Raw genomic sequence first — 144,179 nt, 5'->3', positions numbered from 1 at the left:
TTAAGAATCCTAGAGTGAGGACACACAGGTTTCAAGCTTCCATGGTGAGAGTGTGCATATCACAGCTATTGAACACTTTCTTTAGGCATCTTAGGTTTTTTTAAGTACAGCCTGAAAACTAAACAAACTAAACTAAACAAAGCAGGGTCTCAGCATCTGCTAAAAGCAAAACCAGGTAGGACCAGGGGACTAAAAGTCTAGCAGGTCTGGTAAAGCCCTTCTCAGGCCTGGTCCAGTCTTTTTCCAGCAAACATTTTTTTTTATTTTTGTCAACAAAACTTTTTTTTCTATTAAATAGACACATCACAAATTGAGAGGTCTTGATCTCTCTTCTGTCTCCAGTCCACCACAAGACAATCAATTGTTTGATCAATTGTTTAAAATAACAATCCAAAATAGTTGGATGTAGTCATTTTCTGTTTTTTTTTTAAGATAAAGTGTAATATTTTTGCAACTATATGCTGAGCAATGCTATGTGCTCCGCCTGCTGCCACAACCCAGCATCTAACATCTGTTCTCACTTTGTCTGCTTTCACCAGATTGGATAAGATGCAGCTACCGTCAGGATCGACACACCTCTGCCAAGATGATCAAACTGCAAGTCCACCAGTTGGAGACCAACTGCGTTAGACTCACAACATAACTGTTGGGAGTTACTTGGAAGTTGTCGACAAAACCGAAATCCTCCTTACTACAGTAACAAGGCAAAAAAGAAATGTAAAAACACTCTTAGTGTTATTCCAGCATTCACTAGTATGAATCCCTGTATTTACAAGTCTACACTTGCTCCAGAGCTTCACACCGTGCTAGAAGATGTAGATTTCTAACACTGAAGGTTAGTGTGATTCCAAGTCATGTTCATGAGACCTCTTTGCCATTTTAAGTGGCTTTGCATCCTTTTATTATACACTCCACCTGCCCATGTCCACACACCATGTCAATCTAATAAAGCACGCATAAACAGTCTGCTATTATTCAGCAGCATGAAACTGTACATGTAAGCATGTTCATGATTTAGATTCACAGTCAGACTCTGGCCCATAGGTTTTTCTATGTAAAGTATGTATAGGAATATGTAGAATAATTTCTTAGGCCTTCTCCTTTATCCAAGTACAAAGAGCATACTTCCACATGTAGTTCAACAGTTTGTCTCCTCATGTACTGTCCACATTGCAACTGCACCGACTGTTTCTCTGCCAGACAAATCAAGTAAAACTAAACACTTGTTCCATGCACTGTAGGTGTCTGGTCTTATTTTAGCACCTTTGACGCTGTTCTTGTGAACAGTGGTTACAAATGCTGTTTGTTTTTTCTTTGATAAACCAATAAATCTTGGTGCATCGCCATAGTGGTTGATGAAGGAAATCTTTAAGGGTTTTTAAACTGTTTTTTTAATCTCGCTCTTGACTGGGGTTTTTACCGTATGTGTCATTGAAGTGTAATACATTTCATATTGAGATAGAAAACACCCATGTAATTTAAAGAATTCTTTCCCCAAGGCACCCATTGTTGCCATTTTAATTAAGCCTTTAAGAAATCATGTAGACCTAGATAGGACAGTCAAATCCTCTATCAAAACTAATTAAGTTCTACTTTGGATGCTTGTTAAGGGGCAATTCTGCTTGTTTTCAATAATAAAATCTATCTTCCTCTGACTCTTAAGGCACTACTGTGATCATAGGCTGAACATTTGATATGTAGCAGCTTTAGGTGCCCACAGACTAATTGGACACATTCACTGTCAGAGGCAGATGGAATCAGAGATTGAAACACGGCCATTTTAAAGCAAAATTAGCAGTTTCCTTTTATGTCCTCAACTGAAGATGTTTCCGTTCTTTGCAGGTCATTCATTTCTACTGTGAATGGCAGGTAGCGATACAGATAGTCTCCAACCTATCAAATGTCCAAGGCAGAAGAGGAAAACCATGTGATAATAAAACAACTTTATTGAGGGTAATGGGGGCCTGCACTTAGCTGTCTGCATGCAGCACGGTGTCAAAATATTTGCTAAATAGAGCATAATTACAGTCTTCTTGAGGCATAAGTGCTTCCAATGAAGAAATAAAAGCACATACTGTAATTATGCTCTTACTCTGCTCTCCCTTTTACAGTCTCACATTTTAGACCCACACTTTTTGTACTGAAAAGAAGAGCAGCAGAGTGGCGTCTTAGGTACCCAGGCTTTCCATGCGACCTGACCCAGCTGGATGCGGCATTTCATGCTGCGACTCAAACTTTTTGCCTGTGATCACAGCACTTCCTAAGGGTGCAGACTAGGAAGTGTTTACTACTGACATCCCTGGAGGTGTTGAGAAAAATTGGACCCTCGCTTTCATCATGTTGGCTGATGACAAACTGATGTCCCTTTTTAATTCGAAGGTCAACTGCAGCAAACGATTTCTTCAACTTGGTTCAACCATCACATGCATAGTTCAACTTCAAGAACTAGACAGTGTTGCACTGTACAGTGTCTTTGCCGATGAAATGAACAAATCTGTTTCGGTACCTCGTCATCAACAGATGACACTAAATCCTCTTTTATAGTATTCACTGATCCCTAAATACATGCACCCCATTAATGGCAGAGCGAACAGGGAACAGGAGCATGAAGAATACTCAAGGGCTGTAGGCATGTGTGACAGTGGGGTGATTATCCATGTAGACGCGCCTTCCTTGGGTCATATTAAATCACCTGGTGTTGTGCAGTCAGTGGTTGAAGCGGCTCACAGGGCCACAGGCAACTCATAATGGTATGAGTTCTCTGGATGAAACCTCCAGCCTGACAGTGCTTTAATAAGCTACAGGCTGACACTTAGACTGTGACAGAGGGACTCTAGTGCTCTTTTTGGGAAAGCCACCTCACTCTCTCTGAGTAGTGAGCATGCAGTTATAAGAATGGCTGCAGAAACGTCCCGTCTGAGGTGAAATCTTAGCATTTTGTAATGTGATGTCAAGATTCATGCCACGGATAGTTCAGATCCAACCTCTGTGGTATATCATGTGTAGTAGTTACACACAATAGCTGTAAAACAATTGCATTGAATCTAAATTGTCAGGCTGTTTGATAGAACCAGTTCATACGAGTGAAGCAGCATCTCACTATTTTACATGGGTGTTACACACAATAATGATGGCCTCAAGTAAAACCAATCTCACAAACAAATAGCAAATCTACAGTCAGGTCACCTGCAAGAATCGGAAAGCCTGTCATTACTTGAGTCCATGCAATAAGAATGTAGGAAAACTATTAAAGGCAGCGCGACTAACATCAAGAGAAAATCAAAAGTGTTCACTTAATTGCATGCAGAGATAGGTCTATGAGCAAAAACTGCAAACCCACCAAAGAAATGAACCCATCACATAAGCCGAACATATTTAATATCCTCTCCTAAAGTGTTTATTTGAATGATCCGAGGTTTTAACAGCCTACTTCTATTCTGGATTGTGCCGAACCTTATTACTGAGGCTCTTGCTAAGGGCCATCCCTCAGAGCACTGGAGTGAATCTACTGTACATCAATGGAAAATGCAAGTGCTGCTCCATCAAATTTTTAAATACGCTGGTAAGCAGTCTGATACGTTGGGTGTTCAGGCGAGTGGTGTCCTGCGACTTCCTGTCCTGTCATGCACAGTGACCTAATGGTCTGCAGAGCTGTAATAGGAGCACACATATTGCTTCTAGTTCTCCTTCCCTCACCTCTGTGTCTAAAAAGTTGCCTTTATGTGACCCACTAAAATTGATTCACTGCCCCTGGCTGCCGCGTCTTTATCCCCACCCAGATGAACAACTGTTGTAGCTGTGGCCAGTAGAGCTCCCATTTAAAGATTATTCCTATCAGCTGCCTCTGCACTGACTGAGCTCCTCGCCATGTAAAAGAATACCACTGCCTGTACCTGATTAGAGCCCTATCACATGGTGTTTCCATTGCAGGGCAGTAAAATGTAATATACCTAGCTGTCACTCACAGGGTATATCCTGCTAAAAGCTGGCAGGTTAAAGGCACTAAGATAAGCTAGCTGTAATATTGCAGATGTGGCCCCTTTAGTGACAGGTGTTGAAAAATGTGTGGCAGACCCATCCTTTGTATAGAAGGATGTTTCCCGCATTGACATCCGACTCAACTGATATGATGGAACTACAGATAGAGTAAAGCACAGTAAGTCTTTATGTGTTGAGGATTGACTAGAGAAATGTCAAAGTCACTTAGTAAAGTCTGGCCTTGCACACTGTTGATGCAATTGGACCTCAGTCAGGTTAAGACTAGGCAGGGAAGAGTCGGAATTTATGAAGTCACCAAACTGTAAGAGCTTCCCTCTCCTTGTTATAAAATTAAAATGAGCAAGAATCTTCTAAAAGTACTAATTAAGCACAAATCATTAAAAATCTTTGAATGACTAAAAGGGCGAGCCTCATTCAACAACTTTTTGTGAATATGCCAGACTGTTCTGTGAATCTGGGTGACAGGAGGACTTCGGCAGCACCCCTCAACATTTTTTTCTTTCAAAATAAAACATTCAAGTGATTTTGATTCATGTGCATAAACTGACGTTTCTGATTAGGCCCTCTGGAGTGCACATTAAACTATTAGCAACTTTTTGACTAAGACCAACCACAAAATAAAGCAATTTTTTTCTTTCACACTTTTGCATGCACTACGCTGAATAATAGCAAGTGGTTAGTTTAGTAAAGGATCCTAATGAACTGGTGCTCCTTGTGCAGTCTAGCCAGTAGATATACCAATTATAAAAGTTAGATATCCTGAGGTCAATAGCTTACTGTATGTAGCCAAAGAGCTTCAAATGGAGCCAGTGTTCCTTGTAAACAAAACTGGCTTCATTAAAAGTAACGTGTGTGATTCGCAGATGTTTAAAATAAATTGTGTTTTATTGTTGCATGTTTTACTGTTCATTCTCATTACAGTTGAACAAATGAATTCTGTGTTAACAGTGGAATAAAACTGATCAACAGTCAAATAAAAGTCTGTTATTTTTCATCCCCTATAACTTTCAGCAGGGACAAGCAATAGGAATGTCCACTGTCACAGGTTAAAGTACTGCACTGGCCAGAATCTTTTAACATCTAATGTTCAGCGCTGTAGGGCTAAAAGGGGCTTGTAAAAAGATAAAGCTGCTCATAGAGAAGAGTGAATGTGGCCAGCTTGAATTCTTGTCCGCTGGATCACTTCTACATTTTCAATGCCTGCAGGAGGTCAGTATTTGATACAAAAAAAAAAAAAAAAACACTTTAAGGCACTAACCAGAAAAACTAATATAGGGAGATTTTGGTGCCATGAAAGCCTAACACCAAGGAAACAGTGCATATTACAATAACGAAGGCATCTACATTAGTACCTTCTTGCTGGGTTTTAGTTCAAGTTAGTTTCCCACGGCATTAAATAATGTCTTTCCTCTAATTAAATAGTTTGTCAGCTCAGTCAAGCTGATTGTGGATAACTGTAATTAGTTACAATTTGGCTGGGAAAGTAATTCATCCAATTAAACACCTTCCTGATCCATTTTTTTTCAAAGTGGGTTTTAAATCTAATGTTTGCACAAATCAAGCAGAAACATCTGCTCCAAATAAATAACCAATTAAGCTTTGTGCTGTCAACACAAACCACCTAATTCAGCTTTTGTCATAAAACTAAGAAACCATCTCACCAGCTATGAGAGTCAAGTTGACATAAATAATGAGATGCAGACATAATACTTGGATTGTGGTGGAAACAAGTGGCAGCTCACTATCTTTTTACATCTTTTGCTTGTTCTAGCAGAGCCATATGAGGCTCCATGGTTCAGTAGAAGATATTTCTGTGTAGTGATCCATCAGCTTCATGTCCTATAGAAATGGAGCCTTGAAATGTAAACAGCAATGTACTCACATTATACTCTTTACTTCTAACATAATTTTTTTCAGTAATAAGAAAATGTGTTTTCTGTTCTGCTTTTCAAATCCAAGAATAAGAAATTGCTTGCTTGCGGTGCAGGTCATTGCCACACACAGGCTCTTTGTTAAAGACACTTTTCCCATGGGAAGTACACTTTGTACAGCCCACAGGAATCTAACTGAATGCAGAGGCAATAGAGCAAAGAACTGTAAGCCGGCACTTTCCTTTGTTAATAAGGCTGTTTTTTTTATTTTTTTGCTTGTTGCTCTTGTTTTTTTTAGAAGACACAAAAAGAGAACTGCTTCAGGGGAATTTAATGTTATATTTAAGAATGTTTGTGTGCTCACAGGTCTAGGTCAAATTTAAAGGCATGACAGTATCAATGTTTCTTCTGAAGGATTTTTAAAATTCACTATAGACATTGTTCTTTTTAAATATTATTATTTTGGCTATAGTGAGATACATTCCAGGTAAAAGGAATTACTGAGACAATGATAAAATGTATATATGATAAAATGTATAAATGTAATCCAGTTGAGTGTATAAAAATATTTTTTATACTTTTATACCATTTTTGTCATAAACAAGGATATTAACACAAAGTGGCATAATAGCTTAAAGTAGTAATGTAACACAAAGTACAAAGAGTACTTATACATACAGTACTTAATTACCTTCAGACCTCAGCTTATTGCTGGAGAGCTGCTGTCTACAGCCATTCTCAAGGTAGCCCTTGTTTAGCGCATGCAGGAGACCCGGTGTGACAGAAAAAGTACACAATGAAAATCAGTGTTTTGAAGCAATGTCATTTACATGATTATAACGATGCATTAAGTGTCAAGAGTCTCTTATTTTCTGGTGTTGTGCAGATCAACTGAAAGGGAATTCCCCCTCACTCACTGTGAATTCGCTGGACAATCACCTGTTGTATTCATGTCGCTTAGTTGGACATCACTCAGACTTTATGCTAGGGAGTTGGTAGGGCAATGTCTGTTTAATGTTAGGACCGACTGACTCTGACGTTTGTGTTCTCACATACAGTTCCTTCAGGTGATGTCTACAGAAGTTCAGGGTTTCGGTACATGTCTGAAAATGGTTTAACCTTTCTGTGACCCAGACTCACTAAACAAAACTGCAATGATTTCAGAGGAGGGCTCACCCTTCTAATGAACTGGGGAATTTGAGTGATTTTTGCTTACCATGACTGCCATAAAAAATGTGGCTGCAAAATAAAACAATTTTTAAGTAATGCATAAAATAAATCAGGGATATTGCTCACACTGTTGTTAAAATTGGTTTAAAATTCAAGGGGACTCTTATGGTACATTATTTTATTAGTATTATAGCATATCCAGCATTGTCTCAGAGTCTATTTGGCTTCACCTGTTCTGTCTAGTAGCCCTCAGTTACACACAAGGATCTCTTTACAGCTCACTTCACATTTCATCTAAAAGCTGGGAACATAAACCAGACCACTACACTTACTCTGTTTGCTGCGACTGCTGAGGCAAATGGACAGGAAATCGTTACCATCAAAACAACTCTGGCAAAGGTCAGTCAAATCAGGGAAATGAAATTAGTCACCTTGAAGAAAGACAGAGAATCTGTAGCAGATGTGGGGGATAGGCTGTGAGGAAGAGACGGTAAACTCCACATGATGGAAAGGATTTGTTTGTGGTTCAGTGTGTGTGTTTATATGCTAATTAAGGTGTGTAATTGGGCCATTCCCATTTCTTAATTAGCATGACTACAAAAAGGATTAAAATCATTAAATGCAGCTGATCGCTTACATTTGGAAGTAGATAAAGAGAAAAAGAGAAAAATCAACCCATCTACCCTTTTGTTGTGCTACACACATCACCGTGGAGCACTGCAGGAATTTCTGCAGCCTATTTATTAGAGTTAAATTCTCTGATCCAGCCATTCTTTGCAAAGCTTTACACATTTGCGCACTGGCTCCAAACAAAAGGGACACAAACTAAGACTTTGCAGCAGAAGAATTATATTTTTTCGTTTGCATGTGGACAAGAGTAAACAATCTAATCTTACGGAGGTCTTGTTCAATCTATTACTGGAACCCATAAGAAAAGGCTGAAAAGGTCACAACTGGCAAATTTGTTCCTATTGTAGGAGATACAGAGGAGCTGCCAGGTCTTTTCAGCGAGGGATTCATTAGACGAGCAATTCATTTGGTTGTTAGCAAGGTCTCATTATGTCAGATACACAAAGACTGCAGCTTTACTCATAAAGAATGTTTCAAACTTGTCACACACCAGAAGAGGCCTGAAATTATACACAACATAGAGAAGCTCTGAAAAATATGATCATGCATTCAATAACCATTACATTTCAATATACTTGCTAAAAGAGCCTCTTTTGTTGTGTTTGCTCTTAGCAATGTAAAATTAGTGATACCCTTGACAATGATTTTATTCTACTATACAAGTATGTGGACCTTTTTGAATTTCATGTTTTTTCTGCATTAATTTGTCATAAAATCAAAAAAAGTGATCTGATCTTCATCAAGAGTATTAACAAATATATTGGGCCTTAAGTCATAACACAAAAAAAATCTGATCTTTCATGTCTTTACTGGGAACAACCATAAAAACCTCACAGTGCTTTGGAAAAAGTATGTTACTGCTGCTACTACTGCGTGTCCTTATGCTCTTTTGCAAACTTCAGGCGTGCAACAATGTTCTTTTTAGTAAGCAGCAGTTTTCTTGTTGGTGTCATGCATAAACACCCTGCTCCAATGATGCCTTTGAATGTTTGGCTTGGTACAGTAGCCACAGTCCCAAAGTGTCTCCATTTGTAGAAGGTTTGCCTCACTGTAGACTGGTGGATTTCTAAAGTCTTTGACATCACTTTGTAACCCTTTCCAGCTTTATGTAAATCAGCAATTCTTAATCGTAGAGCCTCTGAAAGCTTTGTTTTAGCGAGGTATGGCTCACATCAGTGTATTCTTTTTGTGGAGAGCAAACTCAAAAAGTTGTGTCTTGAGTCTGTTCAGTGAGTGTTTTTGTCAGTGAAAGTAGCTCTAGTCCACACTTCCAAACTAATTCTCTTAACTTATGCTGACACCTGACTCCAATGAAGGTCTTTATTTAAAGGGTTCACATATTTTTTCCACTTGCACTGTGAGGTTTTTATGGTTGTTCTCAATAAAGACATGAAAGCTGTTATTATTTTATGCACATTATATTTGTTAGTACCCTTGACTTAGATGAAGATCAGATAACATTTTATGACAAACTATTGCAGAACACCATGAAATTTCAAATGGTTTACATACTTTTTCTTGCCAGTGTATTTACTTTTGCATCATACTTTAAGATGCAACACATTAGCTGAAGTTCCTGATACAAGAATTAAAACTTGATGTTGCAACACTGGACTCTGAATTGTTATAGCCCCTCATACAGTAATGTATTTTCAGAGCATCCACATTTCAATGTCAATTTAGAAACTGTAATGTACTAAATGTACTAAAGTTGACAAATTAGAAAAAGTTTGTGTTCAACTTAGTAGGCCATGATCATCAGTTTAATAGGCCATGCCCAGATTAGGTGTGTGGAAAGAGTTTAGTTCTCGTTAAAATTTTAATGCAAACCTCGTCCTCATGTGGACTTTTTTTTGGTCTTTTGGCATCTTAAACATCGTCTTATTTTTGCACCTCTTATATCTACAGCTACTAGAGGTTGTACAATTAGAACAATTAAAAGAATTAATGATATGGCCCTGCCAGCCTACTGCAGTTTGCTGAACCATAGTTATAGGCTCGAAAGCCATTTAACGTCTTCCTTAATCAGTGTTATCACTGGTCAAGGAAGAGCTCATATGAACAGAGAGTAAGAATTTCCACTCAGTGTTTTCTGTGGTGTTTTCCTGCACCACTCCCTTGCTCAAAGCCACACCAGGCAGCTTCGCTTATTATTGCTCAGCACGCAAGCAAGATTGTATCATGCTCCACTTATATTACACCCTCTCACTCCAAAGAAGGTAAAAATATCTGCTTGTAATTTAGCTTAAATTGTACCCTTACCTCTTAATGAATAAAGAACAATGACTCAGTGACTCAATGACTGAGCTTTAGCATGCTTTAATGTTTTGGACATAAAACCAGCCTGCTTTACTCACATGCTCTGGTTATTACTTTGGTTTGTAAAGTCTTACTTTATTAGTATTTTGTCATTACATTTCTTGCAGGTTAAATTTTTAAAAAATATATAAAAACTTTAATTTAAGGGCAATTCAAATGTAGCTTTCGTAGCATTTTGAATCATATTTCTGTTGAATTTTCACTGCAATTAGAAACATTTCTTATATTACAACCACAAGAAACAGCAGTTAAAAAATCAGATTTCATATCAAAATGTGATGGTTATAAAATTATGAATTATCGTTTTTGTTCATGGATGAGCCAAACAAAATGTCACAGTTCAATCACAAACACAACAGGACAATATAATTACATTATTTCCCAGTTTAGAATTAGGATTAAATTAGATTTAATGAATTTACTCTAGAGACCACTTTTATATTTGAGTTTTTAGCAAATCTGCTATATTGGACTGATAATAATAAACAATTTCTTGACAAAACAAGCCTAAGATTCAAATGCTTATTCATCACTATGTATTTATAGACAGTTGTGGTGCTGGATATGATGGTGTTTTTATGAATGCTGGTGCTGACACCTGCATATGACCCAGAGTATGAAATTAAATTCACCAGCTCTGAACCAATTTTACATAACAGTTTCAACACTTGAAAGTGCAAAGTACAGCATTTTGTGTTTCTGAAACACTAAGACTGCATCCCAGTGGCTCCCACCTCTTGCTTCCAAGCATCACTTTGTTAGATTCAAAGAGCGGGAGGATAATTATTAAAAGTGATGACTTTTAAAGTGTATTCCAACTTACTTTTTTACAGTAGCATCAATTCCATTTTGAGACCTCAATTAAAGCCAGTGTGCATCTGACAAGGTACGAGGCAGTAGAAAAATAGAAGTACTAAAATTGCAAATTATCTAAAGTAACTATACTAAGTAGTTCATTCTGTAAGGTTAGAGCATGTAAAAACCAAAATAATGAGCTGGAATAGACTAAAGCACAGCACAGCTGAGGGGAGCTGCTTATTCAACTCTGTATCCTAAAAATTATATTTCTATGCAAATATACTGTTTATTAATATAATGAGGATATATTACTAATCAACATAAATGAAAAGTTGCAAAAACTTTGAACATATCTAAAAAATGTTCTCAGACAAATATTTGTTGCCCGCTAAAATTTCAGAATGTCATACAACATTCAGTTTGTTTGTAGCGTGATTAAATGTCTTTATGGCTCTTGCATTGAAGACTGTGGTCTTGATTAATAGACAAACATATAGACAAACTGTGTTAACCTTTAAAGCAAAGCACAATCGTTCTCCACCTTAGCCAAAATGTATTAATCGAATTAATTTATAAATAAAATGCTGCATTTTTATTAGTCAGGTTTAAAACTTAATAAACGTAATACAATTGTTGTATTTCTTTGAAAAGTTAATTGGGGTGACAACAACTAGAAAACATTAACACAGGTAAGTCAAAATCTCTCAGAATAAATGAGAAAATTTTGTCTTCTTTTATTCTGTTTACCACCTACATCTACCAGATTTTTTTTTTAAATTGAAAATGCCAGCATGGGTTTACATTGATTTATTGCAAAAACAAAGGGTCATTGAGAATGCGCTCAAGTCCCATTGTTTGTAATTTACACCCATGTTATGCCAAGGTAATGCTGGAAATGAAGTGATGCTCCAGGAGGGACCCATTCTCCATGCAGTTAAAAAAAAATCTTGATCCAACTGAATGTCATCTTATTATGCTAGAAAGAATAGAGGAAAATGAGAGAAGTGAAGCCTGGGTGATTACTTTCAGCTTATTAGCCAGATGCAGTGGGGCATTACTTAGCTTCATGCTGTGTGGCCTGCCATCTTGACTGCATCCAGGGACCTCACAGCAGAATCCTGTCATCTCCAGCACATTGTATGTCTTTGTACTTTCTTCCAGGCAATGTGGCAAACTCTTTACCAGCTCTCCAGGGATAGAGAATGACCAACTTTAACTAAATGTCCTGTGCAGTGGTCCAGAGTAGTCATTTAGGAATGCAGCGTAATGTCCCCTCTGGCACACACTGCCTCCCCAATTAGAGGTCAGAATGAAGGTACTGCTGTAGACAGATGATGTCATTGTTTGGGGATGAACACAAAGCGAAATGAAGAGTCGTGGCTCACTGGATCCCCAAGAGCAAGTTTTAAAAAGCTCAAAGTAAAGACAAAGCCTTTTCCAACAGTTTACTTTTACTTTTAGAAGCTGCTCCTACACAAGTGTTGGTGTTAGGCAGTTGGACACAAGTAGAATTTTGAGTAACCACAAAAATAAAAAAACATTACATTTAGAGTGTGACTTTAAACCAAGCAGACAGCTGTTAAGAGTTTTTGTGTAAACAAGTGTGTTTTAGGGTGGACAGCATGTTTACTCTGCCTGAGGACACTGGCTGCCTGGGGCCCACACAGCTGCCATGACAGGTTTAAATAAAGACATTAAATCCACCTAAGGCAAGAATGTACAGTTAACTTAGGGTTAACTTTGCTCATATGCTTGGTTGATCATACAAAAGTACACACAACAACATTACCATTTTATTTAACTGAGTAATCCAGTACAAAAGTACAGTACAGTACAAAACTAAAAAACTGAAACACTTCACAATCATTTTCTACAGTAACACGTTTTTCTATAATATATTTTATAATTTGTTTTTCTGTGCTGTGGTAGCAATACCAAATAAATAAATAAAAAACAACCCAGAGTTGACCCAATGCCAGAATTGAGTTTTTTTGGCTTTATGCAATTAATGCTATTATTGTCAGGGGATGTTTTAAACAGCTTTAAAATTCTGTTTGCATGATCAGAAAAACACAACAGCTCAAGCCTATTCAAAGCCTATTCAAAGACAAGAATGTTTTTGACTGCATGTGGACAATGACTTTTGTATAATGATTCTATTTTTCTGATTTTTGCGGATATTGTGCATGTTCATAGACTTGAATTATTCATGTGGCATGTGTCACTCTAAGTTAAAGATACCTGATGCTGTAGCTTAACAAAATCTTCCCCTGTGATACATTCAGATTCTGCAGGGACCACTTCTGTTCATCATATCTGAATCATGTAGCTGAACATGGCATAAAATCCTTTATCTGTCTACTCTAAAATCTTTAATTTCAAAATTCTATTTCAACTGGAGTAGGCTGTGGACAGATCAATGTGTGCAGTTGGACACACAGAGTCTAGCAATTAGCAGTTGTGCTAATGCTCTTGTGTCGATTTTCTTAATTTGGTTGGAAGGAAGCAATACTGTAGAGCTAAATCTCTCACCACCTGTCCTCAGTCAGCAACTCCCTGACAGTACAGTCAGAGATGTCTAAAGCACGTCTGCTTCACCAAAGCACTACAGTACTACTTTAGACATCTATGTCTATGCAATCTTGATTCTATCTTTAAAGCCAGAGCAGGATGTGATATTTAAAGAGACCATATTATTTCAGCTTTATATTTTCGTTCTTCACTGCATTGGACTGCATACATTATATTGATCATTTTGTGTTTTGGAGTCCAGTCTTTGGGGTGAACGAGTCTCTGCCTAAGTGTGTTGGTGGGCTTGAAATAGACAGGTATGTGTTTTCTAAAAATCCTTTTCAGCTTCTCCAAAATTCAAGCCATGTACGACATGATCAAGTTTTTGAGTTAGACCTGGGACTCCAGCTGTTCCATTGTTCTTTATCTGGTGCATGATGCTACCTTGTTGAAGGCCCACTTGGGGTATCCACAGGTCTCAAAAGCTGTCTTGTCCTATTTATCATCCATCCCCAGAAAGATCAGGCCCAATTGGTTGGGTGGCCATCTGCCTCAACTGATTGAGGTGAGTGGAAAGAGAAGAGACAAAAAAACAGAGCAGAGTAGAAGAGGAGAGAGGAGGAGAGAGGGGAGTTTAGTATATCAGTAGAGGTCCCCCAGCAGACTAATCTATAGCAACATAACTAAAAGATGGTTCGGAGTCAACTGATCCATCTCTAACTATAAGCTTTATAAAAAAAGAAAGTTTTAAGTCTAGTCTTAAATGTAGAGACGGTGTCTGCCTCCAGCACCTGAACTGGGAGCTGGTTCCACAGAAGAGGAGCTTGAGAGCTAAAGGCTCTGCCTACATCTGGAAACTCTAGAAACAAATCAGACAAAATTATTGTTGAGAGTCAAATACTGCCATTGCATGTCATTAACTTTGTGTCTTCTCTCTCCTGTAGTTGTGTTTCCTCCTCTCTGTCTCCCTCTCTCTGTACTTTTCTGCAGGTATCCTCGGCCTTGGAGCTGTCTACTTCCAGAGTGCAGTTGCTGGCCCTACTGACCTGCCCAGTGGTTTTCTTTGGCTACTTGTTTTTTGTTTTTTGCCTGCTGTTCTTTTCTCTCTCCTCCTTTCACTCACCCCAAGATGGCCGCCCACCCTGAGCCTGGTTCTGCTGGAGGTTTCTTCCTCTAAAGTGGGTTTTTCCTTTTCACTGTCGTCTAGTGCTTGCTCAAGTGGGGTTCTTTCTATAGACTATTATTTCAGGCACATTATATTTATTAATACTCTTGACTTGAGATAAAGATCTGATCAAATCTTATGACAAATTCATGCAGAAAATAATGAAATTGCAAAAGGTTCACATACTTTTTCTTGCCACTGTACTTTGACATACAGTATACACTAGTATGGCTGCAAAATTGAGCTTCAGAGGAGCCTAATAAACATAACTGTTAAGCCATGTTAGTTGTGGAGAAAACCATGTTAGTCTTTTAACAATAATTTTAACAAACTATTTGATTCATGTAGGATTCAAGACTAAACTGAATTGACCCATTGGATTTCAAATGAAAAAATAAACCAATACCTACATGCCAGCATTGGTGAGCTATACTCTGTAACCCTGCTCTTTCATATCTATACCGGGGTCTCTGTGTGCCTGTGTCTATTTGTTCAGACAAACCCTCCACTGACACTGAAACACCACAGGTTTTCTCTTCCCCTGTCTCACCTTGTGCAGAAGATGCACAGTACCTTAACAGAAAGTGAATATGGCTCCGCGTGCTTCTGAAAGAGCATCGATTTTTTACTTTGCAGCACCCAAGGTCAGCACGGAGAACAAGCCAGGAGGATCTTATCGCCTCAGAAATACAGGTCTTTCTCTCCGTCTATTTACTGAAGCGAAAATAAACACATGAAGTTGAGAACACAGCTGTCTGACTTATCATGACCTTGCATAATGGTGAAGCAACATCTAACTAAGTGTTTCTACTGTGAGGTGTTTTGCATTTAAAGGGGAATTGAATGAAGATATGTGTCTTCATAGTTTTATGACTAATGCTATGAGCTGTATGACAGTGTTTTCAAATTGTTTCCTGTCTATTTGTCTACTCTTTACTCTACAAACTTTACTTTGCAACCTCAGACTTAAAATTCCTGTGGCAGTTTGTGGTATCAAACTTAGTACTGAGGTGGCTGGATAGTGGAGTGGTAAGATCTTACGCTTCCCCTGCCCATCCCTGTGAGTCGCTTTGGATAAAAGTGTCTGCCAAATCACTAAATGTAAATGTAAATGTAATGAACCTAATCATGCCAGGTGATAATGCTCCTAAATAAATTTTTTCCCAGTGAATGACTCAAACTTGGCTCAAGGTATCTGAGCAGAAGCAGAACCGACAGCAGAATACTGGAGGCAGCAAAGAGAAAAAGAGGATGGAAATTCTCCAAACACAAACATTACATGAACGTGTTATTATGGAAAATCCTCTGACACATACAATAGCACTGTAAGAGTGAATAAATCACACTGAAATTAATACATGTAAATATGCTGCAGATTTCACAAGTGAGAGCCTTTTTTTCCACATGTATTGAATATGATGGCTTTCTCTTGGAAGACAGCCTGTCCACCTCGCTTCAGTTTTTACATGAGATTAGCACCTGACAAACTAGTGGTTAATAATTTCTTTATTTAAGAAGTATCAACACTGCGTTGGCTGGCGATGATATTGGTAAATTGTCCTACAGTGCTTCTTGTGCCACCACTGTAACATGCTGCATGCAGATATACTCAGTATTTCATAGATGCAATATGGCATTTTATCCAATTTGTTGAAAACGTCATTACATGTTAATTATTTAACTATTAAAGGTACATTTTAACATTTCGACAGTTATGACTGTTGAGTTTGCAGGTATAACATTAGCTCACTAGCTTAGATCATATTCAACTTTATCAGTTGTTTAAATGAAAGTTATTTTTTCATATTATAGTCATTCGATTTTTAAGAATTTTAGTCACAAAAACTTTTTTTAGTAATTCTTTCCTGCGTTTTCAATAGTTCTACCTTCTAAGCATTTTAAAGCTTAGTAGTCTCCATGTTTGCTGTGCATAGTTACCATGGTGTTCTTGTTAAAAGAGCTGTTTATTTGTTCATGAAGATATGTAGATAACCACTACATAACATTAATTTACATCTAATTCACAGTGCATTGTAGTTCATATGTTTCATGAACTTACATTTTCCTATTTTGACATTAAGGTAATTTTGACGAGATAGGTACGTGTTGAGAAATGACGACAGCCTCTAACACATGAACCATGAAGACACACTTAGTGCGTTTGTTTTACATTTGGACTTTGCCAGGCTAACCGTTTTATCCTGTTTCTTTATGCTATGTAGCTGCTGACTCTACTTTTTAGTGTATAGACATAAACGTTTTACTGAAATTCTCTAATTACTCTCTCACAAAGAAGTATGATATATATGAATGATATCTATTTCTCTAAATGTTCAACTATTCCTGTAAACATGTAATGTCTTAAACATTTTACATTTTTATACATGTATTACATTAATAAATTTTTAAGAGAGTAAGTCACAATGGGCTGTATTTTACATATCTAAAATATTGCATTATTATGTTCTAGTGGCATTACAACCTCAGACTCCGGAGGATTTTTATTTGTGGACTCATCAGACAGTATAGGGCTAATATGGTGTCCCCTCATCTTTGTGCTTATCAAATAACCTCCATTAACAAACAAACAATATTTCTATTTTACAAATTGTCACAGAGTCAGCATAATATCCCGCTGATGCTCCATAATGGCTGTCATGTGCAGGCTGTACTTAGTAATTTAATCTAATTGCAGTGTAATGTAACTGAAACTGGGTGGCATGAGGGAAGTGAGTCTGCAGGGAAAGGGATGCAACTAATGAGTTGATTACCAGGGCTCTGGATTGACAAGGCAAGATCCTGCAAAGTGATTGACTGGGGCGACTGAAAGGAGGTACACGGTGTGTGTGTGTGTGTGTGTGTGTGTGTGTGTGTGTGTGTGTGTTGGATCGTGGAGTGCACAAACAAGAAGAATGGAAACACCTGAGGCAAGACATTTTGCTCTGTCCATTGTTATAACTTTTACACTGATAAGTACTGGCTCACACTGTGTCTATAAAGGGAGATGTCAAAGCATGAAAGCAGATAACACACACTTGGAAAAGGCATCCAAATGGATCCATGCGTGAAACAGTCTTTGGGCCAAGATGAATTCTGTTTGCTGTAAGAAACAGGTGAATAAGGAGGTGAATAAGAGATGGAAAGTGTGTTATGACACACCCGCATTCATAGATGTGGGCTCTTTCTCCGGGAGTGAGATATCAAAGTAGCCTGGTATTGATCCCCAGGAACAATCAATATGAAGCCATTGCACCTGAGTATTTCTTGCTCAGCAGACTGCCTTCCTCTGAAATGGGTGATCATGACACCAAAATTGATGGCTGTGTGTGCATGGGTTTCTGCTCCTATATATTCGGCACAGCGTTTGCACATCAGGCCACTGGGGGCTGCGCAGCTTGCCACACATGCCTGTAGATCTAAGTCTGCCATTTCCATTCCTCTTTAGATAAATATTCACTTCATCACATTTTGTATATTTCAGCATCTTTGTTTCATTACTGATGTATAGCATCCCACTTTGTCTCTCTCACATACAGTATAAAAACACACACACCCTGTCAATTCTATGATTCAGTCTCCACGCACAACTTTTAGAGCTTGAAGGAGGGAAGGAGGAGGCAGAAGAAGGCCGGTTATTGATTTTTACACGACACCCCTCATTTTCCAAAGTGATTGGGCTTCCACCTCTCCTCCCATGCTCGCCTCAACTGCTTTTTCCACCATCTCACTCGCCTTCAATATTATCTCCGGATTTACTCAGCACCTTTCAGGCACAAATAGCGCACAGACACACACCCACAGTCCCTTTATTAGACCTGATCTTATTCCCAATCAGTACATGGAACCTTGATTTACATGTGCAAACACAAATTGGTCAAGTTTAATTATTAGGATTAATAATTAGAATGAGCTCTGCATTTCTGTGTTAATATGTGGCTTTTTGTGAGGAAGTATGCTAAAAGGAGTGAAGCTCGTGTCTAAGGTAAAAATTACAATTAGTTTTGACTAAAGTGGGAGGGAATGATAAAGCTGCCAGGATGTTTCACCAGGACTTCTTGGATGGATGGGTGGAAGTGATCAGATTTTGGTTGCTAAAGGTCAAGGTCACATGGACTTTACGTTCACCCAGTTCTTGTGAATGTGATATGTGAAGAACATTTTGAAGGAACATCTGTTATATCTGTTACCTTAGACTGAGTTTTGATTTTGGTGGTCATGTTGGTCTTTTGTGATGTTGTGAATGTGATGTCTCAGGAATGCTTCAGAGAATTTCTTCAAATTTACCACAAATTGTCACTTGTGGTCAAAGATGAACTAATTGGTGGTCAAAGTTCAAAGGTCGATGTCACTGTGACCTCATGTATGCCAACATTTCCAACAATACTATATCTCAAAAATTCCTTGAAGAAATTTCATTACATCTGGGCCAAACATTTGCTTGGACTCATGAATAAACTTACTACAACATCACTGATGAGTAGAGGTACCCAACCGGAAAGCGGTAATACGGTACTAATTCTAGTACATGTGTACAGTGGGCACCTTTCAAGTGAGATGTGTATTATTGTCTATCCATTCATCCATTATCCTTACCGGTGGTCCACTTAAAGGTCATGAGAATGCTGGAACCTAACCCAAGTGTCATTGAGAGAGAGGGAGGGTCCATCCTGGACAGGTTGCCAGTCTATCACAGTCTATCACAAAAACATTTGTAAAAAACAAGTCAACTGTTAATTGTTTTTTGCTGATTATCTTTGTAATGCATCTCAGAATGTCATTACAAGCTGTGTATTAAAATAATGATACAGTATATTGTCATTGCTCCCCCTCCCTCTATCAAAGATGACCTAGGTGAGGCCATCTGGATTAACTATGATCACTTTTGCCCTCCGATGTAATACAAATTGGTCCTTGTCAAACATAATCTGATATTCTGTTCTTTTCTATAGTGTGTCTGTTGAAACCACTACTGTTTGTTCATAAATATACAGTTAATTGGATGTCCATGTATGAGGGTATTTGGAAACCACAAATGGGCCTTAAGTCTCCCTTTTGATTTGTATAAATGCAACTGGCTTCTTTTACTGTGTGTAAAGTGGCTCATCTGCGATAGAAGAAAGAGTTCTATTAGGAATCAGTGGCTCGCTCTGTTACTCTCTCTGTTTCTCACTCTGGGTGTATGATCTTACCAGTTTACTCCAACCTTTTTGTGACCATTAGTGACCATGAGCTGCATCACTTTATGAAGACAACTTTAGGAAGTGCAGATTTCTTTGGGCGTGAATGGGGACAAATAAAGGTAGATGTGGCAGCTACTCAGTGGGAGCTGGGTGTTGGCTGTGTATGGGTCTGGCAGCATTTCTACCTGAAGCTTGAGAGGAGGAGAGGACAACATGGCCAACAGCTGCTTGTCTGTCTGTTCCCTCTACCAGCTACAACGTCTGCAAACTCTCCTGCCAAGTGCATACAATCACAATCTGAATTCCACTGTCTGTATTTCACAGTCTAGTAATCTCTCCTATTGTATACTTTTGTTCCTCCTTTGCACTTAGCCCAATTTTGCTTTTGACCAAATGTTTGTGGGTGGGCGGCTTTGATATTCAGGATTACCCTGCACCTTTAGATAATGTTTGGTTTTATTGTCTTTGTGGTTTAAATACAATATATCCAAAAGAGAAAATTGGAGCACTGAATATAAAGTCAGTGCTTACTACAAAAGATGTCTCTTTTTCCCTTGATGGCTGATGTTTCCATTACTCAGACTGAAAACATATCCTTTTATGCAATATTATTTCCCTGCTTTATTTGCTATATAGTTTGAAAAGAAGGGATTATTAAATGCACCATTTTTCCAAGACTATGCCTTAAAGGCTGTGTTGGCTACAAATTTAGAAACATGTAAATGTGCATGAACACACACACACCCACCTATCTACCCACAAACACACACAGTACACAAATTCCCCTGCAATATTCTCTTCTTACTTTGCAGCGTTGGTGCCATCACACACAGTCATCTTCTCATATAAAATGGAACACTTGAAAATAAACTCCTGCGCGTAGCATCCTACTGTATTTCTTAAAATCTCTGCTTCCTTTTCTTTCTTTTTTCATCTGAAATGGAATACAGCTCCCGCTCATTTGTCCAGAATGTTTTGCCAAGGATCTGTGAAACAAAGTGAAGAGGGTCCCACAGGACTCTCTACAAGATAGAAGAGCTGAGCCACGAGCAGCTGTGTTCTGCCTGCTATAACTTTGGGGGAAAGCTCATAACTGGTACTGGTCATTTAGATTTGAGTGGCTTGTTGTAAGGTGTACACTGGATGTGCTGTAGACGACTGGATCTTTTATTAATCATGAAGTTTGAGATATAAAACGGTATATGAATGTGAGGATTGCCCAGCTGAAGCTGGTTTATTAGCTAAATTCATCTACACTGAGAATCAGACACAAATACACTATATACTATTAGAATGCAAGCAGCTGGATGCAGCATACACATACAAAACAGTCTGGCCTTGCGTGAACCTGTTGTTTTGGTGTGGTGTTTTGTCAATGGGACTGGACAGTCATTTCCTTCCACACATTCCAAACACACCAACTATGGCAGTTTTCATGGAATTCTTCTTAACCTGAAGATGCATCATAGACAATTAGAAACCTGTATACCCTACACCCTTCACTCCATCATATTCAAGTTACAATATGCAACTTAAGCTGGAGCTAGCACAAGACTCCATATCTATCCACTCTGCTCCACAATAAGATTCGGGGCATATTTAGTAAATAAATAAATAAATGAAAGTTACATAGTGGTATGGGGTAGTAAAGATCTCTGTGTTACAGTTTCTGCTGAAATGTCAAAGTATATGTGCAGACATTAAGCCAATATCCAGTTTTCCCTGTAGTGGAGCTAGGCATTATGAATGTGTTGCACTCTGTGGGGGTGCAGGACTGCATAGCCAGGTCTCTGCATGCAGCTCTGCTAAACGGCTGCTACACCTTCTGTGCAGACAGGTCTTTGACAGAAACTCTCCACATTCAGATATGGCTTGAACCATATATGTTCTACAGTTTTTAGTATGAACTTACAAATTGTTTGAACGTTTAACGTTGCTTTCTTTTGAGTATTACCCTCACCAGAAGGAGCTCAAATTTACCATTATACCCGTAGCAGTGAACGCAGCAATTCGACCACTGCGTCACTGCCCGTTGATTGTGGGAATTGTAGTAATTTTAAATGCAAGTATTACTCATTGTTGGCCATTAGAAACTACAAGTTCCAGATGTCCCGATGCGGAAGTAGCGCAACAAAACACTGCGGGACTGCAGCACCGCAGCAGACAAGATGTCTCACGTTGGAAAGAAAAGAAAATTAGATAAAAGCCGGCAGGACCGGCTTTACTTTGACAGCTATTCTGATGTGACCATACACGAGGAAATGATAGCGGACCACGTCCGAACCAACACGTACCGGACGGCGATACTGAGGAACAGTGAGTCCATTCGGGGTAAAGTGGTGCTGGACGTCGGGGCAGGAACCGGCGTTTTAAGCGTCTTCTGTGCACAAGCCGGCGCGAAGAAGGTGTACGCGGTCGAGGCCTGTTCCATAGCCGAGCAGGCCGCGAAGATCGTGAAACACAACAACATGGAGGACAGGATAGAGGTGGTCCGAGGCACGGTGGAGACGGTGGAGCTACCGGAGATGGTGGAGGTGATAGTGAGCGAGTGGATGGGTTATGCCCTCCTGCACGAGTCCATGCTCAACTCGGTGCTGTACGCGCGCGACAAGTGGCTGAAGGCCGGCGGCCTCATCCTGCCCAGCAAGGCCGAGCTGTACATCGCCCCCATCAGCGACCCGGTGGCGGAGGACCGGCTACACTTCTGGTACACCGTCAAGGAGCAGTACGGCGTCGACATGTCCTGCATGTCCGACTTCGCCCGCGGGTGTATCATGAACTCCGACATCACGGTGAACTCGGTGACCGTGGAGGACGTGCTCTCCCACCCGGCCCGCTTCGCCGAGCTCGACCTGCACTCGGTGACCGTGGACCACCTGCGCTCCGTGGAGGGCCACTTCAGGTGCGAGTCGTTCGGCTCGGCGACGGTGAACGCTTTCTGTGTGTACTTCACGGTCACTTTCCCCTGCCCGGACAAAGCGCACGCTCTGGTGCTCTCCACATCCCCGTTCAAACCGGAGACGCACTGGAAACAGGCGGTGCTGTACCTCGACGCGCCGACGGACGTGGTGCAGGACACTCCGGTCACCGGCACGGTTAGCATGTATCCCTCAAATCAAAGTGCCAGACACATTTGTATCCACGTGGACTACACGATAGGAGAGCAGAAACGACGCTCCAAGACGTTTTCCATCCCGGACTGGAGCGCTGAGGCTCAGCCGTAATCTGACGCGTAAAGGCCCAGTTCAAGCTGTGACTGAACCAACCTGCTCACTGTGGTTTACCAAGCCAGTGGTGCAAAGACTAGTTTGGATCACTTCGGCAAATTCTACTATCGTGTTTAAAACGCATAAGATCTCATTAGGTCTCAGACCAATGCCTGGAGGGACTGCAGCTCACATTTGTGCTTTAGCTCATCTCTCCATGCCAAAGTCTTCAAACATTTACAGCTCCTACAATCTAATATGACAACTGCTGCGCTTTAGTTTTTTTTAGCCTGGACTTGTTTGTGTGATGTTTCTGCTTGTTTTCACACAGTAAATTATTTGACACTTGCAGCGAGAGAGGAGACATCTTTAACACCTTTTCCATGCATTATTAACCTCTCTCCACCTGATTGGGTTTTGATTCTCCTCACTGTGGACACAGCATCTAAAACAGTGTTTAACCATCACATGGTACAAAGGGCTTCCTGAAAGTCACACTAATGGAGCGGTTTTATGTGGGAGTGGATTGCCCCTAAAAGCAGAGCGAGGCAGGTTTCATTGGAGGTTTTACAAGCTGTTTCATAAATTCAGTGCCGTGTTGCAGACATTTCATATTCTAATATATTCAGTCACACGTGTGGAGTCTGATCAGAATGCTGCATTCAGATGAGCAGTCGAGCAGTATACAGGATTGACTTGGACTAGTTGTAGACAGGCAGGAGGTGTGTGAGTTTGGCCTCTATTCAGCTTTTAACGAAGTACTGCACTGGCTCATTATTGTGGTTTAAAAGTAGCACACAGTCATCTGTTGACAGAAACCGCAGAATTAATTAAAACGTACAATTCGTCAGGATTCTGCAAAATAGCAAAGGTTACATTGTTTGGATAACAGTGTTTTCAGCTACTGAGGGTGAGCTAAAGTCATGTTGTAGTTCCTATCATTGCAACTAACGGCACCAATCAAGGATATGTATGTTTTTGACACCATGTTTAATTATTGATCAGTTATTGCTAAAAAAATGGCATCTGATCACTGGTAAATTTTCTGTACCACGCCTATAAGAGAAACTGTTTGCCTATACTGTGCTCATTAAAAATACTGTAATACTGAAATACTGTGTATGTTTATCTGTCTATATATACATATACAAGTCTTTCATTTAAAATGTTACTGAAGTGAAAGTACTAAAGTATTAAGATCAGAAACTATTACAAAAGTAAAAGTGAACTTTAAGCAGAATGTCTTCTTTCACATTAATCACTAATGAATGTATTATTGAATTATAATAATTACTGATGCGTTTCAGCACTTTAATGTTAAAGTTGGTAATGACAGAGGTTATTTTAACACCTTATATGCATATGATTTGAATCTAATAATTATAAGTGAGATTACTTTACATACTGCTGGGCAGCTTGTGAATTTCACAGCAGTGATCAATAAAGCCTTTTTGTGTTTAGTGTTACCAATCAGTTTCAGATAAGTAATGGGTGAGTACAGTTATCAAATTTAGTAAAGTTGAAGTAAGAAGTACCAGAAAATGCTAATTCTCAAAGCGTTTATTTACTTTTCACCACGCTGAACTACCCAATGTACAGCAAAAGATCACCAGTGTTTTTCAGTATATTTCATAATCATAGTTTTCATTCATAATCATAATAATCATTTAAACTACATCATTAACTAAATGTTTACTATTAAACACATTTTAAAGCTGTCCATATTTGCAGGATAATGAAACTTTTCAAAAGTGACTTACTTTTACGTAAAAATCATAATCCTAGTGTTAGAGAAGTCTGTGCCATAAAATTCTAACATTAAATATCACTTGCTAGTTCTGTAGGTCTGTGAAATCTTAGGTCAAACCAAGAACAATCTGTGATTGAACCTTTGTGTAACATATGTTTATTGGACTATGCTGACTTCGATCCATAAACATCAGCTACTATCAGCATAAAGCACCTTTTCTTGTTCTAATTATACAGCCGTTAGTAAATATGGATAGACTCTTGTAAATGATAGCTGATCATTCAGCCCCATCATCACTTGAAATATGCTCTTCATTTGTTTCTGCACCATGTGAAGCCACTCTCTAATGAACACATTTGAAATTAATCACAAGCTCTAGTGTCTGCAAATCAGGGCCATTGTCAGACAGATCGGTGAAGAGTGAATTACTCAACTGCAACAGTGTGACTCGTGGTTTCCATTTAGATCTATAATAACAGGAACCACATTTAAAGTTCTACACTATTGTATAAGCTATTAAGTGTCAACCTGTTATCAGACAATACAGTAATAATATTGTGCATTAAAGCATCAGGAATAGGTATGAAAGCCTGTTCAGCTCAGAAGGCAGCCTTCTACAGCTTCTCAGTGATCGAATCACACTTTGGATTTTAAGATCACATGCGAACATAGCATGACAATAATCCTAAAATAGTAACATTCTGAGAATGTGGCAGGCTGAAAAATGAAGGTATGGGTTCAGAGATTCAGTAGAATGAACACACTACTCGTTGCTTTTCCACGTCCTGCTGATTAAATGTGTCGTAATCAAAATAAATAATAATAGAGAAAAGCCAGCTACAGTTGTTTAAACCATAAATGAAAGCTTCCTGGAACATTCTGAAGTGTAAATCTGGCCTTAAACTGTCTTCAATGGTTTTAATTTCTTCTTAATGTGAAGGATTTGACACTCCAACTCTATTTTTGAATTAAAAATGCCAGGTCCTGCAACAGAGTGTGACAATGAGTTTATGAGATACTGAAACCTGTCTGTAAAGTGTTACAGAACATTACCCCACCACCGACTATTCCTGTATGTGATGAAAACATTAGAAACAGTATACCCTGTAATAAATACAATAAGATGAATAGTGTGGCACTACGTTCCATTTAGTGATGGCAGCTGCTCAGCTGTACTGAAAGAAAGAGCACATAAACAACAGAAACCTGCCAGGAGAAAGAAGTTCTTCATGAAGGCTGTCATGTCACAGCACACTGATGACAACTGTTTATTTGGTAAGCTTCAGCTATAGTGCCCAAAGAACACCATCTGGAGTCATGAAAGTGGAAGTTAATCACTCACTGCTTATGTGACTACCTTAAGAAGAGCTATTTCAGCAATTCAACTCAAATATTAAGTATGCCTGTGTTAATATCTACTGTCTGGACCATTTACAAGCACAAACCTACACTGAACGACTGACTCGTGTCTACTCCAGTTACTGGAATTTCAGATTCTACATCATAAAGAAGAAAGAAGGAGAGTCTGCGACGTGAGAATCTTTTGATGTGACTATGGCCACTGATGGACACCACAGACCGGGTCCCAAAATAACTTTTCCCAGAGGGCCAAATTCCAAATTAGACTCTCATCCTTCTGCGGGGCGAGCGGTATTCAGACTAGACCACCACTAGATGCTACCAAGTCTTACACACTGCAGCTTTAAACGAAGAAGACATATTTAAGACTCTGCATTAATTCTGAGTCAGAAATCAAATCGAAGCGATCAAACAACTGACTATGTTGACTCCATCATTTTCATTGAAGCGTCTCTTCAGATGAAACAGCAGGACATTGCTGATGAAGCAGTATTGTGATAGTGGAAAACACAGCATCAGAACGAAGTCAAATGTTTAATCTAAACCTTTTAGAGACTTTTCCATTCTCAAATCTTGACAGACTGAAGGTTTCCATGTGGACAGCGCACAGAAGTCCGAGATTCTTTGTGAAACAATTTTATCCTAGAAACCATCAGGCAGAATGGCACTGACCACATCATGAGACGATCAGTACATCAAGCATCATTGAGAGACAGAGAGGAAACTTGATCAGAGATACAGGATTTATTAATAAAGAAGCCAAAGAACTGACAAACCAAAGCTGTCTAGTAGTGGTCTCCAAGGATAAACAGCAGTCTCTGAACCAACTCCTCAGAAAGTGAAACAAGGCCAAAACCCCTGTGGGGGGTTAACACTAACTAGTATCTGAATAATGATTAAGATTTATAGCAGCAGCAGAAGGAGATGAACATGAGGAGAAAGATGCAGCAGCAGAACACTTGTAGTTCTTGTCAAAGCCTGACAAGAACTACATAAAGACCAAAAGAGTATGGACTGTCATTGACTTTGCTCCACAGTCACCTGACCTCAACCCCAGTGAACATCACTGAGGTACCTGAAGAGTGAAAGAGCCTAAAACTCACAAGAAGCTCTTTGGAACAGCATCTAATCTTTCTGACATGGCTCGTGGTGCATATTACATATGATTCAAATACTCTTTAGGAACAGTTGTGCAGATCAAACTGCTAAATCAGCTTTTGGCACTGGAGGCAACTGTTTTACAGATCAGGAGGGTAAGACAGTTTCCATTCTGCTACCTTCTTTTCATATTATTGCTGTGTTGTCAGCACAAAGTCGGCAGGTTAGATCATCGGTAATGCCAAAAATGTTTTTCTTTCTTTTTTTCCCTGGGTCACTGTCATGCTGTAAAAGGAATACATTTAGTCCCTCCAGTAGCTTTTTGTTGCCACGAAGCACTGTTGTGACAGAGAAAAAGAAATAAATCCATACACTTTGAAGTCAAATTAAATTTTACTCTTGCAGTTGGCCTAATGTGCAGCCACGGTGGCTGAATTTCTTCTCAGCTTCTACTGGTGCCTAAAAAATAAAGCCCTGCAGGCAGAACAAAGGAAGGTGTCCAGAGAATGGAAATGTCAAATGCAGCGCAGGCAGCCACTGCTGAGCCCAGAATCACACTCATGCATGCACGGCCACTCTCTGCTCCTAAATGCTAAACTAATTGTGACCCGTTCCTGCCTGAAATGATTTGGAAACCATTAGAAACAAGTGTTGAAAGTTGAAATGGGATTATTTGTCTTGTATCGCCGCACAATTTAAGAGCCAATCAATAGACAATGTGCTTAATCTAACTGATTTCAAGACTCATTGTAGAATGAAGGATGGCCGGGGAAGAGGTCTGCAGTCTCTTCCTCAGTAAGAAGACACTGCAGAGTTGGACAGCTCAGTGAACCTGTGCAGTTGTCTCTAGGCTGTGTATTTACATTTTCTGACTTCTTGAGTGACTTCAAGAAACTTACTTGAGACGTAAGTGATGATAAAACCATAAAATTACGATATAATTAAGACAGGACTTGGCAGTGGTTTGACCATGACAGTGATCTCAGTTAGTCTCTGTGTCGTCACCTTCTAAAAGGGATCACAGTGTACTGACCACAATTAGCCACTCTACTCCATTTACAAGGCTCCTACGGCTCTGAAAATTAAACCATATTTAGTTTAATGTCTACAGTAACAGTGCACCATTTAAATAATATTGTAATATTCACTTTAGAAAAAGGTGCACAATTAGGTATTTTACCATACCATACCATTACCACTGTAACACAAGTGATCGTCGTCTGGGCATTTCACCTCTACGTGCACTAAATACAAGAATGATGCATTCTTAAACTAAAATAGGAAAAACATCAACTTGGTTTAAGTGCAGTGCGTTACCAGACTGACTTACATATCAGAACCGTATGAATTCTTAACTTCAGCCATCACAGAAAAACTGCAAAATCATTAAATGTGTCTCTGCAGAGCTAATTTTCGATCTGAGCTGAAACCTGACTGGACTCTGGTGTGCGCTGTATCTAATCATGACCGCTCATTCATCCTTGTATGCTAATGACACGACATGAATAAGCGAATAGGATTCAATTCCCACAGTAGGTTACAGTAACCAATATTTCTGTCAGTATTTCCTGTGAGGACAAACTGAGAACATGGTATTGACCAAAGCTAATTTGGTGCACCAGCCCCCCCTGAGAGGTGGACTTTGTTTCTCTGGGGCCTAGCAGGTCAAACCATTTGTCATCATTATAATTAGCACAGGAACTGACCCACGTGTCCATTTCCAAACCCCAAAACAACTCTGTCCAGCTATACGTCCCCATATTTTTCTCAGCAGTAATAAAACCGTACACTTATTTAAATAAGAAACTTTATTTATTCTAGCCCTGAGCTGCTAATCTCAGCCGGGAAAGCCACTTCCTATCACATATGCATCCAGCTGAATGCATCAAAGCGTGACTTCATGGACAGACACACACTGCGCAACAAGAACAGATCTGGGTGGCGCCTGTTAAGAAAATAAATCACTCGCAGGGCCACGTAAATCTGATCAGGATGGCCCGGATTCACAATCAGCCCGAGGCAGACGGCTCTTAGCTTGTGACCAAAGTACAAATCCACCAAACTGTGTGACCACATCCTCCCCTCCTCCTGCCCCCCACTAATCCTTTTTCAATCATGCACTTTTTGGATTATGTGTCTATGTAATTCTTCTCAGGTATTGTTTTATAACTTAATATGATATTTCAATTTGGGCAAGTTGGGTTATGGGTTTAGGACACCATGCGGGATTGGATAAGCAGCAGAGGTCTGCAGGCAGCAGATTGGAGTGCAGAGTTGGTGCCAGGCTGAAAGAAGCGTGACACAAAGTCCAAATGGAGTAGGTGCATACAGGTGGTGAGACACTGATTCAGACATCCCATATTGCTGTGTGAACCATGTGTTTGTCCTGGCACTTTCTAAGTGTCACCTCCCAAAAGAAAGTAAAATGCCTTGTTATGAACGAAATAAAGATACAGTAAGTCTGAAGACATCTTGATTACACTAGTCCATAACATGCAAGCAAGAGTTCAAAAGAAATGTGGAGATTCATTCTATGAGTAAAATGTAATGTTTTCATAACTGAAATATTTCTTCAAGTTTATCATTCTTGTTTCACCTATCACCATTATGACGTATAAACATTTGAACCAGCTATGTTTGGAATGGTCAAGTCAAAGTCCTGACAAAAATGCTATAGAAGGGCCTTACGCAGGCAGTTCCTGCAGGGAAACCAGCAGAATCTGAGTGGAAGCTGTTGTGTAGAGAGAAAAGACAATAAGCAGGACTGATAAACACTTATCACAAATGTTTTGTTGAAGTTGAAAGTGGAAAAAGGGGGTCACACTGAAGGCATGGGAAAACAAGCTTTTAACATACAGATATTCAAGGTTGGATCTTAAACCACATTAAATAAATGAATAAGTAGGATTTGGTTTTCTTCTCTGGTTTTAGTAGTCGCGTGACTGCACAGATGCTGCTGTATTTTACTATATAAAAGTCTACCAAGCACCATCGTAAATAGAGTATTTCTCTATGAATACTCTGCCTTTACCTCTGCATGCCTCCACCCACTAGACTAACACACACTCCCCTCCGGATGAAGGCGACATTACAGACATAAAAATCCAATACGTGCTCCAGACAGGGGTGAGCAAAAACTGCTTTAGCCATGAGTGTTCTAATAACCATCATGGAAGAAAAAAGAGTTAACATCACTCTATCGGAACACGCAGGGCCGCGTTGTTATTGTAAAGAGCCGTGTATTGAACCCACTGATGGGTCTGAACACACGAAGGCTCCTGTTACATCCTCCCTCTGTTCTCCTTGCCAACCTCTTGCTTGACACAGTCTTGCATTAATGTGTTAATATACATAAACCATCTGCTGGTGCTGAAGTACTTCAGTCTTTCACTGGAGTTTTCATTTGCCCGAGTGATTTAGGCCTTGAAGGAATCCAGTCTGCAGATGAGCCTTAGAAAAGGTATTGCGAGTGGACATATTAACGCGGCGTCATTGTGTTGAGTCAATAATTTGACATTAAATGTGCTCTTTGGTCGCTTTTCTTATTTTCTCTCTTGCCGCTGAGTGAATTAGAGACTCGTGTCAGGCGAGTCGCCCTTGGGCTCGCAGAGGACAGCAAGAGAGAGAGGGAGAGAGGCAGCTGTGTGAAGAGCTGTCGACACTGTATCTTTAACCTTCCCTCCGTGTGACAAATAAAGTGAAAGATGATTTCAGTAGCGTCTGAACCTCTCCATAAAGCAAAACGACCCTGTTGGTCTGTTCTACTGATTCACAGCAATCGCAGCAACTGTTTTTGAGATGTCTGGCTTTGAAAAGTGCTCTGGGTGGCCATCCTCTCAGCTGCCACTGCTCCAGAATGGAGACAAGTGAGCATCTAGCAATGCAGGCCCTGTTTTACAAATAGGAAGTTACAAGCACAGATAGCTGTGTGGGCCTCTTTGCTGCATTTTGCTGTTGGAAATCACTTCAACCTCCTGTTGTGCACCACTGACCTGAGAATGACCCAGTAGAAATAGAGAGTAAAGGTCATACATTTCTTCATGCTATTTTAAAGGTGCTATTTGTGTGCTTTAAACCCCTGAACAATAGCTGTGATCACAGTGAGTGGCAGCTTGAGCAGTTGCATTACTCTGGTGCTCCTGGCTTTACATCATTTGGAACAGTGTCACTGAAAACTGGATCCTCTCCACAGTTTTGTGCCATAAAACAGTCTCACTTTATGCTTGAAAGCCACCAAAAAGCTTTCCCTCCTTAAATTCCTGCCACTGATGATGCTGGTGTTGGTCCCATTTGTATTAGATCTCCGTGATACTTAGACAACCAAGTGTGTGTCGGTGGCGAAATTTGCCCCAAAATTTGGAAGGAACAACCCAGTTAAAAGATGCGTCTTCCTGCGTGTCTACACTTCCAGCTGCTGCTCACAGGCTCGAGCAAAGAAACAAACTTGAGGTTGAAAGTCAGTTGACAAAGCCTCGCCGCCTCATTGTGCGTGAGAGCAGTGAGTCTGGTCACTCTCTGCTGTCTCTGAGGCTTTTTTTCTAAGGACTCACTTGGAATCGTTTTTTTTTTTTTTTTTTTTTATCAGCTGCTTCATTTCAACCAACTTTAAATTAAAACAAACGTTGTATGTGGCTTGGAGGGATTTTTTTCCCCCTCTCCACTCTCCGTCTCCACTTGTCTGTCCGGCACTAAGTGACACTCAGGCTTGTACCGGGCATTCTCCTCCATTCCCCGGGAGAGGCGGAGACGAGTGTGTCGCTCCTACGGCCGGTTCTCCCGTCCCTGCCGCGCCGTGCTAAGATGTCCCGCTTTAAAGAGGATTTATTTGGCTGCAACAGGCTTCACAGCCGACTCTCTTCGACGGTATGAAGCACTGAAGACCAAGGTGAGAGGCTCACTGTGCCGTTTTCTTTTGATTTCATTCATCTCCAAGTGGACGCAGGGCGCGTAAACTTTTGAAGCTTTGCTGCGACGCGCACGGAGTCGGTGGCTAAATGATTCGTCGTGATTAAGACAAAGTAAGTCGAGTACTGTGACAAGGCTTTTTTCTGGTTATTCTGTGTGTGTGTGTGTGTGTGTGTGTGTGTGTGTGTGTGTGTGTGTGTGTGTGTGTGTGTGCTTTCATTCATTACCCCACCTCACCTTGTCCATGCCTGGAGATGCACTAACCGCGACAGGCGACGCGTTTGGTGGCACAAACAAAACCCTGTTGTATCCAACGTGAAGAACTGTTTACACTTTGTTGGAACAAACTGCTTTTACTCTGTTCTGTGTATAACCCGCCCGCACACAGGACACCATAAAGGGCACGCACATCCACACGTCCATCAGCCACCACGCTGCGTCTTTTACCTCTATTTAATACTTTAAAAGTAAAAAAGACACACGTGTCGCGTCAGGCCCACTTTTCATGTTTCTGTCATGTTTCTGTTTTCCTCCAACATCACAGTCACCGGCTCAGGTCAGGTCAGTGTGTTGGGAATGAGGCCTGTGAGGAGGCTCGACAACACTGGCGCGAGATTCACCTGTGCGCCAAGTGCCGCGGCTTGACGTCTTCATACCCTCTTCTTACTGTCTGTGGTCATCAGCTAAGGTGTGAGGACGTTTCGTGCTCTACAAGCATCACAAACACGTTCTCTTCTTTAATACTGTGATACAAACGAGGGAAACAAGAAGAGGGGATTATTTGTAAAGCACCGTTCATTGTTATCGCTCTTTGATCCATTTCTGATCCCTGATAACACGAGTTAATAACAGGATCCTGGCGTTTTACTGCCTGCCCTCATGCAGTTAGTTAGCTATTGTCTCTAGTTAATTGAAAGCTTCATTTACAGGAGGACACCTTCACTGCAGCCTTCGCACTCGAGAGGCGTCTTTTCTTCTTATGATTTATTTATTCAATTAGAAGATGCTCACCTTCTCTCACCACCAGTTTGGAGTTTGGACAAATTGTTATTTCATCGTTCTGAATTGTTGCTTGTAATTCAACTATTACATGTATTTTATTAAGTACATATAACATCAAAATAAACCCGGATCCACACGTTGCATTTAGGAGAAAACATTCCTTGGATTATTTAAGATTATTTAAGACCAGGCCACTCGGAGGAACTCCACAACAAGCGGTTCAACTACAGGCATCCTCCTCCCTCCTGAGTTCCTAACTGGTCCCGAAAGAGGTGCAGCGCGCGCGCGTGTGTGTGGAGGGGTAAGGGTGGGGGTGGACAGTGGAAGGTGGTGAAGTGGAGACGAGCGGGATGGGGTGTGGAGAGAAACCATAGGTGTGCGTGGTGGAGGGGGGGGGGGGGGGTACAGGCTAAGTGTGCGTCTCATCTAACAGAGCCTCAGAGCGCGTTATCTTCCCGTCCTCTCCGTCTGGGCGGTCGGTGCTATACGCCGCGCAGGGGAGACGGCCACGAGAAGATGCGTTGATGTGAGGGGAATATTCTCAGTAGCCGGGTCTGACTGGTGTGATACACGTCCCCGTTGAGTGGCTGAAACCTTTCACAGCCTGCGCGAAAGAGTGGGGAGATTCGCGCAGAGACCCGCACACACACCAGAGTCTTTGGGAATGAAGGAATTATAGACAGGAGGAGTCACGCGCGCCAGCAGGTCAAAGTTTGTTTTGCAGCAGTGGGCTTTTTCTCTTTTTCTGCAGACGTTACTGTGCTTCAGCCTGACGCCGTGATGGAATGACATTTGGAGAGATGATGATGGACATTTTGGCACCGGAGCTTCTGCTCAGAAATCCTTCCGTTACCACCACGCGCGGTGCTGACCGAGCCCTCAGGACGGTGATCACTCATTTGTTTTGAAGTGACAGGAACCCCCCCTCACCACCCCACCCCACCCCACCTTGATCGTTTTCTCACACCCTCCTCGGAAGCCGTGTGAGAGATGGTGCGCGCAGCGATTCCTCGGAGACTGACGTGCGTACTCATCACATTCCCGTTAAGGAGCGCGTCTTAAAGAGCTTCATTCCTCATTCATGTTCATTCTGCTGCTCTAAACTTGTTGAACGGCCCTTAAAGAGCAGGGAGGGCAGGGAGTTCCCGGTCCGAGAGGAGCAGTCAAGAAATGTAAGTTTCTCCTTTTGCTTGTAAAGTTTACTTTGTGTGCGTTGAAGAGAAATTAGACGCTGGGGTCGGAGCTGGTTATCACTGTTGGAGGTTATTCACTCCGGCCTGGCTGCGTTTATCTCCTGTAATGAACAGATAAGTAGCAGACAGAGAGTCGTGGGTGCTTGCTTTTAAACACTTTTAAAGACTTTCTCACACATGTAAAGACCTATTTAGAAACGAGGCGACCTTGACATGAAAACTTAACCATTTCCTCGGGTCATGATTAGAGGCGCCCCCTTGTGGAACTTATTACCTAATCGTCGTCCATCCATCACGCGTAATTACATTTGTGTCATGCTGCAGCCAATTGGCCTACCTTGAATACGTCATGATATGAGCGGCCTATCATAGTTAGATTTGTTTATGTACATGCTCTCCGTGTTCGCTCACTTTACACACGCTTTAGCCTCTCATTTAATTCAACCCTATCTGATTTCAAAGCACTTACTGTTTTATAGCCCAGTCAGTTAGACTTAAAGCACATTTCTTACAAGGTAGCCTGTGTAAGTTATGACATGATCTATAGTTAAATTATTACAGTTAGACATGATTTTTCTTTGGCCTTCTCTTGGATAATACCTAACAATTAGTTTAGTTCATAACCATTACCATTAAACATTATTGGTAGGTGTTCAGGGTGAAGGCACATACTGAATGATTGAACATAGAGTGCATTTTAAGTATTTAGAAAAGTAGATTAGATCTACTTATGCCTATAAAGGCATAAAGGTCTAATAGATGAGTTACTGTTCATATTAGATCACAGTCAATAGTCATTTTTACATGCTTGCTAAAGGTGAATCCAATCTGTTTTATGTGTTACTCAGCAAATGGATAATGACAGGTAATAATGAGTCATTCACTGTGTGCTTAAAGCTGCTGTTGCTTTAAAGCCTGTGGCCATTCCAGGCTTTTCACAATATCCCCAGCTACCTGGGCGAGCACATTCTTTTGAGCTAAAGTGGACGTTTTGAGTATCCAGACATGTCACTGCGGTTGCAAAATAATGTGCTAGCAGCCTTTTAGGAAAAGTGTCTTTAATAATGCATACAGTGCTCCTGTGTCGCGCGGAGAAGCAGGCTTGGTGGCGAGGCACAGGCAGAGACGGGGTGGTGGAGGCGTGGGTTTGTCTCGCTGTCTCATTGGGTGTCCCGTGTGCTGGAGTAACTGACGCCCGAGGGTGTCCGGCTCGACTTGTGGGGAGCATCGCCACAGCAGCCCTGTCAAAAGCGCTGCTCTCACACTCACACAGAGTACATGTGGCAGCTTCAGAGGACTGTGGCAGATGCAGCTGGTGAAGGCAAGTCAAGCACGTCTTGAGCAGTCAGGGACTTGCTGGTCTTTAGAGGCCCGACCTGTCTGGCTCCAGTAGAGGATGGATTTGAGGAGACGATGCAGATGTTAAAGGAGCAATTACCTCAGCACAGTTCAATCAAGGCTTTTTAATAACCAACACCAAATTCTGTCTGTGGTTCTCCTAAATGTTCAGTTAATTTTCAAAGCAGAAAGGCTTCTGAAACAAAAGAAACTAAAACTCGGGACTGATGAAATTCTTTCAAGTTCAGAAATGTGTTTTTGCACGCAGGCTTCACAGACAGGTAATAATTCATCAGTGAGAGGTGGAAACACAAGCCCAGTGTGAGTTAACTGAAACAGGCCAACTATTTGTCTAACCCTAGAGCAGAGTGCAGCTTTGATTCTTTCTGAAGCAGCCCACCCATCCCCGACACAGTCACTTAACCAGCTGTCAGCTCTCCACCCATTTGCTACCTGTCGTCATTATTAAAAGATCATAAGCTTGTCGATTCAAGGCGGCGACATTTTAAGAAGTGGAAAAGAGGGCTAAGTGATGGGCTGAGCCCCGGGGATGCATTATAGGCATGCTCGCTGTTCCATGGGAATGCTGGCTGTCATGTTTGCAGGACCATGCTTCACTCTCCATATGTTTATTCATGAGGACAGTGGCCCTATTGGCAGGTTGTTAACAGGCAAGATTAGGGATTCTGGAAAGAAATCTGGTGAGTGGAGCACAGAGAGCAGGCAGGAGGCTTTGTTTTTGTGAAGCCGGGCCAGCTTCTATCTTTATCTATCTTTCATCTGTTTCTGACTGTCTGCCCTCCTGTCTTTCTGCCCTTCTCTCTTCTGTGCTCCTGTTTCTCTTTTAGTAAAGCACTGGTGGGGAATATGAAACAGGTGGAGTCAGAAAAGATGAAAGTGGGTAGAGACAGGACACAAGCAGGGTCAGAAATCGCCCTTGAAAGTGCATAAAATGTGTGAAATTAAAAACGAAAAGGGGGGCGCGCCCATGTATCTGTGCTAACCTTGTTATTATTCCACGTTACTCTGGGATGAGCATGTGCTTTAGAGCTACAGTTAAATCTGGTTCACTTTTCATTTGTTAAAATGCGTAATAGTCAGGCAGGTGTGTAAGTACTGCCCCCTGTGGGCCACCATAGCTGATTCGGAAGAGATTATGGCCTTGAAAGTTGTTTCCCTTGTGTCCTGAATTAGAAAACCAACTAGAACTCTGGAACAGTTGACAGCGTTGACACCACACACACCCAGAAGCCTGAGAAAATGCTGAATATACACAAACCGCTGGTCAGTGAAAAAACAAAACAACCAATAGGGGCACATGTCGAGATGTGGGAGGATGGGAGGTGCAGTGGTTGTGGACAGAAGAAGGAAAATAGTGTGGGTGCATGCAGATGCAGGACGAAAAATGAAGGCTGTCTTCCTCCGCTGGTTCATTTGATGATATATGCATGATTTACGAGTGACTTCCACTAGTAGTAAAGAGCAGCCCCGGGGACATGAGTGTCATGATTTGGAGAAACACTCAGTCATGCTTGAGTGGCCCTGGGGATGGAATGGAAGGGGACACCAGGGGCCGTTTCCCAGTAATGGGTGGCTGTTTGGTTGGTTGCAGGGACCTGACCCGGCAAACCAACCCTGGCCTGGGTCGACCAGAGCTTGGTGAAAAATGGATGTGCTGAGTTTGCGGGTTGGAATCTACAGTTCCCTGCTGTGTTGCGCAGGCTGTGAGTGCACACACCATCAGCTGGTCTGCTTAATCATTAAGCCTTAATGTGAGCTCTAATAAAAAGGCCTGGGTGAACCTGACCTGAAAATACCACTAGCTGATTATTTAGCAGTATTCTTTGACTTTAAAAAAAGTCCTTTGAAATACAAAACGCCTAAATAACCTTTAGAGTGTTTAAACCAACATGACATGAGGTGTGATCATGTGTATACTAAAAAACACATGATCATAAACTCTTTAGTGTTTCAGTTTAATTGTAAACCTTTCACCCAAAGCCACCAGCACCTGCTCCTCTCTCAGCTCTCTCCTCTTCGCAGACTAAAATTACAAATGTGCCAGTCACTTATTTTCCATTAAAACATATTAAGCACACCGCTCTCTGACCCTTACAACTGGAGTTTGCTCCAGCAGTTTCATTGTGAAACACCCACAGATCTCTGCAGCTAACAGCTTCTTCTGCTCTCTGAGCTAACAGGCAGGTTTCCTTCTTCAGATAATCAACACATTTCACACATTACTGTGTGATTCATGCACTTTTAGACACAAAAAGCTTGTTCCTTTATGTTTGAGCTTCGCTGTGGGGAAGACTGCATCACTTTCCGCCACGAGTTTGGAAGCTAATTTAAGTCCAATATGCAAATTATAGAGACGGGTAAACATGAAACCTTTAGTATGAATTTAGAATGGATTCTTTTTGTATAAGGGAGAAAGAGTATGTAAGTTAAAGAGTTTGTCAGCTCATTTGTTCTACTTTCATTTCTACATCTTCATTTTTCATCTCAGGCTTTTGACATTTTCTAAGTTGTAAAACACTGCAGGTAATGTCCTTGATACAGCGTGCCAGACTTCACACTGACCAGGCCAATTCAATGAGATTTCTTTTCATAATACTGTGAAGAAAAACAGGTTTAATGCAGTCCTTCTTCACACCCAGTGACCTCCCACTATTACAGTGTTACTGTAACTCTGAGCCTACAATTCAATATATATTCCTGTAAATGGAAGAAATTCAGACTTCCTGTGCGCATGTTTCCTCTGATGTCCTCAAACCTTGATCGATGATTGGAGGAAGCGACCTGCTCTAAAATAAACCTTTTTCTCACTTAAAATGCACATCCACACTTCTTCCATCTGCTCTCCTTTTCTCTCCCTCACCTCGCCTCCTCAGAGGGTTATAAGCAGGGAGTAATGAGAGGAAGGGGCCGCGGTGTCCAGGATGGTGGAGTGATAATGACCCCACTTTTGTGATCTCTATTGCTTGTTACCGAAGCCTCGCCAGTGCTTGTTGTCTCATTACCCATGACTCGATCCTCTCTTTATCCAGAGGTTGCACATGAAGCACACCCACTCTTACACACAAGCAAACACTTCCTGGCCATCTCTTTAGTCTCCTCCTTAACAGGGTAATATTATGTCTCTTAATGGGAACAGGGAGCTCAGTGCCAAGAGTTCTTCGGGATAATTGGCTGCTTCCTCACCTGCTGACATCTCTCCCATTGACATTCTTACATTTTACATTTAAGGTGCTTCATTTCTTATCCCTTTAACCTCTTCCTCCTTTCTTCATCCTCTGACTTGCAAAACAGATTTTACCTTGTCTTTCTCAGTGATTGTCTGCAAAATTTAAAGCTGGTTTCCAATCCATATATGTATGAATAATGATAATTTCTCCCTGAGGGTACTATATTCTTAGGAAAGCTGCCAGTGCTATTTATGCCACCTTTTGATATGGTTGATCACTCTTATTGGTAGATTAAGCTGAGGGGTTTGAATTCTCACATCTGCCTTTTGTTGTTTGAGATGGGAATGAAATATCTGGCACTATTTATTTATAATGTGGATTTCCTTCAGGGTCTGTTTTTGGATCTTTGTTATTTTCTCTCATATGTATGGGTTTTAAACTATCTGGTGGTTTGAATGTTATGGTGGACAAGGTTCAACACATACACTATGACAGGTCTGCAGCCCCACACACAGCAAGCTGCCATGCACTGTGTGTTCTGACACCTGTCGTTCATGGCCATCATTACAGTATTTCCATGCAGAGCCATGTCCACCACAACATTAAAACCACCTGGTTGTTTTAATGTTGTGGTTGATTGGTGTGACAGCTTGGACAATATAGGAATTGAGTACAATACGATACAAGGTGCAAATGAGTGGATATGTACAACATGTACATTACATTATAAGGCTGCAAAGTAACAGGAATAACAGCAATGTAGCAATTGTACAAGGTGACCATGGCCTGTGGAAGAAACCGGTCCAGTGTCTGGCAGTTCTGGCAGACAGAGCTCTGCAGAGCTTGCCAGGGTGGAGAAGCTGGAAAAAATTGTCTTGAGAGGAGTTGGTGGTGATTTTCCTTGCCCGTTTCCTGACTCTTGAAGTGTCTAAGTGTGGGCAGAACTGCATAGATGATTTTCTCTGCAGTTCCTGCTTTCTGCTGCAGAGATGCTGGATGGCTTGAAAATGTCTACAATTGAATTAGGATAAATCAGAGTCTCTCATTGTAAAGATGCTGCAGCAAATCCTGGAACCTTTGACCACTAGAATCAAACCACACAGCAAAATGTAACTTTTGATTCTAGTTCGAGTTTTTCCACAAATGAGAACTTGTTCAGTCGGGCTTTTTCTCCAAGATCAGACTTATTTTAACTTTTTAAAATCAAGTAAAACTAGATTTGTTCATTTAGCAAAATATTGTAATTCTTTGCACTCTTTCCTTTAGGTATATTCACAGATACAGCACAATGTAGTTATGTCACAAGGGCAAAGACAAATTTGCTGGATGCTTTAATTTCAGCTTGAAATATTTTTCAATTTATCATCATGTTTTTAGTACCTAATTTTTAGCATTTTTCTGTCAGTATTACTTTTTCTAATTATGTATTTGCTGCTATCTGTAGGACTTACCGTTGTAAGCCACTACACCTTTGCTCTTGACCTTGGCCCTTCCTTAAAAGGATGATTTATTTTCTGAGATTGAATGGCGCACTCTGGAAATATCCAACACAGGTGGAGCTTGAAATGTAATATACCTGGTTTACAATGCAACCAACTCACATTTGAAGAGACTAAGATTACTATTATCATGTTGCTTTGCATACACATAGGAAACAGTGTTGTTTCTGTGTGATGCTCTGCTGTATAATCCTCTGGAAGGGTATGCATGTCTTCATGTCTTCCTGAGGAAGACTGTTAAATGTGAATAAAACCCCTATATACAGTTTTTTTTCACATGTTGTCTTTCTCACACTCTCACATTACATGTCACTTCGTCAATCTGTCAGAGCATGTGTTCAGCAGCTTTTTTTCTCCACAGCCTGTTGATGTTGAAATTGACTCTTTATGCATCTCTACAACCGCATGTTATAATACAGCGTCGCATTTTTTATGATATTCATTTACATTTAATGTTGCTGTGACCTAGTGTCTAATCCACTCCACTATACCTTATTGTTGAGGTTAACTAGTAAAGTTTATGCTAATTACAACTCAACCCAATATGACCCGTACGTAATGGTCTGGGTCAGGTTTGGGCCAGAAACTTAGAAATCATGATTGACTTTCGTTAGGATTTGGTCAGGTATGCCAAACTTTACGCTACTGCGCTTCAATTGCAGATTAAAATCTGACTACACCAAACAAATACAGTAAACAGCTGAAGCACTTGACTCAATGGTCAGGCAGACAGGCCATACTAAAGAAGCACCACACAAAGTCAAGGTTCAGACATGAGATACAGTGTGTTTGTTGGGTTCAGTCATATACAGCTTATCCATACTCTATTGCTAATAACAGTTTTTTTACAGTAAACAAGCAACTTGTCTACACTACAGCTACACAACAAATTGATCACTGATGATTAGAAGGTGTGTCTGGTCAGCACAAACACAGACACACTGACTCAGCTGACTGATTAAGCAGCAGTAAAATATCCACTGGCCCATCCCCGCTGCCTGTGACTGTTGACTCTGGTCTCCATCAATCACATGTAGCGAGGCTGGAAACCTGCACATACAGTAGCTGCATCAGCTGGCTTACTGCTGTGTTTTTGGCCAGAGAGTCGACACCTAGTATAAAAGACCATTAGAGGTAAATCCAGTAACAATACTCAAAGTGTGAATATGTTGAGGATGTATGAGCAGTAGAAGAAAGACAGACAGCAAGGACAATGACTTGATGCTCAGGTGTGTTTAAATAGGTGTAAAGTAAGTAAAGTAAGTAAAAATGAGGCTGCAGCTCAAAGTGGTTGCTAGTCAGAAATGGATGATGTATGTCCTATGAAATAAATCAGTGCATGTTATATAATGCAGTGGTTCCTGCTCTGAATGGCTCTACTACTTCTGAGACTTGAAAGCATCATGTTACTACACAATGTTTTTAAATCTCAAATTGTAAAAGAAGACTTAGTAATGTAGCAGTGAGTCTCTTGTGTTGGTATTTGTACTCAAATGCTGCTAAAATCAATATCTCTATTTTCATATATATGTTTTAATGTAACTAATAACAGATGACTGTGTGTAATGTTACCTGTCACTCATATTGCGGAACCCAGGGCAGTTCCCCTCAGCAGTATTTCAGCTCATTATTTTAATGTTTTGGCCTGCAAATGTATTTAATGCAGTTCACTCTCACTGCTCGGTTCAGCCTCTTTCCAGTCATAGTAGGCAGCAGTTTTCTGCAAAAACCTCTGCTAAACCACTGTACGCTAGACCCAGCTAGGGCAGCATTAGTTCACTCGCAGGAGCTAACAGAAAGGGGAAAAAGAAAGTATCAGGTGTACACAAACATGTCAGTTATCACTACACGTGAATGTGCCAAACATTATGAAAGCTCAGTGTGAATGTCTGTGTACCACCCAATACAACCTGCTCAGTAATCCAGCCGTTATTCCCACTCAGTCTCATGTTATAGACAAACATAAAAACATAAAAATAAAATTCTGCTGAATTCTACTCAAATGTACATATTTTCTTTCTACTTTTGAAATTAAAATACAATGTGTTGGTTAAAGACTTTAACTGCATAAGAAATGACATTGTATGCTATCATTCTAAATCATGCAGCGCATGGTGTTGTAAGTGTGTGAGGATGGTGTAAGCGGGGTGTGGAAAGCTGTAACACTGTAGTCCTGATACTGCTGAGTGAGAGGAGGGTTTGGTGTGAAAGCAGCAGGATCCAGTTTACCCTGATGGCCTTCCTTACTGATTTTCTGTGTTTTGATGGACAACAAACACCAACACGGCGCCTCTTTCTAGCACCCATCTAGCTTTCCATTCACACATACACCTTTCACCCATGCTATGGCACCAGCTAATGTTCTCTTACTGTCAATTCTATTCCCATAAGGAAGGCGTATTTATCCCTCTTCTTCTGTTTCTCATTTCTTTTCTGCAGAACCCTATCTCCACGACAGAGGAGAACCATGACTGACAGCCAGACAAGCTGAGAAGACCTGTCACTCATCTTCCTATCAGCGTGTCAGAGGGCTATCTCCTCTCATCTCCCCCCTCTTCCTCCTCCTTCTCCTCCACCATCCTCCTCCCTCCCTCAGTCCTCTCCTGTTATCTTCGCGAATGGGCTGGTAACCTCACTATCATCGCCCGCCACTCCAGAAACCTGAAAGAAATAGTGGAAAAACAAGACACTTGCAAATCAACCAGTACTCCACTTGAAGGGAGTTTGGCATGCATCCTCCCTCCAGTTAAATGAGCTGTACAAGGTGCGAGTAGAAGAGGATTTCCTTGTCCGTACGCCTTCTAAAGGAGAGACAGCTCCTTGTGAAGGAGCAGAGAGAGAACCAGTCATGCGTTTCCATTTTGCGTTAACGTTGCAGGCGCTGTGGACCGGTGTTTGCCAGGCGGCCATGCAGCATTACCCTGCAGCATGGGGCCACTACGATGTGTGTAAGTCCCAGGTTTACTCAGATGAAGGCCTAACCTGGGACTACATGGCCTGCCAGCCAGAGGCGGCAGACATGACCCAGTACCTGAAGGTTACTCTGGATCCCCCCAACATCACCTGCGGAGATCCACCAGAGACATACTGTGCCCTGGTGAGTACATGCAAGACAGGAAATCCCCCCAAATCCTCCCTATTTATCACCTAGTTAAAAAAAAAACACCAACACAGCTTCCTTATCTGTGTCTGTGTATAGAGTATTTACTCAGCTTATTCTGACCCCAGAGCAGTGACAGACACTTTCAAAGCCTGTGTGACTCAGATATGTTGCTGTGGCTGAAGACATAGAGGTTTGTGCCCATTGACGTCATGTTCTGCTGTTTAAAGAGCTGCTTCCCGGTGCACACAGCAAACACTGTCTGATGTGCTGTTGACGCTGCTTACTTGCAGAAAAACACTGTGCAATGTGACTTTACCAATGAAAACACGCACCACACTCCCCAAACACACACTCACACACACACACACACACACATTAGAGACACATAGAAATGCAGTTGTGTGATTTCAAAGCATTTCTTGAAGTGTCAGTGTGAATGTAGAGCTAGCTCAGTGAGTGTCCTAAAAATGCAAACAATGTCTGGATGAAATAGTGCAAAGGTGGACTAAAAATAAATCAGCACATGTGAACTGAAGTGGAGCACTATCTGAGGTGCAAATACACAAGTTCATTACATGAACCAACACTTTCTCCAGTGTAGTATGACTAAGTTTTAATTGCTTTGTTTTGCAGTTACTCAGGCACATTTAAGGACTTGTGTCAGCGCTCGTTATTGGCCCATACGGCCGTTCTCCTATTATTTTTGTTTAAATAATATGTTTTGGAGACTTTTCTTGTATTTAAATTTCATAAAGATCACTTTAACTGAAAAGCTGGGCAGAGCGTACAGGGAGAGAGAGGGCTGAGCAGAAGACAATGGATTGATCACAATCGTCCTATGCTATGGCTAGATGAAGTTGCTTAGTGGAGATTTTCAGATTATGTAGTGTGTAACACTTATGTCTCTTCAGCTATATTACAGTGGTTCTCAATGGTTCTCAACACGCCTGCTATTCGCTGATGACACTGTCAGCACTTTGATCATCATCTTGACACGTTCATGATACATTCTGCAGACTTTACTGATCTTCACAATGAGGTTTATGATTTTCATTATTTACCATAAATTATATAACAAATATTTACATTCCCCTTAGAATCAACTCCTGTGACTTTGGAGCCACCATCAGGTCAGACTTTGTCTATTATGTCACGACCAAATACCTGCAAAACTGAAATCAGGTTTACATGGTCATAACTGCACTTTTTGTTTTAGTGCTAATTAATTAAGAGAGAGAGAGAGAGAGAGAGAGAATTGGATCAGTTTACAGTTATTATTGTATTTTGTTTAAAATTATTTAATGATCCGAAACTCTTGGAGTGGACTTAATAATAATTGTGTTTTCTGTTGAATTAAAACAAATCTAAGTGAGTGTAAGGGCTCTACACTAGTAAAATAAAGTGATATGAGGGGGATGTTGTATTTAAACAGCACAATAAACAGCAATGATTAGTTCTTTGAAGTTCATGCTGCTGTTGATTCTGCAAATTATATGCAATCAAGAAAATCATCAATTCCTGGTGGAGCTGAAAATAAAATGAGCAAAAGATTCATATTAGGTCAAGTATTTAATTAACAAACCGTCGTCCTCCTTATACCGGGTCCTCTTTGCTTTGAAACTCACAGCTGGTCGCCTCAGATTATTGCTAAATGATGAATCCATTTTGGGCCGTCGTGTGTTACCAAGTCATCAAAGATTCTCTCAGAACAAACGCACTCCTCAACTGCTTCAAGAGCTCTTTAGATAAATAGTGAGATGTTCCAGGAAAAGTAGTAAGCCGAGGAGTATAAATAGATAGTCGCCATCAGCAGAAAGTCAGCAGAGAGGGGAGACAGAGGAACAGAGACAGATTAACAAAATACAGATGACTAAGACAGTGAAAGAATGATCAAGAGAGAAGTGAGAGGGAGTGAGCATGGGGGAGACGAAGACTCAGAGGACTCTGTGCAAAGCATACGGCAACTGAAGAACTAATATCTCCTGTGTGGGGCGGGATGGAGGCTCTGAAATTTGAATAATTCAACATGTTTTGTAGCTAATGTGTTTTATTCATAGTACGCATTATTCAGCCCAACATGTCTCAGGCACTTTCGAAAAATGCTGACTCCCGTGATCAGCCAAGGTTGGTTCAAAGCAGTGAGTTGCTGTGGGCTGGGGGGGTTGTTGAGGGGTTGACATATCAAGGATGTCATTTCCAGAGTAGGGTCACCCTGTGTTGTCCCTCTGGAACGGTGTTGTGACCTCTGATTGATCCACATTTGAACCTGAAGTGTGCCTTGTGTTTGCTTTTGATAAATTGTGGATGAACTCCAGTCTATTTCAAGACGCACAGTTGAAGCTGAGTTTATTATTATTATTATTGCCAGACTCTTAATAGTCTGATGATTGCTTATTGAATTAGCGAGAGTTAGCGCCGCGCTGTCGCCCTCATGTCTCCGGCAGTCAATGTGATAGGAGTGCTTCAATTAAACAGGCGGCGGTTAGCTCCCACATCACAATTTCCTCTCTCTACTCATCACAAATCACACAAACAACAGTGAAATATGACCCCTGCCGTTTACCATAGAGTCCAATTCTCTGCAATTGGTTTGTGTTTACCCCAGGCAGTAACGTAGCTCCAAATCAACATTGGAACAATTATCATTGATATTCCAGCTACTCTGACTGTCAGTTCACTGCTGCAGTGCCAATAGTGGTTTGTCAGATCATAGCAGATTGGGGGCGATTATCATTAGACTGCGATATCGGAGAATGTCATCTCTCTAGTAATTGATTTTGCGTTCGTGGAGGCGGGTGTATTTTAAAGGCCGGTGTCTGCTTCCTGGAGTGCTGAAGGTAACAGACACCGAAGCCTGATGAGAGCAGCGAGAGACGGAGAGAGATGCAGCAGCTTGAGGGCGTGGTGCTCATATGAGCATGGTTATCTCAGGTTGCGGCCTTCATCCCAGGGTCACAGATAAAGGAAGACAGCGTCGCACACACATAAACACGTACACTCACACTTACTCACACTTACTCACACACACACACACACACACAGCATTCTCCCCCAGTAAAGACTTTTCATTCTGCTTCTAGCCCGGTGACCTTTTCAATAGCAATAAGCTGGCATTCACTGAACTCTGGCACATGAATCCACCATCATATGAGATTTCACTGTCCCCTCCAGTTAGACTCAGACTGGCCTTTAAAAACCTGGACAGGGCACACAGGCTCAACCTGTTCATGACTGAGTTTGTGCAGGATTTAGGAGACCAGATAAAGTAAATTTACAGTAATGCCAAAAACAATGCATCATCATATCATGTAAGCAGCTAAAAATAAAATATATGTTTTATATAAATAAATCTGATATATGGAGATGATTCTGTGTTGGCTGGTGAAGAGGGTAAATTAAACTGTAGCTGTACTTTCTCTCTCTGCCACACAGTGTAAAGAAGAACTCAAGGAAATTAAAAGAACTGCAAAGATATGATAATTAAACTGAAGACCTCCACTCCAACACGAAACTTACAAACCAACACAACCTCATGTGTCACGCCTGGTTTTAAATATACAGGAACCACGTTTCCAGGTGTAATTCCATAATTTATACTACACCTGAAAACCTGATTTGTGGTGTGTGTATGTGTTTGTGTGTTTGTGTGTGTATTCATTCCTGTGCAAGCAGCGAATGTCTGTATTTTTGCCATCAATTTACAACCAGGAAATGCTGATGAATGCTGAAACCTGAGTCCCGGCAGGCCGGTGCATTTCATCGACAATCAAATCTAAATGAGGAAACGATAGAGATTATTAAAAAAGGCGTGCGCATTGTGGCTTTTTCCTATTTTAGCAGCATAGAGACGTCCCAATCTGTGCCATGATAAGAGAATGTAGATCACAAGGATTCTTAATCAATCTGCTTAGCTAATAAGACAGATAACACAACATAGTGGTTTAAGCACTGGCTCCTTTTTAACCATTAGCAATGGATGAACCAGTACAAGTAGCCTTATTGGAGCATATGGTATTTTTTGCCACTGCAGTATAGAACATATTTTCATTTTTCAAGCAAACTGATTATGACTCTGTTCGCCTTAATGACCAAAGAAAGCTAGGTGCTACTTCTGGGCTGGTGCTTGTGAACCCTTTAAGAACCAGTTAGATTTTTCCATGCCCACATTATTATGTGTGTACATCTCTGCTTTCACAGCAACACTAATGCCGAAGCAGAGCAACAAGCACTACAGTGTCTCTTTACAAGCAATGCACCTGACTTTGAGAGCCTACTCTGACATCCAAACACAACCGGGCCACTGACGATTGGTATGAGCGGCAATAATGCTCAACTATCTAAGACATTTGGATTAATAGCACTTAAATGCTATGCCAACTTCTATCTTTACATCAAGATTGCCCATGACAAAAGCAGGTCTTGGTTCTAGACCAGCAAATAGCTGGTGCCATCTGGAACCAGTTTTCCTGGCTGAGAGCCAGTTCTTTTAGCTCCATGACATGAAGAACTGGTTCAGAGCTTTGGTGAAAGAGGTGTACGTGTGTACATGTTTAAATCCCTGACTTGTCTTACAATGATCTGGGGATTATGCTGTGTGGTATATGCTGGGTGCTGCAGTGGACTCTGCAGTACACGTGACATAAATAAAATACAGTAGGATAATGCAGAAGGTTGCATCAAAGATGTTCTTTCCCTCTGTCTGAGACCCAACAATACCAGGCTACATCAGTCATTTCAGTCTTGTGTCCTGCCAGTAAAACCATTAATTCATCAGTCCATGTTGAGGACAGAACACAAGCTTTTGGTACATTTCTGTTACGCATGGTTGCATTAGAGTGAAAAAGGTTACAATACTGAATAAAAGACTTTGGAGAAGCATGCAGATGCTCTGGGTGTGGGGTTGCTGATCACATGCTTATTTGGTGATAGTGAAAACAATATGCAGTATGCACTCAGCAGCCACATGGCTTTGTTATTCAGACAGTCACGCTCTGTACATGCACCTACACATGCATATATGCACTCTTATATTTAACTCCAAATGTCAAAAATACAGTATACAGTTTATATTATGTTGTTATCATACAGATTTTCTGGTTTAAATCAGACTGTGAGTCTAACAGTGCTTCTGATGGTTTTGCTTTAAACTGCTTTTTGTTGAAATGTGGTGGAATTTTATTTTAACCTCTATGCCAAATTTGCATGACGTCCCCTCATTGGATGATGCATTGATCCCCTTTAAAAGAAAAAACAACCCAAAAAATTGCATTACTTGTAAAAGCGGTCGTATGTGATAGATTGTAAAGGGTAATACTAGAACAAATCAAGAGTGTTGGGTGAAATGTTGCAACTTGCAAAGGCTTGCATAGTTGACTATGGTTCACCAAGCAGGAAAACAACATTCGTAATTTAGAGTCACAACATGTTCACTGCTGTCTCCATGAGCAGCATAAATCCAAGAATCCATTCAAGTCCCTTTATAGGCTTTTCTAGGTGTGTTGGCCAATAAACGAAAATGAGAGCTGCTGTGGGCTCCCATGGATTTACATTGTGATATACAAATCTGACCTTTTCCTAAGCTGATCCTGATTAGAGGTTTCAGACAGACAAAGCGTTTTAACTGTTCCGCCCTGAACTCCACCGCCACCCCACACTCGCACCGTGCCGCCTCTCCACAGGCTCCACACTGACATTTCCTCCAGAAGCGAGGGCGCTGTCAGCAGCAATATGTCTCATTTCATATTGTAACACTCACTCAATGCAATGGTTAGAGGATGATGAGAGGGAGAGGAAGGAGTCAGCGGCTGCTTGGATGGGTTTAGTGTTCTCAGTGGCTTGTTTAGATTGGCTTATTGGTGAGGGAACGAGATTGTACATACAAGGAGACTTTTCTCATCTGCAGATTGACTTTAAAAAAGGTCACAATTGGGGAATGTAATAGCAATTAAACATCACTGAAAATCTAATTACTCAAGCAATGGAACTGTTTAACATCAGAGGATTAAGTGAACTTGATCGATTTTGTGTGGCTACTTTCATCTTTGCTCAACTAAATCAAAGGTTTATTGAAATTTGTGACGCAGCATACAAACCAAAACAAGCTTAAAAGGAAATGTGTCTGTAAATTACAAATGTTTGCAGCTGAAGTCATTGTTCTCTGTTTGATTAGTGATAAATATCTGGAGTGCCAAACGAGGCCGGAGTTGTTATTTCTACATAATTCACAGGAAGGCAGTGTTTGATTTTTTTTTTTTTTTTCATATTTGATTTTAATCTGTTCTCAAGGGAATTCTGGCTCTTATGTGATTTAATTAGCCTAATCAACCCTCAACAAACATTTTTAATTTCAAGTTAAGGTAGCACACACTGCACTGCATGTTCATGATTGTACTTGACAGATAACTTCTCCTTTATGGGTAGAGCAGTCATCGTCGCCTTCATTCAGGGATTATAAAACACATTGTAATGGTAACTTAAAGCTGCAGACACATTACCATTGATGGAACCACCAAATATTCTACATGTGTTTCTGTGCAGTCATAGAAACAAAATCTAACTAGAAACTATGTGGTAATTGCACAATACGTTGTCATTTTTGTGTTTTATCTTTATTTATTTCCTTTTTGAGGGAGGCATACCCTTCTAACCACAAAGAATTTCAGCCATTTCAGTTTGAGCATTGTCATTTATTTTGATTTCACAATGAGTACTACCTAATGTGCTGGACAGAGCATGGAGGAGGGTGGCAGAGCATAGCAAGAAATGATAAAAACAGAATGTATTGATTTTGACTTTCATGCTAACGCTAGCTGAAGCTGAATATTGCAACTTTAATCCAAATAACCGTGATTCGTAAATTTCACGTTCAATTTTATAAGAAAAGAATAAATGCATTTGAACAGACATATATTATGCTTGAGTAGTATATGTTTTAATTAAATACATACTTTGTAATAAATATGCATCAAATACATCTCATTATGAAGCAGACTAGCATTATTCAGGTTCCTCTGAAGGTCCTAGTAGTAGTAACCACAATACCAGCCTGAGCACCCTACCCCATGTTCCCCAAATCTAAACCCAGCAGCATGACAAACTTTCATTTTCTGTCTTGATACCTTCATTTGAAACACTAGCAGTGCGGTGAAAATAGGTTGAATACTGTCTAGCACAGCACAGAACTGTCGGACAGTCAGACTGTATCTATCTGGCCAATGTGAAGGTGATGCACACCGCAGTCACAGGAGGATCTCATCACATTCTCTCAGACCCATCCTATGCTATAAACTATTTATGAGCAATGGGTGCTGCCTGAATTTTTATCATTTTCTTATTTCCAACCAACAACCACGTGTTCGTCCAGGCCTTCAAGCGCCAACACAAACATTGTCAGCCGGCCCGGGCCGGGCTGAAGAGGAGTCCATTAAACAGGTGTTGGCAGAAAATCCCACACTTCCTGTTATGGGCATGTTGTGGCTCAGCTTTGAATAATCCACAGTGGGATTTCTCCATGTCTGTATGGTGTGAATGGTAGAGGCCTTTGTAGATCTAAAATTTGGACTCCAAAATGAGCTAGTGGGACACCGACTGTATCTGAATATACCATGCATAAACAGTTAAAATGAGAGTTGTTTCAAGGAGAATCCGAGATAGACCTGACCCAAATAGACCTGGTCCAACATGCAATAGCAATTACGTGTTAACAGGGAATGTAAAGTCATAGAAACTAAAATGATATATTTATAAAACTGAAAGGCAATTGTATCTATATAATAAGTACTTTTTTTCAGAAAAAGCTGTTTGATGTCTATCGGCGATGAAATTTCCAAAATCAGACCTTAATAAGTGGACATTTTCTTCATCAGAACAAAGTTCCACATAGCTGTGAGCCTTACAGTCCTCACAGAGCTTCGCTGCTGCAAAGCAATGAACTCCCACTTTTGCACAATTTTACAATGTTTACAATATTGTTTCTGCTGAAGATAAAATGGCGAAGAAACCACTGATGCCTCTCTATTAAGCCCCCTCAAGTGATCTGTTGAATTGTATGTCATTTTACGTTAACTTCTGAGGAAGTGCACAACCAGCGCTCCCAAGAAATGCAGGACATGCAAGGTAGCCACCGAAGCATGTGTATATCTACTTCTTACTTTTTTTTTTTTCTTGAAGTGTGAATGGAAAGAGAGTCTTGTTTAAAGTGCAAACAGGGGGACATGTTTATTTCGAGAGGGAAAAGTTTGTGCAAGTGAAGTTAGTGGAAAGTTGGAATGCAGACAGCATCGGAGGTTGCTCTGTGATGTGCTGTGTGACTTGTCTATCTGGGCTCCATCAAGGCGTTCAGTGTGTGCTCAACGTTTGTGCCACTATAACAAGATAACAGGAGGCCTCCTTGACTCCAGCCTCCCACAGGGTTTTCTGTTGACTGTTTCTTTTTTTTTTTCACAGTTTGGAGTTAAACATTTCCCATACTTTCCAATGCGGTATGAAGGGGGCTGGTTGGAAAAGCCGACGAATAGAAATCTCGATCCTGTTTTTTTTTTTCTTTCCTTTTTTTAAATGTTTGTGTTTAGATGTGAGACTCTGTGTCGGACTGTGAAAGAACCACTTTCCAAAATATTCTCTTGCACATATGAAGTCGATAGGAGAGAGGCTAATATTTCATTATGGGAAACAAAAACATTATATTTCACTCTCATGCAGCTTTGGTTTCCAGATACTCATATGATGAATGCCCAGAATATTATTATTGAATATAAGTCATGGAAGGAATGATCTGTCATAGCTCAGATTCAGCCTCTGAATATTGTAAAGTTGCTTGTTATCGACAACAAGTCACCCAAGAATATCACTAAGTGTCACTGTTAAATGCTCAGCACGCTGACTGAATGATATGAATCAACCATATAGAGTGTCACAGTCTGATTTCTGTAATGCAGGGACTTTTTTCTCCCTCCTGCATACTGTATGGGCTATTATTTGATGAACACATTTTAACCTCCTTTTGCTTCTAGTGCTCTGTGGGCTCAAAATCCCTCCTGCAGTAATAGAGGCTTTTGTTGCATTTCACAGTTCATCACTCATGGAAAATTATGGTCTTGAAGCACCCTCTTTCCCACCATTATTCCCCAGTGGTCTGTCCACCTCTGTGCATGAGGCTGGGAGAATTGACGGATAGATGCAGTAATATGTTGCTGGAGAAATTGGTTGACTTTTAATTGTTCTTTGAACCTTTGGGCTGGATTTCCCTTCAGCGCTTACTTGCTTGAACACTGATTTTTCACAATATCCCTCTCTCTCGGGGACATGGCTAACAAACACCAACAACTCACACACAAAGGCTAATACAGACAGGCTGAAAGAGCCCAAAGCGTGGCATATGATCGCATACATATTTACAGGCACTCATGATTTCATTTATTTGTGCTGTGGGGCTTTTAATGTTAATTGCAGCAGATAAGTGGGAGTGTTCTGAAAGAAGCAATCCCAGTGATCCCATCCCTCATTTTTAACCATCGTAGGGGGTCAAATGCTCGTGCAGCCATGGCAGACGCTCTCCCTCCTCTACTCAGCAGTATTTCAAAGCAGCAGGATATCAGCACAGTAATGCATTATGTGTGTGGGAGTGTTTGGAAATGTGTGTGTTTGTATGGCTATCATTGTGAGGTCCAGCATGAATTTTTAACCATTGGACTGAGGACATTTTAGCCAGTCCTCACAGTGAGAAGGCTGTTCAAAGAGCAATTTTGGGGTTAAGACTAGGTTTTAGGGTTAAGGTTAGCATTAGGTGTTCGTTAGCGATAGGGTAAAGTTTAGGTTACGGCTCGTTGTTATTAGTTGTGATGGTTTGGGGTTAGGTTTGTTAAATAATAATAATAATACATTTGAAATAAAACATTTAAATTGAGTAGATAAGCATGGCCTACTCAACAGTAAGGGGCTAGGGAATGCATTATGTGAAAGAGTGTCCTCATACTTACTGCCATACGAAAATGTGTGTGAGGTATACAATTAAAACTATGGCAAATTATAAGTAAATTTACTTGTTGTTTTTCACAGTAATTAGATGAAATATTGTTTTAATAGTGCACAGATGTCCATGTAATAATACCAAAATTTCACAACTATTTTGCAATAATCTGTCACAGTTTAATTTTAATTGTGGGTTAATGTTATGTAATTAGCAGATTGTAATTTACTAGGTTACCACAAATTAGAAAATTGGATAAACACACTCAGCTGCAGAATTAAAGCTACAAGGACAAGGGGAAATAGTTCACTTTAATATTTCCTTGCTGACTCTAGACTGTGCAGTGTCCCTCTCCTCTCAGACAGCGTTTAGGTTCCATTGTCGCCCTTGCTGGTTGAGGGGGAAATGTGGGGTTGTGTGCTCTTCAGTACACTTCACCCTGACAGGCTTTGAAAAAGACTCCTGGATTACCTTGACTGACAGATCTCAAGCCCTATGATCTGTTGTGTCTGGCCCACACTAAGCATAGGGCAAACTGTGAATCAATAGCAGCGCTATCAGTGATGGAAATTGAATGCTGAACCCGAACGCTGAGTACCCCCTCGTGAATGGCGTAAGAGCATTTTTCTGCTGCTCATCTCAGGTATTTCTCTCCCTGCCAGACGCAGCTAAGAGAACGTGTGAAGTCTGCTGGAACGTGCGTCTTGTTCGTGGAGCATCAAAAATAGAATCAGGTGGATGAGAGGCTGATGGAATTGTCTTTAAAGTACAGAGTCTGCAGTCTTTTAAAAGGACATTACACTCTAATGGAACGTTTGCACGTGTGCTTAGATTGATCCTAACACTGAGAAGTAATTTGACTTTCAATGACGCGATGGCCAGATGACTAGTTTAAAAAGACAGCGGACTATGAAGAAAAATCAAATGAATATCTGCTAGAAAACATTTCAGAACTAGAAGACACTCTTTTTGGCCATTTTAACTTTTGGGAGAGCGCTAAATACCTCCAATTTACACTGGATGAGTTGTCTATGTAAGCTAGTGTCCATCCCACAACGGTCAGCGCTCAACATGAGGACATGGAAAATGTGCTTGCTTAATTAAAGAAGTGGAATAACCAGTGCAGCTATTTACCCCTCGTTCTGACATAAATCTGCAGTTATTGCTCTGGTGAGACTGTCTTCTTCCCAATTTAGGAAGCACCCAAGAGCTTTTCCTTAATAAGCAATCCTCCTGATTAAGCCGGGGCGAGAGTTACAGTCTTCTCGGAGGGAGAGAAAAGGACAAGAGTTGCTGAATCTAACTAGAGGGAAGGTAGTTAGCAAAGTGCCATCATGGATATTGAGATGGTTAGTGTTTTATTAAACTGAGTCAGGACAGAGAAAGAGCGAGCGGTTGGTAAATTGGGACTAGACTTGCAGTGTCTGCAGGACTTTGGCCTAAGGGTGCTTGGGATATAGATACTTGGCATTTCAACCTCTTCATCAAGCCATCCACTGAGGCGATGCTGTCTGCCTCAGTCCATTGCTCCTCTAATTAGCAACTTGTTTTATTTCCTCTGGCTGCTAAACTAGTTTCAGTCATTTTATTTCAGGCCTTATTGTCTGGAGAGGACATGCACTGAAAACATCTCCCACAAGGTGCCAGGCACTTGTCAGAGAAGCATGATGTGACAAGGGTGCAAACGGTAATCTGTTCATTATGTTCGCAAGGACAGCGAGCGATTGAGAGGCTTGGCGTGGAAATGCATTTTCCATCCCCTCTGTCTTGCACATCAGAGGCTCTAAATGAAATGATTTAGTTAGAGGTGCCAGGCATTAGCTGTTACTCTGGGACACACATTGTTGTCATGTTGAAGGCTCTCTTTCAACAACGTTCAGCGCAGATCCAGCCTATTCCCCCACCGTAAACACGACGGCAGCACGCCAAGCTGCAGACACTGTGGCAGGGAGCGTTGGTGTTTGATATGAGTGTACCCCCCTTCCTGTCTGAATTCCCATGGATCTCATCAAGGGCTTTTATTTTACTTGTATTATTAACTGGATCGCTATCTTGCCATCACCCTTACTGATTTACAGAATATCAAGGAAGTATCGAAAGGAAGATGATTACAGATCAGTTTTCAGTTATGTCAGTTATGATATCTGATCTTTTTCTTTTGCCTTGAAGAGTGTTTCATTTTCATATCAGGCCACATTGAGACTTTCTTCCAGGTGATATGTTGTATTTCTGCGTCTATGCCAGCACAAAGTGGTGGTGCAACAAAAACTACTTAGGGCAGAAGGAAAACCAGTTTAAACATTTATTTCAGAAGTTTATTTTACCCATCTGCCTACATGAGTCCTGTTGCTTTCATGTTTGGTCATTTCCTCAGACCTACTGTACTCTCCACCAGGTATTATCACCTCCCACTAACACACATAGGAAACCATTAAGCACCTGCTTAAAATCTGTACAATTAACATCTGTGTTATTGTTATTTTTGGGGAGCTCCAGGAGTCTCCTGCAAATCTAAACATCAGATATCTGTATGTTTTAGGTATACTATATGTCTTGATGGGATGTTGCAGCTCTGTTAATTGTGCAAAATCATTGTATGTACTGTTGGAACTACTGACTGCAATTCCCAACACACTCCTTTTAAATCACACATGACTTTGCGAGTGTCACTGAATCCCACTGAGGTCAGGTGTGGAGCCACACAGAGTCTCACAACATGTACAGGCTGTTCAAAACAAAGTGCCATCACTTACTCTAACACTAATTTTCAGTTATGCTCTGTAGTGACTGAGCAATTTGTTTAAGCCTCAGCTACATAAAATGCATCCTACTAATAAGTATACTAATAAATACTAATTAGTTCCCATGCTGTACTCCCCCCCTCTCCCTCTACATACTCCCTCTGTTGTGGTGCTAAAGTTTGAACCCTTTCAGCCCTGCCACTCCGTCTGAACTGACGGTCTCTCTGTGCTGAGACTTTTAGCCACTCTGTGGTGAGAAATCATTGATGTAACTGAGTTTTGTACAAAACATTTAGAGTTTTTAGATAATGCATACTATGACTTTGGTCACCCACTGCCTTTTCCTCCATTGTCACTAGCAGGTCGCTGCTTGGTTTTGAGTGAAATTAATCAGATATTGAATGGATTGTTACTTTATTCAGACGTTCATGTCATCTAACAAGAATTGTGATTACTCTGCTGATTCCTTAGCTTCTCTAGTGTTGTCTGTTGTCCAAATACTCAGCTGTACTTAGTGCTAATTAGCATTTTGACTGATTATTATGATTAGTATTAACTCTTTTCCTATCTGAACAATGTTCAGAGGGATACTAAAATGTAACCCGTTTGCTTTAAACACACCCTTACTTTGCCACCTGTTCTTGGATTTCAACTCTCTTCCATCTAGAGTGCCACCATAAATAAAATGCAACACATTTTAATAAAAGAATTGTCTTTGTTCACCATAATACAGTTTATCTGTAGAGTTTACAAAAAGGAAACACAATACCAGATTTAGATCAGATAGTGAAACCAAGAGGAAGCGACCTACATTTCCAGCTTTTACCTTGTTGTTAATGATATAACAGAACAAAACCTGGCCCGAGCCCCTGATTCATTGCTACTGACTCTTTTTAACCTGCGGAAGTGTGATTGGAGAGTAGATCATTTAAGCCAACGCTTGTATATTTGTGTGTTTGTGTGTGTGTGTGACTGTGTCTCGCTGTGTATCCGGGTGCCATGTGGCACTGAGCGACTCAGCTTTGCTCTGCCAAGAGATAAGAACACAGAGTAAGCTGCTCGCTGTGCCAGCCTACTGGATTTCACCTCTGAATCGTCTTTGTTGGAAGTTGTAGGGCTGCTCTGTTTCTAATGTGACAGCTCTTGCAGTGCACCATATTGACTTTATATGCTGTACATGCTCAGAGTGACAATCTGAAATAGATTATCAATGACAAAGCACTAGAGAGACAGAAAAAAGCTGAAAATGGAAATTGGACGGGTTGTTAAAGCATTGTCCAAGAACAGTTTCACATGGTGAATAGGAATTAGCATGAAATAGACTGGCCTAATTGTTTTGATTATGTAAATACGCTATATTATTATAACACCATGAAATTTATGTGAGAGATGCTGTTAAATCTACTGTGTTGCTGGAGATCATTGTATAGTGAAAGAAAAGGCGACTGGCTCCTGAAGTAAAGGTGTTAGACTGTTGTGCTGACTGGACGCATGCCTTGCAGAAGATTTCTGCCAGTGAAATATTGGCGACAGTCAGCAAACAGGTCTGCAATAAGAGGGCAGTGCCTGCTGGGAAGTGTAGGCGGAGGCTGGCATATGGCTCACCAGTGCTTGCCCTTGTTAGGCTGCCTTTTTAGCTTGTTTCAAGTGTGCAAAACTCGTAGTGGTGGTTCGGTGTCTGTGGAAGCTGTGTGGTCGCTGACCCCTTTGTCCAGCAATATGTGTCATGCCAAGGATTTCTCCAGCGTTGAAACCACAGACCTGCTTAAACTGGTCTTTGATGTACAGTAGTGTTTCCTCCTCAGGGCAGCGGTGTATGCATGTATCTGGTAAATGGCTGATGAAAATGTTAACGCATCAGTAATTGATTTGACATGGCGTTTTTCATCAGGCTCTACTGTGACTACCTGTCAGCAGTGGTGACAAAGTGTAACGCTATTCTTCCTCTTTTCACCTGCATTCTGCGTGAAGCTGAAATCTGTTTCTGTCTTAGGTTTTCAAATCAGTTTTTTACCATGATCCCAACTGGTATCATATCTTAAGTTATCAAACATGAGACTGCATTTAAAGTGTCCCTGCTTCTTTTTTAAACTTCTACATCAGGTAATGAAAAGAGAAGAAATCCAACCTCACTTTGCCACAGTTTCATTGACTGATTCCCGTTATGGTGGCTTCTTGTATTTTACCCACTGTGGGACTAATAATAGGGATAAGAATAATAATATGTTTTTTTATAGAACATATAAATAAAATAATAAAGGTTTAAAAAAATAAAAACTAGATGCAGAACAGATACATTGATAAAAATTACTCATCAGTGTCAACTTAGCTTGCTTAGCACTCACAACACCTAGGCTGTGTGTAGATTCAGGGCAGAAGCATAAATTAAACTACAGACTGGCAACCTGTCCAGCAATTATCCCACCTCCTGCCCATTGACAGCTAAGATTGGCTCCAGCACCCTCATGAACCATAACAGGAAAAGCAGTTTAAATGATTGATCAATGGATAGATGGATTTTCATCAGTTAACTACATTACATTAGGGGAAATTTGTTTTATAATAATAATTCTTTTTTTTATTACTAGTTATAGCACCCAGCTCTAGTCAGAGCTACAAGAAGCTTGAAAGGAATGCCTGCAGAAAATAATCAGGGCTAAATAAAACTAGTCTAAAGCTAATATTATCATATAAAAGGCACTAGAAACAAACAGTCAGTCAAGACAAGAGGTCTTTGAAATAAAGATGCTTTGATAGAGTTGAAATTTACAGTATAAATATATGTTTTGATCCATTATACTTGTGTTGTCTGGGTAACGTGTATTAGGAGTGAGATAAATAATTGGCGAACTCACCTCCTCTGTTAGAGCATGTGCCTCGTTCACATGTGGATCTCTGGATACAGAAGCCCACTGTGAGGCGGTTATGATGCTCGCAGTTTGCTCGCCATTTACTCTAACTGCATCGCTCCAGTCCTGTTAAATACTCACTTTATCCATCAATTACCAAGTACTTCTTTTTCACAGTTCACAACAAGTATTTCGCTGAATGTTATTGGGAAGTGCAGGCATGTTGAAGTTGAGAGCAGGCTGTGATGGAACCTCAGTTCCTTATTCATCAGGTTTTTCTGACAGCATGGCTAATGACGTGATGCACATAATGGCACTTCAGAATGTACAATATAATATACCTTTCTCAACCATACTACTCACCATAATCCACTTAACTAGAGCTGGTTTAAATCATTCCTTGTTCTGTACCAAAATCATTTTCTAATTAATGGAGACTATTACAGAGCTCACTTCACATCTTACACATGCAACAATAGATGAAATCAAATTGTGCTGACTGACTTTGATAGTTTGCAACTTGTATACTTTGCTGTGTCCACCTTTTTTTTCAATTATCTAATCATATTGAACCCAGCTGTTCCTTTCTAACCACTATGGCAGCTCCCTGAAGCAATTACAGAAGATATGTTAACGAAAAAACTTGCTCTGTTTTAGTTACTGTACAGTGAACCTTTGTTTACCTTTTGTTATATAATTGCTTCTTATTTTTCACATTATTTTTGTGCTATTGTACATTTTACATTATGAATATTCAGCTCCGAAACCTTTACATAAAGGCCTAGTAGAAAAACCATATATGTTTGAGTGACAGCCTCTAAACCCCCTCTCCTCCCAAACCTTGTCTTTTCAAATCCCTTCTGGACACCGCCTGGCTGCCTCCAGCATAAAAAATTAAATCCCACCTGATAATACCTCTTGTCACACTGACAGCTGTCATCAAGTCAGCCGTGTTCACTGTTTAGTTTGCTTTTCAAATTAGCAAGTGGATATTCTCACAATGGTCTTTGTTTTTCCTCTTCTGAAAAAGGGAAAATACACCCTCAGGGAATGCAACCAGGCATAGAGCGAGTTTTGTTCATGTTGCTAAGAATTGACAGCCAGTTTGATTTGACATTTGCTGCAGTTTGCTGTTGCAATAATTGGAGCTAAGAGTGTTTTTTTTTTTTTTTTTTTTTTGGATTTGTCTGGAAGATAATCATGGTACAACCACATTTGTTGTTTGTATCCATCGCCTGTTGCCATATCTGGATTTTTTCTGGTTTATTACAGAAAGTGTCATTCTGACTCACAACCCTGCAAGTTGTTGACAAGACAGAGCTGGGCAAATCCAGGATGCATCATGTATGAAACTCTAATTGTTGGGCACATACATGTATGGTCAATGTCCCATTTCAAACTGTGCTTTGATGTAGCCCAAAAGATCTGTTTTTGCACTGAGATATTTCAAACTAACTTTAGTTGTCAGCTGAGACACAGGTTGTCCTGTAAGCATCTGTTTGGTGTAAAATACATGCAGGAATATCATACCTTCACTGCATATAAAACAGCAAAACAATCGTTATGTTCAATTGAACCAGCGTCATGCCAATGATTTAAGCTCATTGTCGGCCATAAACCACAGTGTAAGTGGAGCCTGTGGAGTAATCAGCTAATGTTCTGAAAGCAACAAACAATAATATTTAACAGGCTGCAATTACCTCCAACCAGGTCTGCTCTGTGTAACAGCCATCACCTGTGACTTTGGTGGTTGATGGGTGCAGAAGTGCAAGAAAAAGCTAAATGCATGTACAGTGTGTCATCCTGTCTGGCAATGGAAGAGTACATGAGTCAAAGCTGAGCATTTGGAAGTTTAGGTGTGCAGCAAGCTGCAGCAAGGAGCAGATCAGCCTGAATTATTGAGATCCTGCCTGGCTGCTGATCATACCCTTCCGCCTCCCCTGGTAGAGTGATCCTGCTGTGAGAAGATTCAGGTTGAGGTAAACACACCAGGATTTCTTAGTACACTCCAGTCCATTGCTCCCTCTCTCTGTGTCTCTCTCTTTCTCTCTTTCTCTGCACCTCTGTTTTATTGCTTAGAGTTTCTGTAAAAAGGTACTGAATTGACTTGTTTTCTAATATAGACCTTACACAACCAGATTAACTTCTTTTCTAACAAATTATCAGTGCTTCTGTTGTCCATATATCTTGCATAAGTATATCTTGGCTCTCACAAGCACATGGACTGTGCACTGTACACAATATCTGAAGCTTCCTTCTCAGTCTCCTCTTTGCTTTTATTCAGCTTTTATCCATCTTCTTTCTTTTACATCTGAATTGCTCTTGAGGATGAGCACACAACCTTTTGTCACCTATTTGTTACCTAGCATCACATCTTTCGTTGCTGGAGAGCTAAGCATTTGAATTCAATCAGGACATCTTTTCAACCTCTTTTAAACATTCCAAGTCAAACTGGGAGAGAAATGTGATCAAGCTGTATCTTCTTCAATATACAATAATTACATGTTTAGAATTTAAAAGAAACTCTATAGGAGTGTCTGCTGTTTATTGTGTGGTATATTTACCACACAATAAACCATATACATTTTGACTTAATTAGGCTACATGTATTTTGGACATAATTATATTGCAAAGACAGGATAAATAGGAAGGATTTTGAATCCTGGAATCCTTCTTCCTGTGTTAGTTTGAGAAAAGCGATAGGTGAAGCTCACCCCTCCCAGTTTACCACCAGTTACCACTCTAGGAGGTGTGATCACATTTGTTTAATTGGAGCTACAATGGTAGAAAATGTTTTATGCTGATGACACAGCACTCTTCAACTACATGCATTTACTCAGTGCTAACTTTATTCATCCTTTAGTAAGAACTCAGAAATCAATTAGATTATCCCTGTTGTGTAATCAGGGAGCTTTGGAAGAAACCCCGCTGGGTGCAATGCGAAATTTATCAATCTCTTCAATAGAAAATATTCCAATTGCCAAGTCTTGCTTGAAACAGCTTGAGCTACTGTGGTTACAGTGACCATGTTGCCAGCATCTGAAAATATTTGATTATTTCATTTAAAAAATAGTGCTCAAATACAGAACATCACAAAAGTTGGGGTTACAGTTTATTAAAAGACAATGTTATCGTCTTTAACAGTGCCCGTGTGAGTTCAATTGACACTTCAATTTGTTCAATTTGTAACACAGTTATAAAGTTTGATTCAGCACTACAGCCTGTTTTCAGCGCTTTATTGATTTTATTTATTCAGGTAATTTGGCTGCTATTTTCCCTTTAAGAAGGTGAAACTGGGAGGAGGTTTGGCAAAGCTATTGTGTCCTACTGCCAACAGACTCCCTCCAAGGGTTTTAGTCTGGAAATGCATGTACACACACACACACACACACACACACACACACACACACTCACACACACACACACGCACACACAGTGTGTAGAGTGAGTGAATAGGACTGCTACACTGTGTGTAGGTGTGTGCAAGTAGCTTTGTATGTTCAGGCATAATTGTGGGAATTAGAATAATGTTAAAAGATTTTTATTTCTTTTTTTATCTTTTTATTTTCTGTGGTTTGCCAGTGAATGTCCATTTGGCTATTTTGTTTCATTAATGGCTTAAAACACCAAATACCCCATTTCCTGAAACATTTGTTGCTGCACAACAAGTAGGGAAAAAAGGAAAAAGAAATATTGCCAAGTCAGAATGACTGAGCTATTTCAGTGTTGACAGCCTTACATTTCCAAAATGCCAATGTGGCCCCACAGCTAAAACTATGTGGACACTTGAACATCGCAGTCATATTTGATTGTTGAATAGGTCATTTCACAACCATGCGCATTATGACGGTATTATACCAACCTCCCCTCTTTTTTCACCAGATTTTGGAAGCTGGCTGCAGGGCTTTTTCCCCACTCAACCACAACAGTGAGGCTGCTTGAAATACAACAATGTTGGAAGTATATAATATATGTAAATGATATATTTTAGAGATACCCTCAATTAATTGATGTGTCTGGCCTCAATCCAAGTTCAGTGTCATTCTTCTGTTTTACCTAAACAATAAATAATCTATGTGAACATGTCTAAAATCCATGCTTGAATTCTTTTTTCGAAGTTTCAGTGTGTCAACAGAAGAAAACACATCATAACCACCAAAATGTGAAACACATATACTAGAACCCCTTCAAATGCATCTGTGTGCCTTTCAATAGTAGTGTGGATACTAACTTACAGAATGGATTCCATAGCCCCTTAAATTAACCTAAACCATCACAGCTAAATGCCCAAGTCAATCCCTTATCCTAAATCCAACCTAGACCTAGAGCGGAATTCTAAGTTAACCCTAAAATCAAGTCTTAAGTCTCACACAGCTCTTTGAAGTCACAATAACAGTATTGATCTTAAATTTGTCCACATCACTTCATAAAGGCACACGCAGATATATTTGAAATACAGGCAGTGAGGTGATAATGCCAGAGAGATTAAATCTATAAGGAAGGATGAATTACAGCCTGCTCTCCACCCCAGCCCAAGCCTGCCCAATACTGTCGAGTCAGAGGAAAGGTGGAAGTTTGATACTCCGCAGTGATATGCATTAACTTTATTTTTTCAACCACCGCTTCACTGACACCTTATTTACATTGAAATGAAATGCCCATTTGAGTGGTATTGACATTGTTGATCCCTGTTGCATCATAAAAAAAACTGCTGTTATTTGCTTTGCACTGCACAGTGCTTCTGATAATGTGTCTTGTTTGTAGATGGTGTTTTGCTCAAATTTACAATGGTTCTGTTTAACTAAATAGTAAACTATGTTTACTTTTCTCTGCACTGTTTGAACCAGGATTTTTTCCCTTCAGCATCCAGCTCCCCTTTTTTTCACCACCAGTGTGTTCTCCCTCGCCAATATCAAAACTAGGCCAGCTGAACGGGGTAGGCACAGAGCAGTTTGCCGGTGTAGTTGAAATGAGAGATAAAGGCTGAAGTCAAACAGGCGGCGGAGAGGCAGAGCATCATCGCCGATTTCCCAAGAAGCATACGAGAGCTGTCGAGATGTTCGTTTGCTGTCGTGTTTAGGGTGGTGACAGAGTTTCCACAACACTTGTCACGTCAGATGAAATCAACTCTGCAGAAATAAGGGAGGAGGTGGTAGAGGAAAGACAGGAAGAGGCAGGTACAGGAGTAAGAGAGAGATCTTTTTTTCTGCTTAGTGAGAAGGGATTTCAGCCATTGTTGAGGGTGGAAACACAGGCGTTGCACCCCAGTATCACTGTTGTCACTCACAAACGAAAAAACGTCTAACTTTGCTTTGGGGTGATTGGATGTGTGGGTGGTAAAGAATAGCTAAACAAGAATCCATGGGTGAGAATAAACATGTAAAAGCACCTTGAGGGGAAACAATGATTGGGAATTGAACAGCTTTGGTGTTTCTACAGTATGTACTGAATGAGGGGGTGTAGACAACAGGCTGTCCTCGAAGGCATATGGCTGAAAACTAGTGGGAAAACATCCATACTTAAAATAATTGACAGTTCACAGTGATCTTTCCCTGTTCTCATACAGTCTGGTTTGTAAGTGATGGAACAGAAATCTTGTCTTTTGTACTCCATCATTTTGAAACACTCAAGCTGTGAGCAAAGTCAAGACGTTTAGCCTTAATTCAAAAAGGTGGAATAATATTTTGCATTAACCATTTTAGAATTACAGATATTTTCATACACACACACACACACACTCTATACTTGGATTTCAGCCTGGAACCCATGGACATGACCAAATGCTTAGTTTCTTCCCTCAAGATGCTTTGACAGGCATTTACTGCAGCTGCCTTCAGCTACTGCTTGATTTTGGGGGTCTTTCTGCCTTCAGTTGCAAGTGCATTAAGTGAAGTATTTTAAGTATCTTAATATTGTCCTTGACTTGGCAAGATGTTGTGGGTAGGGTGGGGTAGATAGGGTTCACCATGGACAGAATTCTGCCATCATGTCATCTACTTTCGTTGTATTCTGTGGTCTTCCTGGCCTTTTACTGTTGCTGAGCTGTTAATAATTCTTTTTAGGACTTGTATATACCCTCTCAATGTTTTACTCTCTCACTGATGAGTTTGTTTAGTTTTTTCAGCATAATGATTTCATAATGATTTCATAATGATTATTGGACCTCATGTTCAGAGTGAACATTGAGTTTTTTTCTCTTTCTGTTGATTTTATGGTTACTCTACTGTTAACTGTGTACACTTAAGCTTAAGCTGCTTTTTTACGGGCATATTGTGAGTGTGTGTCTGCACAGTCTCCAGCACATGAGAAAGTTGATGGATCAGATTCGGTGTATGGCTTTGGGTACTTATAACTATTATAACTATAGTTATTTATATTCTTAATGAAGCTGCAAACCTTCCTCACAATTTATAATGTAAGGTGAAATCTCACTGTTGTAGCACAAGTTCAGATTTGATTGCACATACGTATCTCTGTAGGAGTTCATAAATAGTCAAACTCCAAAATAGGACATGGGAACCTGCAGTCAGCACTGTCCTCTTTCACTGTGCAAAACCTACTTCTAACACCTCTACAAACAAGGAAAGCTATATCCAGGGTACATTGCATTAGTTTGTGTCCCAGATCATACTGTACACTGTAAGACAACAGTTTAGCAGTCACTGTATGTTTCCTAAACATACAGTGACTGCTAAACTTCCACAGAGTCACTAACCATAACAAACACACTTCAATAAATCATTCAGATTTTATTCTAGTATAAGTCAGAGAAGCAGACTTGTCTGATATCAGCCAATCAGGTCCAGCTTTCCATGTCTACTTCCTATCCATCTGGCTGCCAATCTGAGCAGCTTCTCATTAGCAGAGAAGCTGCTTATTTACTGTTCACGTGTTATACAGCAAACCAAAAGGAGAGGAGAGGGTCTAGGAAGACAAATCAACAATACGTAAATCATATTAATGGGGTTTTATTTAAACACAACTTCAACTAGTTAAACAGCATCTGATGTTTTGTGGTAATATTTGTTTTTCCCTTGTCACCTGACACAATTTGCCTCAAACTATGTCTGTTCAGAGTCAAAACGTATTCAAATCAAAACACTCATGTGCTACACACACTGCTGCAATCAGTGAATACAGCTCTTTGTAGTGTAGACCAGATATCATATCTGTTGAGGATAAACATTGAGAAAAACAAATTCTTCAGCATGAAAAGTACCGGAGTTTAATATCTGTAAATTAAGAACAAGACTGGCTAGCATGATGCAGATTTGTCAAAACAAATAGAAACGCACAGATGAGATCCTCTTGTAATTATACAATCACTTTTGCCCCCTAAAAATTAAGTCTCTATACGGCAACTAGACTACAACTATATATGTTTTGTGCGAAACATAAATGCAACTGGATTTATGTTTTTTAATGAACATAATAATGATATGTTGATAACTACGGTAAATGGCGATAATTTTTACTTTAATACTGAACATATCAATAAAATGTTACCAGACAACTTTTGTGACTATTCATTCATATTCATTCTTACATGTATCGGAATATAATGCAGCTTCTTTGGGTTTTAGTGGCAGGTGGCAAACCAGCATACAGGTGCATTACCATCACCTATTGTATTAATGTGTGAAGGGTAGATTGACAGGAAAATAACATAATAGTAATAATAATAATTATTAGAATTACAAGTGCTCTATATGATGGTATAATTCTTTAAGTGACTCTCCACCACAGTGCCCATTGTAGTGTCATGCTTTTCTTTATTCAATGCTGGTATGTATTTCTTTCTGTTTTCACATAATCCATTCAATGATTTAGTTTCCTACAAAAATGTAATTGTGGTTGCATTTTATTGATTTTGGACTGCTTTAGCTGCATAGAAATGTTCTTTTTCTGAGGAAAGCTTGCTGATTTTTAAGTGAAAGTTGCAACTTGATGTAACTGATGATCCACAATCTCTTTTTCCATTGACACCTTAACCACACACTAGGAGCTCTTATTTAGTCACACTATAGACACACTTTTTTTCCCCTAATGGCATCCAAACATAATTTGATCCACTAAGATACAGTTTAAATATTAGGCTTTAATATGTTCCCTCCTGACCTGAACACCATTTGTTAAAGCAGTATACTTGTTAAAAACAGAAAATAACGCACTCTGCATAATTCCTGAAAGCCATTATGTGTGAAATGAATATTAAATCTTCCACATAGTACATGTACATAAAATACACTAAACATTACATTGCAGATAATTTCAGCTTCTGTATCAACTGTCTTCCTTCTATCTGTTGACTACTTAATGAGCTCCGCCTGTGAGCAGCCACTGCTGCATCTAATCCCTTGAAAGTGGGTTGCAGCCTGAAACCAAAGTGCATCTGCAGTGTTTGGTGCCACAAGAAATTTTACAGGCCAGGCTGCTCACTCGCCACTCTTACACAAACAGAAACACACACAGACACACACACACAATCTCTTTCTCGCTCTCTTTTGCGCACACTACACTGTGTGGTCTCATTAGTTTGAATCTCTTGGTTTAATTAATCACTAACAGAGTGCTTAATTCATCTATAATTTCAGCAGAGTGGAGTTGATTAGTGAAGTATTTCCCTCTGGCCCTGTTAAAGTTTTTGATTTCCTTTTTTGTATTTTTTCTTACTAGCCCACCCCCACCCGCCACTCCTCACTTATCTTGTATAATGGCAGCTCCTCTAGAGTTCACAGACAATCAGCTGGCGGAGAACCCTTGAATCTCTTTTCGGGGCTATGATTAGGATAGCGCCAGATGCTTGAAGTTATTGTCATTGAATCAAGTGGATCTACTTGTGTTCCATTGTTGAGGGCTACAGACTATTCAGTTTCTCTGTAGGCTTGTTTTATGTTTTATTTTTTCAAACCTGACAGCGTGAAGAGGTAAGAAGCCAGATAACTGAGGTATTGAGCATGTGGTATTAAAGAATTCCTTGAACTTGGTTTAAATGAAATACAGCATGATATGAGAAATACTCACTACTGACTTTTCATCACTAACTTGAATAGTTAGTGATGAATTCACTAATACAAATTATTTTAGCATTTGATTTGTTATACTCAGGAGTTTTCTATTTACTATAGCAGGAAGCCCCTGCCTACTGCTGATTACCTGGATCAGGTGGTTTATTGAGCATTTTTAAAGACAATAATCCAAAAAGTCTATTCTTGGCCAAGTTTAAATTCATTCATTTTTGAAAATATAAAAAAGCTGTCAACGATCATGCTGCCAGCTCGATTCCTCTGTGTGTGTGTATGTCTGTGTGTTTGCCCCTATTCTCCTTCAGTGTTTTGTGTGACTTGCCTTTCAGAAGTGTGTGTGTGTGTGTGTGTGTGTGTGTGTGTGTGGCCACTTTGCCTGTCAGTGTGTTTGAGTGTCGTGATCCTGCGAGCTCGGAGAGAGGAAAAGGCCCGGGCTCTTTTTCCCAGGAGTCGTCTGCCAATCATTTTCTCAGACTCTGTGGTAAGAAAAAAAAAAAAAAAAAAAACGCAGAGGAGGCAAAGGAGACAGAAAGCAGAATAAAGAGAAAAGAAAAAGAAGAAAGCCTCCCTGTAGAATGACTAAATAGACCTTCAGTGATCTGACACAGAAGCCTGGAGCTGAATCCTAACTACGCTCTGCACAGTTAAATATCCACACTGGGAATGCCGAGCTTTACCACACTATTGATTTTAATCATCTTGGAAAAGTTCAGACTTTTAAAAATAAATAAAATCAGAGACCTTAAAGACTGGAGCAAGGAAAACAGAAATCTTCTAAATCCAGAAATGGTCAATTACTTGTCTGTCCCACCTCATTTTGCAAACCCTTTGAGATAATTACAAGGTGCTTGCTCAGGCCTCTGCTGACCGAGTCACAGAAGTGCTCATTAACAAGAAAACATTCTCCGTGTGCTTGTGGAGGTCTGTACAGCCGCTAATGAGGGGTGAAGTCCGATGACAGGAGATGGATTGAAACGCTTCTCTAGGAGTGAAATGTGATGGCACTTAACTGTACACAAGAGCTTTCAGGGCAAAAACCATGTGATGCACTCTTCAGTGCTTTGCTTATTCTTCAGTGGCACATGGCCAAAAAGCTACTTCTCCTGATTTTTATTTTGACCGTATTTTCTTTGATTCAGTGTGAATTTTTGATTTTAAATAGTTTAGTTTAATTTCAGCTTAACTTTTATTTCATTCTTTATTTTACTTGGACTATTGTATTTGTTTTGTGTTTATTATAGTTGTAGTTTTAGTCATTTTAGTAACAGATAAAATATGATATTAACATATCACATCTAAAATTCACTATCGTAAAATATGAGCTATATTTGTTTCTGTCTGACAAAGCCTATTGATACATCTAAAGGGCATTTTTTTAACCATTTACATCAGACCAACTTATGCATTGTGGCACTTGATTGGCACTATTGAATTCTTTCTATTTCTTCATAAATTACCTAAACTGTGAACACATTTTTATAAAAGTCCAAAAACTAGACAAAGGTCATTCAATGTCAATACAAGTCAGACAAATACTACAGTTGGTAATATATTTATTAGGGAAAACGATCCAAGCTTAAATATTGTTTTTGACAAATGTATGTGAACATCTAGGATTATCAATTTATTTCAAGTGACAATCAGGTGTGAGTCTGGGAGGCCCCATCTTAGTTAAAGACATCTTCACTGTGAAAGTGTGATCTTTACAACAAGGGTTTGTAGAAGTATGTCTTGGCTCGAACCAAAGAGATTTCTGAAGCTTTTTAGAGTCGACTATTAGGCAGATCATGTACAAATGGAAAACATTCAACACCGTTGTTACCCTCCTCAGGAGCAGTCGACCAAAGAGCACACCAGGAGCACTTTTCTAATAGGCCAGGAGGTCAGAAGGAACTCCAGAAGAAGTCTAGCTCAAAGGCCTGGCAGTGGCTTTTGTTACCACGCCATGTTGTTATTGCAATTACCTCATTGGGGTTACTGAATCTGAATCGTGCAAATTGCTGAATTAAAAAATGAGACAAAGTTATACCCATGCTATGTCACACCAGCAATAGCTGAAAAGCATATCCTTTTGCTTTAGCTCAAATATTTCTTTATCTTTTAGAGTTTTTCCCAACTGGCAGCGGCACAGTAAATGATCTGGCACTAATCTGTAGGGTAGCTTTATTGCTGCAGGTCAGTCAGTCTTTGCATCCATAGGGAAGAAGCTGGGGCAGATCCCTGTGCTAGGGTTAGCCCCTCAGCTTGGTCAAGGTGACAGTGATCCATGTCTCTCCTTGGGGGTGCCTATACAGGACATGTAATGTTATTGCACCATCAAAAATACCAGCGAATGGAGAGGAGGATAGAGTAGCAGTGAGAGTGTGATGTACTGTAACCTCTGCTTCATGATGTCACCTCCTGAGGGATTCCTCTGCTCAGAGATAAGGGGTGATCATGGCTACAGGCTAGGATTGTTTTCAAGTCTTAATGTATAGTGGAAAGCTCCAAAGTCTTCATGTTATCTGACAGGACAGTTTGATTGAGAGGTGTAGCATCGCAGCAGCCAGCAGATCGATTATGCTCTAGTGTACTGACTCACAGCAGAAATGTCATTTTAATAAAAGATGAACGACACTTGTCTTGGAAACAGTGGAAAATAACAGTGATCCATTCCGGATTTGATGGGGGAGCAATATTGCCACCAAAAATATGTACTGTAGACATAATATGATTAGAAGTTTCACATGTTTTATATAACAAGCCAGTTCCACATGAAGTCCAGATGGATGAAAAGGATAAAAACCAACTAAGAGTTGAAGTAGTTTGCTGAAGGTAATGGGTAACATTTGCTATAGCTGGAAAGAACTGTGCTGTTGCACTGTAGCACTGATCTGTCAAGTTAACAGCCTGTATTAAAGACACACTTACAGACATCAAACAACCCTTGGCTGTAGCAGCTGATGTGTGTACTTGTCTCGCTCTCACAAATATACCATCTCTTAAGCAGGGGATATCGTCCTGTCCTCCAGCCATTTTGCAGTGGCACCCGGTGGGGATCGCTGTGCCATATAGAAGATAATGGAATATAAAATTGTTTTTATATCTCCTGAATGTGCACTGGCTTCCCCTGCTATTGTTTTAGGGCTCATAAATCTTCTAAATCGATGCCACTGATTGTGATGAACGCAACACGAGGACATTTACACATCGTCTTGCCTCATAACCTCCCCTCAGTCGACTGGACGGCCCACACAGTGGTGCTTAAGGTGGTTGAACGGTGCAGCTCTCTGCCTTAGTTCACCATTGGATTTTCCCCAGTTGTGCTGCAAAACAGCATATTTCACGTGTTGGATTTTTCAAGCTGTCAGTCCACGGTCTTCAAGCTGCTCAGGAGTGGTGGAGCATTAGTTTGTTTTGTGTAACTGTTTGCTTGTGTAAGGGTGCAACAAATTCCATGCAGAGACGGGGTTCAACTATAATTTCTTTTCCCTTTTTCTTTTATTACTTTTCTAAATGACTATATTTAGTATCATAGACAAGACTGCTAGACACATGTTACTACCATTTTGCAGAGTCAGGTTAGCTGCCCCTTTTCTGTTTTCAGTCTTAACAGCAGCAACAGTATTTACAGTATGTACAGGACTGTTTTCTAAAAAAGAAGCAAATTAGTTAATTAGTTAATTAATTTGTTTTTCTGTTCTCTTCTCTATTGCCTATTAATTATCAGGAAGGCCCTCTGGTTCAAATAGTTTGACCTAAAGGTAATTGTAAAAAATAGTCAATTCCGTAATAAAATCTAGGAAAATGTCAGCCTTTTCTCAGACATACTGAGACACTCGTTGTGTGTGTGGAGGTGTGTGTGTGTGATCTCAGGTCCCCCTGTTGCCTTGTTGACCATGGTCCAGGCCGGTCGACCTCCAGCCGACCCTGCGCCATTTGAAAATATGATTGTAATCCTTGTGAGGATTTGGCCTGGGTGTCTATTACCACTGTAATCTGTCACACTGGCATCCAATATTCATTCCACGTCCAGGTTAAGCCCCTCTGTCTGCTCCACCTGTCACTGTGGGAGAGAGAGAGAGAGAGAAGACCCAGTAAAGGTGCTGGCATGACTGAAGAGAGAGAGAGAGAGAGAGGTTTGAAATTGAGAGAGCACTGCTTCAATCAAGCCCCTGGGTCGGGGTGAAGAAATCTATCGTGGAACACAAGGTCTCATTAATGCAGCAGGGATGGCTTTAACCCCCACCCCCATCTTACACACATGCATGCACACACACACACACACACACACATATGCACACCTTGCAGTGGAAGAGAATTGGATAGCTATAAGAAAGGAGATTATGCATTTCTGGGTAGATGGAGAAACTGGTAGAAATGTTGTACTGTTGATGCAATGAAATGTTCACACATGTGGTGCAATGTTGGCATTCAGTGGCAACATTGCAAGATATTATTTGTATTATTATTATATAGTATTATTTGCTAATATTGTCGTACATACATACTGCCACTTAAATCAGAATTTTGTCATTGATTGCTGCAAAATATTTAAAAAGTCCTAACAATGAATGTTAGATAATTGATGTCACTGTACTGCATTACAAATATTTGTCTACTTGAGATTGCCACACCAGTTACATGAAAGTGGGTAACAGTGTTCCAAAATCCTTTTTAACCCTTTTTATATGGACAGGTAAAAGGGGTAAAAATGTCAATTGAGCCAGCCAGGGTGGGTTCAGAGGGGTGCCAGCGGTGGCAAAGCACCTTAAGATTAAAACAGAATGTAGAACCTTCATTAAGAGGAGAACTTACCTCCTCCTGATGCACATCTCGTGTATGAAACATGGAAAAATACACACATCATAAAGAGTGCGGGACTCTTACAGTACATATACAGGTCTGTTGTTTAGTAGCCTCTTTTAGAACATTCAATGTGAGATTATTGTACCTATATGCTACCTGACCATGTCTGTATATAAAGGACATGATGTGGCATCAAGGGTTGGGGGTTAGGGGATGTAAAGCCACCAAGTTTGACTTTCCTAAAAGGCTGTCCCATAATCATTTATGATCAGCTTTGAATTAATTGTGTAAAACTAGCATCTTCCATTATCGTTTTGAAATCAATATGCAATGTAGTCCCAACTTGTGTGTTATAAGTCACACTGGACATATCATTGAGCATCAATTATCTTAACCTGCTACAGTATAAGTTGTAAAATGTTCCTCCAGTAAAATTGTAATTTATATTCATTTATAATTATTATATAATAAGTGGTATTGTATTGTTGGGGGTGTTAAGCTGAATTGAAGGTGAGAGGAAACATTTGTCTTTTTTAGACTGCCTTCTGCTGTGAAGTTGATACTTCTTTAATGCAGCTTTTTGAAACTCTGGAAGCCTCTCAGCTAAAAATGATATTGTCGGGCACTATCCTATACATATCATATTTGGGTAATATTAATAGTACTAATCATATTAACACACATAATTATTCCCTAAAGGCATTCAAAACACGTATTTTCTAAACTTGAGCATGGTGCCCAGTGTGGTTTCCGATTTGAAAATGTCTAGATACACCCCTGAAGCCAGTATGGATTTTAGAAAATGTAACAGTCTCTAATATGATTGCTCTTATATCAAAAAATGATAAAGGTCCTGCACAAATAGTATTTGCACCATAGTTATATTTTGAATTGAATTTTTTGCTTTGTTAAAAAACTAGTTAGTAGTTAAATGATAGACACTTGTTTCGATCAATTGAGTGAAGTGTGCAAGAACTAAAAAGCAGGTTGGTTGGTTTGATTGGTGGGAGCATGTCTAGCTAGATGGCCTGTCGACAGGGAATTTATATTGCCCCTTATCCCATCCTCCATTAGTGGTCACATTGTGTTCAAACACTACAGTAATATCTTATTCTAAGACTACACACAGCCAAATGATCAGTAACGTATCTGCTCTGCACTTCTTCTGTATATGTACAGAATTCCCTTTCCATTTTGCAAGGATTTAACTGTGACCACATGAGAAACCACAATAAATCACAAAGTGTTTTTTTTTTATTTTATTTTATTCTCACGGACAATTAAATAAGCGACAGCAGAGAAATTCATTCGAAAGGATTTGAATTATTTAGATCATTGATCATTACTCCATAAAGTGTAGCAGTAACAGAGGATCTCAGAGTGCAGCTAAAATGGTGCCTTGATTTACAAGTGTCCTAGAGACAAACTGCCTCAGACAGGTGATGTGAGGTGTCGTTTTGGGCTAGTTATTCAACCTGTCTACATGTCTAAAAGCAGTGGTTGGCACAGCAAGAGGAAAACACTTCCCCATGACCCAAACACTACAAATAGTGCCGGTCTTTGAAGTGCAGCTGGATGAAATTAGTCTAATTCATCATCAGGTATGTTGCTGCATTGTTGATTTTTATTCCTCTAGCCAGTTGGTGAAATTAGCCTGAACAGTTTGACAATAAAAGGGGAAACGCTAAAGGAATTTAGAGCAGCTTCACACACAGTCCCACTCTTTCTCACTGCATCACATGCTAATAATCGGATTAAGCCAGTGAGTCGATAGCATCTCCATTAGTGCCAATTTAACCTGACCTATCCGCTCCAGCCACCAGCTGGCTTTTGTAATCTGCGATGACTTTATGCTGGCAACTCATCATCACACTGGGATTAATAGAAACATCTTTTGTAATTACAAAAATGTTTCACTGCCGGGTGCTGTCTATTATTTTGATGTTTTCCAAACCATTAAAGGGCTAACAGAGGCCTCAGCAGTGCCCTACAGTAAAACACAGAACTCTGTCATTGATTTTCACGCCGGTCATATACTCAGCATTTTATCTCCTTTCTGTTCTCCGGGCTGACCAGTGAGGCTATTGATCTTCATAAAGGCCGCATTTTGTCGTTAGGCGAGGAGCGGAGGAGACAGTAATGAAAGGGTTTTAACCTGTGTGTTCGGGGATCGCTGGACGGTTTGGCCAAAGTTGCCAGGTGCTACACGCAGCAGATTTTCAGCCGTGTGGCCACAGGGATCGATAGGGATATATCTTTGTCTGATTACAGAGATGTGCCAGTGAGGACGGCAGTTAGTGTGTGTGTGTGGGCGTCACTGTAATAGCTGATGGTTGGATCTGCCTGATTCGGTCACCAGGGTACAAAGTGTTTGACCTCAGACATGATGGAACCACTCACACAAAGGAATTGTCTGCTTAGTTTTACTCTTCACATCAGACGTAAGGTTTAGAACGTTAACGCAGCCTGTATCCCCCCCTGACAGTTTAAGCTGCATGTACTTTTCCGCTACTTTATACTTAAATTCTACTGCATTTGTCAGTGAAATGTTTGTCTGACAGCTCTAGTTACTTAGCAGAATAATATTTTATGAATGAAACCTCAGTACTCAAAATATACTTTCCCAATAGTGTAAAAGGAGTTCAAATGAGCTTCATCTCATTATAATACTTACAGTCATATATATTTATGCCATTGTAATAATACTAATTTTCACTAATATCATTTCCAAAATTACAGTGGGTTTTGATACTTTATCTGCCATTGATAATATAAGAATGATATTGTGTATAGATACATGTATGTAAATGGCATGTCTACCACTGAACAAACCCTAATACTAATAGAAAATATAATGATTGACCTCCTAAAAAATTTGATTTTATTTTCCAAATATGGCCCCCTCTTCTGAGTGTGCCCCCCTCCCACAAACTAAAAAAAATAAGTAAAAGAATCGAGCTTAGAATATTTGGACTGAATTTGACTTCTATTAAAGTATTTTTTTTTTTTTTTTTTTTACAAATTTTACTAAATTACAGAACTTGACTCATTTTCATGTAAGTAAGTAAGATAATGTCAAAACAATAAGGAAAAGGTTTTTATGCCAGATGCCTTTCCTAATGTAACCCTCCACATTTTACACCAGCCTTGGTCTGGCACTCAGAGTGCACCGGCTTGTAGATTGCTTATTCAATTCAATTCAATTCAATTCAATGGCCAGGTGGTGTCAGGCCTTGAACCACTGATCTTAGACTCAGGGGGTGATCACTCTACCAACTGAACCACTGCCGCTCCAAAAGAAAAAAGAGATAAATGGTGAATTTAAAACACCTTTCGTGTAACAGAATTAAAATAAAATTTTCAACCACTTTAAATAAAACATTTAAGCACAGTAGAGTGTCATTTGAAAGGTGTTAATAAATTAGTATTAGTTACTGTGCTGCAATGTTCAGTTAGTATGATAGCAGACATACAGTAGTTAACAATAATTAACTGGGGCAAGAACAGAAACATCTTTTCTCTGTCCTTCCGAAAATACATGTGCTCTAAGCCCTTCACTTTCACTGAGTAACAGGTTTAGGTCTCCCTCGATAAATGCACATTTACAACAAACCACAGCAGCACAGTCAGTCATCCTGCATGCCAAGTGTGTTTTTTAGACTGTCCGCACCCCCTAAGCAGGCATAACTGTCGCATATGAGTTATCACGCATCTGTGGATACACGGTGCACCAGATGCTGCAGTTAATGGCACACCTAACCTACCACTATGAATGGTCGACTAAAACCCAAGTGGAATTTTCCACTGCCTTTTTCCTCCTCTGTTGCTTTCCAGCAGCCACTGTCCAGTGCTGGGAGAAGCCTGCGGGGGATGGTCCCAGACAGGATATTAATGGGGCCCTCCAACAGTCAGAAGGCCTGACTGAGCCCTGTTTCATTGTCACCTTGCCTTGGAGGACAAGAGAAAACTTGCAAAGCCTATTAGCTGAATGGAGCTGTTTCTCCCTTTAACTTACTCAATCGCAATGCCTCACTGCTTCATTAGACTGTCTTACATCAGAAGCCTGCTTCTGTCCCTGTGTGTGGAAGTAGTGCTCACCACTACTTCCACAGACACACACACACCTACACACACATACACATACAGGGTGACATCTCTCACCTAATCAAGCAGTGGATTATCTTGTCCTGATAAATTGGAGCTTGTAGCACTTGAAAGGTCCTCTTGGAGGAGTGCCTCCTCCCCCCTGACAGCTAGATTGAGCCCCCGGGGAGCATAGAGTGAACACCGCCTGGTAATGATTTGTGGTAAATCGGACAAATGTTTTTTTCCAAAGGCCTTTTTCAACCAAAAACCTTGATGAATTTCAAATTTCAAGTCCTATTCAGTTCATCAAATCACTTTGCGAATACATTTTGAATATTTTCTATCCCTTTTGGTCAATTAGAGGATACAGGGGCATGTAGGGAACAGTGCTCATGTGATTACAACATTTGTGATATTAAATATCTTAATTTTGGAATTCTTGTAATAATTAACCCAACTGGTCACAGCTAACCACTTTTCTTTCTTTCTCTTTCTCTCTCTGTTTGGTTTCTCTGCACTCTCTTTATTGCAGGAGAACCCTTACATGTGTAATAACGAATGTGACGCCAGCACTGAGGAGCTTGCCCACCCTCCAGAGCTTATGTTTGACAACGAGGGCCGTAACCCCACCACGTTCTGGCAGTCCACATCCTGGAAGAAGTACCCAAAGGCCCTCCTGGTCAACATCACGCTGTCTTGGAACAAAACCATCGAGCTGACTGACGACATAGTCCTGACCTTTGAGTCGGGCCGGCCCGAACAGATGGTCCTAGAAAAGTCTCTGGATTATGGACGAACCTGGCAGCCGTATCAGTTCTATGCCACTGACTGCCTTGACGCCTTTACCATGGAGCCCAAGACAGTGCAGGACCTGACCCAGCATACCCTGCTGGACATCATCTGCACCGAGGAGTACTCACGAGGTTATGTGTGGAAGTATGACAAAACTGTACGCTTTGAGATCAAGGACCGATTTGCTCTGTTTGCTGGCCCCCGGCTTCACAACATGGCCTCACTTTATGGCCAACTGGACACCACCAAGAACCTGAGAGATTTCTTTACTATCACAGACCTGAGGATTCGTCTTCTCCGGCCCGCCACTGGAGCTACAATGGTGGATGAGAACAACCTGTCCAGATACTTCTATGCCATTTCTGACATCAAAGTGCAGGGCAGGTAAGACCTGAACTCCTCATAGATTACCATGTGAGTAAAGTGGAAAACTCACCTAGGGGCCCGATTGTGCATGTCAGTTGGTTTTGATAATGTGATTACAGCCAAATTTGTGAGAGAATTTGCAGCAATCAATTAAAAAAGAGTTATTAGAGGTCATAAATGCCCTCAGCTTAATCAGCCATGGCTGGACTCATTCTCTGAAGGATTTGAGCTTGAAAATGTCATCATGATTCTGTAGGCTGATACCTATCAGCTTTTCTGTGGTATTATTGCAGTGACAGTACAGCTACCCCAGTAGTACAGAAAAATGCATTTGCCTTTACCATTCTTTCCAATTAGGGAGTGGATCTATAATGATGTGCAGAGTTCATCAGTTGTCAGCATGTCTTAATTAACTAAGCTGCTTATGGCTTGCTGAAGCACTATATTTTGGACGCAGCATTCACTCAGCTGTCTATTAGCCCGAAAAAGACATTAGAGGTAGCATTTCAGATGTCAGGTGCACGTTGTAATTAGTGTTTGATTTACAGATTCCACAGAGGGTCATATAACATGAAAACAAGACAGCATTACACTGTTAGCGGAAAGGCCGACAAAAGCTTGACCTGCTTCTTAACGCTGCTACAAGAGTCACTGGGGCATAGACTTAAGTGGATCTGTTTTACACCATGTGGTTTTTCAATTGAACAGATGTGAATATGGTTGTAAGCAGCAGAGGAATGAAGATTTAATTGCTCTTGTTTCACTCTTCACACATGAGAGAACGTCACAACAATTCTAGGATATGGGTGGAAGTGTTAAAGTCGGGCTGCCAGACTGTGGCTCACAACGGTGGTTGTGTCACAGTGGTGACAAGATAAACTCGGGGAGATGACTACAAATAGAAACGTCGCTAGTGTCCTCACAGCAGACACCAGTTGCTCTAACCAGTGTGGTTGTGTGGGAAAACAAATCAAAAAAACAAACCAAGCTGAAAAAGAGTCAGCATCAGGTAGTCATTTTGAAAAAGTAATGAGACCTCAATTGTTGTCATTCTACAACACTGGCTAATACATAGAGTAGTTGTATTGTAATAACATGTAACATTATTCATAGTGATATCGACAAATGCCTTCAAGCTATTAAACGAATCTCTAATTTGTTGATTTCCTTAATATGCCATTAAAATGCAGTAAAGGCACACTGCGCATTGCTTTAATGCACTGTAAATGTGCAGGTACCCTTGAGCACAAGGGGCTATGATAATGAATGCCTCGCTCAGAAATTGAATTTTTGACTTTTGTCGTGATTGAGAAGGTCATTCAGCAAAAATAACTAGAGGGAATTTACTAACACAAAAGACTTGGATGGGACATCCATTCAACGCCCGCTGAAATGAGGGGGGCTGTCATACGCACAGATTATTTATTCTATCTGACTAATCATGACCGAACTCATACATCCCTGTGGGGCTGTAGATTTGAGCAATGGCTGTGTGCTACCATCGGGCCGCGGCCGTTTACCAGCCCGCTGTTTTTAGAGTGACGCTCGCCTGAGAAATGTTCCCCACTGTTTACCAAAGGTAACACACAGTTCAGCCATAATGAGATACATTCTACACAGAGAGGGATCACTCTCTTCCCCCTCCCTCTCATGATGAATCACTGCCCAGCCCCTATCTTCAAGTGTTGTACACAAGACACGAGCTCCTTAACCCATGGAATACAGTTCTGCAAGACTCAGTAGGAGCGATTTTGCAGGGGCAGTGAGGTTGGCATATTTCACTGTGCTGGATGTGTGTGTGTGTTTCGGTGTCTGTGTGTGTGGAGGGAAATACAGTAGGAGAGCTTGCAGATTTTCTGCCCTTGCCACAACAATGTGAGAAACACAGAAAGAAACCTAAGCTCTTTGCCAAAGTAGGTCAGCCTGGAAAATCTAGAAAAAGAGAAAGTGGAAGAAGCACTTTGCAGACATCTCTGCATCTGTTACATGCAGCTAAAGTTGTTACTGGGAGCCAGAAGTGTCATGCATGACCATCCTATTATGGGCGATTACAAGGAAGCACCGGACCAAAGGCACTGAGGGGGAAAGAATCGATGTAAAGAACTCCAAATGACACCAAGCATGGAGCTGGGAGATGAATGTGAACAATGCAAACTGCCCGGTGACTTAAATGAATTTGACAATCTCACTGTTATATTGCATCAGCAGTGTTAAATGGGTGTGTGGGGTGATAGTGTGGAGGAGTTGGAAGGATTTTCTAATTATCTACTGTATGACTTTGGCATAATTGCTCTGCCTCTTTTTTTTTTTACATGCCTTACAGTAACTACAGCCGACTATTTCTCCAACTGTCTCTCCCCCTTTAGCTTGATGCCCTCTTCCTCCCTCCCTTCTATGATCAATATAGTGTAATTAAAGCTGGAAGAGTTTCAGGTTGCTAAAAGATTTCTTTTTCAGTTTCTCTCTGTCAGTCTCTGTCCCCCACCATCCTGCCCTGCTCAAGTTATCCTTTGCAAAGCAAAAGTCTCTGAAGGGGCTCCAGGTCCCCACCAAATTTAAACACATAGCCCCATTCATTTCCTCTGCTACTATTTAAAGAATAAATATCAAACACATAATTTTTCTCTGTGCTTAAAAACAAAGAAGTTCACCGAAAAGCAAGAACTGCAGGTGAAATCTTTGGTCTTTCTTTTATTTCACCATATAGATTTTTTAAATGCTAAAATCTGTCAAGGCTTTATTTTTATAGGCAAAAGTTTCTAATAATCTCCTGGCAACACATTTGTATTTTTGTTTGAAATTCTAAATCTGTTTAAAAACCTGTTTTCCAGAAGTTCTTTGAACTACTAATAATGTGTACTCCAGCTTTTTTTAAGCCTGGTTGTTTTGAGCAAAATATAATTTTTTCTTTGAAATTTGGGACTTTTTCTAAAATACAGCAACAATTAAAGTCCGTGATTTGTTCATGTGCTTCAACCTTTATTTATCTGACAAAGGTAAGAAAATATTTTCAGTATTTTTACAAAAAAAAAACTTAATTGTATTTTGTGAAAATTTACAGTTTGATGCCTGCAACACACTGAGAGTCTGCATTACATCACCTTTTATTTTAATTTGGCTTTTTAACTATTTGGGAATTGAGGATACTAAATGTATTTTTGCAAATGGAATATTTGTATATTCTTGCTCGATACAAGACTTTAGCTGCTTAACAGTCTATAGTAATATAGACATTCTCAATAGATCGTAAATATCCTATGACTTCCTACGAACATGCTTTACCTTTGTTTTGCGTCATAGAGTAAGTCTCACTTCCCCATCAATGTTCTAAATTCTTTGCAGTCTTAATGACTTTGTTTTTGACCTGATTGAAAATTCTTTCATGACATTTGGCACAAAGTAGTGAACCATGACACATAATGGCTTAAAAAGACTGAGCCTTTAGTGGTTGCTCCGTTTATATCCAATCATGATCTGGTCACCTGTTACCAGTTTCTCTGATAGTTCTTGTTGTTCATCTACAATAGTGTCTACAAGTGTTACTTGGTTATTGATAAACATTTCAGTCTTATTGCCTCTGTTCCAACTTTTTTTGTGTGTTGTAACATCAAACTCTAAATGTGCTTTTATTACTATGAAATACAATGAAGTTGGTCAGTTAAAAGAGTAAAAATCTACTTTGGCTTGACAAATAAAGTTTCAAGTGAATTGGCAATCTCAGATTTTAGTTTTTAGTTTAAAAGTCCCAACTTTTTGGGAAATGGGGTTTGTAGAAGCTACAGAAAGGAAAGTTTGTTTGACCAATTTACCCTTGCAGCAGTGGGAACTGTGATTCAATTTCCGAAGCATATATGTGCCATGGGCACTATCAGGGAAGGTCAGAAGCAACCTCAAGTGTTCACAGTCACTTTTACTGCAGGGTAGACTTGAAGGGGCAAATTGGTTATTAAATGGACCAACCTTTTTTCCTGCTCTAGATTTCCCACAGCCTCATGGAAAGAAAGTCTTGTTCAGTGACTGTGAATCCACACGCTGACGAGGAACGAGGATGGATATTCATATGGACAACTCAACATTTCTGTTTTAATTCAGACCTGATCTGACGTACAGTGTAACTTCAATTCAAAACCTGCAGAAAGACCAGGCTAATGTTAAGCAAATCGTGCAATAGACTCTTCTTGCTGCCTTTTATAGTGGTCCTTTATTTAGCAGCAAAGGTATACTGAATTTACAGACAAGCACTCACAAATGTTTCTTTTTTTAATAGTCGACTGCACGTTTCACACACAACTCTCCCAGCAAATCATATATACACAAGAACATTAGTTCACTCAAAACCATTACACATAAAATTATACTAGAAGAGATTTAATCAAACTTGAATCAGACATGCCTGCACTAACCAAGGCATCACATATAAAATAATAAATAGAAGAGATTTAAATCAGACTTGAGTTATGTTTACAGTAAGAAGCTTGCAATGAACAGCAATTTTTGGTTCTGAAGACATTAATGTGTGGAGTCCAATGACATGTAAGCTGCTACTCTCATAACACACTTACCTGAGTCTGTTATATCCCAATACTAGCACAAACTGTATTTCCAATGGTGTGTCAAGTGCAATACAGCACATAATCACTGGGGATGAATTATCATGACTAAAGCTCTGCTTCTGCTCTTTTTTGTTCTGGATCAAGTCCACACTGGTACAGTATATGTGATAAAGGCAGGCTCTTATCTAAGGCATATGAAAATATACCATCTGTTAGAGATTAGACAGTCCTTCTCTCCCACAGTGCATGGGTCATGCTTTTGGTGCATTCTAATTGCAGTGAAGTTCAGTGCATATGTGCTTTGGATATAGCTGTTTCAACTACAGATCAGCAGTTTGGTGAGTGATGGCTCTATCGGATCTCCCCTAAGGGAGGAACAAACAAGAAGTCAATCTGCTTTTTTTCCCTCTTCTCCTGTCCCTCCACAGTGCTTGGCTTGCTCTTAGGCCTGCCTGTAGTCGACAGATAATCTATTTGTGCTAATTTCATGTTTCTTGCTGCCCTCTCCCCCCTCAAATAAGTCATTCCACCAGTCCACCTGCCTTAGTCTGGGTCTTTCTCTCTGTACCACCATAAGCATTTACTTTGCGCTGTGCTCTGCACTCTAGTCTTTTTTAATCAGCAGACTGCATTAGTCATTGTGGTGGAGACCGTGTTTGTGGGACAGGCTAAGTGATTGGTCCAGATAAGTTGCAGTTTAATGGCTGTAATCAAAGGGCCACTTCTAATTTAGTATAAGTGCTAATATCACAATGCAAAACTACTCCACCTGTTAGATTACTGTACAGAAGTACAGTAAACTTTTATTTTTAAATTGAGTGTTAATATGCGAAAAAGGGGCCACTTCCTCACTCAACACGTTGGGTTTCTGTATAAAAAGGGCTACAGTCATCAAACAATTTACTTTACTATGTGTATCTATGTGTGAAATCGCAATCTGTGAAATATCTAGTAAACATAGTTGTAAGTTAAGTTAAGTTAAGTTAAGTTAGGTTAATTTAATTAAGGTAAGTTAAGTTAAGTAGCATTACAAAATAGGTATAGACAGATAAAATCATGTAAACTATAAACTGACCTGAAGAAAAGTACTTGACTAACTATTTAATTACTTTCCACTACTACCAATTAGCACATGTAGGCCTACTATTACAAACATTGCTTTTTGGTCATATTACACTGCAGTATCACCTACTGTCTGTGTTGGGTTTTTGTGAATGGCATGATCAGATGAAAATGAAGCTGTCCTCTGACCTGCGCCTGCCTTCTCCCATCTCTGCTCTGTTTATCCTCTTCACTTCAAAGTGCGCGGAGAAACATTTCTTGTTTTTATTTCCGCTGTGTTTGAGGCAGTTCAGTTTGAAGCTCTGAGCTCGCCCTCCTACGCTACCCGAATCCACTGGGAGTGGAAGCGTGGGATGGTTTATCCATTGGTGAACTCAAGTTTATAAGTGAAATCATAAATCTTCATTGAAGGTTTATGGATACCTGCCAAGGCTGCTTTGATCAGCTTTAGATGAGTTTACAGAGGGATAAGTGGGATAAATGAGTGGGTTTACTTCTGACATGAGAACTGACAACCAACAAAATTCTTCCTGGCATCCGAAGAAACAATGTCCTCTCCCTCTCAACAACCTTTGTGCTCATTGAGAGCACGTTCTGCTATTGTCCTGTTATCATTTATTTCAGTCTTTCTTACAGCAGATCTGTCACTCATTGTATCTTTGTTACTTGTTACTGACAGAACTCACTTTGTGTCAGATGCTACCGAAAGCTCTAGCTTTATCTTCGTTCCCTTTGTCTCTTTCTTCCTCCTTCCATGAATACCTTCATCACCTGTTGTACCTGACTTCTGCCCAGCACATTTCTCCACCCCTCTCTGCCTTTGATCCTCCTCCTTTGGTTTGTCTCTACAATAGCTGATGCCATCCCTGCATGATCTGCCAGGTTGAGGAGCTCAAAAGAAATTCTTATAAGTCGGGGCAGAAACTCAACCTGGTTCCTGGCCGAGCAAAAAGTTTTCTCTCAAAGTGTCTCTCAGATCTTAAGAAAGTATGCCGAAGCCTGGACAAAAGAATCTCAGAGATTTTGGGATCGACCTCCACCTGCAGAGAAGCAGGAAGAAGCTGGCAAACCGAGAAATCCTAACATGATAAATTAGGTGCATCTGTCCTCAACGCAAAGCCACCTGCAGTGTCCTTCTTATACCCATGCAGCTCCTTAAGTTGGGGCTGTATGAGGATAAGAACGGCCCTTTTTAAAAATACTTTTTAAATATAGATAAGAACATCTTGCATTTAGCATTTACCCAAATGTGCACATCTACAGCCAACTGTAGTGGGTGTGTTTCTCTGTGAGGCAGTGTTAATATAGAAGTTGCCCCCTCCTCTCCAATTAATTGGATATTCCCAGATACACAAACCACCCCAAGCGATACACGTGAACCATGTAGAAAAAGAAAATGAGGAAAGGCTGGATTTGAAAAATGCGATAGGCGGAGGCAGAGTGTGAGGCGCATTGTGCTGGCAGCAGCAGAGCGTAACGCACCATATCTACATGCCACAGCTGCCTGTGCACAGTCTTCTGCACATGGCTGCTGGCAACATCAGGCCACCTTGGACCTTTTTGAAAATGGACAAAAATGGGGCACCTTCGTGGATGGTGGTACAAAAATATTTTGTGTGGTGATGTTTTTCCTGTCAATCAAGGCTCGGTTTAGATGCTTAATTAATCAAGTGGTTGGTTATTAAGATGAGTGCTCCCGTATTTTTAGTGTTTATTTATTTTTTAACAAACCAATGATCTTTCTCTAAAAGATCTCTTAGGGTGTTTTCACTTTATGCATTTCCTTTGGTCCAAATCAGTGAATGAGTTTGTGTTTTACTTGATTCAGCTCCTTTTAACACTGAAAAAAATCCAAGTGTCACGTAAAGTCATGTCAAATCGCACGAGAGAGGTAAAGTGTTGTGGACTACTGTACATTTGTGTGACAGAACAGAGATGATTAATGTATCATGTTACACCGCCTGCCTAGTCATCAGACCTGGTGTCTCTGAGGCACTTCACCTCCTCACGTCTCTATGTTTTTCCTAGATTAAAATATAGAGACGTGATGTTTTTCCTAGATTATCAGACAGCATGTTTTTGGTGGACAAATGACATAAGTGAAAATCTATACTCTACCTAAAGCCCTCAAATCATGCGCGTAAACACACGACGAGTGCCCCACAGACACCAGGTCTAATGACTTAGCAGACGATGTGACATAATAAACAATAAGCAACGGGATAACCAACCCAACATCGTTCTCACGATTTGACGAGACACATTTTAGTTCACTTGGATTTTTCTCAGTGTGAAAAGAAACCACAACCACTCCCTTGATAGTCATTTTCTGTTAATACATACTGATTAGCACTTTACACATTCAAAAATACGTTGGATGAGAACATAAGCCCTCACCTATGGCCGTGAGCTCTGAGTGGTGATCTAAAGAATGAGTGGCCAAAATGAGTTTACTCTGTAGGATGGCTGGAGTCCACCTTAGACATAGGAGTAACATATAGAGTAACATCCAGAGGGACCCCGTACAGTACAGCCACTGCTAATTTGCATCAAAAGGAGCCACTTGAGGTGGTTCAGGCATCAAATCAGAATGTCTCCTGGGTGCTTCCCATTGGAGGGACACAAGGCACATCCACCTGTCAAGAGAACCTAGGGTAGACCCAGAACCTGCTTAGCGGATTGTATATTTCATCTGATCTAGGAATGTCTTGGGTTTCCCCAGGAAAAGCTGGAAAATGTGGCTAGGGAGCAGGACATATAGACACAAACAGTCACCATGACCTGATGCCAGATCAGTGGCAGATCATACATGGGTAGGTGGACAGCATAATGTCCAGTGATTATGTTTTCTACAAAGTAGTTGGTTGCAGTTTTCTCATAATATTTGGAAGACAAGGTTACAATATGAATCTTTATCTAATTTAATCAAATTTAATGTTTCTTTATCTCATATTATCATCAGTAAAACAAATCTGTATAATTTATAACCAAAATGCTAACAAGCTACACATACTTACATGGCACGATGGTTTTTATGAATTATAGTGATTCAGACCAATAGAATGTTTTTATGAAAGACTTATCTGTACCTCTTCAAGTGGGCATAGTTTGTCTGAAATTCAATACAATAAATTGTAATTCATAAAAGAATTTATTAAACAAATAAGTTGTGTTGCATTCACTGGTTGCCATGCTATTTGGATTTTACATTATGCAACTTCCACATATTTATAAGCTGGGATCTGTCAGTGGAAAACTGCCACATCAGTAACATCCTGTCCTTGCTGTGAATGGTGCGGTATATATGAGGAAAAAAGATATCCCTTGTTTTATTGTTGAATGTGTTTTGTTCCAACAAGCAGAAACTTTATGCTCAGTGTTCAAGGGCATCTGTATAAGCAGTGCATTTTATCCATTCTGTGTGTCTTTAGAAGGTGAATATGAGTGTGAGCACTAAGGTGGACTTTTAAGTCCCAGAACTGTTAAACTACCTTCTTCTCAACAGAGATTCTTCTGGCTGCTTTTTAAAACCTCCTCTGTCTTTCCACACACTGCCTACCACTCTCACATACAAATGGCAGGATGAAAGAAGGATGGATTTTGACTACTTATAGTCTACTGTTTGCTGAGTTGTCCCTTTCCAAATACAATCCAGCTTAAACCTTTTGTATTGTACTTTCACAAGGCTCTATTTCATTTTTTAATATTCATAACACAAACAGAAGCGTGTTTGCTTTTAGTTGTTCCCTGCTGCTGCTATCTATAAAAAGGTCTGCGTATAGAAACTTCTCTAGGTGTAGTTTGTGAGACAAAGCATTAAAGTAGAAGACATTTTTGCTTTTGAGAAACAGATTAAGGAACAATATTGCTAATGATTATAAAAGTAGGTTAGTTAGTTTGAAGATACACTTATTAACATACACTTATATACACTTGCAAAGAAATGTTTTAGATATCACAATGATTATATTTGTCATTACACTGGAAAATGACAATTTATACTTTTTGGGAAAGAAAGCCTTTGAAACTTTATCAACAAATAAAGTAAAACAAATCTATTGTACCAACATATCAAGCTCATATCTAACTTCTACAGTGAGTCCTGATAAATCAGTCTGTGAGTCATTATAGACATAAAGTGAGAAACATGACTTGTTTCAAATAAAGTCATGGTTCTGATCAAGTACTGGCTTTTTTTTATTATTGCACTATACACACCAGCTTCAAATGTTTCCTCCTGATTCAATGGTCAGTGGTCATTAGTTTGTCATCGTTAGCTGGGCCCTCGGTCTACTCAGCAGACCATTATCACATGCAGGACCTTTGTCATGGTTAATAAATATACCAACAGCTCTAGCTTCTCTTCTGCAGAAGTTCAAAACAATTAAATCTTTACTGAGTTCTAAGTTATCATCCTGGTTAACAATGTTGTCATAACATGAAACAACATTAAAAAGGGAAGTAAAAAGAACAATATTAGCTTAACTTTGAATTAGCAGAAGTAAAATAAAAGTTGGGTAAACTTAAAGCCTAAACTTAAAAAATTTAACCACTGATGAAGTTTTCTTAACAGCTTCCTTTGTGAAATGTAGTAATAATTTAAATAAAGATAATGAAGTGAATAAGATTTAATGCATATCCAGTAATATCGACTGGATGCTGTTTGGTATTTAGTGTAGTTGAAACCAGCAGGATTTATGTTTATCATTCTTCATGGGATCAGAAACTTCAATGGGTACATTTTTACTTATTAAAAAAAATAGATGTCTAGTTTTAAATTTAAAACCCTCCCACATTCCAGTTTGGTTCTTTGTTTTGTAAAATCAGCGTTTCCCTGTGGTGACAAACATAAAAATCCTATCCTGGTGACAGTGTCACTGATATAGAACAACCCAGGTGTAAGATTAAATCAAGTACACTGAAAGCTTTCTGTACAAATAACATCTAGCGATATGCTGCCATGTCACTGACATTGAACCCACAGAAGGTGTACAAGCAAATCCCTTACTCTTTATCACAGGCCAGAGGAATCGACCAAGTATAGAGATATGAAGTGACATGAAGATTTTATCAGCGTCAGCTCAACAAATCCTCTTCCCATTCTCAGAGACGAGGCAACATTCATTTTTCACTTCAGAAGCTGAAGCTTACACTTCAGCTTGATACAATATCACTTGTTTCGCTCTTAAGTGCTGCATTGCTGATAATGCAAATCTCATATTTTGTTCATTGATTTCTCTCCCAGTAGGTTTACCATTATTAGAAGCCAGCACAGACAACAAATTGGATTTATGTCTTGGGCTGGAAGACTGCAATGGAAGATGTGACCTGCATCACCAGACAACTCATACGTCACTTGTACTGTATACTGTATAAGGGATGTAGTGGTACCATATACAGTGCATATTTAAAGCTGGGCATACTGTGTGTGCATTTTTAAAAAACATACCCTCCATGCAATATTTATCCTATGTTTGGCTTCAAAAATCCAGATCTAGCTAAATGCCCCCTTGCACAAACATAAAAGATGCGCCATCTTGAATGCCCTTCATGCTCAAACATGAATACTTCCATACACGCCGAATTATGACTTACTCTACCATGGAGTTGCATTAAAGTCATGACATCATCAGTGAGAACTACAAGCTATTTTCTGATATTTCTGAATTTTCTCTGTTGTGCTAGGAAAGGGGTCTTGGACACAGAATCCAGATATATCTGAGGAATTTATTTCCTCCTTGCTGTCGACAGAGCACATTCAACATTCATGTTGTGACCCATTCATTAATGGAGAGGCCTTTTTCATTGGCTGTATTCATTGGCTGCAGACTCCCTGATAATGGGCCCTCCTGTCAGGGTTTCATGACTAATCCCCTCATTGACCTCTCCTTCACTTACAGCTTCCACCACAATAGAGATTCAGTTACTAGAGGATGTTGAGCAACACTTAGCATGTGGAAAAAATAAAACATTCCACCTAGAGTCATTTTAAGCAGTATTTTACTGTAGTTCATAAAAGCTTTCTGTACAAATAACATCTAGCGATATGCTACCATGTCACTGACATTGAACTCACAGAAGGTTTACAAGTAAACAAATGTACTGTATAAATGCAATTAGGATTTTTTTTCAGTGATTTTGTTATTTCACAAAATAGATCCATGAAATTTATTTTAAAGTAGTATATCAATACATATTTATTTGGAGAGTATTTGTCACTGACACGAATGAAGTAAAACAAAAAGTCAAAAATAAACTAAATGCAAAATAGTTTAACAGCAGCACCTAGGAAAAGCTCAATGTGAAACTAAGTGAAAGAAAGTGAATGGTAGAGTTTCAAAGTAGTGCATAATTAAAAATATCAAAAAAGAGCTGGCCACCTTCTCGTCCGTCAGACGTCCCACTGAGTTTACCATATCGGCAGGGGTGTCATGAGAAGAGAGCCTCATCAGTGAAGAAAACACCATATGGCAGTATTTCCCGCTCACAAGCTGAAGCAGATACAGTAATTCTAACAGAGGGAGAAGTGTTGACAGCGTCATCATACTGTTTCTGTTTGTCTAATTCACCTTTGTGTGCGCACACGCTCACAGTGACAGCAACTGATGTGGTAAGATCCTGTACCTCCCCAAGCGAGATATTTGATTCTGATCGGGAGATGACAGGGAGCGATGAATAAAAACTGCTTGATAATGGGATCATTGAGTCATGAAAAGCGATTCTGAGCGAGTTGTCTTTTGCAGAGGCCAATGAATGCAGGAGCTCATTATGTATGGCCATCAGGCGGTGCTTCAGCCTTCAAGCAGAACAGGAGCATACAATAGTGCTGCAACTGACAAAAGAGGAAAATAATACCAATCAAACAAAGGAAAAGTGCTGTATAGAATTTTCCAGACCTTTGCTCCATTAGCAAGGTAATGTAACTTACTGGAGCATAATGACTCAGTGGTGACATGGGATAAGAGGGTCTGGACAGGTTAGTAGGGTGACTTGCTAAGCTGACCACAAATTACCACCAGCTGCTTAGATTTGTGTCACTGCGAGTTTTTAGTGGGGATTTGCGAGCATTTGCGCACAGCAGATGAGCACAGTTGAATGTTTTGACAACATTTAAGACTGCATGCTGCTCTGGTTAAAGTTATTGTTCTCAGGATGCTCTTATACTGTATGAGAATTTCCATCCGCGGTTTACATATTTATCTGTGTTCCTGTTCCTACCTTGCCAAAGATAAGCTTCCTCTTCAGAAATCCTGTTAACGTGCACAATATATCACTGTTATCTATCCAAACATATGCATGTCTTATTTCTAATCAATTTCATGTACACTATTTGAATCTAGCACCAGACTTTGGCACAGACATTACAAACTAGTATGAAGGGACGTAATTAATGAGTAAACTTACAGTTCATGTGATGGTCATAGCAAAATCCATGCCAGATAATCATCCCCTGTGAGAAGGAGGACATTATAACACTTTTTGTGTTTCTCTTTCTGCATTCACTAGCTCTCCTGATTTATTTCTGTAATGCATTTTTTGGTAGTGCAGCTTTTTGTCTTTTAATTAAATAAAAAGTTTGATGTGGCCCGAAACAAAATATATTATTATTATATATTATCTAACTCATTAGAGCTAAAAAGTTATTTATTCATTATATATCCATTGTAGTTGTAGTTGATTTGTTTCTGTATAGATTATTAAGGCCCTTCTAATGCTAATGCAGCTCAGTAGGCTATTATCACATGCATTTCGACATGGTTACAGTAAAAAATGCAAAATCTACTTGGTTATGTTTAGGGAACACCATGGTTTTGGTTAAAATAATGACTTGATATGCTCCTTCTGGCCTGTTGGTAGGTCTAGTTTGTCTCTTTTGAAGCACAACTCTGGGCAGATAACAAGTGATAAGGGCCATCCAATTTTCTAAAAATATCTGAAACAGCTGACTATGTGGTTTTGCTTTTGGACAACGGAGATCACTGATCTGTCAAATAATGATCCTCAAATGTTAGTTAGTTAATTAAAGTCTAAATCTATAAGCACAATTCATAAACCTAGATGTAATCTCACAAATCCAGTTATTCTCTCTAAATCATTCTGTCCTTGCACACACACCTGCACACACTCTTTCTTTACATCACACAGCCTTCTTATTAATTACCAGGAAATCATGCAGCCTCTCAGATCTTTTAGGTTAAATAATGCCGCCTCTAGTTCATCTCGGGCTGGTATTTTCAACACAGCCGTAAAAACATAGTTTAGAATCAGAGTTTAGAAAAAAAAGATGCAAAGAGTGCTACGAGTTAACCCCTCTGCTAGCTGGGGAACTGCCAATATTTTCTGTAATTACACCTGCTCTCTGGGTTCTATGCTGGTTTCAGATTCTGGCCCCTGGTGGACATAACCATGGAAATGTCTGCTCCAGACATCAGGATTAAGTAACAAGGGAGAAGCATGCCAGAGTGTAATGGCTGGTGACATTATCAAGAAGCAAGAGAAGAAAATTACAATGTAGCGGTTTTAACACTTTCCATATTTTCTGCCATTCAAATAATATCACACCCATGAGATTGTAATTAATCTACTTTTGTGTTTTATTCCATATATCTTAAACATAACATAACAGCTCTTTGTGCTACTGTATCCAAAAATGTCATGGAAAATTGAGCAGCTGCGGATGCTTCAGATGTTAGATGCTGTGACATTACACTTGCCTTGCCATTACTTCTCTCTTTGCATATACACCTAGAGGCCAAATACAGTCTGACCTCTGGCAGTTTGCAGACATGTTTCCGACCCAAACTGATCAATGCTGCAAGATCTTCGAGTAGTTACTTCCTTTAAGGGCTGCAATGATCTTGCTTATGAAATGACAAGACCAGTTATCGTCACTTCTCCACCTGACCTCTCCTTAAATCAGTATTACACCATCCTCCTCCCAGTGATGAGCTCTCTCACTCCTGCTCAGTGTATTTTCCGTCGCCGGGGCCACAGCCAATAGTCTTTAGCGGTATCAGTGAGGCCCAGCATGTCGATTCTATTGAACTGGCTTGGCATGTCAGAGCCAGTAAAGATCTCTTGATTGACTCCTGCTTGGATAGCATGTCCAACTCCATACATTAGTAATGCTGAGGATTCAATAGATGGATGGTCTGGACAGATTGATGCAGGCAAGCCGCACATTCACATCAAAGCAGGGTACCGAAGATAGAGTGAACCCACAGAGTGATGACATAATATACTGTAACCTGGCATTGTGATGAACAGGGGGCAGGGCAAGAGGGGTGGCACAGGCCCATTCCAAACAATATTTATTGGCTGCAACTAACGTTTATTTTTTATTGATTATCTTACTTAATTTTTTAATTCAATCTATTGGGTATTGTTTGGCTTGGTAAATAATTTGTTGGTTAATAAATAATAATCATAACTTCTGTGAGAGGAAGTTGTGCAAGCAAGGAAGTGGTTTCAAGCTTGAACTTTCACGTTATCATAGATTTACATGATAGCAGTATTCAGGAAAGGTGTTGGTTACCAGCGTGTGCACAGGAGGGTGATCATATTTAAGGTGCTTTTGGGACTGTGCACAACTTGTAAACACATTACAAAGCAGTGTTGCCAAACTAGCTATTATCATCTGCCAAAATAATAATAATTGTATTAACTTTTTGTCTAAAACATAACAGATAAGAAGGCAATAAGTACTCTAAGGCAACAATACCAACCAGAAATCAGACACAACTCACCATAATAAATATTTTAGCCGCTGTCTGGTCCTCATAGCATGCTTTGTTGTGATATGCTCATCCATAGCAGCTGTGGTGAGGTTCGGTAACATTCAGGTAGGCTATTTAGTTAGAATTTTTATTACTAATATCAATAATTATTATTATCTTCTAAAAGGCGAGTCAGGTCAGCTGCATGGCAGCTCTGCTGTCAATGTGTGAGTGTGTGCGTGCATGAATGGATGAATGAGAAGCAGTGTGTAAGCGCTTTTCTACCTAACTGGTACTAAAAGCGCTATATAAGTGCAGACCATTCACCACTACTTAGGCATATCACTTTTCCAATATGAGCGCAGGTTAATTGTGAATGTGAATGTGTATGGTCGTTTGTTTCTGTATGTCAGTCCTGTGATAGACTGGCAACCTGTGCAGGGTGTACTCCACCTCTTCCCCAATAACAGCTGGGATAGGCTCCAGCACTCCCGCAACCCTTCAGAGGACAAGTGGTTAAGAGGATGGCTGATGGATGGATATCACAGTTTTACAAACAGTGAGGAAAAGTTTTGTTTCTCTCCTGTATGTTTGTCTCTGGTTGTCACCTATATGAATAAATCAAACAGATCAGGAGGTGAGATGACAGACGCTGCACGTGTTATGAAATATAAGCAAATATTTCCCAAGAACGACAGCTTTGTTGCTTATTCTTTGACATAACTATTCTGTCATCAGTTGTAGCTGTTACATTACTGCGATTCTATAGAGGGTCAGCAAGTGTAAATGTTGAGTTATGTACTGATGACAACATGTGCAGTATAGAATGAAATGGTCTTTATCACTGCAGTGTTAAGTCAGAATTCCTGTGACTGCTGCAGTGGAGTGCATTAAAAACTGAGAATCCTGATCAAATCTAGAAGGTAGCTATTGAACATGACTAAAATATAATTGCAAGGGTTTAAGAGGTTTAGAAAGAGCCATAGCACGGTCCTTGAAAAAGATGCCATGCAATGTTTGCACAACCTTAAAATAAATTACAGATAGGTAAGTGCTGCTGACCTGGCACAAGGATTATCTGTGGAAACTGGTGTTTGAGTGACTGACGAGAAAGTCAACCTCTACAGACAGTGTGTAGAAGACAAGTATTGCTTAGAGAACTGCTAGATTAAACTTTGCCAAAGAACATGAAGTATTGGCAGTGTTTTCTTTTGTCAGATGAAACCAGAAGAAATTAGCTTAGATCAGAGAAACTGTCCTCCTGTAAAACAAACTGCTTGTAACAGCAGCAAAAAAACAACTGATATGTACATATTATTGTTTGATGACATTTTACATTAAATATAGCCTCAACTTTTGGGAGGTAGGGGTGGATGACTGGCACAACAAAGCTTTTCCACAGGAGAGTGGATTTTGAGACCACTATAACGATCTGTTGCTGTTGCATTATGTCTGTCACATGAGGAACAGAGTTAGGGAAGCAGTAATTTTTAAGTTTACTTAGTGCCGAGCCCAATCACCTCTTAGTTATGCTGCTATAGATTAGTCTGTTGGGGGACCTCTCTTAATACACTGAGCTCCTCTCCTCTCCCCTCCTATTCTCTCCTCTCTCCATTCAAATGCCAACATTGCATGTCATTAACTTTGTGTCTTCTCTCTCCCATAGTTGTGCTTCCTTCTCTCTGTCTCCGTCTCTCTGTACCTTTTTTCAGGTATCCTTGTTCTTGGAGCTGTATATCTGTGCACTATATTAGGACAGTTACTGGTCCTACCAACCTGTCCAGTGTTTTTGCTGCTTCTTGTTGTTGTTTTTTGTTGCCTGCTGAGTGAGTCTCTCCTCTTTCCACTCACCCCAACCGGTCAAGGCACATGGCCTGCCCACGCTGAGCCTGGTTCTTTTCCTTTCCACTGTCGCCTAGTGCTGCTCGAGTGGGGTTGTTGGGTTTTCTATAAAAGTCTGTATACTGTTATATTTTCTAAGTTTTTAAACCTTTACACAGTAAAATGCGTTGAGACTTTAGTTTTGTTTTGTACATTTGTTGTGGCGCTATATAAATAAAATTTGATTTTATTGAATTTAATTGAACTAGCCAAATTGATTTGTTTGTAGTCATTATCCAGTCACATGTTGTAGGTCATGTGATAAATACTGAGTACATATACTGAAACCGCCATACTTCTGGGCTTGTCTATATTCAAAAGGTGAGCAGTGTCTGTGCAGTGTGCTCTGCTGTTACCATGTTTTCATTTGCAGAGTGAGTCTGCTGAAGCAAGGAAAAACAGTGTCATACTGGGAGTTTATGTGTGTGGTGTTAGGACCGAATTTGAGGCAAGAATGTGTGTTGTCAACCTCAGTTTACATAGACAATGTCATGAATTCCACCCTAACTATGTTTATTTAGTAAAACCAACTCTGTTTGCACAGTTGACGTGCAGCGGTTTTGACTGTTAAGGGTTAAAATGTGTAACAATGAGTGTTACACTATCCACAACTTTGGTGCAAATTTGAGGTGGCAGCTGCCAAAAGGGTTGCAATTTCAAGAGTTGTCTGCCACTGTTGTGGGAGGACGCTTACAACAGATGCTCATACAGGCGTGGACTCCAAAAAAATAACCACAAAGGTCACTGAAATAACTTGAAACTGACAAAAGTAAAAATAAATAGAAAAAAATTAACTCACAAAAAAATCTGCTCCAGCTGTCTCAGGTTTGGGATTCGTCATTTTTGTCCAGACCAGTTTCATTAGTGGGTTAGGGTTTTTTTTAAAAAACTTTATTTGAACCACAACTTAAAAGCAACATGTGATCTTGAGTTTTTTTTAAGAACATTTTATATTTGTTATTACTTTTGTCAGTTTCAAGTTATTTCAGTGATCATGTTTTTCTTTCTTTCTTTAAGGGAAAGTTGCCAATACTCTTGTCCACATCTGTATAGGTCATTGGAGAGGGTAGGGGCATTAAAGTTGGAGCACAGCATAATGCCAACATGGAGGTGAAACACAGATGTATGTGTGTGTTGATATGTAGCTGCTTGAGTGCTAAAGGTGTGGAAAAGATGACATTTATGGTACTGTGAGTAAAATTTGTAAACCCAATATTGAATGCGAAGATGGCTGCCTGGAGGAGAGGAATTTTCCAACATGATCCCAAACAAATAAGACCTGTCCAAGTGTGTCCACTTACTGCAATCCAGAACACCATTGCCATAGGTGATAGAAAAGTAAAACAACAGCTGAAAAGAATCATCTTTGAAGAACTGAAGAACATCTCTCCCACGGCCTCCACCACCTGCTGACTTTCTAGTGAGACAAGCAGGAGAGATGGGGATAAAGGATGTAATTTGGGGAGACTGAGGGGGTTGAGGTCCATCATTTGAGGCCTGGTGCTGAGATCTCTTTCCTTCCACTTCCCAGACTGAGGGAAAAAGGTGAAGGCAATTGGTTAACACATTAGCAGGCATGCTCATCTGTTTTAAGCCAATACAGGCAGTAGCTGCAAGCTACATGGCAGTGGGGGTAGAGCACAGACATGTGTGTGTCCTAACAGGTGTGTGTGTGTGTGTGTGTGTGTGTGATTGGGGAGCTCAGATGGGACAAATATATTGTACAGTAGACTTAAATCTGTGTGTCTGTTGTGTAATTATCCATTCCACTGTCAACAAATCAACTACATGCACACACACGCACACGCATGCATCTCAAGGCCTTTTTTCCAGCAACCCCTGTGTTTAATTTAATTTTCATCACACATAATTAAGCCAGAGCATTCTCTGCACCACCCCTCTGCCCTCCCCTCACAACCCCTAGTGTGTTTTCACTCTTTTACAGCAGCCACTAAATGCACACACCTCGAAAAAGCGTCTATTAACCGAGTGTTTGACCCAATTGGCTGGCGTATAAAAACACCTGGGCGTTAGATTGAAATTTAATTGCTTCACTTAGTTAACCCACTTAAGGACCATGTTGAGTTTAGTTTGCTTAATTTGTTGGGATCAGCAGCTTTGTGCGTCTGGGAAGTTGTAGACTTGGATTGCAGATAATTACTATTAATTAGCGGCTGATACTTTTGGCTTTGAACCTAGAATGAGCATTGCAGAGCAATGAGCTCAGCTGTTTAGACCCACGTTGATAATGGTTGAAGCGATATAAAGGGAAAAGGGCATTTTCCTGCTTTGTCTTTGTTTGTTATTGCTGGCCTCATCAGTGGGAAGGCACAATATGTTGTCTGCACCCACGGTGTCAATCAGAATCCCATTACTGCAGAGGTCATAGACACAGCGCTCCAGGTAAGCTACGTCTCAACGGGCTGCTCTGCTTGCATTTCCACCAGGATAAAGAAAATAGGAACTTTGTCCCACATTTCAGGGAAAACTTTAAACCCTTGTCAGTTAGGAGAAAATGTTAGCTCCCGTCTCTCAGACAAAATACAATCAAAAAGTTCAGTCAAGTTTTTTTTTTTTTTTTTTTTTTGTCAGTATAGCAATTTGAGCTCCTAGACTCATGGGTAATTTTATGAATACATATCAGGAGACCTTTAGCTCACAGCCAGCGGCTGGCACACTCAATAACGCCTTGAGCAATATCACTTTGAGAGCACCACACAAAAACAAAGATGCCTTAGCTCTATGAATGTTAATGAATAGCATGAATAGGAGATACTGGCACAGAGTTAAAAATGACAGACTAATAGGTGGACAGAGAAGAGAGAGTTGAAGAAAATGATTCAAAGAATATTGGAGTCAGGGGAAGACAACCCACAGAGCTTTCAAATAAAGTGTAAAGAAATGAAGACACAACATAGTACACATGAGGCAACTTTCGATTAAAATGCTGTTAATTGCTCTTTTACTTGGCTTTGTCTCTGAAGCTGCTGCTGCCGGTGGAGCAGTGAGGCAGCCTCCCTGGTTATTCACTCTCAGGTGTCACAACAGCGCCGGCGGGTACAAGACCCTGCAGGCCTCGCTGGCAGTCTCCATCATTATGCCGACAGGGATACCATTTCTGGACACTGATTAAAATGTTGACAATGCTAAAAGAAGCTGAAGGTAATACCACAAAGGGCTGCACGTTAAGTCATTTCACACAGCATCACCTTCACACACATACACCCAGATATACACACAAATAAACAACAGGCAAAGTACACTGAACAGAGCTGTGTTCTATAGCTCAGCTCAATCAATCTCTCCACACTATGTTCACTGCATCCTACTATGATAACTGATGAAGTAACCCAGTACCACAGAATATCACGTTCTTCCCTTAAGAGGCTCCCAATGGGTGACTGTTAAATGGAGAAAGAGTTGGTGCAAGGGCTAGGTCTGCAGGGGACAACTTAACACACCATGTTTTTATGTCTTTTTCTGTTAATTTAAGAACTTTTCCTGCCTAAATTTAACCGCACACAGGACTCAGGAGTCAAACTAGAGTCTGAGGTTTGTCTGTCTTGTGCATAATTTGCCTGACATATAGCCCGACCACCAATTGCTTGTATAGCTCAGCGCTGAGGCTGCCACTATGACATCTGAAATGAGTCATTTCAAATCCCCAGTTAGATCAATTAAAAGATGAATTAGTTCATTTCAGCGTTGAAGACACTAAAACACCAGCATTCAGTTGGGTTTTATTCTAGAAGCTACAACCTGCTACAAAATGAAGCATAACAACTGAAATGCAGATTAAAAATGTATCTGGCATGATGATGATAGCAGGTACAAATCACCTTTTTTTAGCTTCCTTGATATTTCATGAGCTACTTACTCCATCTAACATCACAAGTATTAACTATTATATATAATGACATACATGACATTCTGAATTATGAACTTCCATTACTCTGTTTCTGCTCTTAAATTGCACAGTGCCTTCATGATGGTAGAGCAGTGAAAGAAACTAGTGCTTTTGACTTCATAACTTTGTCACACACTAATGATTTTGATGTCATCACATGACTGTTTTAAGTATAGATAATTGAAAAATGGGCAAGTCAAGTTAATTGAATCATCCTCAGCTGTTGTCTATGGGAATCTGGATGTATTAAGTATCATACATCAAGAGGATGTGGACACTAAAACTCACTTGGCACAGCTGTACTCATGGCAGTAGAGGAAAGGTTAAGAGGTCACCCAAGTCATCAGGCCTCATCCCCTAAGGGCCATGATGTTTGGACATTTTCTTCAGTAGTGTGGTTGGGTCTAGACTAGTTTGCATTGTTTGCAATGACATTTCACAGATTCTGAAACCAGGATCTAAAACAACAAAGCATATACAGACCGCTTAGCAGGAAGGGTACACTTCCCTCCAAAAGTATTGCAACAGTAAGACCAATTCCTTTATTTTTCTGTAGACTGGAAAGATTTGGGTTTCACATCAAAATATAAATATGAGACAGACTGACTGACATACGATCAACATTTCAGCTTTTATTCAATTCAATTTTGTATAGTGCCAAATCACAACAGAAGTCATCTCAAGGCACGTTAGGTGTTGTAAGGTTTAAGACCTTACAAAATATATGCAGTATACAGAATTATATAGAAAACCCAACAACCCAAGGAGAACCCAAGCACTAGGTGTCAGTGGAGAGGAAAAACTCCCTTTAATGGAAGAAACCTCCAGCACAACCAGTTTTACCAGGTTGTGCTGGAGGGCAGGGCAACCAGGGCAGGTTGGAGTGAGTGGAAAGAGGAGAAAGTGGAAAGAGGAGAAAGAAAGGAACAGCAAGCAACAAAAAACAACAACAAGCAGCAAAAACCCTGGGCAGGTTGGTAGGACCAGTAACTGCACTCTGGGGATATACAGCTCCAGGGCAGATTATACCTGCAGAGGAGTACAGAGAAAGGGAGGCAGTCAGGAAGAACCACAACTAACGAAGAGAGAAAAGTCAAAGTTAATGACATGCCATGGCAGCATTTGAATGGATGGACGAGCGGAGAGGAGAAGAGCTCATTGTATCAGTAGAGGTCCCCAGACAGACTAATCTACTGTATAGCAGCAGAGATGATCCAGAGTCACCTGAGCCATGTCTAACTTTAAGCTTTATAAAAAAGCCCCCCATACCTGAACTGGGAGCTGGTTCCACGTTTGGAAACTCTAGGGACCACATATAGACCTGCACTCTGAGAATGAAGTGTTCTGCCTTGAAAATATGGAACTATAAGGTCTTTAAGATATGATAAAGCTTGATTATTAAGTGCTTTATATGTGAGGAGAAGTGTTTTAAACTTTACTGTATTCTGGATTTTACAGGGAGCCAATGGAGAGAAGCTAACGTGGGAGAAATTCTAGTCAGAACTTTATTAAACGTGAATTAAAATAGTCCAGTCTGGAAGTAACAACAGTTTTCAGCATCACGTTCAGGTGGAAGAAGGCAGTTCTAGAAATTTCTTTTATGTATGCAGTAAAGGAGATATCCTGGTTAAAGATAACTCCAAGATTCCTCACAGTGTTACTTGACTTACTAAGTCGTCTAGGTTAAGAATATGATTAGACACTGTCTCTGAGGTTTTCAGGGCCAAACAAAAAAAAACATCTTGTCTAAATTTATATATATGTAAATATAACTGGGTGTCATCTGCACAGAATAAGAAATTTCTAAATAATATTGCCTAAGGGGCAATTGTATAGAGTAAAAAGAATCAGCCTAAGCACAGAACCCTGTGGAACTCCGTAACTAACTTTTGAGTGCATGCAGGAGTCATCATTAATATTCACAAACTGAAATTTATCTGATAGATATGATTTAAACCAGCCTAGTGCTGTTCCTTTCACCCTAATTACATGTTCCAGTCTGTGTAATAGAATGCTGTGATCTATAGTGTTGAATGCAGCACTAAGATCAATGTCTGACACTAAGATAATTAGTTGATTGTTAGTTTAGCGATGTTAGTGATTGATTGGTCTATAATTAGTTAAAACCCCTGAGTCCAGGTTAGGCTTTTTGAGTACAGGTTTGACTACAGCAACTTTTAAAGCCTGTTAGTAAAGATATGATTTATTTCTGAGTGTTTACATCTGTATGTGATAAACACATTGGAAGACATCACCTTTTGTTTGAACCCACTGATTTTGCATGTGAGCAAAAATATTGGAATGTGAAATTGACAGGTGTGTTTTGTTTCCTTACACTGATTGTTCAAAAAGTTTTAGATTTGGGTTTTGCCTGTTCAGACTGCATTTATAGTTAAGAGGTGTAATTAACATGAAAACCAGAGAGTTGTCTATGGGTGAAAACAAGCAGCTGTGAAGCTGAGAGAAGATGGAAGATCAATCAGAGCCATTGCACAAGTAATGGCCATAACCAGTACAACCATTTGGAATGTCCTGAAGAAGAAAGAAACCACTGTTGCAAGCAAAAGATTTGCAAATTATTCACTTGAATCTATTTTAAGTCGATGTGTTCCAGTGCATTTGCTCACATGAACAATGGTTGGGTTCAGCCTTCTAAGTTGTGTTTTGGAACCAGACGTAAACACATACACATGGACATAAAAGCTAAAATGTTGATCTTTTGTCTTATATTCATCTCAAATGTTTTCAGTCTACAGCAAAAATAAAAGGAGCTGTCCTTGCTTCTCCCAGTACTTTTGGAGGGAAGTGTAAATCAGACTTATTAGTGAAGACTTTTGGTCATTAATCCCCATCAGTGGGACTTTTCCTTACTGGTGTTTGTGCTGGAAAAAGCCTCAGATAGCCTCACTTTCAGCACCATGGACAGTGATTGTGACAAGAAGCTGTAGAGAGTTTTTTTTTTGAGTCTGAATTTAGCAGACTAACTAGTAACTGCATTTAAAAGATATCTTTATCTATATCAATATTTGAAAATGTACTGCATATGAAGATAATAACAGTGATTTATCAGCCATTAGTACCTGATTTATTCAGTTTGGTCTTTATTTTTGTAAAGGTAATAAGGCAATTGAGAGTGCAATGAGAGTGTTCTATTTCACCAGCAAGCCAGTTTAATAGGTACATCTAATACACCTAATGTAACAACCCCTCAATGAATCCTTTCAGTTTAACTTAATTCATAGGTATTTTGGTTGATGGTTTTGCTGTCACTAGTATTTACTTTCCTGTCACTAGAATGACTTGCTAGATAAAATGAACACCAGTGACAGATCTAGAGTGGCAAAGGTATGGCATGAGGTCTTCATAGGGTGGCCGGGGGACAGGGCTTGAATGACTGAATGCCGCTCTATGTGTTTTTTGCAGTACCATAGCAGCTAGGTTTGTATTTATTTATGTCATTTAAAAAAATTCATTTGACCAGAGAAATCCAGTTGAGGTTAGCAGCTGCCTCCCACCCCTCTTGCCCACCTGTGATGTATTTTGCAGAACTATTTACAATAAACCACATACTCTGAAAGGAGTCTGAAGTTGAATCGACATCTTTCAAAATAAAACGTTATTACATAGACGAAAAGCAGATTTTCTTGTGAGGATGTACTCTAGGTGACAAACTGGCATCACTGCGGCATTGTGTATTTTTGCCACACAGGGCTGTTATTTCAGATGTCTTGTTAGGTTGGCTGGAGACCACAGGGGTAAAACATGAGACGTCTTTAAAGAAGCCTACATTGTTTGTGGTGCTCTTTAAACAAGATCTGATCTGATCTGAGCCTCTGATCTTTGTGAATGCAGGTATTTTAGCAACCTGGCGCTGGGTCTAAAACATAACCCGCTGTCAGATCCCAGGCCCAGTCAGCACTCAGCTCTCGATTAGGGGACAGGTCAAGTCTCAAGGTCAAGAAGCGGCAAGTGGTTTAAGATTGTGCTTTTCCTCTGAATTGTTCTATTTTTCGGAGGATCAAGCTAAGCTGTGGCAAAGCAGAATGGGCAGGGGGGAGGAGGCCAGCTGTCACCAGAGTTTCTCACTGAGACAGCAAACACACCTCTAGGGCTATCTGTACCATCTCCCTCCTCAACATCTTCCTCCACCTCCTCCCAAATGGAGAGATGCTTTTCACCTGGATGCCAGTTAAAAAAAAAACAAAAAAACAAACAAAAACAAACACTGAATGACAGAAGCTTCCATAGGGCCATTTTTCCTGCCTCGCAGTATTTTTCCTAAAATAAACAGCCACACTGCCATTAATCTAGGATGAGTCACGATTGTTGGAAGTCAGATTTCCAGTTCCCAGTTGAAGTTGCGCCAGTGTTGGCAAATTCAGCTCAGTTGTTGTCTAAACTCTCTTGTAGTAGCACACCAGTACAAAAAAATTGAGAGGGCTGGGGGATGGAATGAACAATCAAAACACTGTGTTAAAAGAAAAGTATCATATTAAAAGAAATGCTGTTGAGCTGAGAAAATTCCCCTGCTTCAACTTTTATTAAACCATTTAAAAACCAATTGGACTGTCTTAAAATACATTGGTCCAAAGCTTTATCACAGTATTTTCTGAACTCAGTAGTCTTCTTCTCTTTTCCTCAAAAAGAGGCCAAGCAATTCAAAGTTCTGTCTATTCCTCAGAGTGCTTGGTGCGGCATGATGATCATAAATTAATTTAACAGATAGAAATCCCCTCAATGCTCATCTAGCCACAGCAGAAAGGAACTTGCTGAGTTGATTGTTAAGCAAAGGTTCTGGTTAGCAGGATGTGAGTGAGGAATTAGTGCACCTTAAGGGAGTTCCTCTTTGCAGACTGAATATGTGTTTCTGAGATCTCATCTCATATTCATTTGCTATAGAGAGCATAGCCATGTTGCTGCTCCATGCCGCCCTCTGGCTAACTCTGCGCTATCAGCCTGGATGCCTTCATCCTCCCTGTGCTTTTTCCACAATATAACATGTTTTCATCAGCCTCGCCTCGTGCCTTTTTGTCCCCCGTTCTCTCCTGATCTTCTCTCACCCGTCGACTGTGACCTTACTACAAGTACGCATCCTCCAGTGGGACAATTAAAAGTGAGCTACGTTCCAGAGGAAGGAAATAACAATGCCAGATTTGTTTTTGCAATGGCCTGCCTCCTTTGAAACAGCTCCTCTTGAAGCTGAAGAAGCAACTGTTTTAGTCGTTCTGTGTTCCAATGCCACTGCTAGTCAAGGACACGCTGCCCTTCAGCCGCGACAAAAATAAAAGCAGCTTGTTTTTTTTTTTTTTCATTTAGAGCTGAGAAATTCACTCATGTTGGCATGTCTGTCCTTTTTCAACCCCCTCCCCTGTCCCCCCTCTCTCCTCTTTGACAGGTGCAAGTGCAACCTTCATGCCAACAGCTGTGTGTATGAAAAAGAGAAGTTGAGCTGTGAGTGTGAACACAACACCACTGGGCCTGACTGTGGCCGCTGTAAGAGGAATTACCAGGGGCGAGCGTGGAGTGCTGGCTCCTACCTGCCCATCCCCAAGGGCACAGCTAATATCTGTGAGTACACATACATATATAAACACACCCTCACTGACTAATTAAAGAAGATGGTTCACATGACAAAATAAGAATTAGTTCAGGGTTTCCCCTGTTAAAATGCACTGTTCCACCAGTGAGACAGCCTAGGGGGTGCTATTTTAGATGTGTTTTGTTCTGTGCTGGACCCAATCTTGTAAGACATTTGACATATTATACATTGTGTGACACCTCTAATTCTCCTGATTCCTTCAGTGCACAGCATTTTTTCCACAAGAAGAAAGCAGTCTCCTTTCATTTTAAAGTGGGCCAAAAAGCACTGATTTGCCCACCTCAGACACTTTGAGTAAGTTTCTGTGTGTACGCAACCATTCAGATGTAAAGGGGCTTCACCATGTAAAGCCTGACAGTTAATAACTAAGATATAATATATGATCTCAAATTCACTGGCAGTCAATGAATGAGACCAACAATGCGCTTAGTCTTAGTAAGACATTAGGCTTCAGCATTTTCAATCATGTGTAGATAACAGCTCCTTGACTAAGGCCAGAGTACAAAGAATTACAATATTCAAGGCTTGGAGACACAAACATACTTAATAATACTTTTTTAGCACTTTCAGTGGATTTATTTTGTTCTTTCCAATTTAAAGAAAGCAACAGCTGCAAATTGAAATACAGAGCAGTGAAGTAAAAAGTGAACCTCACGCAGTGGCTGGAGAATCACGTCTGGACTGTGTTGAGCTGCTCTGTCACACATGTAGCACACAACCAGAGATAGTCCTTGTGTCCATGAATGTTTAGTAAAAAAGGAAACTACAGAGAAGTGGTCACATTTCAATCCCAATTGTGATAATCAACACATTAATTATGAGTTGTAAGGTTTCATAGCAATGTTCTATAATTAACAAGACTTCGAAGACATAAAAGCCTGAGAAGCAAAGATGGTCAGAAGACTAACCTGTTTGTTTCTTTGTTTGTTTGGTTGGTTGTTTGTTTGCCACAAAATGTTGCAAACGAATGTGATTAAACTAGAGGTCCTTGTAGGTCCAGTCGGTTCTGAGGACCCAAGACATGACCCAGGACCTGAGCTGTGTCTGGTTAAAAATGTTGCTCTTTCCGGTCTCAGATCTATGTCCACGACCTGAATGGGTCAGTTCCTAAAAAAATCTTTCATTCATATCAGGTTTAGATTGGCTTTTACGGGTCCCTTCTGGTAAGAGACCTCTAATGCAAGCCCTACAGACCAGAATATACCTGAGCTGAGGCTCAGCATGATTAAGATATTCTTTTCTTATTTGTAGCCCCAGATTATGACTAATAAATCAGGGTAATTTTAACATCTTCTGGAAGAGTAACAATTTGCAAAATGATGTGTAATGGTGCTAAATATGGTTGAACTTGAGGAGACCCATTAAAATAGGAATGTTCATGACACTTTTTGTGCAATTTGATGTGCACAAAAAGTGAAAATTTTTAAGTAATAACTTGTACAGCACCTTCAGTAGGTTTAATTGGAGAACCTGAGTCCTCTCCCCCGCCAACACAAGTGTACAAAGATGCTGCCCAGCAGCAGTAGTACAGTAGATATCCTGTGTCTGACTTTTCTATTTGTTACCATCTCACCATCCATTACAAAAAACCCCACAGCATTGACTTGGTGCTTTGACCAACAAGACCACACACTCTCTGTCCACTTTATGTGTCAGTGTTTTATTTTAGCCCACCTTTCGATTTCAAGTTTTTATTTAAATAAAAAATAGCAGAGAAAGTGATTGTGAAATAAGTTCTGCTTTAATGAGAAGTACAACCAAGAATATTATTTTAGGAAAACAAGAAAAAGAAAACAATAGTGATTGTACATGATGGTAGGTGACTTAATATTGTAAAAATGTGTGTGTGTACTAAAGAACAGCACAAAACAGTGTTAAATGCAGGACCTACTGTAACAGATGTCCTAATGTATTGTTGGAATGTCAGCTACAGTTCAAGGGTGAACACTGAAAAATTATTTAAGGTCACTTCTTGATCTTATTTAAACAAGTAAATCCTGCTGATTTCTCATATTGCATTGTATAAACTATGTGCACAAATTATTCAGCATTTGACTTTTAAGTCATTAAGTGAAAAAAGAGCGCAAACAAATGGCCGCACGAGGCGCTTTTATTTTTAATGCAACACTCAGACAGAAGGAAAACCTAAACTGATGTGGCATGTACTACAGGTATGTTATATAAATAAGGCTGTAGTACAACACTACTCTAGTTTATAGTAAAGCCTGATTGAATCCATGTGCAGTTATATTGTTCGGTTGCAATGCAGTAGTTCCATGTGTGACCTATTCATTCTAACTAGCAGCAGACTGAATGATTCGGCATCGGCCTGTTGATAGGGACACAAGCTTTGTTTTCCACTTGCACGCTAAATATGTCAGACTTAATAAATAATGTTCTCAGCTGCAGCTGCAATGCTAATGTAGGCTAGAACCAATTATTTACTTCTGCTTAAGCTGAAGAAAGTAGGGCAAGTCTTTTTTTTCTAATGTGTTCTGGTGACGTCACATCACATGACATCATTTGTCTTTGTCGTCTTGTAGAGCCTGGGCTATAGTGGGAACCTTGACTTATCTTGGACACAGAAAGAACCATTCGTATGACTAAAATTTGTTAAACAACTGAATGATCAGTGTGTGTTTTTAGAAATTATTTGACTACCAACAATGTTAAATATGTTTTTGTCTGCTGATTTCCAGCAGTAGGATTTGATCTGTACATCTGATTTATTGTATTGTATGACAGTTTTGCACATGAGTGGATCAAAACACACCAGGCAAAGACATTTAAAGCCCCCAGCTCATATTATTTAGTTCTTTGTGGGTGTTTGTGTCGGCCCATGGTCACTTTATGTGTCTTTGATGCCATTTCTCACCTCTTTCTGCTGGTTTTGCTTTTTTTTGTATCTCTGTGGTTGTTTTGTGGTTGTCTGGCATTGTCATCTCTGAGCACACTCTATGCAGCTTTGAGGATATTTTGGTATATACAAAATTACAAATAAACAACAGTATAACAGATTACACAAGTTGATTAATGCATATAAAACATAATCTCTATTTACTTCAAAGTATACTGAAATTTTTCTCTCGCACACCAAAACATCAAATAAACCATCCCAAATCATTGTATGTACCAGGGCATTCAATTCAGCTTTATGTATATACTGCAGTGCTAAATCACAACAGAATCATCTCAAGGCACTTCAATATTAAAGGTTCAAACCTTACAGAGAAACCCAACAAGCACCCCTTTAGCAAGCAAGGGGTGGCAGATCAGGGTGGCTGCCATCTGTATAAAGTGAAGAGAGAAAAGACAACAACAAGCAAGCAGAAATCATTCTATCACACCATTCATGGTCATTAGCAGTATTTACTAGTGCCAAATAGTAGGTGTGACTTAGGCCCTACTTAACCTCCTATTTGGCTCAGCCGGCCTATATCATGTTTATCATCATCTGTAACTTCAGTTAGGGTTAATAAGCTGTCAATGAACAAATGAATGGATGGGTAGATCCAGCATTCATGTTTAACATAAAAACATCTTCTGATCCTATCATTCTCCCCCTGCAGTATCACATAAACGCGGGATCCATGGCAGCCAGTGTTTCTGCCGTACCCCAACTATAGCAGCACTATGATGAGCAGCAGGGCCATAAGTTTGAGTGTGCAGGCAGTCATTTCAAAGCCCCAGTTTTATCCCAGTCCTGTCTCCTTATTGCATCCACCGTGATTTCTGCTTTCCCTCTCGACGGTGCTCGAGGACTCTCTGCCACCACCTGATGACTTATTCTCCCTCCCAGAGGATCTGCGTTATGAGACTTAGGGAGGGTTAGTGAAATGGCCGTCCCCAGAGCCCAGACTGACAGCACGTTATTAAAAAAGGTGACACACAGGTGCTCATCGCGATCCACACACACACTCACACACTCCTTAAAGCAGTCACACGCACATCCATAACGACACAAGGACACACACATGCACACTCCTTTTGCCCTGAAAGTGATGAAAACAGTCTTAGAATAAAGTGCATTATTATACTTTGTCTTGGAGGGGAAAAATCCATAATGTAATAATGCTGTGAAAAATCTATAAGAATGCAAGGCTGTCCCTCCTGAATAGAAAAAACATGCACAAGGCTGACAGAAAAATGCACCTTGTGCTGCTTTGTAATTTTCAAGCTCATTCAACACCAATTCCAAAAAGTCTCTTTCCCACTCTGTGTTTTTCCCTGAAACCCAGTGACTATATGGCAGCTCTGCGGAGACAAATTTGTCAAAGATGAAAATTTAATTAAGATTTAATTTCTTTTTACTATGCCCATCAAGTCGTCTGACGCGATAAGGAGATCGATGAATCATCATCTGAAGGGGGTGTGGCCTTAGGCGGGATGATATGTCACCTTACAATGGTGCTGTGTTGGGAGGAGAGAAAAAGAAGAAAGGGATTTAAAAAGTGATGAAGAAAGAAAAAGGATGACGGAGATAGAAGGAGGGGAAGTGGGCATCACTCTCTGTCGCAGCTAACTCAGTCTTCTGGGGTGGGCTCTGTCTTTCTTGCTTTTCCTCTTTCTGTCTGTGCCTCTCAGCCCCTCCTTCCCCTCCCTCAGCCATCTCTCAGCCTCACTCATTGTCGCTTCCTCCCTCTGTGGAGACAGAAGGAGAGGGATCAGTTTGAGAATTAACCATGGCAGTTCATTTCACTGCAGGGCTGAGGATACTGAGGGAGGGGGCAGTGCTGTGTGGCCTCTAGAAAGTTGATTTCAAATAGTGAAAATGTATCCTGAAGGTTATATTAAAGGCAAAATCCTAAAATGAACTTTAAATGGATAACTGGATTTGCAGGATTTTAGTTGTTCATTCCTTTTTGCAGTGTGTAGGACTGTATGTTGAATGAAGAGATTAGCATTGTTTAGCTTAGCTCAAGTGCTGGATGTAAATAATATCAGCAACTGCTCAGATAAGGATAGCTTCAGCTTCACCTTGAACCACCTAAAAGTCCACTCAAGACTTCAACTGCCCCATTAAGCTACATCGAGCCAGTATCGTTCAAACTTTAAACAAACTATTTTTGTTCCCCTGTTTGTCACATATATTTTTCTTAAGTTTGTATTAACTTGAAACTACTTGAAGTATTTCTTTAACATTCACACTGAGTTGTCACAGAACACCTAGGCGAGCAGGGTTCATATTTCAACTGACTCAGCACAATCCACTGAATCTGATATTTCCCAGTAGATCCTGGCCTGTATGACTATACAGGTTTTCTAGTCATGGAAATGATCATAAACACCCTGTTATGACTGTCCATCATCACAGTTTTTTTTTTATGATTTGTTGTTTGGGTTCAAATAAGTCCTTCCCGAATTTTGCGGGGGGCTTCATTGTCACGGTTAAAATACGTGCTTAACATTGTGCAATAGTCACAGATAAAAAAGACATTTGTCGCTTCACACTCGAATCAAACATCAGTCTCAGGTGGGAAAATGTGTCTTCACATCCATCCACCCAAAAGCTTTTATAAATATATCAAGTCACTGTTGGATGTAATAACCTGATGGCACAAGCAACATATGGACTCCTATTTTACAGACGGTCAGTCTCTTAATGAAAATTGGATAAATATCCATACCTTGGTGTCACCAACAACTAATTAGTTCTTATTCTTCTTATTCTTTTCCGAATAACAGAATAAAATGAGAACAGCATCTTTACTGAAGGTAATAATAAATGTTTGATACACTGAAAAAAGTAAAACCTGAAGACATCTTGATATACATAACACACACACATATATATATATGATTTTCTCTGGCTCCATTGTTCAAAAGACAATAAAATCACATTGATGAGCCACATTTTTGCATTGTCTGACATGTTTCATCATTGCCAATTAACCTGAGCGCTGCAGAGTCAAATTTCACACACCATTCTGCTGCTGGAAATAATCACTGGTTTGTTAAGCATGTTATAGACATGTTATAAAATATAGACCCAGCCAAATTTGCTGTTTAATGCTGCTTGAGTAATGCTTGTGAAAACTTACAGTGCAAACTTATAAAAGGTATCTTGTACACACATGAATTAGCTACATGCATGGAAACATTGGTTCCTTTTTAAATATCTCTAGTTATTTGTTTGACTGAAAATGAAGTCTGACACAATCCAGAATCTATTTTTTATGTATTTTCAATTAATATTGAAACCTTGAGACTGTGTGAAGAGAAATGTTGAAGGTTGTGGAGGTCATGACCTGTCTATCGACACTGAAAATGAAAAGAAGTGCTGTCACATCAGGAGTTGAAAAAAATATAAAACAAAATAACAACTATTATTTTATATGACTTACAAATAGCACTTTTCTGTTCTCTAATTAGTGTACATTAATGCAGAGCTGCCAGATGCTCCAGAGTGATTATCAGCCCTCTAGTCCAATTGCAGGCGCTAATCATGGAAATGTGACCAAGTGCCTCACACTCATTTGCACAGGTGCACATACATACATTAATTTTTTTTTTCTGGTTAATAAACATATTTCTAAAGATAGGAAATCCCAAAGAAACTGATGGTACAATTGTAGAGAAAATCTCAGGCTTTTGTAAGTGAACACAGCCAACCGCTTTTGTAAATATACTGTATATAGATTTCCATAATGTGTTGCATATATATACTGTCATACTGCAAACTATCACTAAACTATAGGTTATTTGTAACAGCAGCTCTATTTAGAGTAAGGCAGAAGACTTTGCCACATTAGACCAGAGTTCAGAGTTCTGTTTTTTACACAGGGTGAGGTTGTGAGGTTGGTACTTACAATATATGACTTAACCTACATATTTTACTAAACCTAACCATGCTTATTTACACAATTGGACCAAAAAAATTGTTATGCCAGATGCCATGGTCACAGCCATCACTTTGGTGCCAGATGACAAAGGCGTGCACCTCCAACAGATGCCTGCTGCATTGGGGGCACTGTTTCACTAAATGCTTCTGTGGATCATATGAGACAGTAGGGACAAAGAGCATATGTGTTTGCTCAGATTTTCCTGGCTAGCACAAACATACAGTGAACTGCCTACCAACATGTTTTAATTTTAAAAGATGTACTATCAATCATCAAATGATTAAATAATTGCTAACTGATACACCACCGTAATCACATTACTTACTGTTTTACTAATGAAGCACAAATGTAATCACATTACTGTTGTTAAACCGGTGAAAAAATGTATGCACGTCTTCCATTTATTTTAGTCATCACTTGTTAAACAAGTATTTAATCTGAGCAACATTCATATTTAAAATTATATGCTGTGTACATTGTGCAACATTTCATTTTTTTATTTTTCTAACACTCCACTGTATATTCAATTAGTTCCATGCATCCACACACATCCACACAAATGCTTGCACCTTTCTCACACAGCACCCACTCATTCACAGTACTTTATGCTTTTATTTCCTTTTGAATTTCCATTCTATACAGATTTCTCTCATTTTTTCTCTGTTCAACTTGTCCCTGTTGTTTTGCATCCTCTCTTACTGTTGCTCCTTCTGCCCCTTCTCCTGCATTTCCTTTTTTCTCCTCCTCCTCTTGCTGCCACTCCATCTCTTGGTTTTGTTTCTTGCTTGTAGTCTCTCTCTCTCCCCGACAACACCCTCAACCACCCCAGAGACCAAGCTTGTTTACTCTGTCTCGGCTCTGTGCAGCTGTGACGGTAATCTTTCTTTCAAATATTTGTTTCTTCCATCTCCAGATTTCTTTTTTCCCCTCCTCCTTCCCCCATTGCTGCCACCACAGTTGTACACCTCATTCCATCCCTGAAATCTTAAATGTGCTTCTTCCAACTTAGCTCCTGGGCACTTTAAGACTTGCCACCTTCAATTCACATCTACACACTGCAAGCGAGTAAGCGAGTCGGGCACTAATTTTGCTCCTGAGGAATTCAACCAAGTTGCATACAGTGGAGCTCGCATTTTGGCATCCTTTCCACTGCTAACCAGTTAGCCATGCCTGTCACTGGGCTCTGTATAGCCAAGGAGCTCCAGATGATGAGGGACTGCAATAAAATGATGGCAGCCAAAGTAATTACCAAGTTTTCGCCTGCAGTGGAAATTCAACAGATAAACCCCATTCCAGAGTAGTCCATGTAGTGCCAAGGCAAACAGATGAGACTTGCTTGCATTCTCTCTCTCTTGACTGAGGGTCAAAACTTAATGGGTACTGACAGAAACATTGTAATGACACCTGCATTCACATGTACACACAGTCTGATTTTCTGTCTCTTGACAGCAGAATCTAGGAGCTATATGGCAAATGGATCTGTATTTTCACAGCCACCTTTGTGTGGGTCGCATGTCCTGACCCCCATGTTCACATAGTTCAGCGAATTATATACTGCTCAGAGATCATGTTCCCTACCCAGTGGCTCGCAAACCATGATCCCTACACAACTCATAAAAATCAATGGAGCATGCCGTCAACATAAGCATCTCGTAATGCTCTTCCTGTGCGATAGTACAAAATTAGATTGCAGCCGTGTCCCAGAATGGCGTGGCCAAGGCAGGTGAAGGGGATTGGAAATGACGGTGATTGAAAATTAATCGAATGACCCGACATGGGATCCTGGACATCTGCTGGAACCCAGCAGGTTGTTCCTAAAGCTTTGGATAATTGGACTGAGTTCCAGATCATCACCTGGAAGAAAAGGTTATTTGGCCCCAAATACAACAAAGCAGCAAAGTTTAATCTGTCACAAGAGCTCTGTAACATTTGCATGAAGCCTGATGTACTGTATATATATATTACATGAGAAAAGATAGGGATGTTTTACAGTATAATGCAGCAAAATTATGTCATCAGTGTTGTTGATGTGTCTTTGACATTTAGCTGAAGGCAAACAGTGGTCATGTACAGCACTTTGTGAGTTGTTTTCTCTGTACAAACACTGTTATGAAGAATATTCTCTCTACTCAAATTGTGTATCCATTGCACTAATGGATGTCTGCACCACAATACCAAGAGCAAGTCCCCCTCTCTGTCTCCCTGGTTTTATATTTATAACCCACTCCAGTTAATGTAGTGGATCCCCTGCTAATCTTCCAGACTAGATGTAGATAGCGCCTGTGTATTATTGCTCCGTCAGCTACTTAACCAGACCCTTTTTAGCCCTGCATTAATGTTTGTTTTTTTTATTTAGTTACAGAGCGAAAACACTAAAACACTGCACTCACATTTTTGGTTTTGTGAATAACTGGGGGAACTTCATAAATGCATGTTTGGTTCAGCTTAAAGTTTACACTGCATGTGTAAGCAGATGATAACGGTGTTGATATGTGTTAACATATGTGTTGCATATACATTAATATGTATAGGCAAAATTAACATTAATATGTTATGTATTTATAACATTCAGTGTCAGCAAACCTGGAAAAGTTGTGTAAAGCTAAAAGAAAACACCCAGTTTTTCTATCATAGAATTTTTGGGGGAGTATTAACTTATCTTATTCGAGGATCTAAGGACATAGACTGCCCTTGTGGAGCAGATTATAAAGCCTACTTCATCTCTGACATTTTGTAATGTTGATTTTCTCAATATTGATCATTAACATTTATGCTGATATGAAAAACATTGAATTAACATTGTCTAGGAAAAGTGCCAAAGAAATAAAAATCTGTTATGTAGGCCCCACTCACGAGTACATCCAAAAACCACTGTCAGTGAAATATGGTTCATTGCGCCCACAAATGCAAGTTAAGCTCTGACATACAAAGAAAAAATTATGTAAGGGTATGTAGGATTAGTTAACCAGGATTCACTGAAATCTTTTGATTTTACAGCAGCACATGTTCTCAAATAAGTAAAATTTATCTATACATAAAATGTATATTTATTAAAAATATTCAGATCTAACATAAGCTAATTTGTTCATCTTGATGTAGTTAGATCAGTTTTATTGTTTATCATGAAAAAAATGAGAATGTGAAAGAAAGTCTGACATTTAGTCTTAGATCCACTGAACTATATATTTGTATTATCTTTCTGAGTAGTCTAACAATAGGAAATATGTATGTATGCAGAGTTAGATGTGGAACATTGAGTGTCCATAGTTCACTGCACTGATGTTTCATTATGTTGTGACACGGGGAGCTAACACTGTCAAATCAAACTATACTTTGTGATTAAGGTGATTGTAATTTTGATTGTCCTTGCACTCGTCCTTCCTGTCTCCTGGTTAGCATCTGCCCGGCCCCTTGAGGTTTGACATCCATTAGCTCCATATGTCAGCATAGCCTCCTGCTACTTCACAGCTCCTAGACAGGTCATAGATTTGGCTCCTGGCAGGCAGAGATCAGAGGAAGAGTGATTGAATGACAGGAGTTTGATCAAAGTCCACATACACAAATAAACACACACACACGCTCAGGAAATCTTCATGTTTCCTCAGAGTACTTGAGGATATTTCGTGACGGTTCCATTAGATAAAAGGCCACAGCAAAAATCCTGCACAGATGCCTCCTTGCCTTCTCAGTTTCCTCCACCGTTGGTCGGTGGTAAGCGAATGACGAGAGAGACTTAAAAGAGAGAGGAAGAGCGAGCCCTTTTCATTTCATTTCTTCTCTAGTTTACGTGGGCGAATTTCTCCTATTGCCCAGCATGCTTCCCTTCCCATGGTGTTTGTTTTTGTGGGCAGACTGCCTTATTGAGGGCAGGGGGTAGCGCGAATGGGAGGGAGCGCCTCCGTTCAAACAGATGATTCGAAAAAGTGGAGCTGGCGTTGATGTCCTGAAAGCAAATTCCTCTGAAAGTGAACGCCGAGCAAAAATACAACGGCAGTGTGTTTGCGTGCTTTTGAAGAATATAGATTCAAACAGAGAGAACAACGCTGCCAGTGTTGTCTGAGATTGACTGTGCCTAAAGAACGCCACAATGGTGAACAATTGTGCCGTTCATATTTACAGACCTACAGTAATTAAAACTCAAACCAAGATGTCGGTGCTTGGTTCAGATGGTGAAATGATCGGCTCAACAAGCTTGTGAACGTTTCAGTCTCCTCAAATCCACAGTCAGCCGACATCCTTGTGTGGGAGATATCTGGTCACCATGGGGATGAGACAGACTGCATTATCTGCACAGTGGCTGTCTAGCACAAGGGATTGCTTAATGGAGGGACGAGCAGGCAGGCAGCAGGATAAGACATGTCCTCCTTTGGCATCAGAGGCAGTTTGCCATCTATGATGCTATTTGATGTGCTGTGTGTTTTGGTGTGTAGCACAAAGATTGGTGGATCTTCAAGCTGTATGTAACTTTAAAGCACTATACAACTTTTAAAATAACTAAAATATCATAGTCTGACTGTTGTTCTGATCCCAAAGTGAGTTTTGCAGTGATGTCAGCATAGTTTGACGTACTTTTGAGGTACTACTTTTACAACAACATTTTCTGGCACAACCAGCAGGCTCATCAAAGTAGAAACAATTGAAAAAATCACAACACAGAAGAAACTAGAAATGCTTTAATGAGCACTAGCACTAGTGCAGAGTCTAATGGAAAGCACAAAAGTAGTAAATGGTATGCTCCACCGTATACACGTGTTAGCATATAGTATGCTGGACAGGTACTGCTGACTGCTGTCTTAGCACATATATGTAAAATTGCCAGTGTACACCGGCAGTTTTATTGCCACACAGGATGGCATTCATGTACGCACAAGAAAATAAACTGCAATCACCATTGTCATCCCAGCACACTTTTTGATGATGCATTTCTGGTGGCACATGGAGCAGCATTCGTAAATGGCTGGTTAGGACGTATCCACCAAAGGACAAGGAAATGTAAAGGAAAGCAATTATGACCTCGATGGCTTTTGAAAAAAACTTAATGTGAATTTTACACCTCAATTTAACTTGTTTTGCTCTTTCTCTCTTGCAGGTATTCCTAGTACCATTGGTCCAGTTAGTAAGTAAACAGTTACAAATTAACTATATGAATGCTTGATGCTTTGCTTTGCCTCCTGTACCACCCTTCACCATACATCCCTGAACCTATGGTCAAGTGTTCATTTCTGATTTTAATCTCCCCACAAAGGATCACTCAGTAATTGTTGCTGAACCTTTTTTGGGAAAAAAAAACAAGTAGAAGCCATGGGCTATGTTGTCACGAAATGTGCATATTAATTTACTTTTCCCAGACTCAACTCAAACAGATAACACTTGCCTGGCTCTGCATGTTGAATGTCATTTGTTTTTTTTCCCCTCTCCCATGCATTATAAATAAATGGCATCTAGACTTTATTAAAGTGCCAAGACCTCTCTGGCAGTATGATGTCACAGGAGGTCATTTTAATATAAGCCACAAGCAACTCAGCTGGTATTATCTTCCTCAACCAGTAGCCCCCGAGGAGGAGGAGGAAGAAGAGAGGTGCCATGTCTCAGGTTACCGCTGCCTGGAAGGCTGTGTGATGCAGGAACCATAGGACTGTATTGAACAAACTGCATTCACACCCTGGCTCAATTCTCCTTAATCTTTTCTCTCATTGCCCCATTCTTACTTCAGTTCCCGAGGCAGTAGATTGATTAACAAAGTGGGCCCTCGCTGTTCTACCCTGGACCCACATGATCAATTTGGTCTAAGAAACTTAAAGATGCTGAAGGAATCCGGTAGATTTAGATGTGCCATTTTTAGATAAAAGATAAAAAGTTCCGTTTGTGTCATATTTGTATGATATATAAATGTATAACATATATAACTCTTAAGACCTCTTTTTATATTTTCCACATATAGATACGTCAATATTATATATACTATGTTATGTTTGTAAATTCGGAACCAGACCTTTATAGAAAATAATTCAATATTTCCCTCTATTTAATTAATTAGAGAAATAATATATGATGCAATACAAAAACAGTACAGATGCATTTTGAATAATACAATATACTGCAGTTCATAGTCTATTCTGTATTTTTAATTTATTTATTCATTTGTTATTTACTAATGACTAAATTACGATTGAGATAAGTATTAGTAAGACTTCATTAAACTCACATCAGTTAACTGCATGATTGAATTATAATGCTGTCGACTTTGCTCAGGCCAGTGTAACACATGCATTTATGATGTAAATGTGTACTTTTCAACAGCACTTTTGAATGAAACCGTGTTAACATGGCTTTACATTGTTAAACCAGGTGTTTTAGTATTTTAATTGTAATTCAAAAATACCATTTTGTGATTTTCAAATTGATGCTCACGTCGTGCTTTCACTCCACATTTGGTTTATGCTTAATCATCACCCAGCCAAGGTTTACCAAAGGACACATGCACGACACATGCACACTTGTCTTGTTTTCATCATTTAAGGGCTAAGATGGCCGCTGGGCAAGTTTCCCAAAATGTGCTGTAAGAGACACAGGGTCCAGACAGATTGTTCCCTGGTGTTTTTTTAATCAGGCAAACACTGGTTGTAAAGTTCAATGTCAAGAGTCAGAGATGGACATGTGGCTAAGTAGACAAAACCACCTGCCCCTGCTCATCTTCCACTGCTCCTCCTCCACCACCTCCACATACCTTAGAAAAGAAGCTTCCATCCCACGCATGGCCTGCCTAGAGCTCAGTGTGTGTGCATGCTCTCCATATAGGCTGCACAGACATGCATACATATTCACAGCAGTCCTCTGTTCCATCCAAATGCCAGGCCAGACCATGTCCAAGGGCTGTCCTCAAATCCTTTACGGCAAGAGTGTGCATGCCGATTAAGTGTGTGTGTGGGTGTGTGTGTGTGTGTGTGTGTTGGGTGGGGGTGGAAAATGTTAGAACGGACACTCTAACAGACCCAAGTCTTCATCCACATTGGCCCACGGGGATTTTGGCTGTCGTGTCACGGTAGTCACTCGCACTAAAAACCAAACACTGGCTTTTGTAAAACTCTGCAGCTGTATGTGCGTGTGTGTGTCGTATTTATTAAGAAAAGCAAGAATAAAGTGGACAGATAGAAGGTTAGGCTGTCCTTGAGGCTACTGTGGGAAAAAAAATAAAAGCAGCACACTTTTCATGTTGTTGTCTGAAGGTAATTGAATTCCTTATTGACTTTTCTCAATTCTATTTCAAGTTTATTAAGCCAGGCAGAATTGCCTAATGCGGACCATTAAAGTGAAATTAATATTTAAAAAAAACAATTCTGCCTCTGCAAGATTGCATTTCATTATGGGTATTGCATTGATTAAAATCCGTCACCACTCATTTAGCTTGCCTTACCTGAATATTCCCCATAACAAAATAATTAATGGAACCCAGATGTGTATTACATCCAGTCAATTGGCAACACAGAATAATTAAAAGTGAACTTACTTTACCAATTAGACTTTATAGATGTGGACAGTGTGGTTTAGTCATTTGTTTAATTTTTTATCATATCAGATGTCGCTGTCATAGATTAATTGTTCAAGCCCTCGTGAGTCAGCTTTGTTTCCGAGCAAATGGCTTCTCCACTGAATGCAGAGTCTGAGTGGTGATGTGTTGTGCCCTTTTTCTCTAAGCTTTTTTATTTGTTGATCTGTCATTTACAAAGAGCCTCTGATCAAGTGACTCAGGTGACATTAATACTTTCCAACCCCTCTACCCCCAGAGATGTTGCCGTCATCACTCATGACAGAATCCCCAATCGGGAACAATTATGGGTTTTTTAGGGCGGGTGTTTGAAAGCTATTTAAAACTAAGGAAGATGGGTGATATTGCGTGACAATGGTTTGTTCAAGCAGTTCAGAAAGTGACCTGTAAGGCCACAGCAGGGGAAGATCTGGGGGGTTTGAATCCCAGCTATCCCCCTACTTCCAACCAGTCCCACCCAAATTGCTCAGTTCCTAAAATTCAAAAAATAAATTGACAAATCCATAAGCTGTTCAAACCACTCAAACGAAGAAGACAGAGACAGTCAATGATTTTCGTTAACTTACACACACTACAGCTGAAAAGAATAATATGTAACATGGAACTTTTTTTTAAGTGCTTGTATGTGTGTGTGTTTCATGGTAGATTATATTGTCTGAAACTTTAAGTTATTTTTAAAATAAAGGTTGCAAAATTCCATTTGAGCTTAAACGTAACGTAAAAAATAATAATGTTATAATACTGAAACAAAGACATTCAATCACAGGGACTCATTAATGCCCATCCTGGGCACCCCTGCCAATACCTCATGCCACCCCTTAGGCCTCCCTATGTAAATGTATCTACATTTGCCACTTTACCATAGGGTGTTGACATGTGAAGTTCAAAGCTAATTTAATATTTAATTTCAATGCAGCAAAAAAAAGATTTGTAGCATTTGTAATGTTTTCATTTGCATAGTATTTAAAATGTATTTCTAAAATAAATTAGCCTTATGAGCAGCAGCCATACTCTCTGTTCACATATAGTCAGGCTAACAGGCTTCTTTCCAAGATGCCACTGGACATTAATTACCTACGATCGTTAGCCACGATTGCATGATTCATGGAGTCAGTACCAACAGGAAAAAAAGGTCAAGTGAAGAGGATCCATATTCCTTGCTTCTGCTTGAGTCCTCTCCATTTCCAACCGCAAAGTATTTCCCTGACACGGAAATACTGACTTGTATGTAATTACGAGGTTATGCTACCCACAGCAGTCCGTCATTCCCAACACCTGCCATTATTTATTCATTGTTATTCCTCCACCAGAAATACACTGTAATTAGATATTGATTACATAGTCGATGTGATGAATTAAACAAAATGCCCCCTAATGTCCTAATTTGCTATACATAGTTAGACTCGCTTGCATAAATCATGCCTTAAATGCAAAGTTTAAGAGGGTTTTATCTTTTTTCTTCAGTTTGTCACTCATCATTGCCATTTACATGAACATACACGTGCACACACACACACACTCACCCACACACAGCAAGCTCATGAAAGTACAAGCAGCATCTCTCCAATGTTCTTTAACAGGTCTTTGGATGCATTCTCTTTGCTCGTCCATGTTCAGCCCTGCCCCCCATCGTATTTGCTGTTACCTGATTTATTGGTTTGAGTCATACAAGACATGTCCGTGTCTCCAGCTGTGTGTGTCACTTACCACGTAGTCCCCCCTCCCCCTTCCTCCCCCCTCCCCTTCCTCTAGACAATCTGTAAAGTGCATCACACAAGTGCACATGAATAACTCCTGGTTTCTCTCAATTGCACGCAGTTCGGCCGAACGTGTCATCCCTAGGTGTCGCTAACCGAAAAGAAGGTAGGCATCTCAGATTATGCAACAACTCTGTTTTTTCACAGATTCATTTATCTCCAGTGCTTATATGGCAAACAAAAAGTGACTGGTAGTTAAGAGTGTTTGTGGGTGGCATCTTCCCTCTTGGGAAACCAAAAAGCTTGACTCGCTCATGAAGGATGATGGGTTTTGGCTCCTTCAGCGGAGGCTTGTGTAATCGTGCCGCACTCGTGTTTTCGCTTGTTGCAGTGCCATGCATTAACTTGACCGGTGCTGTACATTTATATGTAAACATTTAATTTTAATTACACCTTCCAGAGATCCTCAGCTCCATCTCAGCAAGGAGGTTTGATGCTGGTCGTATGCAGACTGATGTTAGGTTAGTAATGTGATGTGCGGCCAACTCTCCAACAATGAGCACATCAGAACCATTCGGCTCTGTGTTTCCATGACTGCAGCCAAGCACACAGTGTATGTGTCAGGGGCTTACAGTATGTCAGCCAGTGCAATAGCAAAGGTTAGGCCTATTATTTATTTTTCTCCACTGTGGATGATGTGTCCACTGCAAGTCCGTTTCCTTACCCATACTCCTGTGCACAGTTTTGAAAGGTTGAAAATTCTTGGCTGATTCCCGCCAAGGTTGAAAGCAGTTTGTCAGGAGATAGCTGCTGTCTGGGGGAACGTACACAGATGCTTTTGAATTTTAGAAAGCACTGTTAATGAAATCAAGCATAAAGGCGGTACCATAATATTAGAACTGTTCAGCATCTGAGGCATTTATAGCAGATGCTGTTACATGCAGCCAACTTCATTTGGCACTATCACACTTTAATTCCCAATGCCATCATTCATCATTATAGTGTCTATTTCTTCTTTTAACAATTACTATTATTATTAAACATGATGCTCAGTAGTTTTACTTCTTTAACATTACATATTTTGTGTTTGATTGCAATATCATATTTGTTTGTTTTTTGTTTGTTTTTGTTTGTTTTGTTTTTTTTTTCTTCTTTTAATTTGTCTAGTAGCTCCTCAAGTTGCATTGTCCACTGCCCCCTCTGTCTACGTTGCAAACAGCAAGCGAGGTAGGAGCTCTGAAATTTATTGAATACTTAGCCACCCCCACCCCCACCCACACACACACACCTCCCACCAAGATGATACCCAAGCCCTCTCACTGTATGAACTTATGTGTCTGTTTGTAAGCCCACTAACCCTGCAGCACTCACCCAATTCTCAGTGATGGAGTGATGGATCTCCCTGTACAGGACACATTGAAAATTCATCTATGGAATTATTTCTAAACACGATAAAAGTCCCTTGGAATCACATCGTTTTTAGTGTAAATATAGTGTGCATGTTTGAGCCTACAGCTATTTTTGGGGACGTGTTTTTGAGACTCCGGACTTTTTATTCCCCTTCCGTGCATGATTTATGACCTTAGCCTATTTCCACAAAGGAGAGATGATTTGTCTTTTGAGAGTATGTCTGCAAGAGTGAGGCATCTAATGTAGATAGCTTACACTTGGACAAGAGTTTCTGCTTTAGGTGAAAGGTGGAGTAGACTAGACTGACTGCTCCTTCATTTTCAAGCCTTTTTGTGTTGTTAGTGGCCGGACAGAGAGTCCTGACCTCAATACACATCCTTAATAACCACAATCCCTTGGACGAAAGCCCCATCCACCATTTCCCTCTATTCCGGATCGGTGAGTGGGCTTTGTGTCCAAGCCGCTGCCAGAGAGGCTTAAGGGTCACATCTGTCTGCACTGTGACACACGGTGTCAGTGGCCACTCAGCGTAGCAGACTGATCCTCACTCGGAAAGAGCTGAGCTGGGCCCCCCTCCCATCCTGCACCCCTTAGGGCAGGGCTGCCAGTGACTATCATAAACTGCAGCATGAGATTTTGCAGTCCAGCTACAACTCCACACTTCTAATTTAGCATGACAGAACACTGTATAGGAGACAATGTCACACTCTGCAACTCACCATACACTCACTTGTCTTACTGAATGCTTTCAGAAAAAGTTGGCTTCTTGTAAGCAGTAAAAAGTGCAAGTACTTGGTAGAAGTATCACTTACAAATTATCAAGTTGAAGTACCAGGTATGCATTCTAAAATGTACTTTAAATCCAAAAGCACAAATACTCAACTAAGAAAGTGATCTCTCTAGGTTACTGATATAAAACTAAGTATTTTAAACACTATTGAACTTGAAGCTGTTAACAGAGATGTGCAGGTCTAGTCCACTTCAATTCCACATACGCATTCTAAATAACATTTCTACAGAAATCTTAAATGTTTAGGCCTTATAAAAAATTAATTAATGCACAAATTCAAGGAGAGAACCTGTTCAAAAACCTTTGACGAATATTTAATTTATTTAATTTCTATTGTTTTGAAATTTTCTCGTCAGTTTGCGTATATAAGTAACATTGGGGGCTATGTAGGAATGAGAACTAATTAACAAAGACTAATGAGCAAAGGTGTGTAACTAGCAGTTGGGTGTGAAACTAAAGAAGGAGCTGTCAGGTGACAGTTACTTAACTTACTTTACTTCTGGAATTATAAATATAAATTAAAGAGGAAGATGTGAAAGTAGGTTGAATTAAGTGTTTGAATGGCGAAAGAGTTTCATCTTGCTCTCTCTTGATAAACCATGACAGTTCAGAGCTTGGTTACACATACAAGTTCAAAATCTTTCCCTGGCATCATTTCGTAGCTTGAAAGATTCATTTCATTCATGGTCCAACTTGCCTCACACCGTGTGGTGTTTCGCGATGTGACCGTGTCACTGTGCCATGATTTCGGAGCCTTATTCTGGCTTTGTGTTGTGTTGTGCTTGAAGTGATGTGCCCTCTCTGAGTCCTACTAACACCATGCCTTTCTTGTGTGATGTCTTTTTCCCACTCTAGCTGTGACCATGCCAGACTAATCATGAGCCGTCCTCCCTCTCATCACTCCCCCAGCATCACCTTCTCCCTCCAGTCTCCATTTTTAACCCTGCATGCTGCTGCGCCTCGCTCAGATTTTTTGCTAACCCCACCGCCGTGGCAGCAACAGTTTCTACACTTCCTCGGATAGAATCAAATTAAGACCAAACTGATCTGTATGAGAACAAAGAATGGCGATAAAAATACCAGTTTTTGCAATTGTAACTGGTTGTTTAATAGACCAAGGAAGTGTACATCGTAAAATGAATTTATGGCGCCTCCCGCTCTCTTTCTCTCTCTCTGTTTACATCACTTCCTTTCTTGTTGCAAGACTGCGAATGCTTCAGCCACTCCAACCGATGCAGCTACATCGAGCTGCTAAACACCGTCATTTGCGTGAGCTGTAAGCACAACACTAGGGGCCAGCACTGCCAGCTATGCAAGCTGGGCTACTACCGCAATGCCTCGGCAGAACTGGATGATGAAAATGTGTGCATAGGTTAGTCCCCCACCTGGGCCCCTTCACTGCCATTCTGCTCTCACCCACACACACACATACACACATACACTGTCCTCACCTCCTGTCTTTGACTTCATCTGAAGTGTCACCTTTCACCCCCCCACCACTTCATCATCCATACACTCTCTATGTTTTTCAGTGGTCTCCACTTCTTCCTCTTTTGCTCCTTGTTCTTTTGCACAATGATGTCACTCATTAACCTCTCTGTCAGATTGAGTCTTGGTTCTGTGGAGGACACTGAGGTTAAGTAAGATACCTGAAGCTAAAGAGATTTTCAGGTATGGTATTCATATCTGCAGACTGATTTGGGGTTAATGCACTACACCATAGTTTGCCACTAACTTGTAATTTAGTTTGTTAGACTTGGTTTCTTGCTGGTAGATTGTAAGTATAGCTAGAATGATCAGATTTTCAGATGGATGTAGAAAAATAAATCACACACACAAACTAATAGAAACACATATTAAATAAGAAAAAATATATATTGACCCTATATATATATAAAAATATATTGATCCTATATATATATAAAAATATACTGATCCTATACTAGCAATTCAGTAATATCTTGATGGGCAGGCTTTGATTAGTGATCCATTTTTGTTGTCCAACAAGTGGGTTTCCATCCCTCAGGTTTGTTTTACTTCAAAAGCTAGAAGCAAATGCACTGTAAACAGTAATATCACAGAAGAGATGGAACTCCAGCAACAGATCCATGTGGAGTGATGACTTAATGTGTGACGTAAGCAGGCAAATCCTATTTTTTTTTTTTTTTTCACAATTAGACATTTTGACTGGTGCTGTTTTCAGTGTGTCTTTTCCTGCAAAAATTGGCACCATCATTAGTCAGAGGGAACCCCAACCCAGTCACTTCCTTCTCCTTTCAACACACACTTATCATTTTTATTAATCAAAAACATTTCTCATTCTACACCACCCTCCTCAGTGCTTATTTACCTAATTTCTAGGAGTCAGATGATTAAATCGATGGTAAATATAAGTAATTCCAGCAGCCTCTTAGCTTAACATAGCGCCTCTAAAAAAAGTATCTAAATTACTAACATATTAACTGAAAATTTTACATTTAGCCTATTGTTTTCATAAAAAGTAGAATTGTAGTGTACCCTACAATTGTACCCTAACCCACAGATGAAATACACTGCCCGTCCAAAAGAGAAGTCACGCAATAGTTCATAGGGCCGCCTTTAACTTTGATTATGGCATGCATTCACCATGGCATTGTTTTGATAAACATCTGCAATGTCACAACATTTATTCCCATCTAGAGTTGCATTCATTTTTCACCAAGATCTTGTATTGATGATGGAAGAGTCGTACTCCTGTTTTCTCCAGCACATGATAACACCCAATGATTCTCAATGGGGTTAGAGTCTGGACTCTGTGGTGGCCAATCCATGTGTGAAAATGATGTGTCATGCTCCTGGCATTGACATCCAGGAATATGCCCTAGCCATCAGAGAACAAAAACACCCATTGATGGAATAACCTGGTTATTCAGTATATCCAGGCAGTCAGCTGACCTCATTCTTTGGAAACATGATGTTGCTGAACCTAGACCTAACCAACTGCAGCAGCCCCAGATCATAGCACTGCCCCACAAGCTTGGACGGTAGGCATTATGGGGTCATCACTTCATCCGCCTCTCTTTTTTCTGACTTTTTTTTGGGACGGGCAGTGTAGAAACAGGCATGAAAACTCCCAGTGGAACATTAAGTCTAGTTTTCTTGCTGATTTATTAACCAATGAATGAAAAATATAAAAAACAAAAATTACAGACATTACACATTACAGACATAGACATAGAAACCTGAGATAGCTCTTACATCAATCTTTACAGCAAACTGTCTTTCTGACAAGTGCAGACATTTAGTAGATAGATTTTATTTGCCATATACATACATACTTTATAACTTTCCTAACCGACTGACGTCTAGCTGCATTCAAACACAAAGCCTAGGTAATCTTGACTTTGTTGCTGATCTTTTCACCTGCTAGAAACACCCATTTTAACATATTATATCTCCTTTGTTTAATCTGCACCAAACGTGACTCAGGCAGCCTGCTTCGTTTTTATGTTAATATTTCCCCAAATGCCATTATTTAACCACCTGTATTGTGAGCAAGGCACATGTGATTTTACTGTTTATCTTGTGTTTCCCTAAAAACTGACACAGACAATTACAGACTAATTGGAATTGAAGACAACTAATTCAAAGAATTTGATTGTCTTCAATTATGATGTCAGTTAAAGGTCATTTTCACCCGGTGTCCCTGTTACGTTGTCCATGACCTTTAGCTAGGCATTCATAGACTACATCATCTGTTTTTCTAAAAAAAAAAAAAAGCAGTGAAAAATACTTTTCCCATAGTTCGTAATGCAATAGTTTGGTTCCCTGTTGAATTCTTTAGCCAACATGTGGAGTGAGAGTTCAGTGCACTCAGTGACAGGTGCATTTGTGAGTCCTGAGGGGGAAATCTGACAAGCAACAAGAGTTCTGCGAGAAATGTCATTGGGAAGTCACACGGCCAGTCAGAGGCACCACACAAGTGCATATGTCATATACATGAAATGGCCTCAGGAGAAGCAGCTGAAACCTGTCACAAGGCGTTAAGAGTCATCGAGGCGTTACTTCATGCCAAACTCGCCGTTGCCCTGCCTCTCTCTCGCCGTCACCTCTCTCCTCTTGCCTGACCCTCAGATGTCACTCGGGTGCAGCCAGCACAGCCACGGAAGGTGCAATGTGATGGTCAGGGACGGTCAGTGTAGGTGTCACTTTGACTGCTGAGTGCTCCAGTCGCTGTGGAAAGCTGGAGGGTCAACTGAGTGTAGGACACCAGAGACTCCCCAGACTGTGGTTTTAGTGTGCTTTCAAAAGGATATTCCGAACTAATCACAGCTAATGGCCATTTTGTTCTCTTACTAGTAAAGAAGGAAATAAATTCTCAAACAGTTGTTATGAGGGATAGTGTTAAGATTTGACATCTACTATTACAACAATGCCCATTTCAATGAACTGTCTTCTCATTCCTCTTAACATTCTTTGTCTTTGTTTCATGCCATTGAGTCTCCAATGTGTGCTCACATTTCCTGTCTCCTCTTTTCTTCTTTTTCTATCTACACCTGAGTGAATCAGATTTTACCAATTCATGTACAGATCAAACCATTAACTGAAATCAAAGCTATTGCTAATGCTTTGCATATTTGTGCATTGCTTGTTGAAAACTTATGTATCAGTAAAACACATTACATAGTTATAAATATGCTGTAATTATTACAATGTGTACATGCATCCAACTACATTCATTTTTCATTCTGTCTCCATTACAGTTGAAATGGTAGCATTTTCTTCCTGTGTGACTCTTTAAATCTAGTCACATGTTTTCCCAGTTGAAAATAACCAAGCGCCTTGCTGAGCTTCTGATAGAACTTGAGGATTGTGGTCCATGCTGTGAGGATGTGGAAGTCAAAGCACCACCTTGTTTCCAGCCTATATGTGTGTCTTGTTTTTCCAGAGTGTAATTGTAATCCCTTTGGCTCAGTCAGTGATCGCTGTAATGGCACAGGATTTTGTATATGTAAGGAGGGCACTACAGGGCCAAAGTGTCAGGAGTGTCTACCCGGCTATTTGTGGGACGCTGGCTGCAAATGTAAGTAGAACCACAAAACTCCAACCCCACCCATCTCCCCTGCCCCCCTACCCTGCAGCTCTTTACTGTCCTCCCTTCAGATCTGTCTCTCTTTGCTCAGTCTCTAATTTCTTTTCTTTGTGTGCTTCTTGAGCTTCTTCTGGAAGTATGTGCTGCGCATGTGCAGGACTGCCTTGACAAATACAGACCGAAACTTATAACATGAGCTAACCCAATATACTAAGCCATTTGCGTCACTAACTGAACCTGCATTTCTCAGTTGCTGCGGCTGTGTTAATAATGTAATGTCAGCAGGTGCCTGAAATGCCTCAAATAGAGAAAAAGCAACACCATGGAAGGACGCATGCTGCTTGGAAACTCAGTTATCCAGCTATGTCGCACATCAACACAACAGCTGAGTCTATATTGACTGCCAGGCAGAATGTTCCGATCTGTTTGAGTAGCCATCAGCCCCTTGATAGTCCAGGACAATGTCATCCAACACCAACCTTTTTTAAAGGGGAATGCATGTCATTTTGAGTTGCAGCCCATTTATTACAGTCTGTTTGTTTCTCCTGGTCATGCCCTGTGTAGTCATTTCATTTTTCAAATGATTTCATTTTTTTCAGATTTCTTCAAGCACCAGTGACAAATCTGCAGGAGTATGTTTAAGAAATGCACTTTCACACTCTCTCACCCATCTTGTGCTGGTTTAAGACTCACATACCTTATTATAAGACCAGCTGATAATTGCTGCTAATTGGTATTTGACCAACCGTGACCCAGTTGTTTGTAACTGTGATTAGGTTACTTTAGGCTGTATCCACAAGGTGGTGACACCTATCTGCCTGCCTCCTATAGCTCAACATTAATCTCTGTCCTGGCTTACAAAGGCATTCTAAATAGAGCATCTCAACCCTGTAAAGTGGCAACACATTGATGCTAGCCTTTGTGTCATGTGGGTGTGATAACCAGTGCAGTAATCAGCTGAATGAAGCTTCCTGCGATGTGATCATTCAATCAAAAGAGGCTGAAATGCTTTCTGATACAAATAGAAATCTCTGGGAAACTGCACAAATTAAACATTGAGAAAACATACACTGGCAAGAAAAGGTTTGGAAACACCTACTCACCTATGTATTCTGTTTATCTTTCGCAGGTTGTATTTAATGAAATAGTTGTAAATACATCACAAAACACAAAAAATAAACATCAAATAATTCTGAAGCATATCAGAGCACAGAATAATGGTCAAATCCAATTAGCATGTTAAACTTCATTTTAATTTAAAAAATGTACATTGCAGCAACAACTTAATGACAACTCTGGGACATTCCACAGAGGTTTGCAGGTATCCAGGTGGGATTTCCTCCCAGTCCTCCTGCATCCAAATGTCTCCTGTCCAGATTGGGTGGTATGACAGAACACTTCGGTTCAGCTTCTGCCTCACTAGCTTGATTAGGTTCAGATCTAGTGATTGAGCTAGCCTAAGTTACAGTATTTCAGCAGCCACTTTCGTCTCCAGATAAATACTACACAACCAGAATGAATGGTTGAGTAAACTGGCATGCTGCAAAATTACGTGATCCCTAATCAGTGGTTGCTCAGAGGGAGTAGCTTGTCTTTTTCAGTCTGGAGTGGTATCCATGCTGATTGAAGGTGGCTTCCAAAACATCTCCAGATCATCACATTTCCTCCTCCATGCTTTGCTGATAGTATTAGGCTAGTATCTATCATCTTTTGAAGAGCTTTGTACTATATGTTCTTTGCTTACAACCAGACACCTAAAACTCGGACTCATCAATCCACAAGACTTGGTTCCTGTCAAGGCAACAGTGGTTGTTTTGTAAGAGTTAATCTTTAAAGTTTTAGATGATTTACCTGCTGATTAAAGTGTTTCAGATAAATAGGGAACATGTTTTCTGTATTTTGGCATTTATTTGTTTTACATTTCAGTATTCAGTGTTTCAGTGTTTCCAAACTTTTTTCTTAACAGTGTAAATTACAACTTCCTCTTTTTTGTATGACTTATGCAGACTATTACCCCTTTTTACATCTAAGTATAGCAGAAGAAATGTAAAGCCAGGAACCATTATCTTTTAAGCTTATGTGGTATGTACATTTACTTGAAGTAGTATTTCTGTTTTACTGTATGTTGCTTTTACTTTTACTCCACTACAGCTCAGAGTTTTCACCTTTGAAAGTCAAATAGATCAGAATCAGACTTGCACATTAAGGTTATCAAATTTAAAAATACTTTTTAATGGAGTACTTATTATTTATAATTCTTATTATGGAGAGGGCTTGTCAATGCGAGCCGTAAAGTTGGACACATTGAAGAGCCTGGCAGTGAGGCTCACCCTTTTAAACAAGAGAGAATTTCAGGATCCTTTTTTGGTTAATTAAAAAAAATAAATCAGTTTATTTTAAGGTTATTGCAAAAAGGTAGAACAATTATATGCATATTTGACCTTTGTTACCCTGCAACATGTAAATAAAAAGTGCTATAACATCAGGTGCATTATGATTTAAATTCAGTGTAAAATCAGGTTATTTTGGTAGTTTCTGACACAGATAGATGTTCATCGAAATGCACTGGTTTTGACTAATATATGCAGTGTGTATAGTGTGAATACGCACTGTCAGTATGCACATGTTTTTCTACATTATAGTCACGTGTGCAGGAATAGTCTGCCATCCCTCACGTCCCATGTTGCCTTATGATGAATGTAAAGGCAAACCCTTGGGCATCATTAAGTGCATTCTACAGCATGCTGAGCTGCACAACAGAAGTAATTCGATATTTGCACAAGAAAACTAAAAAGAGAAGTGGAAAAATAATTGTGCAAGTCTGAGCCTAACAGGTGGGAAGGTACAGAATGTGTAAATTATTTGTGTTCAAAACTTCATCATGTCCCAAATGTTTACTCTTCTTACAGTGAGATCTACTGTAATAGGTTTATCTTTCACACTTTTCTTTAAAAATCTAATCAAAATCCATGCCCAAATCCATTTTTAAATAGAGCCATAAATCTCTCCTAGAATGGTTTTTGAAAAAACCCAATCAAGGGAATTGTACGCAATTTTTAAAATTTGGCAGTTTGAGAAAGAGATAAAAAAATAATTATTATGTGATGTTACCATCATTTTTGGTGCTTTGGATTGTATTGATATTTTCCGCACTGCACTCTACTACTACTACTTTGGAGAAACTAGTGCACCTGCTGTGGATTTCTTTCTATGTTGTTGTCCATTGTTGAAGTAGCTGAATACTCTCCATTGCTCTGGCAGTAGTATAAAAGAATGTTTTCCAGGGAGTTAGAAAAAGAATCATAGCAAGTCCAAAGCATACACATTAATACACATTTTAATTCACTCTCATATTGGCTGCACAAAATGTTTTCTGTAAAAACCTTAAAACAGGAAACTATCTGAAATAATGCCTGCCCTGGGAGCTTCCACTGCTGAGCTCAATAAGTGAAATAGTTTGAAAACTTTGCAGCCTTGACCTCCGCTAGCTGCCTCTCTTCAACTGCTGCAATATTTATGTACATGGACAGGACTTCCATCTGAATGCAGACTAAAGGATGTAATTAAAACTGAAATCTCTCGTCAAACACATCACAGTCCCACACAGGCACACCTAGTTCATCAATCTCCTCACTAAATATTATCACTCATATCAAAAGCAAACGCCACAAATCTTTGTCATTTGCTGCCTGTGCTGGCTCTGTTTACGTGCAGAGAAATGGTTAAAGTGATAGAATGAAGAGCTATAAAGATGTAGAAACTCCAGACATTTCTCTCTACCTCTACTATAGACTTGGGTTTTCAACACAATCCTTCATTCCTATTTAAACCATTCATCATTTACGTATTAAAAACATTTTTCAAGTATCAACTCTTCCTTGGAACAAGGACCAAACAAGGTTTGCTCATCCCTTCAAAGTGTCACCGATATCTTTAATCTTTCTTGTAACTGATGCCTCTTTTTGAATAATCAATATCTCTGTTTCAGTTTGGGCTTTAACTTTGCTTAATTGGCAGCCACTGGAGCACTCTGCCTGCAGGACTCAGCCATTACCTGAATTTACTTTGAAGTCAGCTCACTTTGCTATGCAGTGTTGAGCATCATGCAGAGATCATTTTTAAAGGCATGGTTCCCCTTCAAAAGAAGGTTACTCTCAATGTCTGTATGTAAACAAAATTCACCTAACGTTTAACCTCATTAACCCTTTGATTAAAGCTAACGTGTGTAGCTTTTACTCAAATAAATATATTTTTTTCATTGTAGAAATATGCTCCAAAATGTAAGATAATGTGAAACTACATTATGTGGCACCCGTCTAACCAGTCAGAAAGTTTCAGAAATTTGCTTAATGTATTTATTGTAATTTAACACAACTAAAATCAGAAGGGCTTTACAGAGACTGACTGTAGAAGAGCTCGACTTTAAGTCACAGAGCACTAGCTTAAGTTAAAGTTAAAACTAACTTTATTTTTTTATAAAGCTGTATTTTCCTGTTCTAAAACAAACGAGTTTCCTTCTGTTCAGTTGCTGTTTTTAGGTTTAACCTGCTTCCTGAGACACAGTGAGCCACTTCTAAATCAAAGCTAATGACAGTTGCACTTGTTGGACACTGAAATCATACTACTTGTTGGCTATAAGTTAAAGTTAGCATTAGATAAGTGTAGCTGGTTAAAACTGAGGCTAAGTTTAGTTAAAGCTAATCATTATGCCAACCATAGATTTCAGTGAAATGGAGTTACTAACTGAACTAATTATAACCTAACAATATGAAAGTTCTCTTCAACTTATTGTCTTGGAAATGTCATCCTGGTGGAAATCAAATAATATGTAATATAATTGCCTGTAGCATGTAGTTGACTTTACTTTGATAAAAGTCATGCATACCCAGTTACCTTGCACATCATTTCAAGTATTTATATGATAAATTAATCACATAAGAACATAAGAAAAACAATGCGCTGATAATTTTCAGAAATGTACAGTATTTGAACCTTTTATCATGAAACTGAGGTGTGATAAGAAAGAAGAAAAGAAAGGTCATTGTCCAATTAAAGTCTCCCCATTGTTGTACACTTGATCCTCATTACATTTGATCACTTTTCATCCTTGTCATCTTACAGGAGATATTAGCTGTTGCCCGATCAAAAGAAAGAAAACTTCAGGTTCATTTAGTCACTTATTAGTTTAGCTTCTGCTGAGCAGTTGAATTAGCTGTGAACGTGGTCTGTCAGTTGGAAAAAATAAAGAGAGATAAAGATGGAGTTAGATGTTGGAGTCAGATGTCTTATTTGGATCTAGTTGTGCATGGTAATTGACGAGCTGTAGCCTGAAGCACAACTTAGCGAGCCAAACAGCAGCTCTCTTTTCTCCAACAGAACAGACGTGGCACAAATAGGATTCGCAGAGTCGATGTTTTTTAACAAGCCTCCCATCAAAGCCCTATTTGGCTATTCCTCGGAGACAGCATGCATCCAATCCTGAGTATTAGGAGAGAGGCCTGATATTTGTTATTGTGATATTTATGTCCTATAGAGTTCATAGATTGCTCACCGCATTGTTTTCCTTTCCCATAAAGGACTGAAATGGGGAGAAGTGGCCCCTGTGTTTATCACTGTTTATTTGTCTCTGTTGGTTTATTAGTTTGTGCGACACTGCTTTGTTTGCCTCCAGCTTGCTTGACAGCTTGCCTCCGCTGGGAATAGAGTGGCCTCGGTGTCCCAGCTCTAAATATACACCAATTTTCACCTGACGTTCAGTTTGTCTAAAGTCAGTGCTGTTTTGGGGGAAACCTTACAGGCTTTGAAGAAACTGGATTTCTGTGCAGTAACATGGCCATCGTGCTGCAGATTTAATAAGATGTGTTGTTAAAGAATGTGAAATGAATAGGTCCTTTAGTCACTACACACTGTGTGATCACATGCAAAACATCCGTTGTGGTTGGCAGGTATCTCTGAAAGAATTTTTGATCTGTAGATTATGAATGATTAAATGTTGTCCAGAAGTGTATATTTAAAAAAATCCTTACAATTAGCATCTGTACTTGTCAGGTACCGTAAAGATCAATTGCATGCTTTGCTATAACAGGAGGATGTTTTATTCACATAGTTTTTGTAGAAACATTCACCAGTCCCATGCTGACTGAAACATGTGTGCGTTTATGTATAACTTTAAACTTAGCATTACTAGCCTGACTTGTTGAGATTTTAGCTGGCTGAATTAATATAAAGCATGCACTGCAGAGTTTGTCTTTAAAATGAATATACTGTACATTTTACTGCTTTAGGTATCAGGATGTTTTTTGGCATTTTGTGTTTTACATAATGACAATAGTCTGACATTTTGGGAAATATAATTGGAATTCCTGCAGAGATTAGGTGAGTCGTTCAACTTGCACTTCCTAAACTGTAACTATAGGAAACAAGAAGAAAATCCTTTAAAATAATTCACCTAATAATTATATGTCATCACTGGTGCAGCCAATTGGTCATACAATCAGTAAAAAGTAGACCTAGGTGCAATACACCCATAGTATCAAGCTTCTCATCTAACAAGGAGATAAATTAATGTGTTTCCCAAGATGAGTTCAGATGATTTGAAGTGGAACAAAATGTGGTAACACTTTACTTGAGGAAAAACTCATTAGAAAATTGTATTGGAGAATAAATAAATACAATATAGAGAACATTTTTCTGGTATTAGACTTTTTCAAGTAAGGTGTTACCCAGAATGTTCTTACATGTCTGATTCTCACTCTTCTCTGCTGTTTTTGCATTGCTCCCACTGCAGCCCGGGTGTGTGACAACGAACTTCTGCGCTGCCAAAATGGCGGAGTGTGTGTCAACAATGTCCGCTGCAGCTGTCCCTCAGCCTACACAGGCCTGCTCTGTGAGAAGCCCCACTGCGAGTCGGAGCTGGGGGGATGCATGGAGCCCGATTCGGGTCAGGCCTCCGTGGCACCTCCGCCCTCCCTCAGGCTGCTGCTCCTGCTGCTGCTTCTCGGCTCGGCACTGCTGAGAGAGGCTTCCTGCTGGCCCGCCATGCTCTAAAGGGACTTATGACCTGGTGGCAGTGATATACTCCCTGTCACCTCCACCTAAACCCTTCCACTCCCCCCTTTCAAATAATCAACAACCATTAAACAAGAACAACCATGAGCTTTCTGGACTGTTCTGAGCTTCTCCGCCGCCAGACTCAATGGACACTCGCGCTGACAAAAAGAGAATGTGCCAGACCAATGAGTGCAAAGACTTTTCATTTAATTTCAAAGAATATATAGAAATGGAAAACATACTTCTAAAAATGCCACATATTATTAAAAAAAGTGAACCTGAACTTTTGCCTAATAAGAGTAAAATGTGCAAAGAACAGTAAGCCTCCTGTCCCCTCTAAGCCATACCAGGTACTTGAGCTCCTTCCAGTTCGAGAAGGGATAACTGAAGATGACAGACTCCTTTCTTATTGCCACGGCAACAACAGCTGCGACCAATCAGCTCTCGCACGAGCCGACAGTGGCCACCGATTCCCCCCGGGATGCTTCTGCGAGTTAATGTTGGCTGGACTGACGCCGAAGAAATCTTAAAGAAACCGTCCCCCCCTTCCTGCTGAACGGCAAAGCCTCTGAAACGTTATATTACACTTCAATACAGTGACAAACTAAAAGAGGAGAAAACACAGGAAGCATTCTTTGCTGTCAGTGCATTGTGGATAGAAGGAAATCTGTCCAGACTGCCGCGTTGTGACACAAAACCCTTGCCCACGTCCAATCCCCCCAAGCTTCTCTGTCTCTCGAGCTCTCTCTTACCCTCCCTCCCGTTCATCCTCCCACCCAGGCCCACCCTCACCATGCTGCCACTGACCTGTGCTTTCGTGAACGTTAACTCTGTAAACCCTTGTTGGTTGAAAGATTCTTTTGTCTGATGTTAGTGATGCACATGTGTAAGAAGCCTCCTCTCCTTCGCTGCCCTCCCACGCCTTTTTTCTCTTCCTCCAAAAAGAAACTCCAGTAAAGCTGTCTGGTTCTTTTCTATCCGAGAGCCACCAAACTCCCCTGCGATCATGGTGCAAGGATAGTTGTCACCTGAGCAGACGAGAAGTGCATAGAAAACCATCAGTGTATTTGCAAGTTCTTTTCTCGACAGAACAAACAAAACAAAAAAAAGAGTCATGTAGTCCTTTTGTATCTTTGCCGAACAGTGATTGAAAAAAGGCAACCTTTAATGTATCTATTTAAGACATCCAAACGCAAAAGCAACTGTTTATGGTTTTCCTTTTCATTTCTTTCACTCACTTGTTTTTTTTTTGTTGATATTACCTTTAGTTGTGCAGTTGATTTTCCTTTGTATTGGCAACGTGCTGGCATCAAAGAATATCAGTTTACATATACAGTATTAATAAAGTGTAATGAAATCCCACCAAAGGACATTATAAATGTTTTGTTCTTGCTTTAACACTTGAGAATTTAAGTGAATAAAAGTTAAAAAATTACACTGTGTGGATCATCTGTTGATTGCAGGTAGTTACATGTGCTGTACCCAAAGAATTTTGCTCAGTATCTGCCAGTCCAATATTGGTAATGCTTGGGTTCGTATTTTATTTAAAGTTTTTTCCAATAAATACCCTTTTCTATATGGTCCGACGAATATATATTTTGGTACCAATTACAGTGGTAGTATAAACAATGTTCAACTGGTATATTTTAAAATAATGAATTCACGGTAAGTGCTGGAGTGGCCTAGAGAGTGAATTAATTGGTGCACAGCAGGTCAGGTGAACATGCAGAAAATGAATGTGCATGTAGCATACAATTCTATAGTGCATTGAGCCTTTCCCAAGGCTTTTCTTATTATAATTTGAACAAGATGACATTCTTTTCACCGTCCGTCTTGGAAATCTTTAGAAATGACCAGGAAAAAAAACATATTACCTTTGACCAGCAGAAACATATTAGAATTTTTTGTCAGTATATTAATTCAGAGAAATCTTTCATTAAATCCAAATCAAAATTGAAGTTTTTCTGGCTTTAGATATTTGGACTTGAAATTACAAGAGAAATTATGAGTTAAAACTCCTGAGAAACCCCTGTGCTCTTATGTAAACTTGCTTCTTTAAAAATAACTTAGTAAATAACTTAATAATTTAGATATAAGTTACTGTATGTGTCCAGTGGAAAATCTAATAAACTAAGAACAATTCATAATAAAATGTATGAATTTATGTGAAGAATGTGCCACAACAGTAGAGCATCACACCCTGCTGTGTGAGGTGCTGTACACAATGCCAGTAAAACCGTTTGTGGTTTAAAAAAAAAAAAAAGACTTCTGTTAAATCACAAAAAACATCAGATACTGTATTATTATCTTATTTGTAAGTCCACAGTATAGTTGAATATGCTACAAGAAACACGCTGCTGCTTAAGAATTGCTGACACAATGATAAACTAATACTCACTCTGTGGGACAAAGACCCAACAAGGCCACACTGACAAAATGGTGGCATGAAAATCTGTGTATCAGCTTTGGTGGTATTTCCGTGCTATTTATCTCAAATTCAATCTGGTGAAGATTTGTTTCAGTGGTATGCATTGTCGGAGGCACTGAATTAAATATTTACAACTATCGATGTCTCCCAGAGAGCCTGTGTTCAAAGTTTATATAGTGGGTCTTGTCAGACACTCGACAGTTCATCTATAACTTGAAATATTCAACCCACAGCCCTGGCTAAATAGACTCCATCCATTTAGCGTTGGACTCAGAGGAAGGAAAACAACATATAGGATTGTTACTTGTTATGTTAATGCAATAAACTTATGAAAGCAGACCAAGGAAAATTTAAATTATTTTAATATAGCAGTATTTTATCTCTCCCTCAGTAGGCCTCAGAATGAAAATCTGACTCAGGAGTCTTATTATTGTCTCTTATATTTCATACAGTGTTTTGTTTGCTTTTTTGTGTCTGATCTAGAACCACCAAATCTCATCCAAATCCCAAGAACAAATTTAATTCAAAACTTCATATTGGCAGAAATCTTCAGCGTGCTCGAGCACCTTTACTAAAAATGCCACAGCCTTTGTTGTACTATCTGTGAGTGCTGGAGCTTCTTTGCAAAACTTAGTTTGTTATTATTTTTTCTGAGATTTATAAGGCTGAAGAACATTTTTTATAGTATTATTTTCATCTGCTACTTATTATATTATGAATTAATTCCATAACATTCCAAAGAAATGATAAATACCTTCATTTATCAACATTTAATTTCTTATAGGTCCTTAAAATACATGATACATGAAATATTGTAATAAAATCTAAACAAATGATCAGTGCAACAATAATTGTGTCACATGAAGCTGTAAATTGCTACTCATGCGAACCCTAAGATAAATCTGTTTCCTCAAACACTAGTGTGTTAGAAAAGTGTCTGACTCCAGGGACGCCCTGATAAATTCAGTCAAAGTCACTTGTTTGTCAAGGTCCCCTACAGTGGCCCTAATTTTAACCATGTGTTCAACCCAGGTGTCAATGCACCATGCTGCGTGGAGAATTAAAATAGAGTTGACGTCGTTCGGGGAGAGGACTTCATCCTAGTTATCTCACCTCCAGCAGCTGTTGGCTGACCCAACCATGAAGCATTGCTAAAATACCTCGGAGCAAACCATCCGCTGCCATTGCATTGTCTCCTCCTATAATGTGCTTTGTGAAAATGCCTGGTGAAAAGTGTTTAAAGGACCAGTGAGTGTGTTATATTTTTATTTCTGCCCTGTAGCAACAACATGAATCTATGGGGAATTAATGATTCAAAGACATTTCAGCTGCATGGAACGTGTCTTTGAATATCTGATGTAATTAGCTACAGTAAAATTCTCCTGTAATATAACTGTGTCACTCACAGGCCACTGTAGCTCAAGGGGACATGCTCAGCCAACTTACGATGAGAAGGTGAGTGTCGGATCAGATGTTAGATAGAAGATATTGCATCTTTTGCAATTGCACGATAGAACTAGTTGCAACAGTTTGAGGTGGACCACATATTTACTGTTTCCATTTCCTTTTTAGTTAACCTAATTCATCACTTTTGCAGCGACTCTTCGCAGTGGAAGATTTTTCCTAATTGATTGTCCAAGCTAAGTATTGCAAGTAAACTTCAGTGATTGTTATCTAGCAACTATCTTTGCTCTTTTAGTCATGATTTATTTGTTGGTTTATGCAAAAATGTTTCACATAGGACACCAGAAGGTGCTGGAACACATTTTGAGATGGTTACAGTGACTGACTGGAATAAAAACCTGGTTGCACAGTATTTTAACACAGTTCCAAGGGACATTTTAGGAAACACATAACCTCTTTTATCTACTTTTGCTATTCATTAGGGCTTCAATCGTGAATTACTTCAAATTGGAACACAAACAAAATTATGACAAATACCGAGCTTGGCTGATTGAGTTACCTTAGGAAAGGTTTGTGCTAGTTGCTGGATAACTTGTAGTGTCAGTCTTTATGCTAAGCTAAGCTAAGTGCTTATTGGTTAGCTTCATATTAACAAATATTACACTGCAAAATAATTCCATTGTTTTTACGGAATAATTCTGTAAAAAAAATATGGTAAAGATTTAAACAACTTTACTGAATAATCTCTAAATTTTACAGTTAAAGCCTGTAGTAAATTAAACAAATAAAAAAAAGATTTTAAGCTGGTTAATCTAACTAACCTTTTCTGTTAAAGTACCATGACTATCCTGCTATTAGACGTTTTTCTATAAATTTACATGCCATTGTTGTTTATCGTACATTGAATTAAATTCAAATTCACTGAAAAATATAAAAAAAAATGATTAATAATACAAAAATTGTTTCAGAAAATTTAGTTAAAATTTTAAGCAGCCTCACTTGGCTGGTAGGTAGGAAGAAGTAAAAGAGAGACAGTTCAACTCTGTCTTTAGAATAAAAAATCATTTATAACACAATTATTAACATTTTCTTTTTTTAGAATTTTTTTGGTTCAGTAGTTCACTAAAAATTACTGTAAATATTACCACTGCTTCTTTGCTTTTTTATTTACATTTACATGATTTTACAGCACTTTGCTGTTAATTTCACTTAGATTTTTTATAGTTTTTTTTCATATCTAACCGTTCCCAAATACAGAAACTTTAGCTAGTTACTCAAGTAACTATTTTGGTCACTAACAAGTTGTAAACACAGTGACATCACTCCTTCAGTTGATATGGTGAACTTGAAAAATGTGAAAAACAGCTGTTCTCTTACCATCTCCCAAGGTAAATATCAGGCTCCTAAGTGCTCCACTCGGTTCATCTGCTGGTCTCCGACTGTATAGCTGTCTACTATTTGCTGTTAGGCAGGTAGTGTAAAGTCAGTGTTATTTAAAACTTTCTTATTGAAAACCGGTGCCAAAAGTGAGGGCTGTAAGATTGAATCAAGACAATTAGAGAAAATAAAATAGGTAAAGCTCTAGGAACCAAGGTTAGGTGGTTATTCCCTGTGGCTTCATCACAGACAAGCCCTTACTTATACTAACCCTAACCCAACTACTGCAGTATAGACAATTCTGCAGACAGCCTTATACATCTCTGTTAAAAAATATTAGCTGTAGATGTCATAGAGGACAGTCAGACATCCCACCTCGCCCAAGAGGTCTGGTAGCCTTCTGCATTTTACTAGCGGCTCCTGGATTCCTGCAAATTATTTATAATATTCTAAAAATGTCATTTTTAGTAGTAGCTATCAGGCTTATGTTAAGAACAGAACACTGTCTTTACTTACTGATTGCAGAAGTAGAGTATGGCTCAGGCTCCATATTTCTGTCTGATGTGTTAGGCCCTAACCCAACTTGACAGGACTACTGACAGATCTTTTTGGGTTCAGATCAGGTATCTAAAATTCATTGAGATTGGGACTGTGTAGATTAAAAATGCTACCATGTGTTAGGACAGCAAGTGTCCTGCTTATTGTACTTTAAATTCAGTTGAATGTTCTGCTCTCCAGATGTGTGTTGACTCTATAAGAGGTGAAAATAAACCTAAGCAGGCCTACATACAGTAAGGTCAGAGTAAGAGGTGCTGACTTTGCTCAGCGCTCTTTTTCTTGCTATGGTTGTGATGTGTTTGTTTGCCTGATGATCAATGCACTTATCGAACCGCACACAGCACTTATCGATTAGTGTTTCTTTTTCGTAAAGCTGGCGCTGAGAGGATGATGCTCTCTCCCCATGGCATAGTTCTCTCCACACTGAAACCAGACAATACAGTATGTCCATTAATAGATAGTAAAGCTGCTACTCATCCAGAAGCCTTGACAGAGCTTGACTGAAATTGTATGACTTTTGATTTTTTTCTTTGGAAATGGCTCTTTTGCAAAGCTGCTTTTTTTTCCCTCTGGCCCACATCTCTTCTTCTTGAATCACACTGGCATTAGCAGGGTAATCTCAGTGCTTGGCTAACTAATGAATACTTTCAAGGCTCCATTTTTCAAAGGTACAGATTCCTTTGGAGACCAGGACACCTGAGAGTTTCCACAGTAATGTTACCAGGGTAATATGTCTTCCTGCTGCTGATTAAGTGTTAGACATCTTGGATTTTTACATAGCTGAACACATTCATGTTGTATTCTTTTTTTTTTCTTGGGGGAAATGTCAAATAGTTCCTGCTATGTTTGAAATCACAGGATACTCTTAAAGCTAGACAGCCTTTTATTACCATGACTACAGAGGAAATCTTAAGTATTATTGATATTTTGGCAATTTCTATAGATATTTAAATGGCACGGTGACAAACACATGCATGCACGGTCAAGAAACTGCCAACAGTTAGAAAAGATTTAACTTTTTACCTTCACAGAAGAAATATTGTTTGCAGTGCTAGCGATATACTAGTTTGGCCACTTTTGTTTTTTGCATGCAGGAGTGTAGCAGTTTTAAAAAAAAAAGAAAAACGTATTATGTTGTGAGTCAGGTAAACTGTCAGTTTATTTGGTACCTGTGCACACCAAGCGTGAGAGTGTAACCCTAACCCTTAAGAGTGACATCTTGTTGAAGCAAAAATGTTGTGCCATGGTACATAGTTAAGCCATTGGGATTTGAGTTTTACCTATCACATTTTTACCCCCACTTGAAAATACTTGACACATGATTTTCCAGCTATGTGAAGGAAAATGTTTGAATTATAAAATGTAAAATCCATTGTGGCACCACACAGCTGATGGATGTCAAATAGGGCTGTGATGGCAGGAGTGAAGGGGAGCCATCACCAGCAAGAGTAGAGAAGGTTTGATGTCACAGCTCGGCATTGGCAACCCTTTCCTAGGCCACTGATAGAAGTGTCTGTAACTGGAAACCATAGTCAAATGTAACTGGTAATTCTATGAACTGGAATTACAGTAGATTTAGGAATACTCATGTTTATGATAAAAATGCTGGTTAAGCTGCCTGAAAAAAACTAGGTAATGTTATACTGCAGGTGCACATACTAAGTAAATAGAACAACAAACCATGACTTAGATTAAATAAAATATATTATATTATATAACCTTCATATATTATGCTAAATACTTCTTTCCTATACTCTGGAGGCATTGTAAATGAATACAGGGATTTTCAAGATATAATCCTGATATGGGACAATCAGACTCACATCCCTAAAACAGTCAAATTCAATGAACTTGTCATATGTGGCCAATAAACTAACTGTAGTTCTGAATTTGCGATTAATTTGCACATCAACAGATGAGTAGTTTTGCTATATTGTCTGTCTAGTCAAGTGTCCCTGCACTCTTTACTGGGTGGGCAAAACCACTAAAAGACAAGGACATGGCTGTCTTTAAATTATATGAAGCTTAGTGGGCATGAATATAAATAAAGACCTCTAAAATTTATGGACTCGGAGGAAGTCCATATTCCCAGAAATATCATATAATACTAAAACACAATGTGAAAGACAGAATTGCATTAAAAATAAATTAACAGATTCTTTGAGTCACAGTAAGTCATGACACTGTGAAAGTGACTCTGCCCTGATAAATAAATACTGATCAGAGTGATGCCGACTTTTTAATGTGGTGATGCAGAAGTGTACTAAAAGAGTAAGGGAACACACACAAATATTGAGAAAACACCCACAATTTGACAAAATACAATAAAATGAATATAATAATGCCAATTGGATATGCCGCAGGATTTAGTAAAAACAAAATAGAGAAAATATAACTAAATACACAAAAAACACAATGTAAATAGCAAAGTCAACAAGGAAATCTTTCTTGGGAGCAACTAAATATAAATCTATTCAGTCTATGTAAGTGTGTGTGACTTTTTGTTTGGTAATCATAGCATCATGTTTCTGGATTGGGTTTTTTCTATTTTCAGCCCCTGAATTAGTGACCTGGTGAACTTGTTTTCTTAATTTGCTTGTGCTTTGTCTATTTGCAGGCATTTTAGGAGCATTTTTAGCAGTGCGTTGAACTAACAGGGACACCATATGGCAGTGCAACTCCTGACTCGGCTGTCTCGGTCGGTCACATGACCCAGCTTCTTACAAGTCATCCTTTCCACCAGTCTTCACAGTCACACAAACACACCTTGATTTAATTAAAATATAAATGTTGTTTTAGTGGCGTTTTTCAGTCTAAATGAGGACACTGTTAAAATATCATTAGTGATTAGTGATTTACAAAGGCTACTTGCCGTACGCCGTGCAGCAATCCTGTCTCATATCGAACATGCTCAGGGATAAAGGTGCACAAGATTTCTTAACATGTGAAACAGGAAGTCAGTCACACTTCCTGATTTGTTTTGTTTTAGATGGCGCCATTTAACATTATTGATGCAACTACTTGTGTGGTTTCATTTTCCTGTAAATGATTAGAACTATTGTATTGAGAAAGAGAAGGTCAGAAGGATTTACAGTGATGCTTGATAAAAACACATGAATATCAGTTTCATGTCATCAGTTGTATTCTCACATCAAACGTGAAAATAAAGCAAAAGACTGCAGAAAAGTAAAGATTTGAAGTAGCAGACTGTTTATTTTCTGTGTCATGCTTGTCCCTGCAGTGTGCATGTGTTTGTGTGTGTGTAGAGCAGAAACCTGAGTACACACTGGCCGTTTTCCACAGATGTCGACAAACAGTGTGTGGAACCACAGCATCAACACTCTGATAGACTGATAGACTGAACAAACACAGGGTCAAATTAAAAGTCA

General features: G+C 39.8%; 2 protein-coding genes across 2 annotated transcripts; both read left to right on the top strand.

The window, feature by feature from the left end:
* Positions 1 to 21,766: 21,766 nt before the first annotated feature.
* On the top strand, positions 21,767 to 23,953 carry prmt6 (protein arginine methyltransferase 6). The gene has a single exon (XM_026361050.1). The coding sequence runs from the start codon at positions 21,812 to 21,814 to the stop codon at positions 22,865 to 22,867; it is 1,056 nt and encodes a 351-aa protein (XP_026216835.1). The 5' UTR covers positions 21,767 to 21,811; the 3' UTR covers positions 22,868 to 23,953.
* Positions 23,954 to 33,962: 10,009 nt separating this feature from the next.
* On the top strand, positions 33,963 to 136,380 carry ntng1a (netrin g1a). The gene is given in 9 exon segments (XM_026361538.1): positions 33,963 to 34,135; positions 42,621 to 43,278; positions 77,274 to 77,917; positions 104,414 to 104,586; positions 116,549 to 116,575; positions 124,107 to 124,274; positions 127,830 to 127,964; positions 134,761 to 134,895; positions 134,898 to 136,380. Coding segments are annotated over 8 exon segments (1,680 nt in total). The 5' UTR covers positions 33,963 to 34,135; positions 42,621 to 43,029; the 3' UTR covers positions 135,047 to 136,380.
* Positions 136,381 to 144,179: the final 7,799 nt, after the last annotated feature.

This window comes from Anabas testudineus, chromosome 2 (genome assembly GCF_900324465.2).
Source record: "Anabas testudineus chromosome 2, fAnaTes1.2, whole genome shotgun sequence".
Lineage (NCBI taxonomy): Eukaryota > Metazoa > Chordata > Actinopteri > Anabantiformes > Anabantidae > Anabas > Anabas testudineus.
Note: the sequence above shows the minus strand (reverse complement) of the source record. Positions and strands in the feature narration are given on the sequence as shown.

Excerpts from the sequence above, each read along its gene's own strand:
- prmt6 (XM_026361050.1), top strand. The coding sequence starts at position 21,812 with ATGTCTCACGTTGGAAAGAAAAGAAAATTAGATAAAAGCCGGCAGGAC.